This window comes from Elgaria multicarinata, chromosome 11 (assembly GCF_023053635.1).
Source record: "Elgaria multicarinata webbii isolate HBS135686 ecotype San Diego chromosome 11, rElgMul1.1.pri, whole genome shotgun sequence".
NCBI lineage: Eukaryota > Metazoa > Chordata > Lepidosauria > Squamata > Anguidae > Elgaria > Elgaria multicarinata.
The window spans coordinates 31,658,469-31,791,391 of record NC_086181.1 but is presented as its reverse complement, the minus strand read 5'-3'; the positions used below and the strand labels follow the sequence as shown (position 1 = coordinate 31,791,391).

The 132,923-nt window shown below is 45.4% G+C and overlaps 4 protein-coding genes across 4 annotated transcripts; 2 read left to right on the top strand and 2 right to left on the bottom strand.

Moving 5' to 3' along the window:
- The first annotated feature begins 2,446 nt into the window (after positions 1–2,446).
- RPL28 (ribosomal protein L28) lies at positions 2,447–6,536 on the top strand. The gene is made up of 5 exons (XM_063137904.1): positions 2,447–2,544; positions 3,920–4,011; positions 4,252–4,375; positions 5,703–5,821; positions 6,405–6,536. The coding sequence occupies exons 2-5, from the start codon at positions 3,931–3,933 to the stop codon at positions 6,492–6,494; spliced, it is 414 nt and encodes a 137-aa protein (XP_062993974.1). The 5' UTR covers positions 2,447–2,544; positions 3,920–3,930; the 3' UTR covers positions 6,495–6,536.
- Positions 6,537–28,178: 21,642 nt separating this feature from the next.
- On the top strand, positions 28,179–38,554 carry RCVRN (recoverin). Its single transcript, XM_063137670.1, has 3 exons — positions 28,179–28,559; positions 36,286–36,397; positions 38,466–38,554. The coding sequence occupies exons 1-3, from the start codon at positions 28,179–28,181 to the stop codon at positions 38,552–38,554; spliced, it is 582 nt and encodes a 193-aa protein (XP_062993740.1).
- An 8,173-nt stretch (positions 38,555–46,727) lies between these two features.
- Positions 46,728–57,489, bottom strand: UBE2S (ubiquitin conjugating enzyme E2 S). The gene is made up of 4 exons (XM_063137433.1): positions 56,990–57,489; positions 50,967–51,114; positions 47,827–48,017; positions 46,728–47,022 (listed from the first exon to the last, which is right to left on the bottom strand). The coding sequence occupies exons 1-4, from the start codon at positions 56,990–56,992 to the stop codon at positions 46,732–46,734; spliced, it is 633 nt and encodes a 210-aa protein (XP_062993503.1). The 5' UTR covers positions 56,993–57,489; the 3' UTR covers positions 46,728–46,731.
- Positions 57,490–74,019: 16,530 nt separating this feature from the next.
- Positions 74,020–93,428, bottom strand: SHISA7 (shisa family member 7). The gene is made up of 5 exons (XM_063137969.1): positions 92,881–93,428; positions 89,747–89,901; positions 85,470–85,535; positions 80,024–80,176; positions 74,020–74,639 (listed from the first exon to the last, which is right to left on the bottom strand). Exons 1-5 carry the CDS (start codon positions 93,426–93,428, stop codon positions 74,020–74,022), a joined length of 1,542 nt encoding a protein of 513 aa, XP_062994039.1.
- Between the last annotated feature and the right edge of the window lie 39,495 nt (positions 93,429–132,923).

The window sequence follows — 132,923 nt, the reverse complement described above, 5'->3', positions numbered from 1 at the left end:
TGGCTCACTTGCACGAGTTATCTAGTAAACTTGCTCTGTTTGTGGTATACATGTGAATTGGGGTGGGTGGAAGGGGAAGGTGGGCTGTGCTCAATGCTAGCTTCAGATTTCTGAAGGCCCTTGGGTAAGACACCATCAGTGGTCCCACTCCCTCTAGAGTCGAACTTCTCACCTCCATTGTCATCAGCTGCTGTTACTTCTCATCATTGCTACCACTTGCTTGCTTAACAGTCAGTGGCCCCGTTCAGAAGACACAAACCACAGCTTTAACCACGGTGGTTAACCCAGAAAGCCAGGCCGTGTTCAGAAGACACCTTAAACCACGGCTTTAACCATGGTGAATAAAGTGAAAAGCCTATGCACCGTGGTTAAAGCCGTGGTTTAAGGTGCCTTCTGAACGGGCCCAGAGAGCCAGTGAACAAATAGGCAGTGGCATTTGCTCCTCCTCTTCACCACCCATGTTGTCTGGCCAGTGAGAGGAGGTGAAGAAGCAGGTTGCAATGGTGAAGAAAAGGAGCCACCCCAAGGGCTCTTGTCACTGGGCCCCTGCTGAGATGTGGGCCCTCAGGAGATGCCCAAGTACGCCTACCCTTGATGCCGGCCCTAGAGCCTGGAACAAATGGGCCTTGGCCCCTCCCAGCTTTTCGATTCCATATCTTGTACAGAAGATTTGGTTGGTGCAGGAAAATGCAAGCTTTGCAGATACACAGAACAATTTGGAAAAGACTTGCGATTGAAATCTCTGTAGCCAATTCTGTTTTCAGGGGCTCTTCCACCAATGGAGAGCTCTTGTCACTTAGAGCTTCCACGAAAGCCCAAGGATGCTTTCAGATGAGGCTTTTACTATCATGCAGTTGCCCTGCCCCATGCACGGGATTCTGTGGGGAATCCAGACATCAACACTGCTTGTAACCCTACCATGTTTTCTCATCACTTCTTGCATAATTGTTCCTTCCATTAAAAAAAATCTGTTAAGGAGGAAAAGAAGGTATAGCTGCACAGTGCCTTTTGATTGGTAGTGCTAGGAGTTCTCATATTTCAGAGGTTTTATCGACTGGAGGGTGGGGCATGTGGTTTTAACATGTTTGCCCCTTTTTTGTCAGCTTTCATGTATTTTCAAGTGATTGCTGCCTATCCTAAAACTTCCGGATAGGCCAGGCAACAAAATGAAATAAAGTATTGTTTGTTTGGGGTATTTATAATATATTGCTTTTGCATTCTCAAAGTGGTTCCTGTAAAAAAAAGTTAAAAGCAAATATAAATTCATAAAAAGATAAAAGATAAAAACATACAGAAATAAGACCATGAACAGTCAGCAATTTAGGTTGGACTGCCATCGTATACACCAGCCTTCCACAACTTGGTGCTCTCCAGATGTTTTGGACTACAGCTCCCAGAATTCCTGATCACGGGCCACGCTGGCTTTGGCTGTTGGGAGTTGAAGTCCAAAACATTTGAAGGGCACCAGGCTGGGGAAGGCTGCTGTACTCCATTACCTGGGGAGTCAGCTCCACTGGACATAGTGGGAGTTAGTTATTTCTAGGTAAACACATATAGGACCACGCTGTTAAAAGCTCAGTTCCCCAAAACTCAGAAGAGTTTTAAGGTTCAATCCTATGCTTGTTTAGACAGAGAAGACCAGAGAAGACTGGTTGGCCAATAGAGTGGGCCAATAGAGGCTGGCTGGGGAATGCTCGGAGTTGTAGGACTTTTGTCAAAACATGCATAGAAAACCTTACTGGTTTTGTTGGCTCCAACAATCTATCACTGTGTTTATTAAATACTGTACCTTTAACAAAAACCAAAAAACTACACCAACCCATAATATTTTGTGAACCGTTTTGGGAAGCTGTATACCTGAAAAGCATTATATCGGTGCATAAAACAAGCTTCGCCTCTAAAATTAAATTAGTCATTGTTTCCTCCCTCACGGTAATGACAGGCCCTCGCCACTCGCAAAGGCAGTAACCCCTGACGTCTACGAAGGACCGACGTAGCCAATAGAAGCCGAGGGGGCCTCCGAATGGATTCGGGAGTCCTCCGAAAGGCGGCGGGCGGCTTCTTCGAACGCTTCTCGGCATCCTACGGAATTGCTCAAAGCGGCCCGTGAGCGGTTCCTTTCTCCCGAAGAACGACTGGACTCGTTCGGTTGTTTCCGAAGTGCCGCCGAACTCAACCGAAGCCTGTCGCCGAGAAGAGCCGACCGTTTCCGAGAGCCTCGCGAACGTCACCGAAACAGTACAAAAAATAAAAGAATTGAACGCCGCTATTGGCCATGATTCTCTCCGGGCGCAGCGTGTCGCCGGTCTATCCCTTGACGACTCTGTGGTGTATTATAATTTCACAGAGAGGAAAAGCCTTTCAACGTTAGGCAGGAAGTGCCGATAGAGTTGCGCGTGGATCTGTACGGCACAGCGGAAGAGGCAGGCGGCTAGAAGAGGGAGGGGTTTACGGGATCGGAGGGGTGGGGAAACGACGTATAAAACCCTCTCGCGCCGGGTGGGCCCCTCCTTTTCCGTTTCCGGCCGCCGTAGCGACAAGAGGGTGAGCCGTAGGCCGCGTGCTTTTTCTGGAGTGGGGGAGGCGAAGTGAGGGTATTTGGTGGGGGGCGGAGGAGGAGAGAGAGGGGCACTTGTGGGGGGGAGTTGAGGACCAAGAATGCGGGTTCGGGGCTATTTCTTTCCTCCCCCCACCCAATGTATGGGGCTGAGACTCCTGGAGATGGAAAAAGAGAGACGTCACATGGCCAAAATCCCTCCCCTCTCCTATCCCAAATCCCATCTTGTAGGTTTAGACTGTCTAGGAGCAAAACGTGTGTTGGGGGAGTTACCCTAATTCTCATTCCAGAAGTGGGGGCAAATATTCCTGGGTTGAGAGGTCCTGGTATTTGAACTGTTAACAATTTAACGGCAAAAAAAATAAGTCCCCCTGACTTCCAAAGCATTCACTTGTAAGTCAAGTATGCCGAGTATTGCAATGATTGGTGAGGAAGGATGGTGTTAGGCTGGGCTTCAGGGACACCCCCCCATCCCTTCCGTGCTGAGAATGCATGTATCAGATACATAGCATGGGTTCCATTCTCAAATTTGGTATTTGAATGATGGCTTAATGTTAGCCACATATTATAAAGGTGGATACATGGTGATAAGCTGCTGTCTGTTCCTTATTCCTTATATAGAGTATTCTATGCTGCCCCTGGTTTGGGAATATGTTCTAAATGACATTAGCTCTCTCCTGAAAGCCTGGATTCTCATCCACATTTTTAAGAGGAAGGGTTGCCTTTAGTTGTGTGTTTCTGTTTGCTGTTTCATACATTTGGAGGTGGAGGACAAACAATAGCATTTGTCTGTTGCCACTTATTGGCAGAGGATGTGTATGTAAACAAATAGTAGCTTGTCAGTGAATCTGCCTCAACTTGGTCTTACACATTCAGCTGTTTTGGAGCTCTCTCCAAAGATCCAGTAAGTGTGACCCATAGTATTGGCAGTTGAGCATCTCATTTGGCGATACTAGGCTGTAAGGAGTAGAGCACCAAGTGTACTGGAAGATACCCTATTTCTTCCATTCTAAGACGCACTTTTTCCCATATAAACATCTCTAAAAATGGAGTGCGTCTTAGAATCGCGAGTGTGTCTTAGGGTTTTTTTTCCTGTTGGTGGTACTGCAAATTAGTGTGCGTCTTACAATCGATGCCGTCTTACAATCAAAGAAATACGGTAAAATGAGTGGCCTCAAGTGAAATCCAAGTAAAACAGCAATACATAAAGGATGTGCAGTTGGCACTGAAAAGTTTGAAATGGGGTGGGGTGGGGTAAAGAAACCATGATTGGTTTTGCACATTAGTAGCCCTCAGCTTTTGAGATAGGGTAGAATATGAGAAACAGAAATGTGAATAATTGCTCTGTTTTCCCATGTCTAGGACTCTACACAATGTCTGCCCATCTGCAATGGATGATTGTGCGCAACTGCTCAAGTTTCCTTATAAAAAGGAACAAGCAAACATACAGCACGGTGAGACACAGCACCCCTTTCCCCCAACACCCAAACAGGAACCTTGACTTCTAGTACTCACTGACAATCCTAGCGCTTACTTCTTTCCTAATGGACTCCCCTCTCCTGGATTGTTAACTCCCCATTTCCCAACCTACTCCTTTTTGAAGAAAAAGACCCCAGCTCCTATACTCTGGTTCCAAACCTCTGAGCTCCCAGAAACCCCTGAGTCCTGGTAACAGCTTTTTGCTTTTTCCAAAGGAACCCAACAACCTCAAAGCCCGCAACTCCTTCCGCTACAATGGGCTGATCCATCGCAAGACGGTCGGGGTGGAGCCGGCTGCTGATGGGAAGGGCGTCGTTGTAGTCCTCAAGAAGCGTGCAGGTAGGTTAGTCCAGGTTGAAGCAAAACTCCGATTAATGGAGAACAATAATAATAATTTTATTTATTACATTTTTATACCACCCAATAGTCAAAGCTCTCTGACCATGTCACTCCACTTCTGAAATCTCTTCATTGGCTTCCAATTCACTCCAGAATCCAATATAAACTTCTCCTGTTGACCTTCAAAGCTTTTCACGGTCTAGCTCCTGCCTATCTCTCCTCTCTCATCTCACACTATTGCCCCGCTCGTGCGCTCCGCTCCTATGATGCCATGCTTCTCGCCTGCCCAAGGGCCTCTACTTCCCTTACTCGGCTTCGTCCTTTTTCTTCTGCTGCCCCTTACGCCTGGAACGCTTGAGAACTACAAACTCAATCACAGCTTTTAAAACTCAGCTAAAAACTTTTCTTTTCCCTATAGCTTTTAAATATTGAGTTTGTTCTGACTCTATACTGTTAGCTTCACCCTACCCGGTGCCTGTTTACCCTACCCTGTGCCTGTTTGCATTCTCTTTCCCTCCTTATTGTTTACTACAACTTTATAAGATTGTAAGCCTATGCGGCAGGGTCTTGCTATTTACTGTGTAATCTGTACAGCACCATGTACATTGATGGTGCTATATAAATAAATAAATAATAATATTACCTGCCTCTCCCTCTGGATCAAGGCGGGGAACAACATAAAATACAAAACATTATAAAATACATAAAGGAACACAGGAGGATAGAAAAATATTGAATGAATAATTTTCAATAAATGATAGGCCCTAGATACTGCAAAGCTGACTCAACTTAATACGTGTCAAACATGTAAACAAAAAAGTGTTTCTAGTTCTTACGGAAGTAGAGCAAAGTTGAGTGTTGATAGCACCTGAATGTTAAAAGCCAGAGACAGCTGATTTTGGGCCACAGTGGGGCTTTTAATGTGCTGTTAACTGTTCCCCACACAGTTGACCTGTTCCAAATCATATTCCTTTCAGCCATTGCTAAAGAAAAATAAAGTCTGAATTCCTTCAAATACAGATTTGGGGAACAGAATTATCCAAAATATGAACTGCAAACTTCTGTAAGTGGGGTCGTGACATTTAGAAAGCCATTTAGAACACAAGTTTTGGGCCACGGGTCTGGAGCAGAGCTTATTGCAAGGACTTGGGCAGGCCATGGTCTCTTGGCTTCAGCTTCCATTGTGTGATAGGAGAATGATAATATAGGCCCAGCTTACATGGTCTCTTACATTAGCTGATCTATTTGTTTTCCCACTAAATGTGCATATTTGCCATCTTCTAGATTCTTCTGTCTCTACAGTCTAACCCGCTTTCCCTGTTTGCAGGCCAGCGGAAGCCAGCCACCACCTATGAGAAGATCACCATTAACAAAAATGCACGTGCCACTCTCAGCAGCCTCCGCCACATCATCCGCAAGAACAATTACCGCAAGGACCTGCGCATGGTAAGAGAGGGCCCTCGTGTTTTCCTGTTCTGCAGGTTTGCGCTTAGTTATCTGTATAGTCTCCAGTAGTCAAAGTACAAATTTGCTTCCAGTCTTGTAGCCGTTGCAGTTTAAATAGCTCAAGAGCAGGGAACTGTCTACAGAGGAATGCTGAACACTTGCATTTTGGAATGAGGGCTTACGTAGCACCCTTTGCATGTTCAAAGTGGGACACAATCTCCTAAAGGTTCTCTTCCGGGGAGTTCTGGCAATGTGTTCTAAATTGCAAAGCAAGTTGAGAAATTGCAAAAGGACTTGCATTTCACCTGTTTCCCTGCTTTGGCAAAGAGGAAGAGTGTGCATCTTAACTTGGATTTGGGGTGGGGAGTAGGGAAAGGGTGTTGTTCAGGTTTGAGAGCTAACCCTATCAGTAAGTGCCGTAAAATGGTATGCTTTAGAATCTGGGTCTTGAACAATCTCTGCAAGACCAGAAACTGCTATATGAGGCTGACCTGAAGATAACTGGCTAGAACAATAAGCAAACAAGGCCGAAGGACCCATCTGTGGCACTGTCATCTCACTTTTCCTTCTCTCTCTCTCCCAGGCTGCCCTGCGTCGTGCTAGTGCAATTCTGCGCAGCCAGAAGCCAGTAGTGGTCAAGAAGAAGCGAACCCGGGCTACCAAGGCTGCATAAATTCAGAGTTGCTAGATTATCCAATAAAGGATTAGAATCAGAGCACAGGATGGCTGAGTGGTGTTAATAGGTTGCTGATACTGGAATTGTTACTCCCCCAAGGAACATGAGCTCTGGCTTGCTGTTGTCATTTTGTTTAATGACAGGATACATCTTCTCCTTCCCCATCTCCGCAAAGGCAAATTTCTGTAATTAGATCCATAAAATTGCTGGTGTGGTGTTTAGAGCAGCCTTCCCTGAGCTGGTGCCCTCCTGATGTTTGGGACTACATCTCCCAGTATACCTGACCACTGGCCATGCTGGCTGGTGACGGTGGGAGTTGAAGTTGTAAATATCTGGAGGGCACCAGATTGGGAATGGCTGGTTTAGAGCATTAACTCTAAGCCCCTTTTGATTCTAATTTGTTAAGTGGTTCCCCTCCTTGGAGAAATTAGACATTCATTTCCCAACCACTCACTTACATTGCTGTGGAGGTCAAGAGGTACATGGACCTCTCCAGGATTCAAGGCCAAAGTCTATTCTAGTGTGGGGGTGGGGTGAGGGTGGAAGAGGACAAAAGTGGTGGATGATTCTGGTAAAGAGCAGTGTGATTATACTAGTTCTGCAGCCCCAAACACTCCTCCAGCAATGATCTAGCCATACATTTGCACACAAGTAAGGACCTCTTTGTAAATATGAACCTGGGATGTAACAGGAAATGGGTGCAGCTTGGAGGGCTGCTCTTGGAGCCAGAAGGAGCCTGAAAGAGAAGGCCCGTAGGTGAGACTGAACCCCTTCTGTTCTTAAAGTTTTTGGGGTTGTTAGGAAGGAGTTTTCCATGAGGAAGGGGAGCAAATGCATCACACCCTGCCCTGCAGAGATGCGCTTGCAGCAAGAGGTCAATGCAAACCAGCCCAGTAAAACCTTCTGCGGTCACAATCTGCCTCCCTGCCTGCTCTTGAGAACAAGGTTGGATTTTATGCACACATCACTGTCGTTTGCCTTTCATGATCTCCCTATTTGTAAGCTTTTCTTTCTTTCTGTGCTTCCTGCTAACTGAGACTAGCACGGCATGCATCCAATGAAGGGGCCTCCTTGAAAGTGATAAATGCAGCACTGGGATGCATGTTTAATTGCCTGATCAACCAACAGGTGGCAGTTCAGAGCTGTGGAAACTCTTGCCTTTGATAGCGCACCTTCAATTTTATCCCTGCTTCTCAAATGCTATCACCGGCGTTACTTTGTATGAAAGATGCGAGCTTGCCCAGAATCTAAGTCTTCCCTATTGATCTATTAGGCTGAATCCAGAGGAAGAACACTGGCCAAATGGTTTCAGAGCTGACTTCGTTGCAGAAGAAGTTGCAGTGTTCTGTTTTCTTAAAAGTGCTCCTTCCAGCCCTCCACACTTCCATTTTCTTTCTGTGCTGCCAAAGGACAGTGGAGTGCTTGAGTGTTTATTCCAAAAAGATGTGGAGCCTAAAACCATCTAAAACTCACATCGTGACATTTGCGCCCTTTTTCCTGCTTACAGATGCTAGAGCTATAAACACTGAATAACAAATACTCTTTGTGCCTCTGTGAGAGAAGGCACTTCGTTCACGCTCAAGAGATACTGTTAATTGTTCCAGGCATCCAAAAATGCTTCCCCCCCCCCCTTAATCCTCACTCAAATTAAGCCCTGGGAAAGGGACAGCTAGCTTTTGCCTGCAAGGTTTAGTGGTCGAGGTGGCGATGATCCTTTCTGGTCAAGCCGTGGGTGAGAACAGGCAAATGTGTTCCTACCCACCTCCAATCTAGCAACTCCCCTCCCCATGGCTATTCTGGCTGGGGATGATGGGAATTGTGGGCATGAGCTTGGAGAAGGCTGCTCCAGGAGACTCCAATGAGACGCATAGAGAACTATTTGCAGAAGGGGATAGAAAGACAATAGGAAATGAGACTTGGTATGAAATTGTGTTTGCTTGCTTTGTGTACCTTACCTGTCCATGCAATGGTGCCTATCTGATGAGGAATGCACCAAGGGAGAGGGGTCTTCCAAAGTTAAACAATGTTTTTTTCTATAGTGGGGGTCAGAAACCTCAGGGCCAAATCCAGCCCTTTGGGGTTTACCCCTATGCCCCTTTCCCCCACCCCCGGACCCACGCAATTATTTGCAAGCTTTTGTGCAGTATTCCACCACCCCCAATGTAAAAGGCTAGAATGCCTTTCCTAAGGCATAGTGGTGAGCAATAAAAAGCTTTAAGGTATGATATGCTGGCATTCTTCTGGCCCCGCCCACCACCAGGATGTGGGGACGGACACACACAGAGCTTCTCCAACATTAGTTTAGCCTTTGGGGTGAGATAAATTCCCCACCCCTGTTCTATATCATGCGACTTCCACCTGAAAGCTGCAAAGGAGCCACAGGTCAGCACCTGGGAAGATTGGTTCGCCACTGAAATCTGGAGTTGGCCATAGCCACAGGGGTCAGGTGTGGATGCTCTTTCCAAAGTCCACCTGTGCTTGCAGGCCGATCTCCCCACCCCAAACGCAAGTATCTTTGGCGCTCTGCATTGCTGTCTGAGCCAAAGCAACAGTGATCTAATAGGCCCAGCAGGGTATTGGCAGGCCTCCCGCTGACCCGAGGTGGCTATTTGAAGCCCTGGGCTTACGTACATCCTGACCTCTTTCCTGCCCTGCCCTCTTCTCTCCTCCCTTCCTAGGAACCACAACGGATCTGGCAACCATACTGGGGGTGGAGGGTTCCCTCTTCTCAGGAAGTCCCAGTTCTGGAGAAGTTTTAACACCTTTCCGGTGACACTTTGCTTGTGTTAATAAGCATATAGAATTTCATTTATAATTCATCGATGGGCAATTTGCAGTCCTCCAGATGTTGGACTACAATTGCCATCAGCTCGAGCCAATGGTGAGGGGAGTTGCACTCCCAGAACCATCTGGAGGACCACAAGCTACACACCCCTGATATTTTATTCCTGCCTTTCCTCTGCGGAGCTCAAGGTGGAAGATGTGATTCTCCCTTTTTTATCTTTGTAACGACAATCCTGTGAGGTAGGTTAGGCTAAGAGATAGCAGCTAGTTGCAAACAAGCTCAACCTGGAGCAGCGGACCTTTTAGATGTTTAGGAGAATATGTGTTTTTCTCACTTGGGCTGCAGGTGTGGACTGAACATACCCCCAGTCAATAAGAAGTATCCTCGAAACGAGAACTAGGTGTGGTGCAGCATTTAGAGATGTGTGTTTAAACCAGGGAGAGATACAGGTTCAAATTCACACTTGGCTGCAAAGCTTGCTGGGTGATCTTGGGCTACTCGCCACCTCTCAGGCCTAATCCACGTCACAGGGTTATTTATTGTAAGGATAAAGAGAGGCACCATGTATGCACTCGTGCATTCTTTTAGAGAAATGGTAGGATAAATATTAAGGTGGTACATGGCAACTTAAAACAATAAAAATGACAACATCAAAAACAGTGAAATATTAAAACTACGTAATTAAAAAAGGGTAAATTAAAAAGGTGTGTCTTCACACCCTTTCTAAAAGCCAAGAGAGATTAGGCCAATCATAGTGCTTGAGGGAGCGCATTTTGGACTGCTCTGAGGTTCGTAAAGCTTTGTGGCTCCTAATTATTTGCTTTTCAACCTTGGAAGTCGGGAGCATTTCTTAACTATCCATGCTGGCTGCTGGCATCGTGCTGTAAGCTTGTCCTTGGGGGGTACAGGAGTTTGTAAGCGTTGATAAGACCTGAGAACATGACCACTGCTGCAGGTGTAATTAATGAGGCTGGTGTTGAAAATAGCACGGAGCACTAGGAGCTGTCAGGTAGATAAGTACTCTGAGGTTTTGCCCAAGCTGAACTTTGACGCAAACCAGGATTGCAGAAGGTGTAGGCTACTGCTGGCCGGGGTCTTTCCGTTGTCATTTGGCTTAGAGATCCTGACAACTGAATGGCGCGTAAGCTTTATATCTTGCTTAGTAGATTTCAGCCCTGTATTACTTTTTCCTGCTTCTTAATAAGACAGCATCATGGGAGACGGCCCTTTCAGGTGTGATTGAGAAACTGCTTCGAAAGGTGCTTGGCAGAGCTTAATCGCCAGGCAGGTTCATAATGCGACAGGTAGTTAGCCAGATCCTAAACCATTTAGGGCTTTAAAGATTAAAACCAACGCCTTGAATTTGAGCCCAGAAAGCGACTCGCAACTAGTATGGGTCTTTGAAGACAGGTTTATTATGGGCCCAATACTGTGCACTGGTTAGCAGTTTAGCTGCTGCATTTTGCACCAACTGCAGTTTCTGGGTACTCTTCAAGGGTAGCCCCACAGAGAAGGCATTGCAGTAGTCTAAGCGTGTTGTAGCTGAAGCATAGACAATTGTTGTCAAGTCAGACCAACTCGGGAAGGGTCACAACTGACACACACCAAGAGTAATTGTGCAAATGCACTCCTTGCCACTACCTAAAGATCCAGGGCACAGTGTAGGATCTATGCAGACTCAGGGCATCGTAGAATATTTTAACAGATGTCCCTCCACTCCCCCTGTGTAGATATAATAATAATAATGATGATGATGATGTTATTCAAACATTTAAAACCAGTGCATTAAACTGCAAAAGCCAAAGGATACAGCAGCTATTTTAATAACAGCATTGCAGATTGTCAAAACTCCCAAACGGTATAAAACAAACCCAAAGTCACACCATTAAAAAATGAAATCCATACTAATCCTTAGTTGTGTGTGAACACTGTTACACGTGGTCCTTGATAAAATAATAATTCACATTTGTTTAGCACTTTCACATGGTCCACATTGCATTGTCTAGATGTGGACTCTCCCACACTAGAGGCATTCAAGAGGCAGCTGGACAGCCATCTGTCAGGGATGCTTTAAGGTAGATTCCTGCAATGACTGGGAGGGGGGGATTGGACTCGATGGCTTGTAGGCCCCTTCCAACTCTATTATTCTATGACTCTATAACCTTTACAACAACCCTGTAAGATGGTTTAGTATTGTTCATCAATGCATTCCAGATGGGGAGACCAATGTTGAGAGTGATTGGCTTGCCAAAAGCCACCTAATGTGTTCATGGAAGAAGATTAAAACTGGAAACTTCATAGCCAGCAACTCATAATTCCTAGTAGTTCCAACCCTATCTCTGTGCTCTTTTTTGCTTTCTCAAAAATAAATAAATAAAAGATTTCCAGCCATATATCTTCTATTACTTGGCCGGGTGTGTGTGTCCACCCCACCCACCCCGGTATTCATCCAGCTGTATCTCATCTAAACATCCTTCCAACGCTATTGTGAAATCCATTATCTGCCTCACATGTTTGCTTCCCCTCCATGCATGCTTCTTTCTCTTAAGAAACAAACCATACTAAGACTGATTCATTCTTAATTCTGTCAATCAACCAGAATTTAAGAAGCTTTGATCTCTTGAATCATACCACCACCTGGGAAAGTGAAGGGAAGAGAAGAGAATATTCCATTAGTTGCTAAGCAGGTAATGGAATCCTCCACAGATTTGCATGCATCTGCTTAATTTTCAAAACTTATTTGGCTTCTAGCTTGTAGCAGCGAGGTAAACCCATGCAGATCATTGAAACTGGGACCACTGGAAAGCCTGCAGAAATGGATGATGTACCCAGAACTGCCCGGTGAATGTTGAAGTTATGGATTTAGGTTTCTCCTTTTCCTTTTCCATATACCGTGGTTTTGCTAGGCAGAGCCCACGTACATTCAAGCCCATCTTTTGCTTTAAGGACCAGACAGTTGCTTTCTGGTTTTAGAAATGAGTGCTGGGGTTTCAGATGCTGTATCCAAAACCACTTCTTAATTTCTGCATTTTTATCTGTCGCATTAATGGAAATATAATCATTCAGTTAGTGTTGCAGTGACACAATAACGGGCACAGGGAAACGAAAGTTGGTTCCCAAAACAAACACACACACACATAATCTAAATGGTTAAATCAAACAACTCCCAATTGGGAATTATATATTGTTATCTTGATGATCTAAAACTTAAAAGCAAATTACAGTATGGGCATTATAAAATGGATCTCCCCCAACTCTCTCTCTCTCTCTCATATTGGTAGTGCCTTAAGGTAGCAGAATTTTTTAAAAATCGGCCTTGGATACTATTGAATAATTAGATATTGCAGTGCCTATACATCCTGTTATTGCATTAATGGGTATTATAAGGGTTTTGCTTCCAAATTAGGTGTTCTCTTGTGTTGATCCCAATCAGTTAGGACTTGGCCTGAGAAAGAAACTCCTTTAGGGGACCATGACCTCCATCATCCCTGACCATTGGGCATGCTGGGTGGGGATGACAGGGTTTGTAGTCCAATGAATCTGGAGGGCACCAGTTGGGGCAAGGCTGAGAGAGATGGTTGCCCCCAAAACAGCCTCCCTTGCTACTTGTCTACAACATCGTGCAGGGTGACCGTATGGAAAGGAGGACAGGGCTCCTGTATCTTTAACGGTTGCATAGAAAAGGGAATTTCAGCAGGTGTCATTTGTATGCATGCAGCACTTGTTGCAATTCCCTCTTCATCACAACAGTTAAAGTTGCAGGAGCTCTGCCCTCTTGACCAGATACAAAAGAGGGCAGGGCTCCTGCAGCTTTGACTGTTGTGATGAAGTGGGAATCACACCAGGTGCTGCATGCATACAAATTGCCCCTGCTGAAATTCCCCTTTCTATACAGCTGTTAAAGATACAGGAGCCCGGTCCTCCTTTCCATGGTCACCCTAACATGGTGGACAGGTAGCATCTGTGCATGGAGGAAGGGCACACCTGTGAAGACAAGCCTCCGCCCCGCTCTGCCGTTCTAGGCATCCTCACAGCCTAGATAAGCTTCTATATAGAGTGGCTTGATGTCTTGGATAAGCACTATGTGATGCACATTCCTTTGCGTGACTCCTGGGAAGTAAAGCCTTTGGAGTTCAAAGGGCATTACTCCCTGCTAAGCCCTGGATGGGACTGCAGCCATCGTCATTGATTGGCACATGGGGAATCTTTCATCCAGGCTGTGTACATCAGGTGACGATGAAACGGTGTTATGCAATCTTGTCACTCAGTGAGCCCTCAGACCTGCATGTTGGGACAGAGGGGCAGCAAGGAAGGATGTGTGTGTGTGTTTTCTGACTTTCCAGCTGCAGTTTGAAGGCATCTGGCTCCCAGACAGAGCCCCAGCCATGCCTGGGCAGTGTCATTCCCAGGAAACCGGGTCTTGCTCTCGGAACAATGCCTTGACCTCAGAGTGGCACCATGGACTGGAGTGATAAGCTGGCTCTGTTTATACATGGGCACCAAGATGCCAGAGATTGGGCCCAGCGCGGAGAGGATTGTGTGCAGTTACGCTCGTAGTCCAGGCACTGGGAACCCTCCTTTCCTCTTGGACCTTGCCTTTGCTATATGGGTTTGGGCCAATTTTTTTTTTTTTTTTGCAAGGTTGAGACGTAGTTTTCAGGGACAGCGGGCAGGATGATAAATGGACTGCACTACTTCAGAACGCAAGTGGGTTTTCACTTGATTGATCGCTACTACATTTTTAAAAAATATATATCCCTGCACATAGAAATCTAATGTGTCAGCCTAGCTTTCTCCCTGTCATTCTAATTTCCATTCTCATCTTTTGTTTCTGAGAAATGAGGCCTTAGTCATCTCCCTAGAATTACAGGGTAGAAAATATAATGGTAGAAACAGGGGGGGGGGGGGCGCAGAAGTAGAAGTTGTGTTGTAGGGTTGTGTGTACGCTCATGCATACGTTCGTTGCCTTGGGATAGAAGCTTAAAGGAGCCTCTCTCTCTCTCTCTTGCTCTCGCTCATCACAGAGCACCCAAGAGGCCTCAAGAAAATATTGATATTTTATAACTTTTCATTCCATGGCACAAGCAGGGCTGTGTAAATTTTACATCAAGTTAACTCACATTCTACACCAGGCATTTAACGTTGTACAATACATTCTGCTGCTGGTAAGTAGCAGAGGGGCAAACAGCTGCACATGGCACTAATTAACCTACCATCTCTTACCCATGGAAATCTTGCTTAGATTGTCTTTGGAACCTTAGGGACTAGGAACTTGCTTCATTTTCTCTTTTAAAAAAGAAAGATAGATGCAATTTTTAAAAAAGAAAGAAAGTTGTAAACACAGGTAATAGGATAACATCTTCCACCACGCCTGAAGGTAGCAGGGTAGCTTAGGGGATACAGCGTAGGGTGTGGCCCACGGTTCTCTCAGACGGCACCTTCTTGCCACCTCTCAGCATCTGCCGCCTGAGGCAACTGCCCCACTCTGCCTAATGATAGGGCTGGGCCTGCTTTTAGTGGAAGGCAGTGAATTTTCTTCATGGAATAAGGAAGGCATCTGTGCTCAGCATGATCATTTTAAGAACTTGAAGGCCTCTGTTACCAAACGCAGGCATGGCCTACGAGGAACAGAGAAAGAGAGGAGCCCTCACAAAAGTAGAACAAACACAGGGAGAAGACCTATGAGGCAAGACATTATGCCAAAGTCTTTCCACAACCCTGTCGCAATCTGATTGTGACAGAATCTGACGGATATTCCTAACAAGATGGCTGAAGTAGGGCTCTTGCATCCTGACTAGAAGGCCAGCCCATACGACAAATGGCTCAGCATGGACTTTCAGTTTAGAAGGGCATTATCCTTCCGCTCCCCCTCCCCAATCTACTATCCTCTTCTTTTGAAGTAGAAACCATCTAACCATAAAGTGGGGTGTGTGTGCAAGGTGTCCTTTACGGAGGACAGCCCTCTATTTTGGAGAGCTGCCAGAGGGCTGCCCTCTGTTTGAAGGTGCCCTCTCTTTGCCGTGCTGTCGAGTCCAAATCCGATTTAAAGTCAAAGAACCAAGAAGGAAGAGCAGGGAGGGCCTTGAAAATGCCTACCAGCAGTCAGCATCTGGACGGCAGACTGAACAGATACACTGGTCCACCTCCGCAGTCTTCTCCTCTATGGTGAGGGGGTCTAATATTTCTATTTAAATAACAGTTATTATTTCTAAACATGTGACTATACTTATAAGTTTACATATGCAAATGTTATGCAAATTGCTGTCCTCTTGGTGGGTGATGCATAAGTGGCCACCCTGTCATAAAAGCTGGATGAACATTTAAAACGAGGCTTTGGGGTTGGATTCTAGCGCTCCATACGGAAGGGTATTCCACCTGCTCTTCACACGGCAGCTTTCTTTTGTGCCGTCTCTTCCGTCAGGATGGTCCAACTGCCGCAGCGCTTCTTCGTCCTGTACTGCTGCCACAAACAGCTGATGGCCACCCCGAAAAGCCCGGTCCCCAGCAAGACCCCCCCTAGCACAGACAACACAGAGCCAGGGGGGTCATGGACACAGGCTACGCTGGTAGCTGCCAGCCCAGTCACGGCCATCAGCAGCCCGAAGGGAAGCAGGCAGTCTCGGCATGAGGCTTCCACGCCTCCCGTGGTGGTGCTGATGAGGCGGGGGTCGAGGGTCGACTTGGTGCGTTCCAAGGAAACCTCTTCCCTTTCCATGTTCACTGTCACACGGTCGTACGGCATGGCGGTCATGGGGGGCAAGGCTGGTTTCCAATCTGAGGAGAAAGAAGGATAGAAAAAGGGGCGGTCAAGTACAAACATGGTGGGGCCTTTATGCTGAAGAGCCCAATCGAGACACCGAAGAGAAGAAAACAATGAGGGTTGAAAGCAAGACTGGCGTCGAGGGTTGGCACGGTCGGGCACTTGCCAAGGGGGTCCCACTGCCAAGAGCTTGCTGGCCACTCCTGTTTCTCCTCATTATTGCCACCAGCTTGGTCACCCACCCTTTTTCTCTGACCCAGAGGGGGCAATGTGACAATGGCGGTGAGGTGCAATGGCAGTTCTGACAGCCATGGCAACAAGGAGTTGGTGGGTCCATATAGCCCAGCATGGGTGCAGGACCATAGCTGAGTGACAGAGCACATGCTTTGCGTGCGGAAGGTTCTAGGTTCAATCCCCAGCATCACCAGGTAGGTTGGGAAAGATACCTGCCTATAATCCTGGAGAGCTGTGGTGAATCAGTGTCAACAATACTCAACTAAATGGACCAATGGTCTGAGTGAGTCAGTGTAAAAAACAAAAAGGACAAGGTCTCCAATAACAATATCAGTGCAAAGACTCCTGGCGTGAGAGGTCTGCAACGCAGCACTTAGGGTATAGAATCATAGAATAGAAAAGTTGGAAGGGGCCTACAAGGCCATCGAGTCCAATCCCCTGCTCAATGCAGGAATCCACCCTAAAGCATCCCTGACAGATGCTTGTCCAGCTGCCTCTTGAATGGTAGTTAGTAACAACATTTACAATAACTATAGGTACAATTCTGCCAATTGGTTTACAATGATAAACAGTCGGGATTTCAAAACTGTATTTCCGTTTCAATTCTGTAAAGTCTTCACCAGGTACTCAAATTGCACCTCTAATTATTATAAGTTTTGTAACTAGTGGTGTGTGTTGCAGGTCTCTCACACTGGGAGTGTTTGTATTGCTACTTACACAGTATGAGGCAACTTAGGGTGACCATATGAAAAGGAGGACAGGTCTCCTGTACCTTTAACAGTTGTATTGAAAAAGAAATTTCAGCAGGTGTCATTTGTATATATGGGGAATCTGGGGAAATTTCCTCTTCATCACAGCAGTTAAAGCTGCAGGTGCCCTGCCCTCTTTTAAATCTGGTCACTCTAGTATAGCTCCTGCACCTTTAAATGTTGTGATGAAGAGGGAATTTCACCAAGTTCTCCATATATACCTGCTGAAATTCCCTTTCCTATGCAACTGTGAAAGATACAGGAGCCCTGTCCTCCTTTTCATATGGTCACCATAAACTTCCTATATTCTAGGCTAGGTCTACAGCTATCGGCCATGAGAATTGGATGCAATTGCTATGCTAAAAGGCAATATATCTGATGTTGCTTGGAGAAACAATCTGGGGGGCTGTGGGAGGAGGCTGTCCCCTTAATTTTCAGCTTGCAAGCTTCCCAAGGGACAACATTTTCCTGTGATCTTTTGAGCCATTCTGTGGCATAACGCCCAACATGTCCAATGGTCAAGAACGTCTGGGAATTGAAGTCCAAAGCATCTGGAGATTACATTTTGCCCACCCTTGCCCTAAAGGAACCAGGCCTGTATAAAATGACTTGATCTCACAGATAACTCTCACACAACCTCAGATACATTGCCTCTGAGCATAGGAATTGAGTCCAGCTTTTATGGCCGACAGCTGTGTCTACCCACCCCTATTTAGGGTATATCAGTTTCAACACTGGGACTGTTCAGACAACACACTAAGCCATGCTTAGGCTGCAAACTCTTTGCAGCAAATGGATAGTGAGCATGTTTAAACCATGGTTATGTAGAAACAGTTCACGTGACACACTGGGCCCATTCAGAAGACTCCTTAAACCATGGCCTTACCCATGGTGAATAAGGCTTTTTGCTTTATTCGCCATGGTTTAAGGTGTCTTCTGAACACAGCCCAGCTTTCTGGCTTAACCACCGTGATTAAAGCCATGGTTTAAGGTGTCTTCTGAACCGGGCTGCTGAGTCATGGTTCAAATGACAAGCTAAGCCATAATGTTTAGCTCAAAATGCTTAACCACTGTGTCTTAGCGTGTCATCTGAATAGGATCCATGTTACTATTATCTTCTGTATTTTTAATGTGAGAATTCAAATGTTATTTTGTTTATGATCCGTTTTTATGCTTTCCCTTCCTAGCTGCTTTGGGCACTGTCCATCCCAATGCTGGCCTCCCCCAGATGTGTTGGAATACAACTCCCAGCATCCCCAGCCAGTATAGCTAATTGTAGCATTCTGTGGTGGTGGTGGTGGTGAGGTTTCAACACACGTTTGCTACCTTCGCAGGTATGTGTATTTTCAAGTCTGGAGAAAGTAGATCTCTTCCACCATACTCAGGATGTCTGCCTGTCTTCTAATTTGTCCGCCTAACCATCCAAATGTTTGGGGCATTCCCCAAGCTGTGCGGATAAGGATAGCCCTTATCCCTGTCAGAAGTTTATTTGAAAACGACGAGAGAAAGAATTTATTATCAGAGACGGTTTGGGAGGGGGTGGAGAGAATGGGATGAGACAGAATTGCTCTACTTTGCCCAGAAAGGAGCTTTAGATTATATATAAAGATAATCTTTTGAGCTGAGAGAATAGTTCATCACTGGACTTCGCTCCCAAGGGAAAGTGTGGAAGCTCTTCTATCTAGTTTTGAGAGCCAAGGAAGGAGTGCTTTCCTGTTATTTTTTCTGCCTATCTGTTGGATGCCACTCTAAGTGACATGTGTGCTTTAGAAGGGCAGGGTAGGATTTTTAAATCAATCCATCCATCCATCCATCCAAACTACAGGTCTCTCCCAGTCTGTAAAGGTTTGTTTTATTTTATATCCCCACTTATTGCCAAGGAACTCAGGACAATTTTAATTTCCACGGGAACTGTCTTAGGTTTTTTGGCAATCAATGGAAATACCAGAAAAATTATAACATAAAATCCATCAAACCACCTTGTCTCTCCCCACCACCCTCCAACCATAACACTAAAATCCATTATAAATTTCTAAATACAAATTGGCCAAACATAAGGAAATAAAACACAAAGAAGGTAGCACAACTAGCAAAAAAGTATGCCATCAATGGGAACTGAGCCATTTTTGAAAGTAAACAACCTTATTCGTCTCTACTGGGCACTAGAGAGACCACATCTGGAGTATTGTGTACGATTCTGGGAACCACATTTCCAGAAGGACACTGACAGGTTAGAACAGGTTCAGTGGAGGGCAACAAGGATGATACAGGGACTTGAGGACAGGCTGAAGAAATGTGGGATGTTCAGTCTGGAGAAAAGAAGACTCAACGGAGACTTGTTAGTAGTGTTCAGGTACATAAAAGGGTGTCACGTGGAAGACGGTAATGAACTATTTTCCATTGCTACAGAAATTACTAACCAAAATAATGGATATAAGTTATAGCTACCTAGTTTTCAATTAAATATAAGGGGAAAATTCCTGACGGTAAGGTCTGTACAATAGTGGAACAGTCTATCTACGGAGGTTGTGGGTTCTCCATCTCTGGAGGTTTTAAGAAGAGGCTGGACATCCACCTCTCATGGATTGTTTGATTGGTTTTTCTGCACATTGCAGAGGGTTGGACTAGATTATCCTTGTGGTCACTTCCAACTCCACAATTCTATGACTTTGCAGAACTGTCTGAATACCATCCTGTTTGGGCACAGGTTGACATAGTGCTGTCAGCTAACCCAAAATATCACACATTTTAAGGACACCTCTTCACTGGGTCTGTTCTTGCATTTTTAACAGCCCCATGATGTGTAAAAACCAGTAAGCAAAGCTCTCCCTGGAGATAAAATACAGTATCTGATAGTATTGCTGCAAATCAGTCTGCTGCTAAAGGCACAGTGACACAGGCCAGTTCAAAAGCTGGCAATCAGCAATCCACCATTTAAGCATGTTAGGAATTCTCACAAAGTTTCACAGCATAGAGATAAACAATTTCACCCCGTTAATAGGTCTGCCGCATGTGAATCAATTGTTGAGAGCACAGGAACAGAGCCTGATTTAAAACTTGGCAACCCTAGGCAGAATGCCTTGAGTAACGGGTTCCAGCAACTGGTAGATATTCTGTCCCCCTCATACTCATACACACAACACACACACAATCACAAATATGCACAATTTAGCCAGCCTACAATTCTGCTAACAGTTCACTTCAGAATGTGGCCAGACCTGTGCCCTCTTTTGTATCTGGTCACTCTAGGGCAGGGCTCCTGCAGCTTTAACTGTTGTGATGAAGAGGGAATTTCAGCAGGTGGTGCATCCCTACAAATGACTCCTGCTGAAATTCCCTTTTCTATACAACTGTTGAAGATACAGGAACCCTGTCCTCCTTTCCATGTGGCCACCCTAACCCGAAGGCACCTGCTTGGACCATGCCTTCCATCTCCCTTGGGATATCTGGTCCCCTGCCCCTTTCTTACCTCAGTTAGAGTTTTCAGGACGGTATTCCTTCTTTTAAATTATTATTATCTTCCCATTCCTTCAGGCCCCCCAGGCGTGGTCACGATCCTGTTTTCTGCTTTCTCCTTACGCGAGGCTGTCTCGTCTCGTCTACTGCCAGTCTGGCTGCTGGGGATCTCTGAATTTCGTTCCCACTCCTACCCTCATTTTTGTGTCAGTCGTTGCTGGGATGCGGATGATGGAATGATAAGGAGGCAATTAGGGAGTTCCTGTGCCTTAGTAGGCACCGGAGAAACTTGAACACAATACACAGAGCAGCATGAGCCCAGGGCATTGTGTGCCTCAGGTTACACGCCCAGCCAAACAGAAAGTCCTGTAGATAAATGGGCCGAACCCCTTTCAATAACCTGTCGTGTGCATCTATAAATATTTATATTGACGTTCCTCTGGAAGCACCCTTGATAAGTTTCCGTGAATTCTCCAGAGCGGTGCTGAAACGCCACTGCTCTAGAATACACCGCTTGGATGGGATGCCAGGCAGTGGCGGTGGGAGCTCAATGGGGCTGGTTGTGGGGCCGGAAGGCTGGATACTCAATATTCTACTGAGATGGTCAGAGGAGGGCAGGAGATGATCATGTGTGGCTATTGGCAATTGCCTGCCGTCCACTGGAGCAAATGCACTTGGCTGTGCCGGGATTTTTCTGCCACAAGTGGGAGGGGGAGAGGCAGACGGACACCGTCCCATTCGCCCCAAATATCGAGTCGCCTCTGGATCCAGGTTTATACTTGGAGTGGGCCCATTGAAAGCAAGCGGTCTTAAATTAGTCAGGATTAACTGAAGTCCTACTGATCTCAATGCTCTAAGTAGGTCTAAGTCTGGATGCAATCCATGGTCCACAGAATTAGGGTGACCACATGGAAAGGAGGACAGGGCTCCCGTATCTTTAACAGTTGACTAGAAAAGGGGGATTTCAGCAGGTGTTATTTGTATGCACGCAGCACCGGGTGAAGTTCCCTCTTCATCACAACAACAGGAGCCCTGCCCTCTTTTGTATCTAACTATTCTACAAAAGAGGATGGGGTTCCTGCAGCTTTAACTGTTGTGATGAAGAGGGAATTTCACCAGGTGCTGCGTGCATACAAATGACACCTGCTGGAATTCCCCCTTTCTCTGGAACTGTTAAAGATACAGGAGCCATGTCCTCCTTTTCCATATGGTCACCCTAGGTAAACCATCATCTTGAAACACGTCAAGAGATTTACTCCCATAATCACCCTACGCAGAATCCTGCTGTAATCCACCAGACTTAATCTGGGTTGGTGCTCCCTCTTGGGTGGCCATGTGTCCTCTTTCACTGAGGACTGTCCTCAATTTTGCCGGTATCCTCTCTTTGAAAGGTTATCCAGTCCAAGCCTGGGATCATCCGAAGGAAGAGCTGAGCCTTGAAGTCTCCTGTCAACAAGACCAGCGCAACACCAGTCGCCCGGTCACATCCTTCCAAGCTGGGATGAGATGTACTGTATTTCTATTTAAATGATAAGCATTGCTTCTCAATTTGCATCTAGACATATAAATGAGCATATGCAAATCTTATGCAAATCAGTGTATTTACATGTAAATGAAGCTTATGTCTTCATTTTTGCTTGTGATGCCTTTTCTCCTTTTTAGAGGTTCCTAGGTGGCCACCCTGGTTCTCCCGCCAGGACTCGGCCAGAGATCTGTGGTAGCAAAGCACAGGGTGGATGGGTTTGGCCTGCAGGAGCTTTCCAGGTTCAATTCCTGGGCCATCTCCAGTTAAAAGGATCAGGCAGTGTTGGGTGTGGCTGGGTGGAAAAGACCTCTCTCAGCCTGAGACCGTCTGGCAAGCCGACAATAACTTCTCTGTGTGTGCATGAATGGTCATGCCAAAAATCACATCTGGAATTTGGGACTATATATTTGGGACATCATAGAATCATAGAATAGCAGAGTTGGAAGGGGCCTACAAGGCCATCGAGTCCAACCCCCTGCTCAATGCAGGAATCCACCCTAAAGCATCCCTGACAGATGGCTGTCCAGCTACCTCTTGAACGCCTCTAGTGTGGGAGAGCCCACAACCTCCCTAGGTAACTGATTCCACCATCGCACATCAGTGTCCTTCCCCAACCTGGTGTCCTCCAAATGTGTTGGATCACAACTCCCATCAGTTGCTGTCTAACACCTCTGGAGAGTGCCAGGTTGGGGTAACGCTGTCCAACTCAGCCGTTCGCCTTCTCCATCGCAGGATAAGTAAAGCATACAAATGATACGGGCCCTGATCTCAGCCTGGGAAAGGGAAATGATTCGGCCATCAAGCCATGTTGGCCAGTTACACAGTATTCTGGGCCTCATCTACACCAAGCAGGATATTGCACTATGAAAGCAGTATATAAAGGGCAGGAGCCACATGACTGCTTTAGAGTGGCATTGAAGTGCACTGACCGCTGTTGGGGCCCATTGACACATCCCATATACCGCTTTCATAGTGCTATATCCTGCTTGGTGTGGATGAGGCCCTGGAGAGGTTCAGGTGATGAACCGGTTGGGCCGATGACAAGAACACAAGAGGCGAAGGACTCTGTCCTGCGGAGGGGGGTTCCTCAGCGAATAGCACTGGAGGCTGGTTGCTCCGATGTCAGTGGGGTGGTAAATCCACTCCGGGTTTCATTCAGAACCAATCAGAACTCTAAAGGAACGATCCCAGGCACACTTCTCCTGCAGGAGGAGGCTATTAACTGCTACTAGTCCTGACAGCCAAGTGCTACCTCCAGTAGCAGAAGCGGCAAGCCTAGTTGCTGAGGAACATGGGCGGGAGGGTGCGGTTGCACTTGAGTCCTGCTGGTGGGTTCCTGGTCAATAGCTGGTTGGCCACTGTGTAAACAGAGTGCTGGCCTAGATGGACCCTTGGTTCTTCTTTATGTTCTGACTGAAACCTGGAGCAAATTTACTGCCTCACTGCCATCAGAGCCTCCAGCCTCCACTGATGTGGCAAGGAGTTCCCAGAAGACGGAGAAGAAGGAAACACCCTATTCTAGCATCAGAGATCCTGAGTTCGGTCTGCATGTTTCAAGTCACAACCAAGCCGTGGGGCTTGAAGTCCTCTTCTAGATGCTCTGCAGAAGAATTCTGTATCTCGGTTGTTCTACCTCCTCTGTTCTAATGCAGAGTGAGGAGTTCGCAAAGGGGTTGTCTCCAACCTCAACCAAATGGTTGCCCTCCCCTCAAGATGGAAATGATGGCCTTTGTAGTCCAACCCATCTGGAAGGTGCCTGGTTAAGGTAGGGTGGATGGTTGGCTGGTGTGGGGTGGGGGCTGGGTTTCTTCTATGCTGTATCCTTCTACCCACTTCCCAGCTACAAGGGGCAGAGGTTTGGGGGTGATATCTCCTCTACAGAAACGTGCCCACCCCCAACTGAATCCTGACAGATTACTTTTGACACTAATACCGCTTTACTGACAGATCTGGCTGGGCAAAGCGGATTGAACATATGGTGGAGGGCAGCAAGGGACAGCCAAATTAGCAGTGGCCCATTGCAATTAGCCGCCAGAGTGTGTGTGTGTGTGGGTTACGAGGCGGTCAGAGCCTATATAACAGTATCAGGAAAGGAGTGCTCCCTACTGGTTAGAGAAGAGGAAGGGGAAGGCTGGGAACTAAAACTCCTGGGTTCTCTGGGAAGGAAAGTTGGACGTAAAGCTGTGGTTGCTCTGGTTTTTATTGTTAGTTCTTATTGCTGTTTGTATTGTGTTTATGTATTTACCTCTTTTAAATAATATCTTAGGGCGCAACCCTATGCAGGTTTAGACAGAAAAAAAGACCTGCAACTCCCGGCCGTTTCTGCCTAAACATGCATAGGACTGCACCCCATGTGTTTTGAGAGGGCTTCTCCCCTGAAAGGCGGCCAAGAACTATTTTAAATAAATTAATCATTACTCTGCCTTCCCATTTCAGGATGAATGTGCTGATTCAGATGCTTTAAGCCTGAGTTTCCAATACTGCTCCTGCTGCCCACCAGGCTCCCTGATCTTAATTTTATTTAATATTATTTTAATTTAATTTAATTAATTAATTTATTTATTACACTTATATACTGCTCCCATAGCCAGGGCTCTCTGGGCGGTTTACAGAAATTCTAAAATTGAGATAAAAACACGTATACAAAATTTAAAATTCTAAAACAAAGAACATACACACATAAAGCATTAAAAACCGTTAAAAAAACTAAACATGTGGGTGATTAAGATGTGCCGCCATATGCCTGGGCAAAGAGGAAAGTCTTAACCTGGCGCCGGAAAGATAGCAGCGTTGGTGCCAGATTAAAAAGAAAAAGAAAAACTGGGAGATGGCTATGCTGCAATGCAAAGCACTGCCCTTTATTTATTTGGGTTCAAAAGAATGGTTTCGTATTTTGGAGCTCAAACCCCTCCGTCTCCCTTATTTTTAGGTTGTTGGGCTAGTTAGTCTATATTCTGGGAAACAGGTATTTTGTACTGGCTGTGCCCCCCCCCCCCCCCATGGCAGTCATTTTGTGAGAGTGCCCATGACACTGTCTCAAAATTCCAAATGTGTCCACGAACACAAAAGGGTTAGGGGACTTCTGTTCGTTTTATATTTTTCTCCTTCCTCCACATGTCTCTCAGGGCTCATCTACACCAAGCAGGATATTCTGCTATGAAAGAGTTATATAAAAGGCAGGAGCCACACTACTGCTTTATAGTGGTACTGAAGTGCACTGACAATTGTTGGGGGCCACTGACACATACCATATACCACTTTCATACTACTTTCATAGTGTTATATCCTACTTGGTGTAGATGAGCCCTCAGTGTCTCCTTAGCCTTCTCCTGTCATTTCTTCTCCCCTTCTTCGTTCACACTTATCTTAAACCCTGTCCCAAACTTCTAGTTTCTTTCATCCCTTCCTTTGGCTGCTTTTACATCCACGTCTTCCTGTAACAGCTTCCCTCGTTTACCCCTTTCTTCTTTATTCCCAGAAGGTGATGGAGATTAACCTTGCTCTCTAACCAACTCCTGCTGACACCCCTGCCCGTGCAGTGCACAGCCATGGCTCCCAGTGGTCAAGCAAATAGGCACCAGGGAGAAGGGAAAGCTGGTGACTCCGATATCAACGGGGCAGTGAATCCGCTCGGGGTTTCATTCAGAATTTTAACGGAGCTGTCCAAGGTATTTGCTTTCTGGCTGTTCTGCCTTTATTTACACTCACACACTTCCGTTGCACCGGCAGTCTAAGCCACACTGTTCCATTCCTTTTGTCTACATTTATGATATCACTTCCTTTAAAAAATAAAATAAAATCAGATGTTTATCTCAACACATCCGGGGGCAGGGCTGACATCTGGAATACCAAAGAATCCCCACCCACCCCAAAATATAGGGCTTACAGAAAACATGAACATGTTTTGCCATGTTAATGCTAAAAAACATAATGTATGAGGTATTTGATTTCACATTCTACAAAACCCCAGTGAGGTTAATGTATGCTTGCTAGGAGAGCATCGGATAGGTCTCTAACTAACTCTATACACTTATGCATGCTATTCTCTTATTTTATTTATTTATATCAATTTATGACATTTGCAAACTGCCTTTTAGTTCTTTTTTTAAAGTCCCCAAAAGCAGTTTAGAAGGAACTTTTAAAATAACAGTTTAAAAAACGGACATCTCAAAATCCAAAGCTATGTATCAAAGAACTACACATAGCAATTAAAAACAACAGCAACAACATCAGGCACTCCAAATCAAGGCCCAGAAAATCTACTTCCAAATGCCAGAGGCACCGTTTTTACTTGTTTTTAGAAGGAGTCAAAAGATCTTGCCACCAGGCCTTCACAAGTGAGAGAGTTCCATTCCATAACCCATGGGGCCATCACAGAAAAGGCCCTGCTCCTAGTGGAGTATAATCTGAATGACAGTATCTAGAGCAGGGCCTCGCTGACTTGGGGCAAGTAAAAGTTGGGGTGAGGCAGTGGGAGATACTCAGGGCTCATCTACACCAAGCAGGATATTCCACTATGAAAGCGGTATATAAAAGGCAGGAGCCACACTACTGCTTTATAGCGCTATTGAAGTGCACTGCAGGATCTACACTACTCCTTTATAGTGGTACTGAAGTGCACTGACAATTGTTGGGGCCCATGACACATCTACACCAAGCAGGATATAACACTATGAAAGTGGTATATGGAATGTGCCGATAGCCCCCAACCCGATGTAAGTGCACTTCAGTACCGCTATAAAGCAGTAGTGTGGCTCCTGCTTTTTATATACCGCTTTCATACCACTTTCATAGTGGAATATCCTGCTTGGTGTAGATGAGACCCACAGGCCATTACCAAGTTATAGCTTGGCAGCCTCTCAGATACTTCTTGAGGAATCATATATAATAAAACATACTTGTCATAAATCCAGTACTTCCTTCCTTGTTTGTTTGCATTCTCTCTCTGTGTTGATGGAACATCTGTTTGCCTTTCGTTAATTCACTGTGCGTCTTTGCGTTGATGGAACTGGTACCTATGCTTCCTCTCCATCTGGCTAAAAGTGAATTTTATTCAGACAAGAGTGTGTGTGTGTCTGTGTCTGTGTGTGTGAGTGAGAGAGAGAGAGAGAGAACACACATCCTTTTCCCACCAAAAAGGAGGACAGGGCTCCTGTATCTTTAACAGTTGAATAGAAAAGGGAATTTCAGCAGGTGTCATTTGTATGCACGCAGCACCTGGTGAAATTCTCTCTTCATCAACAGTTAAAGCTGCAGGAACAGGACTGTTAAAGACACAGAAGCCCTGTCCTCCTTAGGATGGGGTGGCTTAACTTGGGCTTTCAAGTAGCCACTCAGCTCATTTGTTTTCTTTCTCCCCCCCCCACCTCATGATTATAATGGGAGAGTAAGGTCTGTGTTTAAGAGCAGAACCCTACACGTGCTCACTCAGACTTAAGGCCCACTGTGTTCAATGGGGCTTCCTCACCAGCACCACAATCAAACGTTCTAAGGATTGCAACTGAAACCTTCACTTACAATAGGTGGGACTAAATAGTTGAATTTGGCTGGGTCATCATGAGGTTTGTGTTGGCCTATCAGCTGTTCGACGGTTTATTGACATTAATACTATGAATCGGCATAGTGCTTTACAGCTTAAGAAAACAAATATTTCTGGGGTCACACCAATCGGTGTCCGTCCATCTGTCCAACAATCCCCACAGATGCTGTCTCATCTATACTTTCATTCTTTCCAATACCCCCCCCCCAATCTCTTATTTCCCCAATTGTCCTCTGGGCTGGCACATGGTTGGGAACATAGCAGAGCTATGGTGTTAAGGGAAGGCAGGCTAGGAGGGCAACAGAGAGGGAGGGGGAGAGAAAGGTCCACAATGCCCAAATCCGATTTCCCTTGTGCTAAAGAGCTTGCAACAAATGTGATCAGCACAACCAAAATAGCCTCTCTCTCCCCCCCACCCTTTTGTGTGTAGTATGTGTGTGCGTGCACATACACTCCTGGCCACCAGGTGTGGCAAGCCAAGGCAAGAGGGCTCCATGGTCCCACCCTCCCCTCCCCGGGGAGTCTATATAAGAAAGCTGCCCAGGCACCATCCGTTTCACTGGCTAGGTCGAAACAGGACGGACGAGCCAGGGACATTGGTAAAGCGGTGTGGGGTGAGCATACGACCAAACAATGGGCAACAGTAAGAGTGGGGCCCTGTCCAAGGAGATCCTTGAAGACCTGAAGCTGAACACCAAGTACTCGGAGGACGAGCTGTGCAAATGGTACGAGAGCTTCCAGAAGCAGTGCCCCGACGGGCGCATCAGCCGGGTCGAGTTTGAGAAGATCTATGCCAACTTCTTCCCCAACTCTGACCCCAAGGTTTATGCCCGGCACGTCTTCCGAAGCTTCGACACCAATGATGACGGGACCCTGGACTTCCGGGAGTATATCATTGCACTCCACCTCACCTCCACTGGCAAGACTGACCTGAAGCTTGAGTGGGCTTTCTCTCTCTTTGATGTGGACCGCAACGGAGAGATCAGCAAGAATGAGGTCCTGGAGATCATCACGGTGAGTGAGGATGACGTGTGGGAAGTTGGGGGGGGGGCAGGGAAGCACGGCAAGGCCTTGTGGGCAGGAGCATACATGCCAGACGAACCCTGAGAGCTTCCTCACTGAGATTCCACACGGGTTAGAAGTGGGCTTCTTTACAGCGGTGGGATTATGCGCCGGGGGGGGGGGGGATCTTCCCACATGATCATGCCATAACAACAACAGTGGACCTTTTATTGTCTAGAGGCAAAAGATGAGAAAGGATCCCTGAGGAAGCCACTCCAATCATTGTTGGGTTTTGTTGTTGTTGTTCTTATTCCCTGAAAAGGTTTGGATCATTTGGGCTGGCCTGCCGTTGCCTCAGGCTTTCTTATGATCAGAACAATGTTCAGGTGCATGGGCCCCAGCTATCTAGGCGGGCCTCAGGCCAGTTCATTCCTGGATCGAGAGGTAGCCATGGAAACCATTTTCTGCTCCCACGGGAGGTAGTGTCACGTGTCTCGACTCAAGGTGGTACTAATCACAAGGAGGGAAGGGTGGAGGTAACAGTTGGACATGTCGCTCTCTCGACCCACCTCGAGGTGATGGGATGACAACGGATTACCTTGGCTGAGGGCTTTGTCTTGTGCCCAAATGGAATTAGCCTTGCCCAATGGGGGAAATCCTGTTATCCTTGTTTAACGGGATGAGCTGGATTGGCAGAGCAATAAAAGGTTCTAAATCCATTCCTAATTTTATCTCATTGGCTTCAACTGTCCCAGAAAGGTGCATTTTTTTTATTTTTAAGGAAGAAATGAAGCCATTTTCATACACACACTCTAAAGGCAGGGTTGAATCCTCAAGTAAAGAATCAAATTTGGACTCCTCTATACTACTAATCTAAACTGTTTTGAAGCCCCAACAGTGTCTGGTAATTCTAATTTTGTGAGGATGTTAACAGTATTTAAGGGATTCACAGGGAATTATAATTCCCACGATTCCGTGGATCTATAACAGTTAAACAGGTTTGAAGCTAGTTTAAATTTGGAGCATAGACAAGACTTTGGCTGTTGCTATCCCCGAAATGGAGAAATTTCTTCTCAGGAAGACTGACGAGACTGCAATGTGAAACATGAAACTCTTGAAGACTGACTCTTGTGTGACAAAGTTGCATTGAAAGTTGTTGAGGTGGCCATATATTTTGGCCTGACATGCATCCCTGCGAATTTGACAAAGCTGCATGTAACATAACCTATCATTCCTTATTCTGTCGGCCTTCCTCCACTTTTCCAGTTTCTAGACTTCCCTCCCAATGTGTCCGCTGCAAGCCGTGGAAGAAGGATAGAGCAATCTGAGATTAAAGTTGGATTAGGGGGGTTAAATCCCTGACCCTGTCAGGGCTGTATTTGCCTTGTTTCAACTGTGTTGTCCAGGAAACAGCTTCCTCTGACCTTGGGAAGGCATGATGAAAATGTATTTGGGCATAGGTTTAGAGACATAGGCAGAGACTGAATAATTTCTTAGTGTTTGATTGGGAAGAATGGGAGGGGGTGGCAATAGAGAGCATATACAGGGCCCCTTGTAAGCAGATGTAAGCAAACAGGTCTCCCATGAAAAACATCCCAAAAAATGCAACATGGGCTCCAATCCTGACTTAATTCTTCCAAAAAGAAGGGTAATTATGTTTCCATAAACAACAAGAGGGTTTTAACCCACCACTTTACTGTGGCTTCTGTTTCTGGATTCTTTGTGGTATTAAGATTGGATCCTCTTCACCTGTTTTTCTGCAGGATTTTTCCTTCTTTGCCTTTCTGTATGTTCCACTGCATAACCTCTAGGTGGCACTGTGGTATAGCAGAATTGCACAACTACACTAGCATTTCATTCTACCATTCAGATTGCTGGATTTTTCCCAATAACAGCCCCCAGATACAAAAGAGGCCAGGGCTCCTGCAGCTTTAACTGTTGTGATGAAGAGGGAATTTCACCAGGTGCTGCATGCATACAAATAACGCCTACTGAAATTTCCTCTTCTGTTCAACTGTTTAAGATTCAGGAGCCCTGTCCTCCTTTTCATATGGTCACCCTACAAGCACCCACAAACTACCGTGAGTGAGAAATCACGAGCCCACAATAATTGCCTCATGTATAATGAGTGGGTGAATGAGAGATTCAGAGAGTTTTGGGATCAACTCACTCTATGAAACCATGAGCTGAGCTGGGATTTCAACTAGTTCCAGACTAGTTCCTACTAGTTCCTACTCAATGTTCATCAGAGGGAGCTGTTAAAAAACACACTCCGAAATGGGAGGAAATGAACTATACGTGTCTGATCCCTTCCAGAAGCTGCCCTAAAAATGCCGTAGAACAGTGGGCTGTACCACATCAGATTGCAGATGTGGGATACCTTTCTAGAATATTTTCTCACATCACAAAAAATGCTCCCCTTTCAAGTAGAAAAATACCCACATGAGGGAGAAAGGTTCTGTCCCAGTGTGTTTGCGCTTTCCTTCCCTGCTGGGCTACTTCTCTACTTACAGGGAGTTTTAATTTCAATTGGGGAGTACTTAAAACTGTGACTCCCCTCACACCTGTTGTCTGACATGGTTCAGACCATTCTATCACCTCATGCTGTGTAGATCCATCCTGATTTGGAAGAGATCCTGGAACAATGAATTCGCAGAGACGGCAGCAAATATAATTTCTTACTCCAAAATCATTGCTGGCAAGTTATGGACAAGCCAGCTATTTATTATTATTATTATTATTATTATTATTGTTGTTGTTGTTGTTGTTGTTGTTGTTGTTGTTGTTGTTATTTGCATCAGCAGCACAAGTAACACAAGACATTGAGGGGATTCTACAACTGCCTGTTTCCTTTAATCGAGGGCAATACACAAGAATTCTGGGGAAAGACTTTCAAATTACCCTGTAATTTTTGCTTTGTTTCTAGGAAATTGCCCTTTTTGCTCTTTGTAGAAATTTGTACTGAGATTTCCCTACATTGAGGGGAATATCCCTATATGTTCTTCAAATTAATTGGAGGTTAAAGGCAAAGTCGGAGGTATACAACCCGTTTGACAGACATATTCCTGCTTGTTGTACCAAAATGCAGTAGGTGCCCTTCCAAATCAGTTTCAATGTTAAATTAATATATGTCGGGGTATGCTCAGAGATGGCACCGTATCACCAGACATCATGAAATTCAAACTAGTAAATGCATGATCTGTTATTTGTCATTTGTATGAAAATTGCTTTTGACCACCAGAGTTTAATTTTGTTATGAGAAAAAATGAACAAACTTTCCCCATAATAAGTTATTTTGTACAACTTACTGCAAACAGATCCTCTAGTTTGGATCCAGACTTGGGGCTCATCTACACCAAGCAGGATATTCCACTATGAAAACAGTATGAAAGCAGTATATAAAAGTCAGGAGCCACACTACTGCTTTATTGAAATGCACTGCCAACTGTTGGGGCCCATTGACACATACCATATACCGCTTTCATACCGCTATATCCTGCATGATGTGGCTCCTGCCTATTATATACCGCTTTCATAGTGTAATATCCTGCTTGATGTAGATTAGGCCATAGTCATATTTAGGGTAGACCCATCTTAAATCCTATTCATTTCAATATGTCTACTCTAAGTATGGCTAAGTCTGGGTCCAAAGTTCTTAGCCAGTCACCCCTTGGCTCATTCTCCGCATTCAAAGAGACATGTACATTGCAGTGTACTCACCTGTCCAATCTCTGATCATTTTTTTTTATCTTTGTGGTTGGTTTATACCTGCAGATTTTTAGAATTATGGTCACTCTTGACATGGGAGTAAATCTCTTGACATGTTTCAAAATGATGGTTTACCTAAGGCGACCATATGAAAAGGAGGACAGGGTTCCTATATCTTTAACAGCTGTATAGAAAAGGGAATTCCAGCAGGTGCCATTTGTATGCATGCAGCACCTGGTGAAATTCCCTCTTCATCAAAACAGTTAAAGCTGCAGAAGCCCTGCCGTCTTCAGCTAGAGTGACCAGATACAAAAGAGGGCAGGGCTCCTACAGTTTAACTGTTGGGATGCAGAGGGAATTTCACCAGGTGCTACATGCATACAAATGACACCTGCTGAAATTCCCTTTTCAATATAACTGTTAAAGAAAAAGGGCCATGTCCTCCTTTCCATATGGTCACCCTTACCAGCGCCTTAAAAGGCCTTCAGAGCACTGAGTGTTGAGATAATGAAATGTAATTTCAACTTACATGGGAAACTTGCTGAATCATCAATGTGTTGTGGCCTTTTTGGCACATGCATTGGCAACCTAAGGTAAGAAATTGCTGTACTTCTCTAGGGAGTGGATTATGTATTTACATACCCACATTATGGGAAGGCAAAACCAATGGTTACAGCTTTGGAGCTCAGACCAGGATTAATATTTCAGTTTTCACTCTGGACTCACCAGGTGACCCGAGCAAACCACTGTCCTTTGGCCTTTATACTTTAGCACATAAGTAAGTGGGACCAACAGTGACCGATGTCCCAGGGCCGTTGTGAAGGGATTTTAAATAAATAAGACTTGACTGTTAGGAACTTGCCACCTTGAGAAACGGGGGTGGGGGCAGTTGCCTCAACCAAATAAAACTGAAGGGGGTATATTAGCTTATTCTGCATCATCTATTCCAACTTCATTGGTTGAAGTGGATCCTAGTCCATGAAACCTTAGGCCATAATAATTCGTTTGTCTTTAAGCAGCCACAAGCCTAAAAATCGTTTTGCCCCCTTTCCTCATTGATCAAAGCATTTGGGAGGGGGGAGAACTAGCATGGCAGATAGCACAGAAGGGGAAAAGAACAGGGAAATTGGCCATAGTTGGCTGCTAGGCCTTTTTTCTGTCTAAACATGCATAGGATTGTGCCCTAAACCTCAATGTCTGACCCCTGGAAGCAGCACTGCCCAGTCCCTTTCTGGCTTTTGGGACTTCACCAGGCACAGCTAAAACATTTTCAAGTAGTTTCTTGCTGCAGAAGGACTAGAACTTTGTTTTTATTAAATAAGGGGGCCTGGACATTATGCATGCCTAATTCCACAGTAAATTGCTTATTTATTACAACTATATCCTATATTTCAGTCCAGCAGGAGCCCTCAAGACAGCTCACAGTTAAAAATAAACTAAATAATACTGTCTGTTTAGTCTTTTAAGGTAATATATATATATTTGTAATCCTTATGTTTGTTTGAACAACAAACCTCTGTCATGTCTGTGGCGGCAGGTCAGTAATATTCCCATTTTACAGATAGGAAAAGGAGACTGTGGTGTCCAGGGGTGCACATCAAAGTAACAGATGCTTGAACCTTGGTATCTGAGATTTAAGCCCAGCATATATCCACTGTACTGCCCTATAAATTATCATTTCTACACACAGAAGCTGAGTGGGTATGAAGGTCCCCTTCTAAATGTTGTACTTTAAAAATCCAAAATGAGCGAATCACTAAACCCACTGCATTTGGGGAGGGGGCGTATTTTAATTTTTACAGATCAGGCAGACTCATTTAAAGTTACCAATTTTGGATCTGGTTCTGGACTTTCCCTTCAGTGGAAATGGTCAGCATATCTTCAGATTGCTCTCTTAATAACCATAAGGACCAGAAACTTGGTTTTGAAAAATGAAATTAAGGCTGAGATTCTCAGCACGCCACAGATGTGTCGCAATTTTGCATTAAAAGGCATTTTATCTGTCTCCATGATGTAATAGAGAATGTCTACGTTCCATCGAAAACAACTGCTTATTAACATTTCAGAGAGGCTGGTAAGACCTAGGAATTTCTTGCAAAGTAGCATACAGGAATGTAAGTAGTGAAGAGAGCCTAAGCAGTATCATAGCTGTGAACATAGTACTTATATTCCTCACACCAGCAAGCTCGGTTGACATATTGTTTACTCATCCTGCTCCTATCCGAGATGCAGAAATTTAGCATAAGCTTTTCCTAGAGTGGAAATGGGGGGAAACTTGCGCTGTTTATCCTGTGTGTGAGAGAGCTGCTTCTTTAAAGGCCCAATGAAAGACAGGTAGCAATCCAGCAGGATTTTGCTATGATAATTCCAAACCAAAAGAAGCTACTGAAATGCAGCATTTTCAGCAGGACTGAGCTGAATGGAATCGTAGGCCCGTTTCAGAGGAATGGGCTTACAGGTTTGAACCTGGGATGAAAGGAAATACAATCCAAGGCTAGGGTGCCCCATAGTTTTGATTTGTAAGTAACAGTGAATGAGGCCCAAGGCTGGAATAGTAGATGGCCCATCAAACTTGGTCTTGAAAACAAGAGGCTCACAGGTGCCAATCCTCCCAAGCCACTTAAGCAGTTTTCCCTGTCACCTGGACACATCCGAAACCACCACCCCTGTCCTGCCCTGGAGTCACCTTGCGCGTCACATAATCGCCCGTAAGTCCAGGATTAACCCAGGGGCGTAAATACATACGTCCCACCTCCTTCCCCTGAAATGGCCTGCAGGATGAGGTGCAGAGAAGTGGGGGTTAATAGGGTGGCCACTTTCACATCAGAAAAAAGGAGGACACGCGTCACCCAAAAAGCAGACAAAAGAGGACACCTATTGGCATAACTGCATATTCAAATAGATCAATACAGATTTAGAAATAGCTTATTTAAATAGAAATACAAGACATCTCACCGTAGTGGAAAGGACAGACTTATGTGCCTGCTCAGTCTGCTATCTGGAAGCTGTCAATGGGCAACTTCACCCCATCCCTTCTTATAGTTTCTGCATGGATAGGGAGACCCTTTTCTCCCTCTCTCATAATCCTAGAAACTGAGGTCATTCAATTCAGTGGTGGGAGACTCAGGGCAGATAAAAGGAGATACTTCTTCACATAAGAGGGAGTGAAGGCCGCCAACTTGGATGGCTTTAAAAGGGATTTAGACAAAAGGTATGGAGGTAAAGGCAATCAATAGTGGCTAATCACAATAATTACTAACCACAATGGCTATATTGCCTCCAGTATCAAGGGCAGGAAACCTCTGTGTGCCAGTTGCTAGGAAACACAAGTGAGAGGATGCTGTTGTGGGTGTCCCACAAGCATCTAGTCAGACATGGTGTGAACAGAAAACTGGACTTGATGGGTCTTTGGTCTGAGCCAGCATGGCTCTTCTTACCTTTTTATTTTCTAACCTGCCTCTTTTATTTACCTATCCCTTTAGGAGAGTTTATTTATTTCATTTATATCCCACCTTTTTTCCTCCAAGGACCTCAAGGTGGCATATATAGTCTTCCTCCTCTCCATTTTATCCTCAGAACAACAACCCTGTGAGGTAGGTTGGGCTGAGTGTCTGTGACTGGCCCAAAGTCACCTAGTGTGTTTCCATGGCCGAATGGGGACTAGAACTCAGATCTCCCAATTCCCAATCCAACACCTTAGCCACTACACCACACTGGCTCCCAAGTTTCTATCCTCCTTGATTGTACCAGTACTGGGATTTGCAAGCCAGTTGCATTGGTGTCTATGTTCATACCCTCTTATCCATAGGAATTGTGTGTATTTAAGGAGAACAATGAACGCTTCCTGGGAAGGAAATGAGGTTTCATATATTAGAACAGAACTGGGAGCCAGAACTTCTCGGTTCTCTGGAACTGGGATGGGATATAACTCACTGCCCCAGGTAGCTCTATATACTGAAATCTACTAAATCAATATATTGACACTGTGTTCTGGACCAGTTGTTAACATTTCTTCCTTTCATTCTGCCAGGCAATATTTAGGATGATCCCTCCAGAAGAGCAGAAGGCCTTGCCTGATGATGAAAACACCCCCCAGAAACGGGCAGACAAGCTGTGGGCATTTTTCAAGAAGGGAGATACAGGTAACTGCTATTCCTGTTCCCTCCTCCTCCTCCTCCTCTCCTCACATGCCAAGTCATTCATGCTCTCCTCTGTGCCACAAGGACAGGGGAGGGTGGGAGAATGGTATTTGGTCCCTATATCAACACAACAGGTTAGAACCAGATACAAGGCATTGTGTAGCTACTTGGTCTTTTCCTCTTTAATGGATTTTTTTCTGCTTAGGAAAAAAAAGACAAACGAAGTGGTAGAAAAACAGAAGAGTGATGGTTTCCGTTTGTAAACTGTCATTGTTTAGACCCCTTCTAAAATTCTGTGTTTGAGGCAGGGCAATTGCAAGATAAAAACCACATCTAGAAGCACCTATTGGACAACTTTTTCATCTTTTCCTCCTTAACAGATTTGGGGTGAGTGGGTGGGTAAGAAAAAAAGACAGAAGAAGTGGTTGGAAAACACAGGAGGATTATAAACTGAAAACAGCATGAATTGTTGTCTCATATAATCAAGCGATTATATGGGAACAACCTTGTCTGGAATCACATCCAGTTAATTGCACTTAGGTCCCACTGAAATAAATGGGACAAGTTAGTCAATATGACTACAGTTCAACTGGATTCAACCCACTGTTACAGACCTGCCTGACTCATTTTGCTCAGCCAGTTGATGACTTATACTGAACTCTTCCACTATGTGGAATGGAAAAGTAAAGAGTTCTGCCTGGCTTGAAAGCTTACACACAAAATCACTTTATATATCTTATTTTTGGTGATCTTTGAGTTTGCCTAGTAAAGATATTACACTATTTGGCTTTTGGAATGTTTCCAACTTAGTGATTACACTGGTTTCAGAATAATCTTCAACACTTTATAGACTAAATTAGATTTTGTTTATTTGTAACATTTATATACTGTTGAATATAATAGAATCTATCAGAAGTTTATAGATGTAACAGTGACAGCTCCAGGTTTTTGAGGGCCCTTGGGTTTGAGGCTTTAAACAGTGCAGGTTTCCGGCATGGTACAGGATTGGACTAAATGACCTTTGGGATTCCTTCCAACACTATGGTTCTATAACTAAAGCTTTCTTTAACTGAGTAACAGCTGGTGTGTCATGGTGACTAAAAGGTCGAGCTATGAACCTGGGGGAGCTTCCAGAAGAGGCTGTTATTGTGCAATCACCCTGCTTCATTTACAGAAACTTACGGGTATATATCGTCTTACTTCTTCCATCGTTTTTCTTTCCACAGAAAGTACTGCCTCCAGCAGTACAAAGATAATAATATGGGCCTACCTTCATAGAATAGTGGAGTTGGAAGGGGCCTATAGGGCCATCAAATTCAACCCCCTGCTCAGTGCAGGAATCCACCTTAAAGTCTACCTGACAGATGGTTGACCAGCTGCCTCTTGAATGTCTCTAGTGTGGGAGAGCCCACGACCTCCCTAGGCAATGGTTCCATTGTTGTACTGCTCTAACAGTCAGGAAGTTTTTCCTGATGTCCACCTGGAATCTGGCTTCCTGTAAGTTGAGCCCATTATTCCATATCCTGCATTCTGTGATGATCAAGAAGAGACCCTGGCCCTCCTCTGTGTGACAACCTTTCAAGTATTTGAAGAGTACTATCAAGGCTAAAGACTGTTATAATTACAACACAAGGGGTGCTTTAAGCTCAGCAAAATCCTCTATGCATGTTTACTCAGAGGTCAGCCCCATTGAGATCAATGGGCTTTACTGACAGGAATGCAGCCCTAAGCACCAGACAAATCCAAACCATTATTATAACAACTTTTGTGGACTGATTTTGCATGGCCATCCAAAACATAGACAAACCTTTGTTTAGCCAGATTTGAGATTACTGCTGGATAATCCTACCCCCACCCCTCTTCTTCCCCCAAGAATCAAATACCCCAACTTGACTAAAATTTGCCCCTCATCACCAAGTAACCCTAATCCTTGTAGCTCCATCTCAACTGGTCCCTCCTTTGGTGTGTGTGTGTGTGTGTGTGTGTGTGTGTGTGTATATATATATATATATATATATATATATATATATATATATATATATTCGTGTATTTTATTTTTATTTTTTTGCAGAAAGAATTGCTGAAAAGGAGTTTATTGATGGGGTGATGAAGAACGATGCCATAATGAAGCTCATCCAATATGAGCCCAAGAAAAAATAGGAGCTTTAGTGTTGATGGACAGGACGAGGCAGAGATGGAAAAATGTTATGCATGTGTGTGATGGAATGGCAGGGGGAATATTGTAATATCCCTCATCTCGAGAGGGAGAGTGTGTGAGTGAATGTGAGTGTGAGTGTGTGTGTGTGTGTGTGTGTATGTGAGAGAGAGAGAGAGAATTTGCCTTGTATGCATGAAAAAAAGAAAAAAGAGTACAACTATAAACACGCGTGTACCCCTTCCTCAATTAGCTCTCTGCATGCTCTGTTATAAGTAGTCCCCTGTCTGTTCCTATCCTTTGACTTGGCAGGATTTTCAGGAGGGTACAGCATGATGTAGTCCAACCATAAAACACTCACCTGAGCTGTCAATATTTGAGAAAGAAAGTTAGAAAGGAGTAGAGAGGATGAGAAACAAAGACATTTGGGAAAATAAGACAAATAGAGAGGATAGAGTTGGTGTATTCCGATCTTTGCTCAGCCATGAAGCTTGCTGGATGGTGTTCAGCCGGTCAGAAGAGTTATGAAGATAAAATCATGGGGGAAACCCAAGTAGGGTTCTATATAGTCCTTAGAAGGGGGAAGGATACAAATACGATAAATAAGAGAATCAACAGGAGACCTCTTGAGGCTAGAAATAACCTGAGCACTCAGATGTCCTTGGCCCTCACATATTGCCCTCTTCTCTACTACACATTTCTCCCTCAGGTCATTTAGCAGCCTCTGCCTTCCAATAAACTCACCAGCTCTCACATTCCCAATAAGCGAACACAAAAGTTAGGGCAGCCTTTCCCAACCTGGTACCCTCAGGGTATGTCTTGACTACAACTCCCATCCCATCCCCAACCAGCATGCCATGTTGGGTGGGGTGATGGCAGTCATCTGGAGGGCACTAGGTGGAGGCATCTCAGCATCTTGCCAAATTAAAATTCCCAGGATTCTTTGTAGGGAAGCCATGACAGTTAAAATGGCGTTACACTGAACATGTGATGTAGCTGCCTCCTTAGCCATCAACTCTCCACCACTAACCCTGGCATGAAGCTGCTAACAGGTCCCCCACTGGATTTTAACAAGACTTTGGTGGGGGGAGTGGATTGCGGCCCCAAGGCTAAGCATGTTTACTCAGAAGTAAGTGCCACTCAAATCAGTGGGGCTTGCTTCTTGGTAAACAGGCAGCCTAATACATTGCTCTACACCAGGGCTGCTTAGCCTGTATTTTCGTGTGAAAGCTTAGCACATTTTACAGGCGCATACATCCATGTTTTGTTGTTGTACCTCTCTGCAAAGGCTCAATTCTCTCTTTCTTTCTCCGTTCTTACCCTCACGCTTCCTGAGGGGGACATTGAAAATGCCCCTTGCAAATGTCCCCTCCACTTTTGCTTGTTTTGGAGAGGGTGAATGGACTAACAGAAATATAGAGCTGACGTCATCATGTCTAGATGCGGGTTTTTATGCACATCTGTTGCTTTCCTTTCTCTATCACACTAGTGTATTTGATTCTTTAAAATAAAGGGTGGGGGTAACTTTCTAGGGAGGGGGTGGAAGGGGTTAATTTACTAACAGGGGGGCATGTTTAAATTTATGTACCGTGTCTGTTTTTCAATAAAGGGCATTGTGTGTAACAGACTTCGCACCGTGCAATATGTTCAAAATGTCTCCAGGCAGTGGGTATTATTGGGGGGGAAATTGATATCCCCAGATGGGAGCACCTGTCAGGAAGATTCTGGAATATTGAGAGACATATTTAATAAGGTGCTGTGCCAAACTCACCTCCAGAAGGCAATGGAGACTATTCTACCACAGAATCGAGTCACACGATCTGAGCAATTCAGCTAACGGTGTCCCCAACAAAAGCGGGGAGCTGATTGGCTGCAGCCACGGGCCTGTGTCCAGAACCACCGCTTCTTACACCGGGAGCAAGTTCTTAAGCAACCACTACACACCGCAAAAGTTCATGCAAAGCCATTCCTCAGAACAAAATGCAACCTTTGATTATGGGGACACCCCCACCGTTAAACACATCAGTGCAGCAAGTCAAGGTAGCTCCCAACTCCCTAGCCCCCTTCCCTTATTTTCAGAGAACCCAGGAGTCCTAACGCCCAGCCTTCACCACTTTAATTTATTTTCGTTTTATTTCTGGAGTCTCTTCAGGTTGCCAATTCTGAGTTTGTGTTGTATCATTGATGTGTCTTCCCCCCCAACCCTGTGCCTTTAACAACAGTCTGACAAGCCAGAAATTCAGCAAGGGAGGCTTTTTCTAGCAGCGAAGCGATGGGAGGAATTTCACCTGTTTAATTCTTTCTCGTTGGCCTGCCCTTATATAAACAGGAGCAGGGGCATTTTTTTTTTAAAAAAAAAAAGGCCATTTAGATTCACCTCTTTTTCCACTCATTACTTAAGAGAGGTGCATGACACTCCACGTCCTAGGTAACACCCTCCTGTTGAATGTCTGTTTTATGCCCCCCAGTAAAGCAGGGATGGGTAACATGTGGGCCTCCAGATGTTGCTGGACTGCAACTCCCAGCAGCCCTCACCATGGCTATGCTGATAGGAGTTGCGGTCTGCCAATATCTGGAGGACCACATGTTCAACAACCCTGCATTGAAGGCACAGCGACTCGGCCTATAAACAAGGCAGTGCAGTCCAGTCTTCTAACCCAGTTTTGGGCCCTCCAAAGCTTTACTTTGACATATGACTATGAGGATGAGGGTGGAGGGAAGGAGAGCAGAAGGAGGGGAGGGGTGTTATATAATCGGTCTCCTTCCCTCTTGTTCCCTGGAGTTTTAAGCACAAGCCAGTTAGCGCTGATCTGCATTAATCCCCATGCGGAAAGGATGCTGTAAATATGGTTGTAAGGAGCTTGTGATAATCAGATAGGACAGTAGAACAAGGTTCGTGGGGGGCGGGGAGGCGCACAGTTCCCCTCCAGCAATGCAATTGTACTTCACTGGCACTCCGGCCAGTTCCCCCACCTCGTAGAGTCTGTAAAATGAACCAAATGGCAGCAAAGACATCACTAAAAATGACAGATTTTTTTCTTTTAAAAGAGCAAAACACACAGAAATTGATAGCTTGTGAAGAGCGCCCTTCGCTTTTGGCTTTGAAGATGGTAAGCAAGCGCCGCCTGGTGGAGAGAGTGGAAAATTACAGTAACAAACACTACATTGTGGGGGGCAGGGGGGGGGCAGGGGCAGTCAGCTTAATTTCTAGAACATCAGTCAAGGCTCAAATTTACCAGCAACTCACACCTATTTACCTTAATATCCTTTTCTCCTGATCCAAGATATGTGACAGTTTTTTTGGGAGGGGGGTTACTCAGCGGAAAAAAGCACTCTGCACATGCACAGAGAATGGCACATCTGCTCCTGAAAACAAGGTAAGCCTTGGTTCAGTTAAGCCTGAAAAAGGGGATGGGAGAAACAGCAAATGGTTGTGGCAAGCCTCAAGTTCTCGGTCCCTCTGGAAGGGAAGAAATGCTAACAGGAAGATCAGAGCAATGAAGTTCAGATGTCCTCATTTATCTAGGAGAGAAATTTAAAGGAAACTAGAGAAGATACAACTGAGAGCCAGAATAAAAGCCTTTAGGGTTCTTTGCTATGGCAGGCAAATCTAGTGGGATAATGGAGGTGTGAGGTTAAGGCTGCCAGATTCAAAGCTAGAGAACATTTTTATTAGGGGTGGGCGACCTCCAGCAGCCCACAAGGAAGGGGTATGTATGAGCGAAAGAAAAAGGGGGGTGCATCCGAGAGCAAAAGGAAAGGGTGGGTGCATCCAAGAGCGAAAGAAAAGGGGGGGTGCATCCGAGAGCGAAAGAAAAGGGGGGGTGCATCCGAGAGTGAAAGAAAAGGGGGGGTGCATCCGAGAGCGAAAGAAAAGGGGGGGGGTGCATCCGAGAGCGAAAGAAATCACTTTCTTTTGGCTCTGGCCCCCAATAGATTTGCCCCAAAGGAATGCAGTCCCTGACAAAATGTTTCCCACCCAGTTAGACCTTGAAATTGCCCAGCGTGGCTTCTTCTCCCATTCCCTCCCCAGCCATCATCCAATGACCACTTGGCTCCCCTGCTTGCTATGTGGCACATCAAGAGCCCTGAACAGTTACAGGAAGGGGGAGCACGCGTGTGGGGATGTTTACGATAGGCCAGGGAGGGACCAGGCAGGAGAACCCTCCGCTGCTTTATCTCCTGCCACGTCAGGATTTTTTTTTTAAAAAAAATGTATGAATATACTCTAGCTTTGAATCGGACATCTCTACTAGGAGCCAGACAGGGATCCACTGTTAGGGTCACATTTGAGCCAGGCAAGCCACCTTAAAATCACACACCTGAACCTTCCCCCAGCCCCGTTGCACAACAGCTGCTGAAGAGGCAAGCAGCTCTCAATCTCCAAAACAGAAGTAACGTGTCTCGTGCTGCCTTAAGCAAACACCTCTATCCAGGGGTCCCCAATCTTTTGGGGCTGGTGGGGTGCATTTGAAATTTGGGAGTGTTGTGGACAGCTGGGGGGGATGCTTACCCATTCCTAAAATGGCTGTCAGGGTGAAATCACAAAACACTCATTTCCCAAAAGGCAAACCGGCCAGATGAAAAGTAGCCTCCCCAAGAACCTGAGTACAAAGCAGAGGTGGGGGCTGAGCTCCAAAACGCAAAAGCAGCCTTCCGAACCCTAACAAACGTGGCCCAGCAGGGTAGTCCTTCACTGTGTACCATGCCAGCCTCCCAGTTAATATTTTTAAAATCTGAAGAAATAAAAGTCAGGAGAGGCAGGAAGCCTGGTGAGTGCACAGAGAGATGTCCGTGGGCACCGTGGCGGAAGCCCCAGCCTTCATCCATCCCAGCCACCAGAGCCCATGTCAGCACCGATACATAAAGCAAACGCTTTTCAAAGCCACATTCCCAAGTGGGGTGAGGAAAAAAGGGAATCCCAGGACGAAGGGCACGCTATTGGGTAGGAGCACGCCACGTCTACGGCTTGCATAGACGTGGAGAACCCTACACCTCTAGGGTACCAGACATGCTTTGCGGAACTGTGTGTTACCATCACAAGGCGAAGACCAGAAATAGGAACAAGATGAGGACGGGCCCTGCTGCCCCCTGCTGGCTGTCTACATGATCCCGAGACCTCCAGTAGTCCCAACATGCGTTAAGAATGTAAAGAGGCATTCAAACAAGACTTGCACCATCTGGTGCCCTCCACTCCTGATGTTTTGGGCTACAACTCCCAGGATTCCCCAGGCCATGCTGCCTGGGGCTGCTGGGAGTTAAAATCCAAAACATTTGGAGACCACCAGGCTAGCGATGGCTGGACCAGACCGATATAGCCTGTTTCCCACAGCGGCCCGCCAGATGACTCAGCGAAGTCCACAAGCCTGAAGGCCTGTTCATTGTCCGGTTGTCACAAGTTAGGAGGACAAGTGCAGAAGGCAGGGCCTTCCCGGTGGTGGTGCGAATATACTGGAATGCCTTTCCCTTGGAGATCCGCCGGGTTCCCTTCACTGTTGGTCTTCAGACACCTTGCAAAGACTTTTCTGTTTCAAAGGCCTTTTGAGCGTGTGGGTTTTAAGCTGCAGCTTTTAAAGGTTTGATAGCTCCAGCTTTGAAACTGCATGAGATTTGTATACGGCTTGTTGCATTTTTAGATGGTTGAACTGTAACTGAATTGCAAATTGATCTGTTTTTAATTTTATACACCGCTCTATGATTTTTTTCTTTCTTTCAGAAAAGCGGCATATTCAAAAATATTTATTTAACGTATTCATATACCGCTTTTCAGGCAAACCTCACAAAGTGTTTACATAAAAATAGATAAAATAAACATCAATAGAAAGTATATAATAAAAGGGGAGATCATAAAAGGAGAGGGGGGGATTACTTCGAAAGCCACATCTCTCTTTCCCTCAGGGCAAGAAGTTCTTCAGCAGCTCTCTGGTGGCATTTGAGGAAGGAAGGGCAGTTGTTATTACAGTTCTGGCTGTGTGTGTAAAAAAGAACACACACAAATATGACACAGCCCTTGATACATGCACGCATTTCACACAGGAAACCGTGGATATACTAAATATTAGGCTTCTCAGCTGAAGAGCCCCTTGGCTGCATGTAACATACTAACTAGCGGTGCGCTACCAGGCGCTTAATAAAGCCCCTTGTGGCCTACAATACACAGCTTGCACATGTTGTGCACTGCTGGTGGGGTATACACAAGATCTGTGCCAAGCTGCAGAGCTGGACCAGTCTGCTAGTACTATCCTAGGAAAAAGAAAAGGAAAGGAACCTCTCGTGCAAGCACTTGAGTCATTGCTGACTCCTAGAGGGACGCCTGCTTTCGCTGACGTTTCCTTGGCAGACTTTGTCGCGGGGTGGTTCGCCATTGCCTTCCCCAGTCGCAGTTCCCTTTCCCCCAGCTAGCTGGGTACTCATTTTACCGACCTCTGAAGGATGAAAGGCTGAGTCGACCTGAGCCGGCTGCCTGAGAACCAGCTTCCGCTGGGATCGAACTCAGGCCGTGGGGAGAGTTTCGGCTGCAGTAACTGCCGCTTACCACTCTGCGCCACACGAGGCTCTTTGTACTATCCTAACCCGCCTCTAAATGCTTATGACCTAGAAATACACTCACACATGAGCACAGCCAGAGAGCGCGCAAGTTCACACATTACATTCATCATTGAAATGAAGGATGCTGGACACCAGGCTAAATCAGGCCCTCCAGGTTCACCCCTTCCTCTGGCCAGCCCCCAACATTTGGTGGCTTCTTAGGTTTTGCGTGTTTCCCTCATTCTAAAGGTTGAAACGTCTCACCTAAGGCTTAGTTACTCGCAGTAAGAGCTTTAAACTGAAATATGTTGGCATTTTTTTATATATATATTTGCCTCTTTTCACTCCTACACTGGGAGGCGGTACGGAACATTCACTTTGCTTGTCTGGCCCACTGCAGCGATGAGAGATGCCGCAATCTTAAATCTGGATGCAGAGCCTGAATGGCCTTTAAAAACTGCCTTGCTGGACCAGACCAAAGGTTTCAAAAGCAGCAAAGCAGATGTTCCCAGAAAAGGCCACATGCAGCTAACGGCCACCCCCCCCCCCCCGTACACACATTTAACTTAGAGCATCATCAGACGGGAGGAAATCGCGGTTCCCTACCGCCGCGTCTCTGCCCCCACTTCTGTCCCACATTACTTCCGTTCTTCCCAGAGAAGAAAGAGAAAGTAAACAAAGACCATGTGGCCCATTCAGGGGGCGTTTTTATCACGCCGCTTTTCCTGCACACAGCAGGAAATGGCGTCACATTCTGTTTCAAAAAAAAAAAAAAAAAGTAGGAGTAAAAGGAATCCATTTTATGACGGAAAAAAGGCAAGAAGGAGCGGAAGGCGCATGGTAGGCAGACGTCATCATCTAAAGGACGCACACACAAAAACTTGAGTGGGCAGTAGCAAGCATGTGATAAAACGCTCAACCGATGAACCTCCCAGTATCTGGTCAACAGGTACCCCGCCTCTAAAACATGGGAGGTCCCATTTTGCACAGCAAAGACACATAGACAGACACCTTTTCAAAACCTCCTAAGCTGGTGCAATATCAACACATCATGAGGCAATAAACTCCCTCAATTAGTTGTCGTGGAAAGAAACTTTTTCTTCCTGTACAAACCAATTCCATGGAAGAACCCCAAATTTTAACAAGAATCATTTCTGTCCACCTGGTTCCACAGCTGGTGGTTGTATCAAATTCATTCTTTGACATCTCTCTCTCCCACCCCGTAAACCAAAAAGCAGCAACCGCTTTAAATCCTGCTTCCGAAAGGAAGACGCTCTCTCCCCAACCTGCTTGCATCATCTGAATTTTGCACCTTCTCCAGCTCTGACAACGTACTTTTTAAAAGACGGGGGCACGGTATTCTCAAGGCAGGGGCCCCCCTGCCACTGATCAATAGGATGGCACAACCATACATTGAGAGCCTTCCTTAGAAAAAAAAGGCATTTAATAGATTTTTCTGCTTTTATAATTTAAATAACTTAAAGACCGAAAAAGAAGAAAAATCTGACAAGGGTGAGACAAGAGTTGGACTGCAGTCTCAAAGTGAAGGGGGGGGGAGGGAAAAAAAGAGGAGCAATGGAGAACGTACTGTGGAACCCCGCCGCCCGTCACCCCACCCTGTGTGACAGACCCCACCCCACCCCACCCCAATCCCCTAAAGCCGCCGGAGAGCTCGCTTCTTGTCGGTCTTCTTCTTGGAGGCCAGTTTCTTGTCCCTGTCGCCTGCGTGTTTCTTGGCCATGGGGCCCTCCCCAGAGGCACTGGCCGAAGAGGAGCAAGGCTCAGCGGGGTCCTTGGTGCGCAGGCCGGAGGAAGGCTGGGCGTGGATCTCCGTCAGGAGGCGGGCCCGTGAGGCGTACTCCTCATAGTTCTCCAGCAGGAGGCGCCCTGCTTCCTCATTCAGGGCCGATTCCGGATTGGGGTGGATGAGCAAACACTTGATGGTCTGGAGCGGAAACAGGGAAGCGGGCAGAGTTAGAATTGGAGGAAGGGGGAGAAAAAGCAGACAGGACACGGGAAGGCAGTGGTGGCTGGTGGGCTTTGACGGCGGTGGGACGGCGAGTCTGCTCCCAAGTTCAGTCAGAACTCTAAAGGAGCTCCCCCAGGTACAGAAGCCTTAGATTATTAACAGTGCAGATCATCATGGTGGGTTGTGCCGTAGCTTTAAACATTTCCAGCCAACCAGCGTGAAGACGCCCATTATGGAGCTCTTCGGGATTGAAAGGAACCATAGCAGAAGTTCTCAGGTTTAATCTCTGCCCAGTCCACTTAAAAGGCTCTCAGGCATTGGGAAATACCTCTGCCCAAGACCCTAGGCAGCCACGACCAGCTGGAGTGGACCAGCCTTCTCCAAACTAGTGCCCTCCAGATGTTTTGGTCTATCAGTATTCCTGACCACAGGCCATGTTAGCTTGGGCTGATGGGAACTGAAGTCCAAAACATCAGGTTGGGGAAGGCTCGAGTAAACCAGGGGCAAGAAGAAGGCAGATCTCCGGATGGACTTCAACTATCAAAAGCCCTGCCAGCCTGGCCAATGGTCAGGAAGCGTTAGTAGCTGAAGCCAAAAACATCTGGAGATCTACTTCCTGCCCACCTGTGGAGTAGAGAGTACTGGGCAAATGGTTTGATGGAACCTAAGGCAGCTTCCTAGGTTCTTCCTAGGGAGAGTAACAAGGCTACGCCACAACCCAATTCGAGTCCCAAAGCCACCACTCCGGGATGCTGCCACCTCATTAACGTCGTCACTCACCAGCAGGACATGCCGGATGCCCAGTTCCGCTTTCCAGTCCTTCTTGAGGACATTGACGCAGATCTCCCCGTTGGCGCCCACGTTAGGGTGGAAGATTTTGGTCAGGAAGTAGCCTTTGGGTGGGCTGGCTGGGAAGTCTTTGCCGAGGATCAGCTTCATGCGGAAGAGGCCACCAGAGTATGGGGTACCCTCTGCAGTGGGGACAAGAGAAGAGGGAAGGCGCCTCAACGGTAATGCACTGCAGAATGTCCCCTTCCTTGGCTACCCCTGACATGGACAGCACGAGAGTTTGGTCTGTGGCTCAAGATCCCCAGTGCCTATTTGGATCCCCAGTGCCTATTCGGATCCCCAATGCCTATTCATATTGGGTTTTTTGGAGTTCTGCCAGTAATGCCCCAAGGACTCCATCCTCTATTTTTTATTTATTTTATTTCAGGAAATTTCTATACTGCTTTTCTTTAAAATCATCATCATCAAGCGATTTAGAAAATAAAATCATGATAAAATACAATTAAACCAATTCTTAAAACAATAAAACAATGATAGTTGTTGACAATGCTAGTGGTCCGGGAAATGCCTGGGCAAACAAATGCTGTCTTCATTTGTCGGCAGAAACACTCCACACGAGTAATCTGCCTGATCTCAATGGGGAAAGCATTTCACATGGTAGGGGCCACAACTGAGAAGGCCCTCCTCCACACCACAGCCAAATGAACCTTCGTTGGCCACGGCATGGGCAGCAAGCCCTCCCCGACGGCTGATACGGAACAAGGTGGTCTCTCAGATAACCTGTTCCTGAGCTGTTTAAGGCCTTAGAAGCCAGCAACACCTTGAACATGGCTTGGTAGCTAACTGGCACCAGCCAGCACAGAGTTTTCAGCACAGATGTCATATACATATGCAATAAAAAGCTCCACTGCGCAACTGAGCTGCCATGTTCTACACTAGCTGTAGCTTCTGAACCAATCTCAAGGGCGGCCCCACATAAAATGTTATTACAATCCTCCAGTCTTGAGGTTACCAAGGCATGGATCCCTGTGCGGCCAGGCTATCCCTGCCCAGGAATGGTTGTAGCTGTCGTACCAGTCTAAGCTCTAAGACAGGCTTCCTCCATCCTGGGACCCCCAGATGGCCATACTGGCTGGAAATGATAGGAGTTGTAGTCCAACTCATCTGTAGTCCAGCCGGTTAGGAGAAGGCTGCTCTGGGAAGGTAAGATTGTCATCTGCCAGTTGGTAGCTCTGGGGTGCTGAAACAGGCGTCCCCGGGAAACCTTCTTCTTCTCTGGCTTCATGAGCGAGGAGGCAGCAAAGGTGTTCTTATTTCGCTCAGCCTTGGCAAATTACTTGGAGGTCTAACACATTGTTTTTAATGCAGTGTGACGTTGTTTTATACCGTTTTACGTGAACATTTCCATAATTATATTCTTAGGGAACACTTTCGTCCTTGAAACACTGTAAATAAATTAATCCCAGGGCTTAGTCGTCAACCTCTCCAGGAGAAGCAGTACCCCAATAGCAGAGCACATGCTTGGCGTACAGAAAGTCTGAAGTTCGATTCCCTCCATCGCTGCACAGAAGAGGGCCTCAGGTACCAAGGCTGGAAAAGACTCTTGGTCAAGGCCCAGGGGAGCTGCTACCAACTGGAGTAAATACTGGAGCTAAGGGATCTTATACTGCAGCAGCTACACGTTTGGGATCTGGTGCTTTTCCTACGGCCAACGCAATCTGACTTTTCAACATCTGAAATCAGAACTCTGTATCCAGTATAAGTGACTTTAATTTACATTTGCATGTGTCTGCATCGATTTATTCAATTTCTTCTAAATAGAGATTCTGCATCTCCATGCATATGCTCATTTTTGAAGCCACGGGGGACCAGAAACTTTTTTTTTCAAATGCAAGTGAAAACTGGGGTTTATTAGGATGCCAATTTGTGTACTGGTAATTTATTCCAAGCTGTCCTGGAGAAGGCACAGATTCTCTTATGCTGCCTAAAGAGTGGAGACACTGGCTCTGTGCACACATAACATTATACAACAGTCCATCATGACGGGAAAGAGCCAGGCTAAGTCTTAGGCTAGCACACTCCCCTCTCCAGTGTGGCCGTGAGGAGGAGGTTGGTGGCACTCCCTTCCACCTTTCACTAGCCACAACTTGTTAGCATCTGCCAAATGTGATAAACTGTAGTTAATCTTTAGACATGTCAATTTCCAGAAATTTTGAAGCCACAGAAAAATAGTTTTCTTTTCATTTGTAGTTGCTGTTTTTTCCCCATGGGGAAAAAAATGGAAATTTGTAGGGAAAATGAAATGCATTCTCATGTCCCCTAGACTTATTTTACTGCTTTAACATGAAATGAAATAACTGTAACTTAGTTAACATGTAAAATTGTACTGTTTGGCAGTTTCATGATATTAACAGAGCAACTTTATTTATCTAAATATTTTTCTAGGATACCTTTTACGGTAAAAATGCATCCCAAGGCAGTTTACATAAAAGGACTCTATGCATGTTTACTCAGAAGACCCATTCTGTCAGCTAACCCACAAGGTGTCTGCAGGGCTGGGCAGACGGGGGGGAGGGGGAGTTGGCATGGGCCTATGATTTTGAGGGGGCCTACTCCAACTCCCCCTGGTAGGGGCAAAGGGGGACCCCTGGGTAAAGTTTTGTTACAAAGTAGCTCTCCTGTGAGTGAGCAGTATTAACATTGGCAAGGCAAACTTGCTTGATTTTTCTGTTGTTGTTGATGAATTTGACCAAAGAAAAGCACGTAAAGCATTTCTGAATGTGAAGAAGTGATGTCTTATATACATCTTGAACAAAAGTGCTTGCCATTGCCTTTTTTATAAATCGTTCTAGTTCATATGTATTTAGAACTGATTCAAAAATACTTAATGAGCAGTTTGAAATGAGCGGTTTGTTGTTGTTTTTAGTTTTTTTTATTAAACTCTATTTAACAAAGCGGTAAAAAAAGTTAAAAATATAAAAGAAACATACAAGTCAGACAGCTTTCTTAGTAAAGACACAAACAGAAATCGTGAGGTCTCTGTTTGTGTCTCTGTTTGAGAGGGGTTTTGTTGTTGCTTTTTAAGATCCTCAAAAAGGAAAAACTCCCCCACCCCCATGCACCCTACTTACCAGGTCCCTCGATGGTGACTTGCACATCTGTGATGTCCTCCTCGTTGGGGAATACCTTGATGCCCTCAGGTGGGTCCGAGGTCAGAGTGGAGACTTCCTTGTAAACCAGCCGGATCACGTGGGGAGGCAAATTTTCTACATTGGAATTCTGCAGGAGAGAGATTGGAAGGGGAAAAGAGAAAGAAGAAGATTGTGGTTCTTGGATAAAACAACAGCTGCCTGAATCTGCCAAGAGCCTGTGGCCAGTGCTTTTGAAGAGCAAGAGGCTGGCCCGGGTGCGAGGGACAGCAGAGAGTCAGAAAAAGGAAACGCTCCGCCAACCACGACCAATAGATCCGCTCAAGATCCTTCAGCAACGGATGACAGGAAAGGGACCCACTTTAAGCACAACAAACACTCATTTGTGAGCATGGAGTCTGGGATCGTTTCAGGTTCAGATTTACTTGGGGATGGGGAACAAAAGCAAGGTGCATGAATAATAATAATAATAATAATAATAATAATAATAATAATAATAATATTTCTTACCCACCTCTCCATTTAGATCGAGGCAGGGAACAACAGTAAGTATAAAATACATAAAATACTGATTAAAAACATAGTATACATTGTTAAAACATCCTAAAATGAAGAGCAGGAGTGGCAACATATAGCCCTTGGTCCAATTTCAAAAGCCCTCTGTAAGTGATCAGTTCAGTCCTCTGCAAGAGTGATCTGTACCTCCCTTGGCAACTCACTAGGTGGGGAGAGAGATCGTGGGGTGGGGGGAGAGAGAGAAGGGGGTGACTCTGGGCACTACTGGTCCTGCCTTCCACTAGCATGTGGCCTCCGATCCCTGAGGGAAGAATGCCCTCTTCAGAAACAATGCCCCCCACCCTGAGGTAGAGGACAGTTCCCTGTGGTAAGTAAGAGTCTGAACTGGTGTATATCCAGCAGTCTGAGCAGCCTCTACACCATCCATTAAGGCTCCCCTTCCTAGTCTTGTCCCAGAAAAGTTAGAGCCTCCTTAAGCAGTTACTCATTTCCCAAAATATATCACCAGGAATATGTTGATTTTTCTACAACTTTGCCACTTGAAACAAGAAGCCGGAGTGCTTGCTTCCCAGGAATCCCCCCCCACACACACTCCCATACACACCCACCCAAGCTTGCCAATTCAAGCAGCCAACAAGCCAAGCCGGCTTCCCAAGTAAGTTTACCTGCAAGTAGTATTCCCACCCACCCACCCACCCCACTGGTTGTTTCAAGCAACACGGGGAGAACAAAACCACGCATTGCCAACCTGTGCATTTCAAAATACACTTTTGTCCTGACAACATCCACCCGCCACTTCGCCAGATATCCAGGTCCCAAGAATTATAACATCTTATTTCAAAGTAACTTATTGCAATGCTTAAAGTCCATCAGAAAGCCCATTTTCCCCCATTAAAATCATGCAACCTGAGAAGATACAGGCGGAAACTTCCAGGAAGAGAGAGCGTGCAACTTAAGACAGATTTCTAAATAGCAAACTCAGCTATTTGCCTATGGCAAGCAAGAACCATGGACGTTTTATACATGGGAAAAGCTCATTTGATTAAAATTTACAATGTAAATTGTAGGCAAGTGATTGTCTATGAAGTCTTTTTTTGCAGAGAGAAATAAAAGCAGAGACAGAAAGGGTGACCCAGAGAGGGGTTTACACACCATTCCAAATAGCAAAGTAACATCTGATTGGACTAAAAAGGTCCGAGTAAGAGGAGGAAAGGTGAATTCACTCATTTGTGCGGCTGGTCAAGAAGAAATATTTTAAAGCAATGTTACTTTCCTCCTAGATGCAAATCCCCAAAGCGTGGCAATAATTCCTGCTGAGTGCTGAGGACGGGAAAAGAGAGGCTTGGCTCTTCCTCGCCCACAAAGTTAACAAAAGGTTAGTTTTGTGTACCAAGGGATGAAAGTCAGCCCCAAAATTTCAAGTACAAAGTAGTGCTACTTTGCAGAGACAGCAGCAATTCCTACCCAAATCCTGCCTGGCATGGGCTAGCGTGGTGTAGTGAACGGAAGATTCGACTAGGACCAGGGAGATCCAGATTCAAATCCCCACTAAACCACAAAATACACTGAGCGTCCTTGGGCCAATCTCTCTCTGCCGTAGTTGTGAGGATAAGTGGGAGGAGGAAAACCATATATGCAGCTTTGAGCTCCTTGGAGGAAGGGCAGGAAATAAATAAGCACGCTAGCTTTCATGGCAGACTTTGCCATTTCACGAGCAGCCATCCCTAGGCCTATTGTTTGTATGCCCTGCAATGTGGCTTTCGAACATGCCAATTGAAAAGCAATTCTGGAGGGGTTGGGTTTCCCTCATATACCACCTACCCCGCCTCACACATTTCCCTTCTCCCTGCCCTCTTCACGCTTGTCAGTGGACAAAACCAAGAGATTCCACATTTATTTGACTCCACGAGATTGAATCTCCTCTTTAAAGAGAGTTTAGTCTTGGGAGATTCACAGGAGCTCTTGGTCCAGTTGTTCTGTTCTCTTCTCATCGCAACAGGGGCAGGGGAGGCGCGCTTCTTCCTCCCCCATCCCGAGGAAGAAAAACAACATCTGAACAGGCCTCGTGGTTTGCTATTTACTAGCCCTTAGACACCTGTCAACCGCAAATACTCGTCTGCACCATCAGAAGGAATTCAGCGACCTGCATTGCCAGCAAACACTGACATACACGCAGAACAACTGTCACTGAGGGAAACCTTTTGTACTTTGGCAGACCCACCTATGGAAAATCTGTGGGCAACGTGTACCTTAACATTTCCCTCAGACACAATCTATATCTGGGCTGTGTGTGTACATTTTCGCCACTTAAGCAGTCATTTCCATGAGCCCACAATCTCAAGTAAATTTTCTATATATTTTTAACCTCCATTTTTCAGGCCAATTCTACTACTACTACTACTACTAATAATAATAATAATAGCGAAAGGAGCAGTGGCCTCCTGAACCTTGATTTTCTGCCCACACAAGTGTCTCAGAGCCCACCTCCAATTTAAAAGCAGCAAATTGGCCTAGCACCTCACACGTGTAATCTCACTCCTGGGGCTCCCTTTCCATATCTCTCTTTGGCTCCAGTAAGCAACTGGAAGTGTTAACCATTTCACTTCTGAAGGGCACTGAGATTTAAGACAATCTTAGAAACAGTTTCAGAAAAGCTACTAGCTCAGAAAAAAAAAACCCACCTCCAGTCTACCTGGCCACAATGTAATTCATGGGGGGGGGGTGTACATCAATAGCTCCCTCTGCCAGAAATATGGAGGAAGTTGCATTTTGAAAGGAAACTTCACAAAACTATTTGTGATCCCAGATCAATGTACAAAATCCCTTTATCTCTCGCTTTCTTGTGATCCTTCAACAAAACCAGATTCCATGCCGGACTAAGGATGCTTCCAGACGAGGCTTTTATTGTGGAATCGCCCTGCGTTGCTCACTAAATTTTACAGGGGTTCAGATTTATAATTATCCTGTGTTTCCCCACAACTTCTTCCATCTTGTTTTGTTACCACAAGAAATCTCCTAAGGTTGGAAAGATGAAACAGCTCCGCAGTGCTTTCTGGTACTTAGGGTACCAACTCTATCTGGAAGCATCCTAACTCTAAGGGAACTTAAAATACAAAACCACCAGCAGTGGTAGAGTTAGTTGCCTGAAGATCATCTGAATAGTAAACGAACAGTAAAATATTAGCAAGGATGCAGAATACTAAAGATGTTTCGTCTTGGCTAATAAACCTTTGATCAGAGGATGCCTTCTAGCATCTCTTACGAAAAAAAGTAAAACAAAGTACCAACAATACTCAAAAGCCAACAAGGAGTAAAATAGTATAGAGCACTCCGGATAGATATGTATGGCTTTCTGTGTGAACTATTCCTAGTCTGTTTTCAAAAGTCACCAGTCCTGCATTAGTTAAAATAAAAGTGATTAACTCCCCCACCGACGTTTCTTGCAAAACGCAGTTCCTCAAATATATCAAGAGTTAAGGAGCGTCCAGTGTATTCTGAATTATTTGGAAGTGAAGTTATCACCCAAGCTCACTTTTACCCCACACACAAAACTGCTCCTACATGCAGAACCATCTGCTACGAAATTCCTCTCGGCACTCCACCCCTCACAACGGCTTGCCAAGGATTTGTCCCCTGAGAAAGAGTATACAATTAAACACATCTGAAAGCATGCAAAAGGTCAAAGATCATGCAGGTCTCAATATGAAGAGAAAGATTTGAAAAGGATATATGCAGCAATGCACGCGTAAACACAAACACACTCAAGCGAGCCAAAGGCCTAAATAGATCAAATCAAGACAAAAGAGTTTTAAAAAGCTAACGGGTTTAGAGAGCATAAAGCAGTCTTCTTCTGAAATGGAGCAACTTCATGGCCTTCACTACACCCCAAATCTACACAAACAAGAAAGCTTTATAACACCAATAACACTGTCGCTAGCAATAACAACACTGATGGGTGGGATAGTTTACAAAAATGGAAGTTTTCTCCAAATTTGGAGAAAAGAAATTAAAAAAAAACTATTCAAAGAGAGCTACACCTTCCTAAATCCTGACACAAAAGAAATATAAAGCTGACCAGATACAAAAATAACCCCAAATACATGAAATCCTAACCATGTTTATTAAGAAATAAGTTTCATGGAGTTCAATGGGACTTACTCCCTAGTAAGTGTGCATAAGATAGTAGCCTTAATTTGAACATCTCTAACCAAGATAATTTTTCACATATTGGTCTTTAAAAGAACAATACATCATAAGAACTAAATATTACTATGCAAGATGCTGGCATTTTTTTTGTTTGGAGCTGGAAAGATAAAAGCAGGAAGAGGCCTAAGGAGAACGCCTTGCACCCAGAATCAAAGAAACTGTGAGGTGTGAGAGTGCAAAAAACAGATGCCTCATAGAAAGGGGAAATTAAGCTTTTGCATTCATAAATGCAGTTGATATAAAACATTCCTCAACAAACATGATCCCAATCGGGCATCAAACCGAGAATTACATTCCAGAAAATCCAAGCTGACTTGTTAAGAAGCAGCTACTTACTCTGGTAGTGGTAAGAAATCTACTTTCCCAAATAAGCATTTGGGTTTTTTAAACAGACCTTCCTGAGTCTCAATACAGTGTGCTTTACATAAGGACGGCCCATAAGGCAAGCCACAGGTCATGCATGCAAGGGATGAGAGGAAGGCTAACAAAATTGTAACAAAGGAATGATGGGGGCACAGTGCAACAAGCAGGAACTTTCAAGAGTTGTTTCAAGGGTGGCCCCACATCTTCCAAACCAAATTCCATCCTCCCTTGAACTCTTTTGACGTTTGAAGTTTTAAACAAATGCTCTGAGCGATGAAGGCATCATCCTATCCAGAAGTGCAAATTACTTTCAACTCCTCTTTCCCCACAGTTTAAGGCCCAGTTTAAGTCCATAATATAGTAAGTCCACACCAGAAAGTACAGGCCTCATCCACTACATTTTAAGAGCCAGTGTCTGTGGAGGATAAGAGTGGTGCATATTCTCCCCAGTCTGCCTTAAGACATCTATACCTTGCTTCGTGTCACTAGAACTTCTATTGAGGACTTTATCTGGGCATCCTAGTTTTGGCCTGGCATTAGACCTTAGACTATACACCTTAGACAGGATCACAAGATTCCACACTATCCCAACATGAGACTTCAATAGTCTTTCACCATCTAACCCATAAATACTAATATTAACAGACATCATCCACGCTAGATACTGGAATCATATCCCAAGCAAATACTACAGATGACACGGGAGCCAGATCCTCCCACAACTCAGAACAGAGCCCCTAGGCAATGATCCAGACTCAGACGGATTTTACTTACACACGTGCTTGCATGTATACACAAATATAAGACCCCTTGTATGGAGGGACACGGAATTCCCACCAACCCCATCCAAGTTCTAGTGGGTCCCATAGGGAAGGGAGAAACTTCAAGCAGGTGGATATAGAGATCCAGAAACCACTCACCATTGTGTTGGGTCTGCACAGAGGGTTGTAAAGTAGCACAATTTAACCCTGATCTTTGGAAGGATCACATATGCGTCTTGATCTATACTTAAATCACTTTTGATCATGCACCTACCCCCTAACCTAGCACTCTGGGGGTCTAGATTTGGGGGTGGGGGTGTCAGACAGCCTCTATCCCTATTGAGAAGACGCCAGACCCTCTCGTTTAAGAAGTTCCTCCTTTTTCATGTATTTACGGTGAGGAGGGGGGTAACAGGATATCAGATAGCCTCCCCCCCTCCGTTTCGCCCCCTCCAGGCTGCTAAGAACTCGCCTCTGCCACCCTCACTTTAATGAGGGTGGCCGGTGCCTAGCAAAGACTTTTATAGCCCTCGGCCAAGGCCGGCCACACCCCTTTGGAACCCCGGCCGCCCAATCAAGCCCGTTAGAACGGAGGGGGTCCGTTCCTCCCCCCTCCCTTCTCGGGTCCTCTCCTCGCGGAGAGCCGTTGACAACCAATGTCCGCGACGGTCGGCAGCCAATGGGGAGAGGCGTAGTGGAGGGGTGGCGCCATGGAGCCTGATTGGAGGGATTTGAATATGAACGTTTGGGCAAAGCGGCGTTTAAAGGGAAGGTGGGTTGTTTATCTGCTAACGGTTGTAGGAAGGAACTGGGCGGGAGCGAGTTTCAAAATGTTCGATTGACGCGGCGTTTTGCCAATGGAATGTGAGCGTTCCCGAGAAAGGCTGGTTAAGGAAATGACAAATTGTCGTAGCGATGTGACCAATGGGCAACGGAAAAGTGGCTGACAGGAAAAACCTCTTTCACTTATTCTTTCTTATTCAAACAAAGCGGGCACGTTCCTAATTGGCCAGATGAGAAAAGTAAATCCGCCCAACTGACAGAGGAAGCAGCTAATTAGAGCTGAGAGTGAAAAAGAAAGGTGTTTAAATATGCATGTAATGGGATGCACTAGGAGAGGGTGGGATTAAACGGGGAAATGACTGCTCAGGCAGCCAATTAGCGATGTCCTAGGCCATCCTTCTCTCAATAGCATTCATCAGCTGCTGAATGTTCCTCAGTCACTGATGGTTCAGAGAGGCGATACGTCAAGAGGGTCAAAGTCAAATTAGCTGGAAAGCCACATTTGCCAACCATACACAAGGTGTCCACAGGTTGCAACAGTAATTTTTCACCAAAAATATCAATTCCAACATTTTATGTATTATAGTTTTAGCAAGCAAATTTTTTTAAACAAAAAAGATAAGTCTGTCCGCTTTTGTTGAGCTGTGAAGAAGTTCATAATTAAGCCTGAAACCCATAGTGTGGTGCCTACCCCCTTCCTATGGAATTCCCTGCCTCTGAGATCAGGCAGGTGCCAACTTTGTATTCTTTCCAGCACCTCCTGAAAACATAGTTATTGGAAGTAGAATTGGAAGGGTCCTATAAGGCAATCCAGTCCAACCCCCTGCTCAATGCAGGAATCCACCTTAAAGCACACCTGACAGGTGGTTGTCCAGCTGCCTCTTGAATGCCTCTAGTGTGAGAGAGCCCACAACCTCCCTAGGTCATTGGTTCCATTGACCTCTAACAGGAAGTTTTTCCTGAGGTCTAGCCAGAATCTGGCTTCCTGTAACTTGAGCCCGTTATTCCCTGTCCTGCACTCTGGGACAACCTTTCAAGTATTTGAAGAGTGCTATCTTGTTGGTTTAATTTGCATTTTGTTTCTTTAAAAATCTACTTTTAATGTGTGTTTATTGTTTTTATTCTATTTTATCTTGTTCACCACTCAAATTTTGAATGGGGAGCAGTATATAAATATTCTAAATAAATAAAATAAATATACGCTGGCCTCCTTAAAGTGGGGGCCTTCAAATGCTTTGGACTACATCTCCCTGAATTCCTGATCATTAACCATGCTGGCTGGGGCTGATGGTAGTTGCAGTCCAACAACATCTGGAGGGCCACAAGTTGTGCACCTCATCTACAATGGAGAGCGTACAGTTGATATATACATCCTGTTGTGAGGTCTGTTGACTGGATCAACACATTGAAATAGAATTGCTAGACTCAAGTGCCTAACATTGCCACTGTTCTGCCCCAATTGGGCAGGGTGTTATTTTGTGATGTTGCCCCTGAGGCTTTGCATTTGCAATTGCTTCAAGCCTTGCATTAATTAGTTGTCCCTAGTAGGAGTTTCCATTTTGTTTGCACCATCTCTTCCTTTTGTTTGGAAGAAACCTCCGTTAGGCCTGCGTTTCTGCTGCAGCTCTGTATTGCAGCCTGAAGGCCTGGCTTTCCATTGTCTTTTCAACTCATCAATCCATTTCATCTCATCTCATCTTTCTATTACTAAGTGTTAATCCCGTCTTCATTAGTTCTTTATTGTTTATGTTATGTTAAATAAAGATGAACATCTGGGGTAAAAGTGGATTGGATATGAGTAACTGCCTAGATGGACACACAGCGCAATGTATTTTGGGGGCAGAACGGCCACGACAGCCAGGTAATAAATCAGCCAGGGCCCACTGACATAGCACGGCCCCAACAGAGGACCCTTTGCCCAGAGTCACCTCCAAACTTTTGTGAACTGCCCAGAGAGCTTCGGCTATTGAGCGGTATAAAAATGCAATAAATAAATAACCTGGAGCTGTCCCTGGTCATTAGCTAGGGTGACCATATGAAAAGGAGGACAGGGCTCCTGCAGCTTTAACTGTTGTGATGAAGAGGGAATTTCACCCAGTGCTTTGTTGTTTATACGTTCAGTCCTTTCCGACTCTTCGTGACTTCATGGACCAGCCCACGCCAGAGCTTTCTGTCAGCTGTCGCCACCCCTAGCTCCCACAAGGTCAAGTCTGTCACCTCCAGAATATCATCCATCCATCTTGCCCTTGGTCGGCCCCTCTTCCTTTTGCCTTCCACTTTCCCTAGCATCAACCTCTTCTCCAGGGTATCCTGTCTTCTCATTATGTGGCCAAAGTACTTCAGTTTTGCCTTTAATACCATTCCCTCAAGTGAGCAGTCTGGCTTTATTTCCTGGAGTATGGACTGGTTTGATCTTCTTGCAGTCCAAGGCACTCTCAGAATTTTCCTCCAACACCACAGTTCAAAAGCATCTATCTTCCTTCGCTCAGCTTTCCTTATGGTCCAGCTCTCGCAGCCATAGGTTACTACGGGGAATACCATACAAATGACACCTGCTGAAATTCCCTTTTCTATACAATTGTTAAGGATACAGGAGCCCTGTCCTCCTTTCCATAAGATCACCCTATATTAGCACACTTATGAATCACAACAACCTTTGCTGCAATTAACAAAGAACATCGTCTCTTGCGCGTGCAGCCATGTTAACTTTTTTCTTTGGCATCATTCCACCTCATTTTTTTCCAACTCTTCTTCCTGACGACCAACCCCCACCACAAGATGTTCACCGCCATAGGTGGGAGCGTCAGTTGCCTGCCTCATATCCACCTCGGAAGCACACAAGCCACAGGGGCACTTACTTAGGGACTCTTTTCTGTGCAGCTTTTTGTGCGCGTGGATTGCAAACACTCAGAGAGCAGGGAGGCATTGGAAGGAAAAGAAACAAAAAGGAACAAAGCCAGGAGCTTGGTTGTGTGGATTCCAGCAAATGGAACTCTGCTACGCTCACTTCACTATTCGTCATTCATAAATGCTGTGTAAAAGGAATGGAAGAAGATCTGTTGACCTGGATGAGATAGCAGCCGTTGCCCACAGTTCCTCTGCTCAGCTAAGAGCTTCCACTTGTGACCTTGTAAATAATTGCAGTGATTGGAATGTGGCAAGGGTGCCTCAGGATACATTGGAGACCCCAAGGGGACTAATCAGCCCCCCCCCCCCCCGGCATCCTGTGTTTGACAGCCCTGCTTTAAGTGAGCTTGAATATTAATAAATTAACGGAGGGAGAGATTTGAAGCACAGCCTGAATCAAGATTAACTGCTGAAGAATACTAATGAGATGATCTATGTAAATTGCTTGCTCAGGGAGATAATCTTGAATGTTAATGAGGTGTGGAGAGAGATATTAGCTCAACTTGTCATATTTGAAGAAAAAATGCATAATCTCAAATAGTACCGATATTTCAGACAGGACCAGTAGCGTGCATACCTTAGCTCCGGATAAGCACATTGGTGGTAGCTGCTTCATCATACGTGACATTTTTTCCTAAAAGGGTGGATGGTGAGAAAAAGCAAAATATGTGCCATCATCAGCTGTCCACCAAGAACCATGCTGTATATTACGTGGCAACCAATCCCTGTTGATCTCCATATGTGTGTGTACGTGCAAAATGGAGCTACAATTTATCCTGACTTCTTTGAACCGATGAGAGACGTACATCCTGAAACATCTTCACGTATAACATTTTTATGTGTATCCCTTAAAACAAAACATGTGACAAAGTCTGGAAGTTCTGTACTGGCAGAAATTCAACTGATGCAGCAGCTTTGCGCAGAGGCAAATATGAAGAGAGTTGTACCTGCTGAATTTCTGCCTGCCATTCAGTTTTAAAAAGTTGTAATAGCTAGGTCAGGAAGAAAAGATGGCCCTAGGTTCCTGCTCCATAAACCTGGAATAATACTTTGGGAGGTATTCATCTCACTGCTGAGTTCTGTAAATTGCTTAAATACCTTGTACTTCTCAAAATATCTCTTTTGTTGATCTAGTTGATCTTTCGCATGTTGTAAGGACAAAACCATGAAATCATTGGCATAAAAGTAAAGTGCTGTGTGTTTTTCCTGGAGCTGATGTATAGTTCCTTTGACCATCTTTTAAACATCTTTTCTCCCCTGATAACTGTTGATGTTTAAGACAATTAATTTTGATTTGATTGATGGTTTATTGCTCTATTTCGACAGACTGACTTAATATAAATGTCACCTTGATGGCACGTAATAATTTGTTCTACGTTGTTAAATTAGGGTTCACATGACTAATTGAGAGGGCTGAGGTCTTTTACTCACTTTAACTCTGCTTCTATTCACATGATAAATGGAAGCAGAGAAACATATCAATCTTTAAAGAGGTACATGTACTTGTATTTCTCTTTGTTTATTGGTGAGTATGCTTCCTCGGGCTTTATGTGCGAACAGGCAGCCAAGCCAAGTCATTGCGGAGAAGGAAATCTATCTACCCTAAACCTACCATACAGTGTAGATCTGGGGCCCATCTACACGGAGGTGCTTTCTGAGGTGATTCCGTTTAAATCTGGATTTTCATGAAATCGGCTTTGCTCCTTCTGGGGCAAACGTAGCCATTAAAACAGTGTATACATTACACAGACACAAGCCTCTTTCATGTGGGAAATGGCAGCTGCATTACTTGGGGGTTGGGTGGGCGGAGCCTCGCAAGTACAGGTGAACATCATCAACTGCATAGGTGTGGGGCAGCAAATGAATGGAGGCTTGCTCCCCACCCTTCTCCTCCCCGTGCTCACTGAAGTTCAATGTAAAACAATGAGTTACTTCCACGTAGACGTGTTTAGCCAAACCTCTCCTCATGGCCACCCTTTCTTGGAAGGAATAAGAGTCATTTGGGAAGGGAGTGATCAGCTTTTAAAATGGTTGCAGACCTTTGTACCTTCATTATTTCATAAGAGTGGAGGTTGCGCCTCTCCCCACTCACATGCTCAGTGAAGTGCATTGGAGGAGAATAAGTTACTTCTGAGTAGACATGTTGAGCCAAACCTCTCCTCATATCCACCCTTTCACGGCAGGAATAAGAGTCACTTGGGAGCAATCACCCTTTAAGTTCATTAAATTAATGCGCACATTCACTGGTCCAGCAGGCAAAGGGATTCTTGGTAAAGTGCAATTGAAGGCAATGAGTTACTTCTGAGTAGACATGTTTAGCCTACTCCTTGTGTTCATCCTTTCATGACGCAACTTTCTGTTCTGGCAATCAGCATTGCTCCCCCCAGCCTGCCCTGAAAGCAACTGAGGTCACACAAACTCCGCACCAAAGGCAGTTGAGGCCACATAAACTGTACTAAAGCCGCCGTGATGGGAAAATCTGTCAGAAAACAAGTTTGCCCCCCCCAAAAGGGGGGGGGGATGTTACAGCATGAAAACCCATACTTGCTATGGAAAGAGGTGTGGTTCATGTGCCATGATAGTCTCAGACACGCAGTAGAACCAGAGTAAATGCCCCACGTAGATAGGGCCCTGGTCTTTCCCCCAAACTGATGATGCATATAAACCCATGGTTCTGTTGTCACGTATGTGCATATGTCATGCTGTGACATATATGTATATGTTTTGCTGTGACAAAGCACACTATAAAAATCACTCTTTTCCATCACCTTGACCCTCCAAAAATAAGTTTTATGGCCCCAAACCAAATTATTGCATTTTACAGGGCTGAGTGCAAAGATACACAGGGTGTTTGTATGGTTTGTAAAATGAATTTGTAAAAGTAAATTAAGTTATTGTCAATTTCCTACCCTTTAATGGTATCCGTAAACTGCAAACTGAGGCAATTTTCTTACTCTTCCTCATGGTAGAACCAGCTGCATATGTAAGCAGTAAAGAAGCATGGGCATTGAGTGCCAGATGAAGGATTCCTATAACCTGTGCAAGGTGATCCTTAGTTATTCACCCATTCCGGAACCATCAATATGTTAGCAGTGTTGCTCATCAAGGGGGGAAAAATTCCACAGGATTAGCTGGAAACATTCGTTTATTGGAAAAACAAAAAAACAGAATTACAGCAATTCTAGAGAACCTTTATAACAAATGGATCTGTCTTTTAAACAACATCAACTCATGGGCTTGGGAGAAAAATAAGCCCAGGTATTGTGGAGCTTTGCTTGTAAATCCTAATTGCTGAAACTTGATTCAGTTCAATTTTGTATTAATTTGTAAAGAATTTTGTTTTTTGCTTTAAATAGCATTTACTTTTACCTGATTAAGCTGCAATCCTACACACACTTTCCCAGAAGTAAACCTCCACCAAACGCAGTGGGAACTCATTTCTGAGTAAATGCCCATGGGGTTGCACTGTAAATCTGGCACCCTGAAAGTTGTGTGCAATATGAGTTTGAACATGGGGAGGAAAGAGAGGGATGGCGACAGCTTGTGTGTGTGTGTATGTGTATGTATGTATGTGTATGCCAATTGCACGTGAGGGGCAATTCTGCCATTCTTCCTCCACCAAACATTTTGTAGACTCTGGCCGGATCTACACTCTTGCTTTATGACAGTATTGAAGTACACTGACAACTGTTCAGGCCCATGACACATTCCATATACCGCTTTCATAGTGTTATAACCTGCTTAGTGTAGATCTGTCCTCTGCTTGAGAGTGGGAAGGAGTTGCTTAACTTGTCCCTTCCCTTCTATTTGTCTATCCAAAGTGGTCTCCCTCACTGCTTTCCCACACCAAGGACATCATACAGGAACCCTATATCTTTCTCCATGGGGGGGGGGGGAAACAGATGGGGTCATTCTGAATGGACCAGTGGTAGGAAGGGAAAGGGTTAAGCAGCCCTGTCCTCAACAGCGCATTACAACCTTCTGTGGTTTTTTTTCCATTTTACATGCCAAGAGAAAAGAATCAGAGAACTGCCTGCCATGTGTAGTTTAGTCCACGAAAACTGGTTTTGATCATAATTTTGCTTTTGCCCCCACCACAGGATGCCATGGCCACAATCCAAAGCTTCCCATGGAGCAGTGGGAAGGAAAAGAGTGTCTTGGGTGTCTCCAATCCACACAGCAACAGCTTTGCTGCATCAACAGAAATGGTTTTCAGCGATAAAGCAGTAAAGCGGAGATAGTGTGCGGGAAGAGGAGGTACTAAAAAGAAGCTGTGAACACTAATAAAAAGTGAAACAGTGATTTCAGGAGGAAATTCTCACATGTTTACAACTCCAGAAATAGAAATTGTGAGAACAAACCAAGAAAGAGAACTGGCTGGATGTAAATCTGCTACGAGCACTTGCAGGAGACTTCTTGGTCATGGGCAAGGCTCCTAGGCCAAGTGGCTTAAGTTATCCTTCACGTGTCCCATATTGTATTGGACACCATTTTCTACTGCCATCTGCTAACTCTTGGTGGCTCTACAGAGTCTCTCATCTGCTCACCAAGTGTTTCAGGTCTATTAGATTTCCTATCACTGAAACCCTCCCCCCATTTTTTCATTCTGAAGAGTCACTGTGGGCTCATTCACATATTACTATTTTCCTACCCTAAGATAATTTCTGTACCATATTGTTAGAAGCACAACACTAATGATTTGCACACTGAATACACTGATTGAGTAGCCGTTGTACACACCAGCACACTGTGGTTCATCTATTACTATAAACCTTTCCTTTCTTGTATCGCCATGAAGGAAAATAGTAAGGTGGAGGAGCAGTTCTGTCCCACATTTTAACATCTAGGAATTGAGGAGCATGGTTAAAGAAGATCTGGGACACGGACACTCATGTATGGAATCGCACACAACTTTGTTGGATTCACCCACATACCTCCCAGCCCACCTATGATTAAGTCTGCCACACCCAGCGGTGGATTAGAATGAGCACCTGATGCTCCCAGGTCTGGGTTTGCTGGTATGACCATGTGTATGGCTTATTTTAATCTTTTGTCAAATGATGTGTGAGAGAAAGAGACATCGGTATCTCCCAAACAGTCTCTGTTCAATACATTTATATTTATATATATATATAATACACAGTTCTTTTTCTTCTATTAAAAATTGAACAAAATCAAACAAAAAGCCTGACCAAAATCACAGCGATTGATGAATATGCATGCCAGCAGGCAATGGAAGTTCTCCAGAACTTTATCACGTGAAGAGGGCTCCTCACCTGCCGTTGGAAGATGACCCAATCCTAAAAAAGGAGGGCAATCAACCTAACTCCAGAAGGAAGGATATAACAAATCATCTTAAAAAAAGAAAAGAAAAGAAAAGAAAGCAATATTCTAACTCAACTCTATGAGGAGAGTCCTGTTGGCAACTTTTAGTGAAGCTGCCCAGTTCCATTCTAAAGGGAGGGATTGCCCATCTCTAGAAGGACAAAAATACCACCCCAACTTTACAACAAAGGATTCATTTCTAGGAGAAAGAGTCAAAGAATGGGTCAACTGTAGAAACATGAAGACACAAATTCATCTCTAGAAATATGGAATCTCCAATACAATTCCAAAAGGAATACAGGTGCTTCCAGACAAGGCTTTTATTGTGCAATTGACCTGTCTCAAACACAGAATTCTACAGGGGGTCCAGAGAATGCCATCTTCCATTTGTAACCCTCCTGTGTTTTCCCACTGCTTCTTCTTGTCATTGTTTTGTTACCACAGGAAATCCATTAAGGAAGAAAAGAGGGACCAGATGCACAATGCCTTTCGATTGGTAGCGCTTAGCGGCTGGAAGAACCCAAAATCTCCAAACTGGTTTCAGAAAGAGGGAGATTACAACTCAACTTTTAAAAGGAAGGAAAGGCCAGTGCAACTTTAGAAGAAGGAATTGCCCTTAAAGACGCAACCTCAGAAAGGTGAGAAGATTCTAAAATTGGTCATCCCAAACATACTGAGGGCTCATCTACACCAAGCAGGATATTGCAGTATGAAAGTGGTATTTAAAAGGCAGGAGCCACACCAAGCAGGATATAGTGGTATGAAAGCGGTATATGGTATGTGTCAGGGGCCCCAACAATTGTCAGTGTACTTCAATACCGCTATAAAGCAGTAGTATGGCTCCTGCCTTTTATATACCATGTTCATACCTCTTTCATAGTGGAATATCCAGCTTGGTGTAGATGAGCCCTGAGTGTTCTGTAAATTTTCACCACACCACAAAAAGAGCAGTGAAAACGGTAACGGCAGTAGTGGAGGCCTCAGACGATGGAGGAGAAACCTCTTAACAAGCTTGCTTTAGGGAAGCAGCAATTTGGGGAAAACCCCATTAAGTGAGAGGAAGCAGTCTTTGCTAATTAGTCATTCCCCTCACCAATAAAAACACACACACTCCCTACTCTCTTATGTACATTTCCCTTACACATTCCCATAAGAGAAATAGCTAGTATCAACCTCTTGCCATACATTCCCACAACAAAAGTAGTCACACCCAAGACATTTTGCTGCCTGAGACAAAGAATAAGATGGCGCCCTCTCCCTTCTATGTACAAAAGCTGACTGGACTGTTTCTTTAACACTGACAATGGGGCCAGCGTCTTTCACTGTACAGGCTAACTTTGGGGTCATAGGGCAGGTTGCATGGCCCACAGCTCTCTCCTCCAAAATCCTGTTGCCATCTCCCCAACCTGAGGTGACGGCCTCATTCTGCCCAATGGTAGGGCCAGCCCTGATCACACCCTCCTCAGTTAATTCTCTCTCATACACATTCTTCCAACAGCAAATCGAATACACACACTCTAACCAGAGTCCGTCCTCCTTCCCTCTCTCTCTCTCTCTCTCTCTCTCTCTCTCACACACACACACACACACACACACACACACACACACTCTCACACAAGGCACAAATGTTTTCCCAAACGTGACTCATACTATCATGCTACTGTGGAAATTGCAGTTCTATGAGAAGTCCTCTAACAAATTTTGCAGCACCCTCATAAATATAGGATTGTTTTTACGGAGTTAAGCCATTAAAAACATGGTTTAGGTGAGGTCTCTCGTTCTGATATGGCCTTGGTGATGTGAGCAAATCGGGAAGGCATTTATGACAGACTCTGAGAATTCTGAGGAATAAATTAGAATTTATTTGGTGCCATAACTCAACCCACTCATGCATATGTTGGTGCTTCCAGATGAGGCTTTTATAACACCATCACCCTGCCTCATTCACTGAACTTTACAGGCGATCCTTCCGATGCCAATGTCCACTTGTAAGCCTCCCAATGTTTCCCTACCACTTCTGGCTTTTTTCTTACCACAGAAAACCTGTTAAAGAGAAAAAGGTGGAATAGCAGCTACACCATGCCTTCTAATTGGTACCACTAAGAGCCCTCTGTCTGGAAGCACCCCAGTTCTCTTACTCTCCCTCACACACCCATTCACACACCCTGTACCTCCTGTTATTGACACTCCATTCCATTCTCCCTCTTTTGCGGTGGCCACATAAGCTTGTTCTTATAAATCTCTTCAATATCTTTTAGCAAGGCATAGGATATGGCTTGTAAATATAAATCTGATGTGGAATGGCAATTGCTCTCTCTGTGTGTCATGCACTAAGGAGTTGACAAACGGGGGTCTCCATGTTGTGAGCCCATCAGACATGGGTAAATAAGGCTTAGCTGCTAAGTGGACAGTATTTACATGAATCCTACCTTTCCCACCATATTCAGTGTTTTGGGCCTCAGGTTCAGTTACCCAACAGGGCACCTCACAGCTGCTGCCCACTTTTCTCTCGGGATACCAGTCTTGGGAGTCGCAACTAGCCTATTGATTTGTTAAGAATTAAACACCAGAGTGGGATATGTTTCAACTATTAACCTCATAACATGTAGTGTAGTGTAGTGGTCAAAGTGTTGGACTGGGAGTCAGGAGATCCGGGTTCTAGTCTCCACTCAGCCACGGAAGCTCACTGGGTGACTTTGGGCCAGTCACAGACTCTCAGCCCAACCTACCTCACAGGGTTGCTGTTGTGAGGATAAAAATGGAGTAGAGGAGGATTATATATGCCACCTTGGGTTCCTTGGAGGAAAAAGGTGGGATGTAAATGCAATAAATAATAAATAAATGGCTCCAAAGCTCGAGAAATGACTCTGAACAGGTCTTCTCTTCAAAATAGACATTTTCTGTTATTCTTGCCACATTATGTTCTCATGGATCATTAAGCATTGGTGCAAGTTCTAACAACATATCTCTGTGTATTACAAACATTCTGTGAAACTTGACCTGTTAGGATATTGGCACTTATGGGGCTAGGATCACATCTTTCAGATATTTGTGTTCCTACGCCTTTCTTTGAACCATTCCAGGAGATCATGGAAGCCTGAAAATTTTCCTGCTTTTGAAAGTCCCATCATGCGGTAACTTCAGGTTCTCCTAGGTCTTCATCCATGTCTTCTGACTGGTTAGAAATCTTAACTAAAGATCCATTGTCAGGTCAGTCAGGTTATGAGTGTGATCTAGCTTCTTCAGATCTCCTAGCTGCCAGGAGGAATTTAACAGCATAGCTAATGATGAGGGCAGAAGGTGAAACGTTTAGCTTAAAACATATATTGTAATACTCTGTTGTTAGTCTTCCTATCTTTCTTATACATTTTACCTTAAGACTGACTGCATCCACAGTGGATCCAGAGCCTCCTTGTTGCTTTGCTGTTGTGTCACTTTATACTAACCGCTCACTCTCTCTAAAGAGCAAGAGAGAGAAAGAGAAATTTTAAATAAAAACTGAGAGGAGTAGGGTGTCTCATTGGGTGCCATGAAAGATGCCTGGGTACATCACATTGCTTACCTCACCTCTAAATTTTGGTTTCCTCTCATTATTATTTTTTCTCTTTTAATTTTTAAAAATAGCAAAATAAAGCTATTTTATTATTAAAAATTATGAGAGCAAATCACGAATTAAAGCTCACCCCCTGCCCTGCAGGAACAGAAACTGACACTGGAGCAATTAAGATAAGCTATTCATGATGCAATTAATAGGCCATTCATCACTAAAAAAAAAACTTCCCCAAAATCAGGAAGGAAGGAAGCTAAAACTACAAAAGGACACTTTTAATTGCTGTCGCTGGGAACCTTTGTTGAACCTGACTTTCATGTGAGTAAACATTATGGAAGGATGTTGGCCATGGGGTGGGTGGGGATCTTGATTGTGGGATAATGTAGCACTACGATTAAATGATTGTGCTGTTTTATTTCTGCTTCCATCTCATTTAGGAAAAGCAGTGGCTGAAGAGTCCTAGTGTGGAAGCAGCCCTAAGTATGGATCTAAAACATAGCCCTAGAATCTTCTGCTACTTGCTTGGGAAGCACAACAGATGGGCCAATGTGGAAAGAGTCTGCTGAAAGCTTAAAATCTGAAAGCCAACTATCTACGATATGGGCTGCTCTGAGTCAGGCCAGATCCTTCCTCCAAGTTGCATCAAGGAGCACATCCTCAAGGTATTAAGCACCCCTTTCCTCAAATCCACCCTTCAAACATTTCTCTTTCGGGAGAATACCCCCCCCCCCCGACACACACACACCACCTCCTTCAAGGTTTTGCATTGAGAAGTTCAGAAATGAAAAATATAACCCGCCAGCCCCAGAAAAAGAATGGGGTTGGAGTGGAGGGTCATTAGCCCTTGATTTGACTTTGGTGGGGAAAGAGGGGGTACGGGTCCGAGAAGGAAGGGAATGAGGCAGAAAAGTGTGCAAGATGGCTTTACACTGCAATAAGATCATTATCTGCCCCCCTCCCAGGGGCCACTTGGGGTAAATCGCCATCACCCTGACCCTGCTCTATGTACACTTTATTCAGGGCCCATCAGGGATGGCTAAAGAAAGAAATAGGAAGAAAGCAGAGCTGTAGCTTTTTCCAAACGGGACAAGGACCTCTAACCTCTACAAGTTATGCAGGAACAAGAGAGAACACTAAAATAACATCAAAGAGCGAGGAAATGTCAGTGTGGAAAAGAAAGGGGGGGGAAACTAAACACGGAAACAAACAATCCACCTATATTTGGAAACCAGCGAAATCTGAAATTGTCCTAAATGTCCCAAACCTCCAACATCTCATGCATTTCAGATCTTGGCAGTTTTTGGTTTTTTTACTACTTTCCCAGAATTTTATCTCTTATATTTGATTTCCCGCCTACCCCTGAAATTCCAGTGCCAAGCTGTTATGAAATTTGAGGTATACAAACTTGCAAATATAAATTCTTATTCCAAATTTAGTTCCTTTTTAGTATAAATCTCCCCCTCCCCAAACTGAATGAACATACTGGGGTGGGGTGGGGAGAATAGAAAACAAAAATAATTTCCCCTACCAAACTCATTATTTAAAAAAATACTTCCTAATACATTTTTAAAAGAAAAGAAAACTGGGCTCCCCCCTGCAAAATTCCATCTTTTGACAAATGTGGGGGGCGGGGAGTGATTAAATAATGGCTGCATTCAGACGTATTGCTAAACCTTTGGGGCAGCCTGCAAGGAAGAGATTGGAAGCTTCTGCTTCCATTTTAGATTTAGCTGCAGATTACTATGTTGTTCAAACATTAAACTATGGTTTATCTTAACCATAGTTAATGAAAACAATGCAGATTTATGAACTATGATTTGAAGTTGGCTTGTTTCCCCTAACCATAGTTAAAGTGAATCACAGTATGTTTGGATTTGGATGACACCGTAAGCCGAAGTTACAATAAAATGAAAGCGAAAACTTCCAAGCCCCTCCTGATGGCCGTGCTGGGAGAGGAAAGGCAGCAGGCGAGTACAAGGGTTGCTGTGGTTTAGCATTATGTCCGAACCAGTCCATAGTTTTAGAGGGCAGTGTGTGTTGATTTGTCATTCTTGACAATTAAAATTTACCAACCCCACAAACTGTTCTGGGTTTATCTCCTACATCAGAAATGCAAACACGTATAAGCTCAAAACTGCAATAGTGATTAAACTCTTGCTTAAAATTAAATATTAAAATCTAGATCTTTCTCAATATCTTTCAGACTATGCAAAAGGAAAGCTTGATCCTGAAAAAGTTAACAAGAATAGCAGCTGAACGCAAAATTTCAACACAGATACACTTCTTTCAGCAAAAGTAGCCCAAAAAAGAATATTCCAATGTGTTAGTTTAAGCTAGGGAGGAAGGGAATACTATTTTAAAAAGTCAATTACTGTATTTCTTCGATTCTAAGACGCCATCGATTGTAAGACGCACTCTAATTTCAGTACCACCAACAGAAAAAAAGCTTTGATTCTAAGAAATAATAAACGCACCCGCGATTCTAAGACACACCCCATTTTTAGAGATGTTTATATGGGAAAAAAGTGCAAGAATCGAAGAAATATGGTATATTAAAAATATTTTACTTCTTTTCATGATTTTGTTTCTTAAAGAAACACCTGACATGCTAAATGTTTGTCATACTTTCTATCTCTCTTTGTTTAGTTAAAAAAGAACCTTTTTTTCTATGAAGAAGATATAGAGTGACATTTTCAGAGTCCTGAGCATCATGGGGGTTGGGGACGGTTTGTTTGTCATAATATTTGAAAGCGCTGAGACTTTTTAAAAACTACAGTCACGTGAACCAAAGACGAGGCATGGATGGATACCCCCAGTAATGGGGAGGTAAATAAAAAGCACTAGAAAAATTGACAGAGAATGCTAGCGATATATAAAGATATGTACAGCAGAAGGGGTTGGACCTGATCCTGCCCTAGATACCTTATGGGCAGAATCCTAGCCAAGTTATAAAATAAGGATGGGATGAGAGTGGCAAAGGGCAGTGTATTGTGTGATACCCCACTTCCTGCACCTCCAGCGCTGGCCAAACTCAATATTGGATACAACAAGACAAGATTGTTCCCCATTCCCCATCGTCCTTGTCTTGGAGCGCACATAGGAAGGAGCAGGGAGGGGGCTCTTGCCTGTTCACTCTGCCACTGTATTGGCAAAATTTGTGAGAATGTCATGAGAAGATCATCATGACCTCATTGTGTACAGAAGTAGGGCCAAGTGTCCCTGACCTTCTACAAAGGTGCTGATTTCAACCAGGTCTAAGATGTTGACCCCAACCATAAAACCGATGAAGCCCCAGAGAGCTGACTTTCATCCAGAGCGGATGAGCTCAAAGCAGTCAGTGATGTCAACAATGCTGGATGAGGCCCACAGTGATGAAGTCACTAGAAGTCAGCATCATTGCCAAGCCTGGCTACTTTGATATCTGTAGCTACTGGTTGAGTCCATTGTGCTGAAATCATCAGTAGGTGACAGGCACAGGAACCTTGACATCATTCTTAATAATCAAGACTGACAGTACTTTCATCAAATGTTGACAAGGCCTCTTCAAACATCATCATGTCCGATTTGCCCCAACATCACATAGTATTGACAATACCTACAACAGCAGGCTTCAACAGTCCATGTGATGCCCTGTAGGGTTATATCACAACCAATATACTAACAAACCTTCCTCCATGGACATCATCTATAACTGACAAGTCACACAATGTTGATGTCAAAGGTCCACAGTGTTGACACCATCAAATGTTGATGGTGAGGACATCAGAGGTCAACAAGACCTACAGCGCTTATATCATCTGGAGCTGACAGAGTCCACAGTGTTGATACCATTGATGGTGTCGATGGTGTCAGTTGGTCGGTGGAGCATCCACAAGAGTTGGCAATGCTCACAGCGCTTAAGAGTATCAGAGGCAGAGTGTGCCAACATCATAATCAATCCACAGATGTTGCCTTCAGAAGTCTGCGACAAGGCCCACAGCAATGAAGCCATCAAATGTTGATGGAGAACACTAGTGTTGTTATCAAAGACTGGTGGGGCCTGAAAATTGTGACATGATCCAGAGCTATCCCCAAGGCTACATGATTGATGCCATGAAGGATCCATAGGCCTGGTCACCAACAATCAATTCAGCCTTGATGTCATCAGATCTGGACAGCAGTGATGCCACCGAACATGGAAAGAGATAGCAGCAACAGCAGCAAATACATGAGACCTACTAGTTTTAACATCTTCATAAGCTGACAAAGTCTGCACAGTAGGTGCCTTCTAAGAAACCAAACGGGCCTTGACATCATTACATCTTGACATGAACCATAGCACTGATGTCATCAAATACTAACAGCCAACACCATCATCAAAGATGGTCAAGACCTGGCAGGTCGGATGGACATCATCAAAAGCCAGCAAAGGCTGTGATGGTATCATTATCAAAGACCAGGCTAGGATTTGACATCAACCAAGATGGAGGCCATAGGGCTAAAAAAAAAAAGAGAGAGAGAGAGAGAAAAGGAGCCCCAAGAAAAGATGGTGAGCACCAGAGAAAGGAGGGGGGTGGAGCAGAAAAGGGTAGAGAAATATGGCCTTAGAAAGTCAAATCAACCTGAGCTGGGTAGTAGGGACATCTCACACAGTGACCTCATTCTTGCTGCCAGTAGGTAGGTGCTGGGTTGGGTGGTGCCCAGGGATGAACTGGACTTGATCAATGGTGCTTTGCCTCTTGGCCGCAAAGCCCTGGCGCCGGGTGGCGGCTGCCTGGCTAGTGCTGCCCTCCCAAGGACCGGTGGCCTTGGGGGAATTATTGGAGGTGGGGTGGGAGTTCTTCATGATCATGTGGTGGTGGTCAAGCATGGGGGTACTGCTGGCACAGATGTTGGTCTGAGAGAGGGCCTTCTGGTGGCCCAGATGCATCTCTTGGAAGGGGCCTGTGCGCTGATGGAGACGCTCAGGCGAGAGCAAGCGCTCCTGAGAATGCAAGTTTTCACGGGAGAGGAGGCGTTCTTGAGAGATGACGCGCTCTCGTGGAATGGTGTAATCATAGTTGGCTGGGCGGTAGCTTCCCCCTCCGCCGCCACCATCCGAAAGGATGTGTTCCTGGGACATGACACGCCGTGGGTTGTGCGACTTCTCAGAGTAGCCATCCCTATCGAAATTCATCTTCATGGCATGTAAGGGCAGGGTCCCTCGCGTCAGCTCGGCAAGGTGGCGCCGCTTGGCGTAGAATTCATCCAAGTCCTTCTCAGCTGCTGGGAGATAGGGGAAATAAGGGAGATGTTACTGGATGATGGGAATAGGAGTGGGAAGGCAGGAGGAGATGAGAAGAAGGCAGAGATAGGGATTTTAAGGAGACGGATGGGTGGATTAAAGGTGCATTTAATGTGGAATTGTCATGCTTCATTGACTCATTTTTTTACCAGGCATCCATACAACGCCATCATCCAATCATTGTCATAGTATATTTTCCCCATGGCTTTTCTGTTTTATCTCAGACCACAGAAAGTCTGGCTTTTTTGAGAAGAAGAGCAGCGCAATCCCCACAGGTGCAGATGCCTGCAGTAGTGTGTAACTTGTGGCTCTCCAAATGTCCTGGCCTACAACTCCCATCAGCCCTAGCTAGCATAACCAAAGGTGGGGCACGATGAGGTTTGTAGGCAAAATATCTGGAGGGCCACATATCGCCCAACCACGCCTTAGCACTACTCTTGTGTCGTTTAAAGAGGATGGGGGTCTTGGATGTGGGCAGCACACACTCATCAAAACTCTTATGGTGGCCCCCATTTTACGATCGATCGATCTATCTATCTATCTATCTATCTATCTATCTATCTATCTATCTCTATATTTGAGTCTGTATATATTTACAAATTTAGTTAGCACTAAAATGCTTTTCCAGCTTTTTTTTTTAAAAAAAGTGAAATGAGGTATAACACTACAATGCTATAATCCTATTCATGTTATCTTTTTACGCAAAAGGCCCTTTCCAGTCATCACAATAAACCATGTTGCTAAAATGACAGTGACCCAAAATATATTTTCTTTCAAATCATTTTAATAAATTGGTAACTTGTCAAAGATATATACAGCCTCTTACAAAGTCTTGTAGATCGTTAATCCAACAAAGGAGACCTTGTTGGATTAAACTTTACTTCAGTGGGCGGAGCATAGTTTCATGCGCCCCCCTACTCCTTCCCCTTCCCCCTAAGTCATTGCGTGCACCCCTGTTCCTCTTACCTTTGTCACCGGTGCTGCTTGGCTCGCTAGAGAACTGTGTGACAGGAAGAAGCAGCTGACATGGCTCTGGTGACAACCCATCCACCCACTCCACCCACTGTCTGGCGCTCACCGAGAGGATCCCATCCTGTGTTTCGCTCTGTGTATTCCTTCAGAGCAAAACACGAGGGCAGGTGACTGCTGCAGAGAGCCTCTCCGGCTGCTCTGTCATTGCAGACTTTGCCACAGTGGGACAGAGGGACTGACAGGGCTCTTCAGAGCACCAGCTAGCATCACAAGCAAGCGGCTATTCTAGAGAACCCTGCCAGTCCCAGTCTCCGCTGTGGCAAAAACCATGGCGGGAAAGCCACCAGCAAGGCTCTCTAGATCCTGCTGGGGGCGGGGGGAGAAATTCGCCTTTCTTCCTGCTCCACTGCCTGTGGGGGGTGGTCTTTACCCTACCTCAGAGGAGAGCAATCCCTGATACTTCTAGTATGGAAAGTCAAATGTAATTATGCTTGCAGTTTACAACAGAAAAGCCATGCTTGGGTAGTATTAAGAGCCACCTGCCTGGAAGCAGCCTCACTATCACATACTTAGAAGGGTAGATACTGATTCAGGCTGAACATGAATCATCCTTCAAGGCCAAACTAGATGTGACAGGTAAACCACATACATATTTATTCACGTCTGCTCCATTCGCATAGAAAGAAGTAGGTAGGGGGTTCTACTCTCTATATCACGGGTGCAGAACCTCAGGCCCAGGGGCCAAATCCAGCTCTCTGGGGGTCTGAATCTGGTCCTCCAGGGTTCCCTTGAAGGCTACTCCCCCTTCCCCCTTCCCCCACAGCCACTCATTTGTTTCATGGTTTTTGTGCAGTTCCCCCCCCCCCTCGATTCTAATAGGTTGAAATGCCTCTCTTAAGGGCTTTGTTACTGGCAGTAAGAGCTTTAAGTTACAGTGTGCTGGCATTTGGGTGGGTGGGTGTTTTGGCCCTGCCCTTTCTGCTTTCGGCCCCACCCACCACTGGGATGCAGCCGAGAACTTCTCCCAAATGGAATTCCATCCTGGGGCTGAAAGAGGTTACGCACCCCTACTCTATGAGTAGCACAGAATGAGAATATAAGAGCGTAAGAAGGGCGATGTTGGATCAGACCAAGGGTCCATCTAGTCTAGCTTCTTGTTCACACAGTGGCCAACTAGCTGTCGACCAGGGACTGTGGGCTCATCTACACCAAGCAGGATATAACACTGTGAAAGTGGTATGAAAGCAGTACATGGCATGTGTCATGGGCCCCAACAGTTGTCAGTGCACTTCAATACCACTATAAAGCAGTCGTGTGGCTCCTGCCTTTTATATACCACTTTCATACCACTTTCATAGTGGAATATCCTGCTTGGTGTAGATGGGCCCCAAGTAAGCAGGACACGGTGCAACAGCACCCTCCCACCCATGTTCCCCAGCAACTGGTGCACACAGGCTTACTGCCTCAGATAGTGGAGGTAGCATATAACCATCAGAACTCATAGCCATTGATAGCCTCCTCCTCCAGGAATTCATCCAACCCCCTTTTAAAGCCATTCAAATTGTTGGCCATCACCACATCCCATGGTAGTGAATTCCATAATTCAATTATGCACTGTATGAAGGACAGGGCTTGCATCGCGATCAACAAGTACTGGCTCTCCTGCCTGCCTTGACCCCATTGTGAGAACAGAATGCTGGACTAGGTGGACCCTTGGTCTGATCCAGCAGGGCTCTTCTTATGTTCTTATAATGCACCTCTATGGTGCAACCACAGTTAGAATACTGTGTACAGTTCTGGTTACTGCACCTCAAAAAGTATACTGGATAGGGTGACCATATGAAAAGGACAGGGCTCGTGTATCTTTAATAGTTGCATAGAAAAGGGAATGTCAGCAGGTGTCATTTGTATATATGGGGAACCTGGTGAAATTCCCTGTTCATCACCACAGTTAAAGTGCAGGAGCTATACTAGAGTGACCAGATTTTAAAAGGGGGCAGGGCACCTGCAGCTTTTGGAGCAACCAAAATGATCAAGGGGCTACAGCTGCTTTGAAGAAAGGTTACAATCTTTGGTGGTTTTCGCACAAACAAAAGGTGAGTAGGAGGAAGAAATGACAGAGATGTATAATATTATATTATACATGAGAGAAAGTGGGAAAACATCTCCCTCTCTCCTAAACCTAGAACTTGGGGTCGTCCAATGATGCTGAAAGGTCAGAGATACTACCATTCAAAACCAGTTGCTGGGGAACATGAGTGGGATGATTCTACGAGTGGGGAAATGCTGAACTAGATGGATCCTTGGTCTGATCCAACACGGCTCTCCTTCTTCGTAGGTTCTTAGAATTGTCTAAAGCAACAGAATACAGTGAGGAATGCTGGGACAGGATTTGGTTCCTCTCACCCATGCACTCAAATTCTTATAAAAAACACAGACACTAATTCACATGTTTTGGCAATGCCTTTTGGGAGGAGTTCATAATAAGGATAAACTTTGTACTGAAACAATCTTTAATATGGAACGATGTGCATGTCTTCCTAAACTACCTATTGGCTTCTTGGAAGTTAACACATGGTCAGTGCAAATGGCTTTTCAGCGCCCTTAGGACAGCTAAAATATTTATACTGTCATGTTGGAAGGACAAATGTTCGTCTCCCATAATGCAATGGATTGAGGACTTAACGTTATCAACATTTGAATGGGTGTTATATAGGCATGACTTGCGGGTGGATAAATGGATGGCTTTTCTTGAAACCTATGCATAACTTTCTCTCCCCCTTTTTTTTAAATGAACGGTATCCTGATGGAAAAAATGATGATATGTAATGGGGTGTTTTTTCAGGATTTATTTATTTTTGTTCTGTTTTGTTTATATTTACAATAAAAAAGGGGGGAAAGGAAAAACACAGACACATCACATGCACACACACACAGAGAGAGACACACTTATATGTGAATGGGAAAATACACATTGCTGCCCTGTCACATCTACTTATTCAGGGGTGGCCAAATTGTGGCCCTTCAGATATTTTGGCCTACATCTCCCATCAGCCTTAGCCAGCATAGCCAATGGTGAGGGATTATGGGATTTATAGGCCAAAAAAAATCTGAAAGGCCTACCCCTTAGGCCCTCAGTTAATTTACAATATATCCTTTCCGTTATAAGTCCTGTTTCACTTCTGTCTGAAGAACAACCAGGCAGGTCGCATAAATAGCTCAGAAGAGAATGGGGAAACGGGACACAAGGACAAAGCATTGACAGATATAAACATATAAAAGGCAAGGAAAGTGGGATACTGAAACATATGCATATGAGGTAAGGAATGGATCGCTGTATCAAGAATTGGGAACAGACTTGGGAGAAGACTGGGTAACCCTCTAGAAGTAGGGTGACCATATAAAAAGGAGGACAGGGATCCTGTACAGTTGTATTGAAAAGGGAATTTCGGCAGGTGTCATTGTTATGCATGCAGCACCTGGTGAAACCCCCTCTTCATCACAACAGTTAAAGCTGCAGGAACCCTGCCTAGCATGACCGGATTCAAAAGAGGGCAGGGCACCTGCAGCGTTAACTGTTGTGAGGAAGAGGGAAATTCACAAGATGCTGCATGCATACAAAGGACACCTGCTGAAATTTCCCTTTCAACACAACTGTTAAAGATACAGGAGCCCTGTCCTCCTTTCCATATGGTCACCCTAAATTTCAGCAGGTGTCATTTGTATTCATGCAGCACCTAGTGAAATTCCCTCATCATCACAACAGTTAAAGCTGCAGGAGCTATACTAGAGTGACCAGATACAAAAGAGAGCAGGGCTCTTGCAGCTTTAACTGTTGTGATGAAGAGGGGATTTCACCGGATGAAACAACAGTTAAAGCTGCAGGAACCCTGCCCAGCGTGACCAGATTCAAAAGAGGGCAGGGCACTTGCAGCTTTAACTGTTGTGATGAGGAGAGAAATTCACAAGATGCTGCATGCATACAAATGACACCGTTAAAGATACAGGAGCCCTGTCCTTTTCATATGGTCACCATGTCTAGAAACAAATGCCCCTTTATCTCCTTCCCAGATTTATTATTATTATTATTATTATTATTATTATTATTATTATTATTATTATTACCCCGCCTCTCCGATTGGATCGAGGCGGGGAACAACAGCAAGCATAAAATACATAAAATACTGATTAAAAACATAGTATACACTGTTAAAAAAAACATCCTAAAAGCATCCTAAAAGCATACTAGAATTCCACTGGATAGGCTTGCTGGAAGAGATCAGTCTTGACAGCTTTCTTGAATGCTAAAAGACTGTCAAGCTGACGAGTCTCCTCCGGCAGGCTATTCCACGGTCTGGGAGCAGCAGAAGAGAAGGTCCTGTGATCAACTTACCCAAGCGTTTGAGTGAGGAGTAGCGGTTGAGTTCCGACTTGACTGCCGTCTCGTAGGATGGGGGCAGATGGGAGAGGTTGTGGAAAGAACGAGAGCAGCTGAGGGTGTTGTACTTCGTGCTGGAGTGGCTGGGCGTATGGTTCACGTGCCAGTCTAGAGAAATGAGAGAAACGCTACTAATTTAGCTTCCACTGGCTTCAAGTCCTTATGGAGTTTCATTAAGAAGAACGGCTTCCGTTTGTTCACTCCATTATTACATGACGTGGTTGACATCCCATCACATTCCCATGTTGTCTGTCTTGTCCTCCTGTGTTTTCTCAGACCTGATGTGTGTCAACTTTTTTCAATTAAACCCCATTTGCAGCACCAGTCTCTCCAGTGTGGACCAGCCAAGATGCTTGTTGGGGTCAGAGGGGGCAGCAGCCCCCAGCACCCTTGGGTAGTGCAGCACTCCAAGTGCTTTGGCAGGGCCCACAGGTGCTGCCACTTGCGCAACCTACCCAGTCCCATGGCTACAAGGTTATGGAGGCAGCGGCTGGAAAGATCCCCTCCATTTTAATTTTCCCATGGTGCCCTAGAACATCCAATGTAGCATCAATTCAGAGGAAAGTGGACCTCTAGAGGGTACCAATTTGGGTAACATTTGCTTATGCTAATAAATATGCATGAATGCAAATCTAGAAATAAGAACTATTATTTAAATATATACAATATATCTCATCACAGTGAGAAAGACAGACCAGGTAACCTGTGTGCTTGCTCAGTCTGCTGTCCAGGTGCTGACTCTTCATGGACAGTTAACTCCAAGGGCCCTGTGTCTCCCTTCTTATGGTTCTTTGGTTTTAAACCAGACTTGTAGACTGCCTAGATGCTTTGAAAGTCCTGCAGTCGCTGCACAGTGGCGCTGTGTCAGTTATACGACGCAGCAGGCACCTCGCAGCCATTGCGGGGCTTTCCCGTGAAGCTGCGATTTTAAAAAGTCAGGAACTTATTTATTTATTTATTTATTCATTACATTTATATCCCGCCATTTTTCCTCCAAGGAACCCAAGGCAGCATACATAATCCTCCTCGTCCTTTCCATTTTATGGTCACAACAACCACCCTGTGAGGTAGGTTGGGCTGAGAGTCTGTGACCGGCCCAAAGTCACCCAGTGGTTTCCATGGCCAAGTGGGGGACTAGAACCCGGATCTCCCAACTCCCAGTCCAACACTTTAGCCACTACACCACACTGGCACTGACTTACCCTGACTTTTTTGCTGGAGCAGGGCGAGTATGGCGCCACAAACTAACCTTGCTCTGGTGTTGCGGCGAAGGCGGCACGGATGGCAAGCCCTGATTGGTCACCATCGGCCTGGGCAGAGGGCAGGCCCGGTGGGTCGAATGGCCGCCGGAAAGCCCGCACCCTCCCTCTGCCAGGATTAGGCACCACTACCTCGCAGCAGAGAAAAAACGGGGTTTCATCAAACACAGCGGTAACCCAGCACCATCAAGGCAGGACCTAGGACTGGGTAGGCCAGGAAACAGAGGACACCGTCAAGTAGAGGGCTATCCTTTAGCAGCTCTTCAAGTAGAGGACTGTCGTCTGTAAAATAGGACACCTGGCTACTCTACCTCTGGAACATAGCCAGGAAATCAAAATGGTGGGTGGCTTCCCATATGTCGCTGCCAAATAAACCCAGAACCAGGAGTGTGAGTGGGTGGTCCCACTGGCATGGGCAACAGGGGGACACCCCAAGGAAGTTTGCCAATGTCCTGTTTCCTGTCGTTTCCCCTTCCATTTGTTCCCCCATTCCTTAGCTGCTTCCCCTTTCATTGCCAGTTTCCCGTTTCCTGGTGGCAGATTATTTACTAGCTAACTGATTTACTCTTTGCAGCGTGAGGAACTGCTGCTCCTTTTGTTATTATTTATCTGTCATCAATTACAACCGTAACTACGAAATCCATAAAAATAAATAAATAAAAGAATGGCTCAGAAGCAATAGAAGAAGAAACCTCTAAAAAAATATTGGCTGCTTTTGCACCAAACGCTTGCCTGCCGCGGCCACGTTGTCTGTCGAAGTCTCATTGAATCATCAGAGGAACATCCAGTGCCCCAAACCCCCGGCATGTTCATGCTGCTTCTGCCTACAGGGCTGTTAAGTAGTACATTGTCCCTGAATCTGCCCTTGAGCATCATCAGAGGAGCGTTTTATCATGCCTTTGTCACTGCTCACTCATGGCTTTTTTGTGGGTCCTTTTGACAATGATGTCCACCTCCTGTGTGTGTCCCGTGACTTCTGATCTTCTTTCCTCAACAAATAAGACCCTGGAAAATCCAGGGATTTTTTTGGGGCGGGGGGGGGAGCGAAACTTGACGACATTTCCGGTTCGGTGCAGGAAAAGCAGCACGATAAAAAACTCCACTGAATGGGCCATGTGGTCATTGTTTACTTCCTTTTTCTTCCCCATGTGAAGAAAGAGGAAGTATCGTGGGACAGAAGTGAGGGGAAAGCAACGTTAAGGAAACGCAGTCCCCCCCATCTGATGACGTTCCTTGTCTCTCTCCCTTCCTCCATAGGATGGGAGCGTTTCAAAGAAAAAAGCAGAGCTCTTTTTTCTTTGAAACTTAGCTGCTGACGGCTTAGCTCTTGATTTCTGCCCTTGATCTCTCTGCATTTCAGCTTGCCCACCGGCAAGCAGATCACAAATGGGTGCAAAAACAGCCCACCTACCCCTGCCTCATGCATGAAAAAGGGGAGGGAGAAGGAAAAAAAAATATTTCGTTAAAGAGGAACAGAGAGCAGCACTCCTGGACACAATAGAAACAACATTATTCATGAAAATAGCACAATAATTTTTTTAAAAAATAGCATTTGGGATGTCTATAGTCCAGACAATGAGAGTTGGGGGGCCAAATAGCTAAAGACGCCTTGCCATGGTCCCCATCCAAATAAAGGAATCTTTATGACTATTTACTTCTTTTTTAAAATGATGACTAATTGTGTGAGTAACATCACAAGCATTTTGGCCCTCCTACTCAGTACACAGGTGGATTTCAGCAAACTGTGAAGGCAAGAAAGAGGACTAGTCAGAGGGATGGATGCCCTGGAAGGCGGCTGCAAGTGAGAGGAGGGGAATTTCACCTCTTGTCCTTGGAGTTCAGGTGGGAGTAGGGTGACCATATGAAAAGGAGGACAGGGCTCCTGTATCTTTAATGGTTGCCTAGAAAAGGGAATTTCAGCACCTGGTGTCATTTGTATGCATGCAGCACCTGGTGAAATTCCCTCTTCATCACAACAGTTAAAGCTGCAGGAGCCCTGCCCTCTTTTGTATCTGTTGACTCTAGTATAGCTCCTGCAACTTTAACTGTTGTGATGAAGAACTTCATCACAGCTAGTCAAATGCGCGGCTCCCGTCGCTTCATCTGTCGCCGCTCCCACGTCACTTCCTGAAAGCAGGAAGTAATTAGCCCCATTCAGTCCAGTAGGAGAAAGCAGCAACCGGACTAAATGAGGGGTTTTTTGCGGCACAATAATGGCCAGAAGGGGCGGCAGACAATGTCATGTGAGTAATTCGCAAGTGCCCAGTAATGAGCGTGCAGTAAAATGCTCGTCGGATGGAGCTCAAAGAAGGAATTTCACCAGGGGCTGCATGTATACAAAGGACACCTGCTGAAATTCCCTTTTCAATACAACTGTTAAAGATACAGGAGCCCTGTCCTCCTTTCCATATGGCCACCCTAGGTGGGAGCGGAAAATTAATCTAGGTCAGTAAAAAGTTTGTAACGCTCCCTTGGCTATGTTTGAGCATCATGTCTTCGAAGCCAAGATGTAGTGATGGCCACCAATTTGGATGGCTTTAAAAGGGGGTTGGATAAATTCCTGGAGGCAAAGGCTATCAATGGCTACTAGCCCTGATGGTTGTGCGTTATCTCCAGTATTCGAGGCAGTAAGCCTGTGTGCACCAGTTGCTGGGGAACATGGGTGGGAGGGTGCTGTTGCACCATGCCCTGCTTGTTCATCCCTGGCCGATGGCTGGTTGGCCACTGTGTGAACAGAGTGCTGGACTAGATGGACCCTTGGTCTGATCCAGCAGGGCACGTCTTATGTTCTAAGCCTGGCAGGACATTAAATCAGCTCTGTAAAAAAAGGCATTTCCTGTTCCCTGGTGGAGGTTCTTTAATTACTTGTTCGTGTTTTTTTTAAATTTTAATTTTACTTTATCATAATTGTACGGCATGTAGAAAGAGAGAGAGAGGGAGAGAGGCGTACATATAAAGTGGCCCAACAGCGAAACATCAAGGAGGCTTTGGATCCATTATAGGTGCAGTCAGTCTTACGTTAAAATGTATAAGAAAGATAGACAGACTAACAACAGAGTAATTTCAAAATATATTTAGAGCTAAACGTTTCAGCTTCCACCCTCTTCAGTAGCTGTGATGTTATCCATTTAATATCACAGCTACTGATGAGGGCGGAAGCTGAAACACTTAGCTCTAAATATATTTTGAAATTACCCTATCTTTCATACACACACACACACACACACACGCTATTTAAAGCATCAAAAAGCACTTCAGACAAGTTTGTTACAGATAGAAAGAGGTCATTCATCACTTAAAATACATATATTTATATTAAGGCTGCAATCCTATGCCTGCCTGCCTAGGAGCAAGCCCGATCGAACGCAGTGGGGCAGACATCTGAGTAAAAATGCATAGGATCAGTTTGTTGCCCAAGATCCCAGTTTCAAACCTTGGCATGTCCAGATAAGGCTGGGAAGGGCTCTTGCCTTGCCTTGAAATGTTGCCCTTATTAGTCATAACAGAAGGCTCTCAGTGTGACAAACAGTCTCAAATAGTTTAGAGTCACTGGACCTGTTCAGACAACACGTTAAGCCATGGCTAGTCCACTAGCCCTTTTGCAGCAAATGGTTAGTGAATGTGCTTAAACCATGGTTATGTAGCCACCATTGTTAGGAATCGTTCACACTAGGGTGGCCGTATGAAAGGAGGACAGGGCTCTTGTACCTTTAACATTTGTTTAAAAAAGGGAATTTCAGCAGGTGTCATTTTTATGCATGCAGTGCCTGGTAAAATTCCCTCCTCATCATAGCAGTTAAAGTTGCAGGAGCCCTGCCCTCTTTTGTATCTGGTTACTCAGGCAGGGCTCCTGCAACTTTAACTGTTGTGGTGAGGAGGGAATTTTACCAGGCACTGCATGCATAAAAATGACACCTGCTGAAATTCCCTTTTCAGTGTTTAAGATACAGGAGCCCTGTTCTCCTTTCCATACGGTCACCCTACTTTAAATAGGGTTTTGCAACGGTTGTGTGTCACTTTTGGAACCTTTTGAGCTGATCGTTCTAGTTCATCATATTTATGAATATAAATAAATCATGCCACTTTCCCATTTTCTGCCCTTTCTCTCTGTTGGCTATCAAGCAGCTCCTGACGCGACTTACCCAGAGTGGCCGTGTGGTGCTTGGGGCTGTTGACGTTCAGATGGATGTAATTGTGATGCATGTTATCTGCAAAGCAAAAGAGAAGAGAAGTTTTGAGTGTGGGGGCAGGCAGGGTGGGGTGTGAACTTTTTATCAGCTAGATGGAAATTTGCCTCAAGTAGCCACCAGGGGTCACCCGATTCAGATTTTAAGATGTCCGCTCCAGGATGTGTAACTAAACTCCTGCGCACTTCATAGTTGCAGAGAAAAGAATGCAAAATTAGTCTCTGCCCGCCCATTGCAAAGAAGGGACGGTGTGCTGTGAATATCACCAGAAAAGACATACATCCCAACTCACTTATATTTAATGGCAGTGGGCGTAAACCTTGCCTGCCAGATTTATAACTCATTGTATCTTAATTTCACAGCTCCCTGCCCGTAAAATGGGACTTCCTTCACTGTGTTTTGTGCCGGTGGGCACATTTGGAATTTTGAAAAGGTATCGTGGGTGCTCTCACAAAATGGTGACCATCAGGGTGGGGGCTTGCCTGGTCACGAAACACGCATTTCCAAGAAGGCAAATTGGTGAAGCTAAAAGAAAAGTCACTTGCTCAAGAATCTAAGTACAAGGCAGAGGTGGGTTTTCAACTCCAAAATGCAAAAACACTCCTGTGAACCCAAATAAAGACGCCGCTGGCGGGCAGCTCTTCACTTTGCAGCATGCTAGTCTCCCGGTGACTTTTTTTTAAAAAAAAAACCATAAGAAATAAAATAAAAATCAGGAGGGGAGGGAGGCTGGCGGGCATCAAAAGAGGGGTCTGCAGGCCCCACCTTGGGAGTCCCGAGCCCTCATCCCTAAGATCTAGAAGTCTGTTCCTGGTAACCTTTGAGTCCAATTGGTCCCCGCTGACACTGAGGCAGGTAGATGGTGGCCTTTAGGCCTGCTTCAAAGCTAGACTGTCCTGGACTCTGAACACAAATCTGTAAGCCTTGGCTATGGTCAGCAGGGCTGGCGTCAAGGGTAGGCATAGTTGGGCACTTGCCAGGGGCCCACTGCCGAGAACCCCTTGGCGCCGCCTCTCTTCTTCACCACGGCAACCTGCTTGTTCATCTGCCTCTTGCTCGGGTCTGACAACGGCGGTGGCGAGAAGGAGCGGCAGGCAGCAGATGCCATGGGGTGTTTGCTCACTGGCTTCTGGCCCTCAAACATGAAAGGGGCAGCCATGATGAGAAAGAGGATGAGGAGCAAGAGCAGCTGGTGACCATGGTGGTGAAGAGGTTGACTCACTGAGGGAGGCGGCCCGGGGCCCCTCTGAAACCTGGAGCCGGCCCTGTCGTCGGAATCTACATATGCTGATCCTAGCACTGCCTACTTACCAGGGAAAAGAAAACTGGCCAGGCCTGGTCTTCTGTCTTTAACAGCAGCTGGATCTGCAATGTGTTTCATGCCAGGAAGATCAACACTACTGCCTGCTAACATCTGCAGAGCAAGCAGGTACGTGGGCCAGTTGAAAAATGGGCAACTCTCAGTGGTCTGCAGGTTTCATCTGATCCAATCTGTGCCTCCCCACCCCCACCCCCAACTTCCCATTTCTATACTTCTTGAAATAGCTCAGACAGAGGGAAGGACAGAGACTCAAGGAACATTTCTACTGATGAAGTTCAGCATCAGTGTGCCTGTTACATAGGGTGACCAGGAGCATCATCGGACAAGTGTTTTATCACACGCTTGTTACTCCCCACTCATGGATGTTCGCGGGTCCTTTTGACGATGATGTCTGCCTCCCAGGCATCTCCCACGCGTTCTTGCCTTCTTTTCATCACAAAACAGACCCCTTTAAATCCGTTTTTTTTAAAAAAAAAACACGAAATGTGCCACCGTTTCCTGCTGGGTGCAGGAAAAGCGGCACGATAAAAAACGCCACTGAACGGGGGGCCACATGGTCATTGTTTACTTCCTCTTTCTTCCTCAGTGTGAAGAAAGAGGAAGTATTGTGGGACAGAAGAGGGGGGAAAGCGACGGTAAGGAAACACGATTTCCCCACCGTCTGATGATGAATCCATATGAAAAGGAGGACAGGGCTTCTGTATCTTTAACAGTTGTATCGAAAAGGGAATTGGTACGCATGCAGCGCCTGGTGAAATGCCCTCTTCATCACAACAGTTAAAGATACAGAAGACCTGTCCTCCTTTTCATATGGTCACCCTAGAGTTAAATTAAGCAGCAACTTTGTGGTTATTGCCCACCCCACTCTCCTGCAAACTCTGGGGTTTCCGCGAACATGTTGACACCTCCCTTTTGTTCGTCAGTAGCTGTGTTTTGGGGATAATTGTGTTGGCACTCACCACCTGAGTTCACTTTTAGAAGGAATGATTGAGGTCAAGCGTGTCTGGACTCCCAGCATCTCTGGGAGGGAAAGGGACATTTTTAAGGTGGGGGGAACACGAGCTGCGTAACCCCAGTGTTCCTTTTCATTCTACCTGGAAAGGAAACAGCTCATTTGTTTGAACGAGGCCCTCCCCCCACGCCCCGCACCACCACAAACCTAATATTAATGTTCAAGCCAGCACAAAGACAGCCAGACAGCTAGAACCGGTTGTCATGGCAAACAGGCTGTTTCCCCACAAGCTTTTGCAGCTTAATTCCTGCTGCTTATACATATATAATTTAAAAGCTGCAACCTCGAAAGAGCAGGAGTTGGCATGAGATATTTCTGTAAGAAAAGAGCTTGGGGTGAAGGGAGGGGCTGGAAGTCGGATAGAAAGGGAAAAAATGTGATGGAAGAGGGGAAAATGGGATGGAAATCATTCTCCTCCAGGGGATGTGGAATGGCTGGCTCAGGGTGCACATATGGGGCAGTCATCTCTTTTACGGGACATTGTCTTTGATCCCAGTTATTGTTGTTTTTGCTATGTTCATATGATACTCCATCCTTCATGTGGCTTAGAATGGGTGTCTCTGATTCAGACTGTAACACCAAACCATAGTTTGCTTTAACCAATGATACATGTTCCAGACGTGCCGACAAACCATGGTTTGTGCAACTCCCATCTTTCCATGCCTTCCCTAAGAATCCCATAGATGCTATCCCAACAGCAGCTTCTGGGGGTGCGGAGCAAAATCCCGTAACATGATGGCCACTTCAAATGCAGTGCCAAATGAGAGTTTGTCCAAAAGGTGGTTTCAGGTCATGATTTGGTGGCCACTTGCCAGCTATGATTTATCAGATGGTGTTGATTCAGACATCATGACAAAACTGTGGTTTAGATTTGGCAAACCACGGTTGAGCGTTACTTCTGAACCATCTCACCGAAAAACTGGCCAGGCTCAGAGCTGCTGAGCTTTACAGACAGAGCTATCTCATGCATTCTCACACTATTCTTTAAATCCAGATGTTGCTAGAAGAATGAGAGGTTGGTGGCTACCAAAATGCTCAACTCCACTACTCCTGATGGTGGGGGTGGGCAAAGTCTGGGATGGGGGGACACATTGCCCCTTCCCTCTGGAACCCACCAGGGGTTGCATCCTTCCCTCACTGTCATTTTCTTGCAAAATCACTTCTCTTTCTGCTAGTGTCGCAGCAAATCCAACAGCAGCAGAGCAGGTAGTCCGCAAAAGAACTGAGGTGCGTGCGTGTGGTCCGCAGGCCATGTGCTGCCCACCTTTAATGTCCTATGGCAGAGCAGCCCCAGTGACGGCCATTGCCTGGCTCACTTTAGCACACTCACTGCCTCTGGGTCCCACACACCATTTACGTTGCCCGGCTGACCAGAAAACAACACACTGCCTGGCCCGTTATTATGCCTTTAACATCAGGCGAAGCTAGGGTGACCCTATGGAAAGGAGGACAGGGCTCCTCCTGTATCTTTAACAGTTGTATAGAAAAGGGGATTTCAGCAGGTGTCATTGGTATGCATGCAGCACCTGGTGAAATTCCCTCTCCATCGCAACAGTTAAAGCTGCAGGAGCCCTTCCCGCTTTTGTATCTGGTCACTCTAGTATCGCTCGTGCAGCTTTAACTGTTGTGATGAAGAGGGAATTTCACCAGGGGCTGCATGCATGCCAATGACCCCTGCTGAAATTCTCCTTTCCATGCAACTGTTAAAGATACAGGAGCCCTGTCCTCCTTTCCATAGGGTCACCCTAGCGAAGTCAGAGGATGAACAACATCACGTCTCTAATTCTGCAGATCAAGCTGCTGCTGCAGGGGCTGGTTCAGAAGTCAGCACACCCACCCACACCCCAGGCCTCATCCCGCCTTGTGCAGCAGCTCGCCCACCCCTTCCCCACCGCTTACCATGACTGCTTTTGGAAGGTTTCACCGTGTTGTACAAGTTCTTCGGAGGCCGGGCCGAGCCATTATCTTGGAAGTTAGAGTTAATCACGAGGCTGTTGTTGCGCTCGGAGCATGAGCTGGTCCCCGCTTGGTGCCTGAGAATGTCGACCAGAGCCCTGGCCAGGATAAGAAACTGAGAGTCAGTGAAATGGAGGTCAAGGCATGAACAGGCACAGGCAGTGGTGGCGGCTCTCTCCGATGTCAGTGGGGCAACGAATCCGCTCCGGGTTTCAGTCAGAACCGGTCAGAGCAATAAAGGCGTTAACTCTGACTCCTTTAGAGTTCTGAGTGGTTCTGACTAAAACCAGGAATGTATTCACTGCTCCACTGACACTGGAGCCACCAACCTCCACTGAGGAAAGTAGTTCTAAAGGCTTTCTGGGTACAGGCGCCTAGAACATGCATTAAATTAGCTGTATCTTTTTGGGAAATGGCCTAGAGTGATGGTGCTGTGTGAAAATGCAAATTCCACAGCTTTACTCCAGTGATGAAAACAGATTTGGGGGTTGAGCCTTGGCTAAGGGCCATAGGTAGGGTGACCATGTGAAAAGGAGGACAGGGCTCCTGTATCTTTAACAGTGGCATAGAAAAGGGAATTTCAGCAGGTATCATTTGTATATATGGAGAACCTGGTGAAATTCCCTCTTCATCACAGAAGTTAAAGGTGCAGGAGCTATACTAGAGTGACCAGATTTAAAAGAGGGCAGGGTAACTGCAGCTTTAACTGTTGCGATGAAGAGGAAATTTCACCAGGTTCCCCATATATACAAATGACACCTGATGAAATTTCCTTTTCAATACAACTGTTAAAGATACAGGAGCCCGGTCCTCCTTTTCATATGGTCACCCTAGCCATAGGTCCAGTACTGTGTCCAATTCTGGGCACCGCGCTTTAAGAAGGATATAAATCAGGGGTCCCCAAACTTTTCAGATCAGTGGGCACATGGTCAGAGACTGTTGTGTGGTCACTCTCCTAAAATGGCTGCCATGACAGTGGCTCACCCATGCCATGGTAGGCATGGCCAGTCACCACAAAACACTCATTTCCCAGAAGGCAAAACTGGTGAGACTAAAAGAAAAGTAACTTAATCAAGAGCCTAAGTAAAAAACAGAGATTAAAAACAGTCTGAAGAAATAAAATAAAGGGGAGGGGCTTGAACCCACGGAGGGTTAAGCATCATGTGGGTCCAAGCCCCTCCTCAACCTCTGCTCCTTGCGTTATCTCTGCTCAGAGAAAATAAACAGATGCCCCTTTGAGCCGCTCACCCAAAAGGGAATCCCCTTGGCAGTGGAGTCTGGTGGCTCCAAGGTCAGTGGGGCGGAAAATCCACTCCAGGGGCACGTCTACATGAAGCGTTTGCCCCGGGGTGGCTTCGCAGTAGCAGCACATCATCTACATGACGCAGCTGCCATTGCAAAGCCATCCGGGGGCAAACCCTGGAAACTCCGCTGAAAAAAAGTCGGGCACTTACCCCGACTTTTTTGGCAGCAGAACCCATGGCGCCCCGATTGGTCACAATGGGCGGCCCCGCACCTCTGTAAAAGTAAAACAAAATTAAAATGGGGGGAGGAGAGGAACAGGGCTGTTCCTCCCCCCCCTTTTTTAAAAAAAATATTATCTGTATCTGCACAGCTGCGCAGATACGGTTAAGAAAAAGAAATGGGGGTGAGGAGGAGTGGGCAGCCAGAGGGAGGAGACGTGGTTCACCCAGTCCCTCTCCTCACGTCCTCCTCTGGCTGCCTCATTCCTCCCCACCCCTGGTTTTTTATTTTTATTATCTGTATCTGCGCAGCTGATAAAATAAAATTTAAAAAGGAGGGAGGAACTGCCCCCATTTTATTTATTTTTATTTTCCCAGATTTCAGTCAGAACTCTAAATAACTTATCCAAGGTGCTGTATTTGTTTTCCAAAGGAGCTATCCAAGACCGTAAGTCTTCAGTCACAACATGCGGGAACTACCCCTTCAGGAGCAAAGAGCAGCTTGTGGGGGACGGGGTTGGGAGTGGAACTAGCCATTTTTGGTGGACCCCTCCACTGTTGTCTCGATATGGGCAACACAGCTGCCTTTTTTCTTTTCTTTTTTAAAGAAAGACGCGTGCCTAGTCCTGCTATAATGTGATGTGTCATTTGGGCCATAGTCTTTGGAAATCAAAATGCAGCCAATTATAGGCTGCTCAACCTTAGGCAGTGGCAGCTGGTGGCTCCAATGTCAGTGGGGCAGTGAATCTGCTCCAGGTTTCAGTCAGAACCAGTCAGAACACTAAAGGAGCTAGCCAAGGTGCTTCCACATGGAGAAATAGTCTGCCCCGGTATAAAAGGTTTTTTTAAAAAAATGTTCTTTTAATTTCCTCAATTTGCACGTGGAAATAGCAGACGAGAAGAGAACTGGATATAGACGCGCACCAAATCCCAATCTGGAGCTGTTCCAGATTTACTTTCTGAAGGGACAGCAAAGAACAGAACCCTTCCCGGCTCTGTGTCCCACTGTCCTACGAGATGGACACGCACCCAATCCCAATCTGGAGCCGTTCCGGATTTACTTTCTGAAGGGACAGCAAAGAACAGAACCCTTCCCGGCTCTGTGCCCCAACATCCTATGAGATCGACACACACCAAATCCCAATCTGGAGCCATTCCGGATTTACTTTCTGAAGGGATGGCAAAGAACAGAACCCTTCTCGGCTCTGTGCCCCAACATCCTATGAGATCGACACACACCAAATCCCAATCTGGAGCCGTTCCGGATTTACTTTCTGAAGGGATGGCAAAGAACAGAACCCTTCTCGGCTCTGTGCCCCAACATCCTATGAGATCAACACACACCAAATCCCAATCTGGAGCCGTTCCAGATTTACTTTCTGAAGGGATGGCAAAGAACAGAACCCTTCTCGGCTCTGTGCCCCAACATCCTATGAGATCGACACGCACCAAATCCCAATCTGGAGCCGTTCCGGATTTCCTTTCGGAAGGGATGGCAAAGAACAGAACCCTTCCCGGCTCTGTGCCCCAGCATCCTACAAGATGGCGTCCCACGTTGACACCAGAGGATCAGGGGATGGCATAGGGCTCCCACCCCACTGCCAGCGTCCTCACCTGGGCACGTTGAGCTCTCTCCCGTGCGGCCTCCTCGAGGCTTTGCTGAAGAAGAATTTGAGCCCGACTCCCACGGCTAAGGTGAAGCTGATGACCCCACAGATGACGTACACTGTGCTGTTCCCCGTCTGCTTGCTCCCGTTCGGCATGTCGGGCCCGTTGGTGTTCGTTCCGGCAACGGTGGTGGCAAACCACTGCGGGCTTTCACGGCACCTCCCTTGCTCCAGCCTCCGGGACCGGTCCTCGCAGCAGAAGCGGTACTGGCACGTGCCGCAGCAGAAGCGGTAGCCCCCCGTAGTACAGTTGAAGGCAGCGTCATACTGGCCCATGACGTCGTAATAGCCCTGGCAGGTCTCAGAAGGCCGGGCCTTGCTGACGCTGCTGGTGGCGTTGCTGTTCAGGGACGTCAAGCGCTTCAGATGGGCCAGGAAGTTGGGCAAACCCCAGCTCTGGTTCATGTGGTGCGGGGCCTGGATGACGGCCAGAGCCGTGCGCCCGGCCAGCGCTTCAAGGGCTGCATACAGCATGACCGTCAGCAACTGGTACATGGCAGGTGGCTGGGACAGAGCTGAGGAGCTCCAGCGGCGTTGGCCAACGGCGTGGTTTCACGGATTTAAAAAAGCATATAAAAGAGATCCGGGCAGAAACACTGAAAAGTGCAAGAGAACAGAAGGAGGTCAAGTTGAGCCCTGCGGGATTGGATCTATCACATGATTATGATTATTTAAAAAATAATAATTTCTCATTGTGAAATTTCAAACAAGCAAAATAAAAAAGAAGAATATGAATGATTATGAGTAATTAATATCCTGCTTTTCTTCCTCTTGCAAGGAACCCAGGGCGGTGTTTATGCTCCTCCTCCTCCTCTTTATTTTATCTTTACAACAACCCTGTGAGTTAGGTTTGGCTGAGTAACATTGACTGTCCCAAAGTCACCCAGTGAGTTTCATGGCCGAGTGGAACTAGAACCCAGATCTCCCAAGTCCCAGTCTAACATTCTAACCACTACACCACACTGTCTCTCGGTCTAGCGTTCTGCTTCCCATGGTGCTAACGGGAGTGTTACATGGGCAAAAGGGCAAAGCCCCAAGCTCCTGTTCCACGGCTGAGATTGCGTTGTCAGGACAAAAGGTTTAGATTTAAAGACAAGCTGAGCCTGTACAAACATCTCCCCCAACCCTAGTTCCACAGTAGAGCATATGTGTTACACGCAGAAGGGCCTCTGAGGTTCAACCTGCCCACCCCATCTCCAGTTAAAAAGATAAAATAGCAGGTGATTACAAAGATCTCTACCTGAGGCCTTACGTCAGGGCAGACAACTTTTTTGTGCCATGGGCACATTTGTCTATTTGTAGGGTGACAATATGAAAAGGAGGACAGGGCTCCTGTATGTTTAACAGTTGTAGAGAAAAGGGAATTTCAGCAGGTATCATTTGTATGCTTGCAGCACCTGGTGAAATCCCCTCTTCATCACAACCGTTAAAGCTGCAGGGGCCCTGTCCTCCTTTCCCTATGGTCACCCTATCCGTTTGAGTAGGGTGACCATATGAAAAGGAGGACAGGGCTCCTATATCTTTAACGGTTGCATAGAAAAGGGAATTTCAGCAGGTGTCATTTGTATGCATGTCGCACCTAGTGAAATTTCCTCTTCATCACCACAGTTAAAGCTGCAGGAGCTATACTTCAGCTATACTGTGATCAGATTTAAAACAGGGCAGGGCACCTGCAACTTTAACTGTGGTGTTGAAGAGGGAATTTCACCAGGTTCTCCATATATACAAATGACACCTGCTGAAATTCCCTTTTCAATACAACTGTTAAAGATACAGGAGCCCTGTCCTCCTTTTCATATGGTCACCGTATGTTTGAGGAACTGTCCTTGGCACCAACACAAAATGGCTACCACAAGAGACATAGCAAAAGGCAAGTAACTTACCCCAAAGACTGGGTACAAGGCAGAGGTGGAGTCAGGACCCCAACACACTACACAACTCCTTTGAACCCACAGTTTTCAGCACTAACAAAAACCTGTTTCACAGCAATCCCTGCTGCAGTTAAGAAAATGTGTTAATTTTTTAAAAAATAGTGGGAGGGGGTAGGGCACCTTAGTTGATGCCAAGGAAGGTGCCTGGGGGCATACTGGTGCCCGTGAGTGCAACTGCTGCCCATCAGAGTGGATCAGCCTTCTGCAGCCCCCCCAGGGCCCTCCAGATGTCTTGGACAGCAACTTGCATTTATTCCCAGATTACTCCATAACCGCAACTGCTGAACTGAATGCTGCTCCCATAGTTTGAGCTGGGAGTCTGTGCCTGGCCCATCCTCAGCCAGCACGGCCTCCCTGTGTGCTCCTGCTTGCACACACACACACACACACACCCAGGAAGGGGGAATGCCAAACAGCATGGTGCAGGTTGGCCCAAATCTCCCAGTTACAGGCTCCCTAGTAAACCACACACAGCTTTTACTGATACAACTCCATGCGCAGGCCGTGCCAGGAAGCAGCATCCTTGGGCAAATGCTGGGGATCTTGTGTCCCGGCTGGGCCCAAGGACAGCATTTTCTCTTTCTTTCTTTCTTTCTTTCTTTCTTTCTTTCTTTCTTTCTTTCTTTCCCTTTTAGGCAGAATGTTCCTCCTGAGAACTTTGCTTATTTACACTGTATTCCTTCCGTTGCCAGCTGAAGACCTTTTTATTTTCTCAGTATTTTAACACCTAATTTAACTTAAATTTAAGCTTTGCTGTTTTAATTCCGTATTTTAATCTATATCAATTTCTGCTGTGTGTTTTTATCCTGGTTGTGCTTTTTATATTGTATTTTGTATTTGTGTTTTTAGACTGTTGGTTGTTTTGTGTGCTTTTCATGGTTTTAATTTTTTTGAACCGCCCAGAGAGCTTCAGCTATTGGGTGGCATAAAAATGTAATAAATAAATAAATAAATATTTGTTGCATTTAAACCCCACCTTTTTCCTCCTTAAGGAACCCGTGGCGGTGTACATAATCCTCCTCCTCCTTTCCATTTTATCCTCACCCCCACCACCTTGTGAGGTAGTTTGGGCTGAGAGTCTGTGCCTGTCCCAAAGTCACCCATTGAGCTTTCAAGGTCCCACGAAGCTGAACCTTTGGGCGCAGAAGGGACGCCTCTCCTCCTTGCACACGTGTATGAACAGGGGTGCAAGAACCCTGAGGCACGACGCGGTGCACAGCCTGATATTGCACACAGCCGAGCTCAGTTTCAAAGGGTCGATAGCATGCCATCGGCAATTACGTGGATCAAACATACCTTCCGCCGAAAGAACAAACAGCTTCTTGCCTTTTAGTAAGGTGGGAGATGGGCTGCTGCAGAAAAAACAAATACAGCAGGCTGCAGGCCGAGCAGAACCGTTCGCAATGTGTAATTGGGTGCGGGAGGGCAATTATAATTGGCGTTAGAAAAACTGGAGTGTTACAAGCATCTAACACTTTTCATCTGTGAAGTGTTGGAGGTGCTGCTACTCCTTCCCCCAACCCCTGGAAGCCGCTTTTCCAGTTTTCCCCATGGCACCCTATCTGACACATTCCCGAAGTGTTGGACTGCAACTCCATCATTCCCAAAACGGCCGTGCTGGGGCTGGGGATGATAGGAGATCCCGCCCAACACATCTGGAAGGTACAAAGTGAAGGATGGCTGGCACACATCTACATTTCCCCAGATTCTAAGCAGTGGTGTAGCGCAGCCTGGATTCGCAGGGACACGGCCCTGACGCCGGCGTCATCTGCAACCCTCCTCCTCCTCTCAGACTTCCCTATTCCCTCTGAGATGAGCTGCAATCCTCCCAGTAGTGGGGGAGAAACTTTTTCGGGTTGGTGGGCACATATTTGGAATGTTGAGTGTGATTTTGTGTTGAATGTTGAGTGACAAAATGGCTGCCATGGGGGGAGGGCCCCTGCCCATTTACAAAATGGCTGCCATGTTGGGCAATTAAAAAACATACAAACACCACCCTTTTTCCAGAAAGCAAACTGGTGAGACTAAAAGAAAAGTAACTTGCCCAAGAACCTAAATACAAGTCAGAGGTGAAGTCCAAAAACACAAATAAAGATGACTCTGGACTGGAGGGCAGCACTTTGCTTTGCAGCATGCTAACCTCCCCGTTTACAAATACTAATAATGAACCATTCAAAGCCCTAAACGGCTAGGGGCCAGGCTATCTGAAGGAACGCCTCCTCCCATATGTACCTGGGTCCTTCTCCATGAGCCCCTGTCAAAGGAAGTGAGGCAGGTGGCTACCAGGAGGAGGGCCTTCCCTGCTGTGGCACCCCAGCTGTGGAATGAGCTCCCTAAAGAGGTTCGCCTGGCACCTACACTATACTCTTTTAGACCTTTTCATTTTCTCAGCATTTTAACAGTCTATCAAATTAATTTTAACTTTGCTGTTTGAAATGTGTATTTTAAATCTGCATTAATTTCTGCATTGCTGCTTGATTTTATCCTGGCTGTGTTTTCATATTGCATTTTATATTATGCTTTTATACTGTTTGTTTTATATTTTGAATGGATTCAATGGTTTTAATTTTTGTAAACCGCCCAGCGAGCTTCAGCTATTGGACGGTATAAAAATGCAATAAATAAATAAACCTTAAAAAATAAAATAAAAATCAGGAGGGATGGAGCTTAATGGGAGAAAAGAGAGGTGCCCATGGACCTAGCATTAAGGGGAAAAGATGGAATTACTTCACAATGACTTCTGATTGGTAGTGCTAGGGTACCTCTGTCTGGAAGCACTGCCCTGTTCATCAGCCAGCAAGACCCTATTCAGAAACTAAGGATTTTTGTTTCAGCTGTTGATCTTCTCTCGCTCCTGCTCCCCCTCCGTTCAGTGCTTGCCTGAGTTCAAGCTAGCCATAAAGCTTCTGTTCTCCTACACAAGAATCTGTTTTCACATTTGAGCACAGAGAACAAGAAGTACTACCGCTCTCTTTGAGCAAGAAGCAGGATCATCTTATCTTGGGGCTGGTAAGCAAGAGAACATCCCTTTGAGGCGAAATTCCACCCATGCGCCTTCAAGTACCTTTTTCGCCACATAGCTCAAACCAGCAGGCCCAACAGGCAACCAGTTACAACTGACACTACAGATGAGAGAAGCAGAGGTTCTGCTTCAACGTGAGAAGGAATATAAGGGAGGCGAAGGGAACGGCGGGCCTGTAGAGATGTAAAGTTCGACATGTCTTCGCATTTAACCTGCAGGTTTTGTTTTTAAAATGTAAAGAGGATCAGTAGGGATGAAGGGGACCAATGATGTCTCGGGCTCTTTCTACACCTAAGAATTATCCCAGGAAAGTGGAGGGATCGTCCTTGCCCGCTCCCGGGATCCCCTGTGTGTCATTTGGATGCACAGGGATGATCCCGGGGAAATAGGCAGGTGTAGAAGTGGCCTAGGAGTATAGCAGGCATAGAGATGCAATTGAAGCCTTTCTTCCCCTACTGCAGTCCAAAGGAAAATCTCTCCTCTAGATGGCTTTGGGATACTGTAAAATCACACCACAAGTGGGATGGAGAGAAGGTTTTGTTACTGGTCAAGAGGGCAGGGCTCCTGCAGCTTTAACTGTTGTGATGACGAGGGAATTTCACCAGGTGCTGCATGCATACCAATCATGACACCTGCTGAAATCCCCTTTTCTATATAACTGTTAAAGACACAGGAGCCCTGTCCTCCTTTCCGTATGGTCGCCCTAGACAAGGGCCAGTCAATAGGCCTAGGCGGCGTTCAGTTCTGTAGCGACATCAATGCCTTTGAGTCCATCTGAGCACCTATGTCCACCACACAAGATGCAACCATTAGAGAGAGAGGAACCACCGGTCAGGCACCCTCCATTGGGACTGGATTCACCCTTCCCTTTTGCTACCAACTGCCACAGAGGACGGCTTCAGAAGAAGAGAAAGCAGCAGCCTTCCATTGTGTTTAGATCCAACTGCATGGCAGGCTGAACTTTGCAACTAAGGGTGAGCCGTTTATTGCAGGAATAGTTAAGAGCAGAGACACCACACTGACAACAAAGGTCCACATAGTTAAAGCAATGGTATTCCCCGTAGTAACCTATGGCTGCGAGAGCTGGACCATAAGGAAAGCTGAGCGAAGGAAAACAGATGCTTTTGAACTGTGGTGTTGGAGGAAAATTCTGAGAGTGCCTTGGACTGCAAGAAGATCAAACCAGTCCATACTCCAGGAAATAAAGCCAGACTGCTCACTTGAGGGAATGGTATTAAAGGCAAAACTGAAGTACTTTGGCCACGTAATGAGAAGACAGGATACCCTGGAGAAGAGGCTGATGCTAGGGAAAGTGGAAGGTAAAAGGAAGAGGGGCCGACCAAGGGCAAGATGGATGGATGATATTCTGGAGGTGACAGACTTGACCTTGGGGGAGCTAGGGGTGGCGACAGCCGACAGAAAGCTCTGGCGTGGGCTGGTCCATGAAGTCACGAAGAGTCGGAAGCGACTGAATGAATAAACAACAAACAAACCGTAGTCATCACTAACGGGCCCACATGACATTCACCTGCTCCTGCGGGGATCTCAGCTCCACCTCTCAGTTTTCCCAGAATATCCCTGATTGCCTTTGTTGCGGTTTTTCCGGCTCTCTCACGTCCATTCCGAAGAATGTTTGCGGGGTGCCCCCACTTTGCAAGGTCGTTGCTGTTCACTGCGAGTTCCGGGCTCAGCAAACAGCCAATCAGCTGTGAGGGGCGTGTACGTGAGTCTTGGCAGCAGTGTGCAGGAATGGACCTGTCCGCCATTTTTGCCAGATGTTTTGGATGGTTATTGGCATGTTTTATTGCCGAGGGTGCTTGTTTTCTTTTTTAAAAAAACATACAAACATATCTTTGCGCAGGAGCGCATATTCAAGAGTCCATATCTGCCCCCTTGTGTTGTTGCTCATGTGTAGGGTGACCATATGACCGGATTTTCCCGGGTTTGTCCGGGTTTTTGATGGCAAATCCGGGAGGGGGAGGGGAAATCCGGATGTTTTTGCAAAGAGCAGCTCTAATGGGAATTAACAAAAATGCTTAGGTGCGCCTGATTTTTAATTATTTGTCAGCACATTTTTAATTATTTCAATTTTTTTAAAAAGTACTTATAAAAGCAGAAGATATTGAGGGGCATCTTAAATAATGGCATTTCCTCCACGTAGGAGAGAAAGGTAAATGCCTTTTCTTAGATGATGCCTGTTCTTCTAACACAGCCTTCCCCGTCCTGGTGCCCTCCAGGTTTGTTGGACTACAACTCCCATCATTCCCAGCCAATATGGGGGATAAAAGTTGCAATCCAACACATCTGAAGGGCAACAGGTAGCTGAGGACCGTTTTAGCACATCTGTGCGTTATCGAAAGACATAGGACAAGTCTTAAGAATGTAAGAGGAGCCCTGCTGCTGGATGAGACCAAGGGTCCATCTAGCCCAGAATTCTGTTCACACAGTGGCCAACTAGCTGGTTGACCAGGAACCCACCTGCAGGACATGGATGCAGCAGCACCCTCCTACCCATGTTCCCCAGCAACTGGTGTATACAGGTCTGACAGAGCACACCAAAGGTCCATCTGTTTATCTATTTTTCTAAAATGTCTATTCTAACTTCCTTATGAAAGGCACAAGGCAGCTAAAAACATCAACAACTTAAAACAAGAAATTAAAACCAATTAAGGAAACAAAGGCAGTGGTTCCAGGTTAAGACTGACTAAACTGAAAGAGTCAAGAATATTAACACCCATAAAAGGCTGCCCTAATACACAACTCTTCAACTGGCATCAGAATATCAGAAGAGAGGGGAGGCCAGAAGGCATTACCTGAGGCAGGGAGTTCCACAGCTTGGATGCCATAACAGAGAAGGTCCCCTTTATATGTTCCCATCAAAAGTTCCCCCCTACTTGGAGGCAGAATCACAAAGGAGGAGATGGTCCTTTAACTATTCATCTGGTTCAGCATCATGCTGCTTCTCCCTGCTGCCAAACAGATTTATTTATTTATTTATTTATTTAAGGATTTTTATGCCGCCATTCAGCCAAAAAAGGCTCTCATGGCGGCTTACAAAAGTATTTCTTGACAGTCCCTGCCCACAGGCTTACAATCTAAAAGACATGACACAAAAGGAAAGGGGATTGGGAGGGAGGCAATAGCCCTCTCCTGCTCCCTGGCCACTGATATTCCGCAGCAGGGCCAGCCCACAGCACTAACAGTTCCCCACCGAGGAGTGTCTTCAGCACCCACTTCCATTAGCTCAACTCTGAACACCCTTGCTGTTGTTTTCAATTGACTTTGTAAGTTCATTTACAAATGCTGGTGCATCATTTGCACACGTGTTTCATCCCTGTCATGTAAGACAAAAACTTTGCACGCAGAAATCCAATCTCGGTCACTCAGGCATTCATCCCCTTCGTTGAATGCACACTGATGTCATTAGGTCCTGCTGTAAATGATGAGAGGAGAAGATTCTGAGGGCCGTTCCACCAAACCTGCTAAAATTATTAATTTCCCCCCTCCCTTTTCCTTGAGTGTGGTGTCTTTTGAGACATTAAGTTGCTTAGGGTGACCATATGAAAAGGAGGACAGGGCTCCTGTATCTTTAACATTTTAGAAAAGGGAGTTTCAGCAGGTCTCCTTTGTATGCATGCATCACCTGCTCATCACAACAGTTAAAGCTGCAGGAGCCCTGCCCTCTTGACCAGATACAAAAGAGGACAGGGCTCCTGCAGCTTTAACTGTTGTTAAATATACTGGAGCCCTGTCCTCCTTTCCATATTGTCACATGTAGGCCTGAAAGCCTTTTTGGATGAGGAGCGGCCTAAAAATATTTCAGAGAAAGAAATATTAAATAATAGGGTTTTTTTTAAACAACACTGATTATATAATGCTGCCACATAGGTCAGTGTTTCCAGCTTTACAAGTGAATTGAACAGTTTGTTTCAGCCACTGAAGGAATAATTGAGCAGATAGCCAGTGATTACTCCTTCCAAGCCTGGCACACAAAGGAGTTGCCATGCCCCTAAATCCAGTCCTGCTCAGTGGTATATTGTTCTAGAGATTCCATAAAACCTTAATGACTTTGCCATTGATGCCCTTTGTAAATTTGCCCTAATTCCCTTTTAAAACCATTTGAACAAATAGCTGCCATCAGCATGCCTTGTGTCAGTGAGTTCCATACACTAATTCAGTCCTATAAAGAAGCCCATAAAGTTACCAGCCCGTGCTTACTTACTTTCTTCTTTAACTAGCCTATTAAGAGGCTAGTAGCCTGCATTTCCATGCCAGCTGCACGGGTGGGAAGCGTCCGCCTCTATGGAAACAGATGCTGCTAACCAGTTGGCAGGGTGGTAAAAAATAATTGTCTTCTACCAAGTGGACTACCAAGAGGAGGAATGGAGCAACCCAGAGGAAAACAAGCTGACTGATTTTAGGCAGCACAGAGCAATCCATCTGCCTGCCCCCTGCCAGCCCACTCCATCACCTGCCTGGAACAGCTCATCACTCATGGCAACCAGGTGAGTTATTACATACAAGGTTGCATTAACTGTACATTGTGCGAAGAAACACTTTTTTTCGTCCGTCCTAAATCGACGTCCAATCCATTTCACCGGTTAACCCCATTTTGGCATTATGAGAATTCTCACATTCTCAGCTCCAAATACCATGGTATAAAACTTCAACGTATTTTCTGCCTTTTTCCTAAACTAGAAAACCCCAAATACTTTCACCTCTCAAGTTGTTCCAACCAGCTGTTAATTTTGGCGGCTCTCGCTTGCCCTTAGCTCTGTGATACTTTTTTTCGCGATGGGGCAACCGGAAGCATATTCCAGATGCATCCGCCCCATCAATTTGTAGATATGAAAAAAAAACAGGTTTATACCAAAGGGGCTTTGTGGAGAAAGCTTTGGCAGGTTTCAACGAGGGGCGGAAGGGGACTTCAATTTGAGGTTGCTACTATTATGCCAACCTGAACTTCCTGGGATCCTCCTAGAGTAGGCTGGTTTGCTATGAGGAAAGCTGTGTCAAATACAAAAATGCAGGGCACTCGCCAGGATAGCAGGCCAATTCGCCAGTCCCACCCGAATATACGATAGCCCCTAGACGAGAACTCCCAGCCCAGAGACTTAATGACGCATCTTTCTCCAGCCTCACAACCTTGCTCCGTGCGAGGGACGTCTCCATCTCTGTTGAGCCCTGGAGCCTACTTTACGTAGCTGCTGCTTGCTTCCCTATGTCCACCTCCCCACCAGAGCACGAGGGAGCGTCCCCGGGGCAGTGACACACTGCAGTGGGGTTGGAACATGTGGTCTCACTGACTTGATCAAGGTAACAGGCCTGCGAAGGGCCTGTGGCGCTGAAGAGTGTGTGTGTTGTTGTAGGGTGGTGATGGGAGAATGCAGCTGAATCTCCTACTATCAGAAACCAATGTGATCTGACATCGTTCAAGGGGCTTTGCCCAGGCTGTCAGGTACCTAGCAGTCTGAATCAGGAGGCTGGTTCCGTGCTGTGGTCACCCAGGGCATGGCTCCGCGGATATGTCACCCATCCGCCGTTTCAGCTTCGGTTTATATTTATTTCATTCATTTGAGTGTCCAGCTTGGCCCAGGCCTGTGTTACTAAGCACACTAGCAAATATAAAGGCCTGTAGGATGCAAATGGGTCTTCAAAGCTAAACAAAATGCAAAGGGAGAAATTGAACGATACAAAGCCAGACTGGTCGCCAAAGGCTATTCCCAGAAATATGGGGAGGATTCTGATGAGACATTTGCCCCCGTAGTGGAGTATACTACAGTAAAGACTGTTTTAAGTGTAGCAGCTTCAAGAAAAATGCAGTCTTAACATCTAGGTGTTAAATTTGTATTTGAAATGACTATTTCTGCACTGCTGCTGATTTTATCCTGGTTGTGCTTTTATATTGTATTTTATAACATGTTTTTATACTGTTTGTTTTACACTTTGAATGGTTTTAATTTTTGTGAACTGCTCAGGGAGCTTTGGCTATTGAGCAGTATAAAAATGCAATAAATAAATAAATAAAAAGCAGCTTACTTTAAAGAAAACCAGAAAATCTACCCAAGCCACATTCCCAATTAAAACACGGCATGAATCTGGTTTAGCTGTTACGGTACCAGCTGTTCAGTGCGACATTGGCGCAGTCCTCGAGGGCTGCCCCACAGATATATGACAAAACGTGTACTTCGAAAGTGGGGTTGTCCCCACCGTCTCTCGCGAAGTCGTATATGTATCACTCCATTGATTGACTAATTAATCGATTAACCCTGCAATCATATGCATATCTGCTCAGCAGTTAAGTTCTACTGTGTTCAAAGGTGCTTACGCAAAGGCTAAATGTGCATAGAATGCAGTTTAAATCTGTATTACTTTGCGTATGAGAGAAAAAAAACTACTTTTAAATTCTGTTTTATTTTATTTTATGTCTATAGGTTATTCTGATTTAGAAGTCATAATCTCATGGATGGCAACTTTATCCCATTGGATCCACAACCAAGAAGTATATAATGTACTAAGGAACATAGGAAACTGCCTTACTCCATTGGCAGTGGAGACTGGTGGCTCAGATTTTGGTGAGTCTGTGAATCTGCTCCAGGTTTCAATCAGAACCAGCCAGAACTCTAAAGGAGCTCTCCACAGAGTTGGATTTATTTTGGGAGTAATTTTCAGCACCTTGGATGGCTCCTTTAGAGTTCTGGCTGGTTTTGACTGAAAGCCAGAATGCTTTTACAGCCCCACCAAAATCAAAGCCACCAGCCTCCACTGGCTATTGGTCTCAGTATTGCCTATGCTGGCAGCATCTTTGCAGAGTCTCAGGCCTAATCTACACCAAGCAGGATATTGCATTATGAAAGCGGTACATAAAAGGCAGGAGCCACACTACTGCTTTATAGCGGTATTGAAGTGCACTGACAACTGTTGGAGCCCACTGACAAATACCATATAACACTTTTGAAGTGCAATATTCAGCTTGGTGTGGCTCCTGCCTTCTATATACCACTTTCATACCACTTTCATAGTGCAATATCCTGCTTGGTGTAGATTAGGCCTCAGAGAGGCATCTTTCTCAGACTTACTTCGATATGTCAGAATTTGAACCTGGGACAACTGAGTTACAGCCCTTACTATGGTTCCTCATAATAAAACCTAGCAGCAATGCAGATATTTAAAATGCAGGAACAGATTTAAATCAACAGTGCTAAAACACTAAAATGCCTGGGAAAATAAGGTCTTCACCTGATGCTGGAATGCTGATAATATGTGCCAGGTGAATCTCCCTGGGAAGCTCATTCGGCAACCAGGGTGCCACAGCAAAAAAGGCCCTCTTCCTGGTAACTACGCACCTCATTTCCTTTGGCAGGGGCTCCTGGAGAAGGAGCACTGAAGCTGATCTTAGGGTTCAGGGGAAGAGATGATCCTTCAGATGACCTGGCCCCAAGCCATTTAGAGCTCTGAATTTCCATCTTCCCCAGCCAGCAGTGGGAGCGGTAGGCCAACACACCTGGAAGGCACTATTCAGCGAAGGTTGCTCTACTGCCAAGCCTGTGTACGTTCTTGCGCTCCAAATAAAAATAAATACATCCTAGTAGTACTATGTGTTAAGAAAAGCTGTGTTACCTGAATAAATTTGCAAGCAAAGTGAATCTTATTCTCGCTGTTTCTCACATTTGGGGACATTCTGTGTGAAGGGAGGGAGCGCATATATTGTATTAGACTATGAGTGTTGTTCCTTTTATTTAATTTTAAGTTGGATGAACTTGTTTACAATGTTATTTGACTTCATATATATTTTACTTGAATGTCTTAGAGCTCCTGACGAAAGATCTCCGGATCCGAAACGTTGAGCGTTGTACAAGTTTGGTTGAAAGTGTTTTTGAACATTTTTATATTTTTATATTTCGGATAAAAATAAAGAAATTTCTTTTGACATTTCATAGCATCAGAGCTAGTAGCCTCCTTTTCTTATAGCCTTTTCGTGGTGCTTTTTCCCTCTTTTTCCTCAAGGATGGAGAATGAGCCATCCAGGGATGGGGGAGGTATTCAAAGCAAGGTGTCTCTCAGGCCCTCTCCTCACATTTGCCCCTCATGGATTAAGGGCGGCCACGGATGCTCCCTTGCTTATGAGCCCTCAAAATCCTGGTCCCGTCCACATTTTTCTTGCCTATCCTGCCCAGTTTTGGTCCGGTTCCTTTAATAGAAAGGTTTCTTTATTTTGAAGATTTCCTTCCCGTCAACCATAATGTTTAGAATTCCGGATATATTACTTAATTCCTCCCCACCCCACCCCCGGCAAAAAACAAACAAACAAAAGCCCCGTTGCTCGCATTTTGTTCTCTGCAGTGTGATGACAGCCATGCAGATTTCTAACCCCCCTGAGCTAGACTGTGTAGGGGGTTTTGGAGCTCATGTTTATAACAGTCTGTTCAGTGCCTGTGAGGATAAAAGTCTGTGCATATGTGAGAAAGAAAAAGGGATCGTTTTGCATATCTATGAATGATCGGTTCTGTTTTACGCATATATATGTATGAAGGAATGTGAAATTTGTATTGCATCATACTTTATGGCTCTGCAGGTATTCCGATGAGTGTGTGTGTATATATATCTCTATATATCTATATCAGTATGATTGTGTGTGTAGGGTTATGTCCAATTGCGGGGATTTCTTTCTGGTTTTTTATACCAACTTTCTGTCCATCCCCATATATGATCTTTGATTAATTTCCTTCCTTCCTCTTCCTTGCCTGCGTAGCCATGTGCTCTGTGTGTGTGTATGTCCGTGGAAACATGTGTCTGCCTTTGTGCGGTTCATTGTGTGCCTTTTCCTTCATGGAGCAGGTGCCTTTCTTTTCCTCTCCATCTGGTTGAAAGTCAGAGTTATTCAAATGAGAAATTAAGAGGGAGGAGAACAGCCCTCTCATATATATCTATATATCTATATATATATCTACTGGGATGGAGTTATCCAGGGGGGAAATGGTTTAACTCAGGCCTGTAAGAAGCTACTCAGCTGGTCACCTAACCTATGACAAATCAGAACCACCTCCAAGTGACCAGGGACATTTTACAAAAGTGATTAAAAATTTTTTTCTCGTAGGACAGTTTATCTAATGTAGGGAGGCAGGGTAATTAATTTCGTGGTCATATTCAGAAGGATGGTTTAACTCTCACTTTCAGTCCAAAAGAGCAATGTTAGCTAGACACCAGTGAGCAGGGTTGGTTTGGCAAAAAATGAGGAAGATTCATTGGCCTAGATTAGATGAGTATATACAAGATCATACGCCTGTGTTCTGTGTTAATTAATCCAGAGTATCTGCTACTGGTTCCTCACATATGACCTTGAGTGCAAATTGTAATCCTCAGTGCATCCATAAGCATACTTTGAAAAGGTGGGGAGAATGCTTGATTTTTAGTTCAACAGGGTCATTAAAGGGTTTAAGGAATTCTTGATCTACATTAAATTATCCGAGTATATGTCTAGTGCATGCCTGTATTTTAAAGCCAGTGTAGAATCTCAAATGTATGCTATTGGTTTGGCAGCACAGTGAAAATGCAATCCCTATCTATCTACTCTTGACATGGCCAAAGACTTCAGATAATGGCAAATCTTCACCAGGTGCTGCATGCATACAAATGACACCTGATGAAATTACCTTTTCTATGCAACTGTTAAAGATATGGTCACCCTACATAAGCACATACATAGATTTAGGTCAATTCACACATACAGACTGTGTTGCGATGTCCAACACTGTGCTACTAAAAGCCAGAATGGAAAGGGAGGCTGTGGTGGTTTTGCAAAACCTCTTGGAAGCATGCAGGGATCTATTTTAAACAAACCACCCATGACATGAAGAAATCTCCATGCCTTTGCACCATTGTTTTCATGTGTGAATTAATCTGCAATTGTATACCCACTCAATGGGACTTACTTCTGATCACACATACATAGGATGGTGCTGTTAAATATGCAGAAAATCATCTGCCAGAACAATTACTCCTGAGATACACCTCATACACAGACACCAAGTTACTAAAACGCAGACATAATGAAGTATTGGGCAAAGGTCAGTAAATTGCCCAGGATGCTCTGGTGCCTGTTCATCGCTTCCCACAAGCCTCTGCTACCAACATCTCCATGATGAATCAGACACTGTCCCAACAACACCTTTAACATATGAAAACAAAATGACTGACATCTTTACAGATGTTTTCAAGACTGAATAATTTTAAATTAATCATCTGCCTTTTAATACGCATGAATCTGAATACAGTTGCGTATTACTAAAATTTCAATATATTGAATTTTTAGATATTGAAGGAAGCAGAAGATAACTTGCTATTTAATAAAAAAAGCTAGCATTCCTTAGAACAAAAGGCTATCTTTAGTATATTCTTTTTCATTCTCTATTACAGTAAAGTGCTAGAATAATAATAATAATAATAATAATAATAATAATAATAATAATACACAAGTGTCCCTTAATTTGCAGCCACAGTAACTGCAAGTTAAGGAACACTTGTGTATTATTATTTATCAGCTGAAACTTTAGTTGTTTAATCTACTGATTAAACAATTCAAACTTTCAGTCCCACTTTTCAGCTTCTTTTTTTTTTTTTGCCCTAATTACTGAATTATTTTTTAAAAAAAATCCTACAAATTACTTACAACATGGGAAGCCATGTATTGTTGGAGAACAACCAGTTACCAGAAACCTTTGCTTCCATCATGGCTGACACTGTACTGATCCTGCCAGAAAGAATATACAATGACTCACAAAACTCTGTTCTAATCAAGAAAGTGGGCAATTATCCCTAGGCTTGTGCCCCCGAGATGGGTACTACATCATAGAGAGTTTGATGAAACTTAGAGCTGCTTGGCAAGTACTGACCTACACAATCCTGTTCCTAAGGGAAATGACAGGGAGTATTTTGTTATAGTATTAAAAAAGCATTACAATCAAACTGGAGGCATTGTCTATCACTCCCTACTCATAATGTTGTGTATCATATTGGCCGTATGACCCAAAATGGATGCCATGGATAGCTGGTGTGCTCTCAAAACAACCAATAACCATGCATGTTGTTCAAGTTCATATTGGTATGCACGATCCAAAAATGTGACTGTTTTTTTATAAGAAATTTACATGATCTGTTGAATGTTCAGATCATCCATGTTTGCATGCCCTAACCTACTAGGCACTCCATCCCCATGGAACTCAAATACCTGGAGCCTAGATCCAGAAGTTGCTGAAACCCACAAGGCCCCATAACCCCTGCATTATCCTCTTCCCTCCCAGAAAGTCCACAGCTAATCCTTTTCAAGTCTAAAGGAAACATCTTATATGAGACGTAACTCTGAAGAGATGTGCCCGTCACACACCCCAGGAGCAGATGATGGCAGCCCTTTAACTCCGGATCCCCCTTTTCTCCCCTTCTCCCCCCAATCATTGGTCCTCATTCATCTGACAGGATCCAGGCAACCTTTGCTGTTTCCATGGCAATGTTGCCATGGAAATGGCAGAGTCCATTCTCTCCTCCCCCTTGTCACCATCCTTCCTTCACAACCACAGCCTCCCCTAAGGCAATACCAACAGGGGAATGTGGGGTGGGGGTAACCTAGCTTCTCCACCTTCTTTAAGAGTCCGTGAGGGACACACAATGCACATTATTAAAAGACACAGATATACTCTATGCACCAGCTCTCCTCCCCAACTCCACCAATACCTTCCTTCTTTCCTTAGTCTATCTATCTATCTATCTATCTATCTTCCTATCTATCTATCTTCCTATCTATCTATCTCCTTCTTCCTTTTAAAAACTCTTGTTTTATCCTTTGACCTTATACCATCATCTTCTTGCTTTGTATATCTTTCTAGGTTCCCTCTCCACCGGCCACCTCCCTGCTGTCTCCATCCATCCTCATATACAGCCTTCCATCACAGACTACCTGGAGTGCCCTCAGATACCTGCTCTTCAAATCCCCTCCTCTGACTGTGTGTGTTTCTGTCACCAGACACCTGTGAGTGGGCACAGCCTACGCTCATTGTCTGCAACAGCTTCACTGGAACCTGGCAGGGAGGAGGCTGCCATTTCTATGGGTTTCAACTCCGATGCTCACGCACACAATCGCTCCCCCTTCCACGCACGCTCATTTTGCACGCCGACATACTTCAGCATGCAAACGCAAGCGCCTGCAGAGTGCACATCCCCATTCAGTCATACCTCTGTGCACCTACAAGTACTTCATACATAGGCAATGCATCCCCACAAACTTCTTTCTTATGTATTTCATCCTCACACAGGCATGTACATCCCTGTGCAATTAACACACACACACACAATATATATAAATGCACGTTAATGCTTGATCACACATACACATACATACACACACTTTTTAGTACACATGCCTGATGCACATACGTCCCTACTGAGTTTCCTGCTGCCACAAAACCAATCTTTTTCAAACAGTATCCTGATACTCAGGATAACAGAGGCCGGTGCATGTAGACACACAAAGGCACAGCTATGAAGTGGATCCTTTATGCTCCTCGCCAATGAACACTCCGCACCTGTTTTCTGCTGGATCTGTTCCTCTGTCAAATCCAGGCAGATGTGCAGTGCGGCAGCCCAGGGGGGGGGGGAGAAGGGGAGTGTTGTGGTTAATTTGTGCCGGCTTTGCCAGCCAGTGAAATATCTGAAGAGTCAGCTTATATCATCTTCACTCAGTGTGTGCGTATGTGAGTGTGTGTGAGAGAGATTAAGACAGGGAGAGGAAAAGGCAAGTAATCCTCATGTGTAAATATGATAGGAACTGATCCTTTAAAAGCTCCTTATATATAATCTCAATCAAATAGATGCATCCAGAAAGCAGGAGTGTGGGGGAACACACACACACACACAACGTGACACATCCACAAGCTGACACACACACAAGCTGCCACATACACAAAGCAGCAAGAGCGTAATGCACAACCTATGATTCGATACCACATGCACACAAAGAAACTGTCACATGCCCAGGGCTGCAGCACTAACACTAACACACACACACACACACACACACCTTACAAAAGCACACTGTTCTGAGCATAAAAGAGCAACACACAAAAGCCTTTATCTCACACACACACACATACAGGCATGCAAACAGCATGCCTAGACCAAAGAACACCTGCATCAGAAGAGTCAACAAGCGACTGCTACACATACATATCGACACAACCAAATGCACAGCTGAAATCGGTTGCACGCTGAGTGTCTCATCACACCCACTGGATCATGAGCCACCTTTTCTACCAACTGATCCCAAGAGCAATTGCCACATCTGATCTGAATTCCAACACAGCCCATTCCACCTGATACTCAAAGTAGGCTGCACTTGCATCAGAATCTGATCTACATAGCACAACAGACAGCTCTTTTGCAGCATGGAGTGTTTAACCCTTGCCTCACCTCATCTCAAACTATCTGCTCATTTTTAACAACAAATCGGCTTTGATTTCGCAGGTGTGGTGCAGTCCTGAAATGCAGTTAAATCTAAGGCAAAAATGTGCATTTCCAAACCTACACACACGGAGCAGTCTCCTAAGTCTTTGGGGAAGACATACACTCTTTGTAACTTAGATATAGTCACGGTACACAGTGAAATCCTTCTGAGAGATTCTTTTCCACCCACCCCATCCCACCAGTACCTGCCACCTTCTACTTTGTAGAGCCTTCTTCTCCTGGTCTGGCACACCCAACTCAGGCTACTAAAGATATTGTCTGCCTCATGGCCGGGCTTACCTTGATCTGTTTTTAAAAAATCCCATACAAAATATTTCCCCTGTTGGTGTAGATGCTTTTTTCTTGCTGCAACCCGTCTATGGCAAAATCTATTTTCTTTTAAAAGTGGAGCACTCGAAATTCCAGATGTTCCTCCTCACCTTCAGTAAGGAAATATTTAATTTTCCTTAATAGAAAAAAAATCCCACCTCAAAAGTGGGTACTTTCTATTAAAAAATGGAATTCCACACTGGGAAAGGCAACGCGAGGGATGAATTAGACATGATGGTTCAGGAATTCCATTGGCTGGTTAGCAAGCGGAGGGGTGTTCTGATTGGTGGAGGAAATGCACTCGATGGGTAACTACAGCCCCTCACCCAAGCCTGTGCCCCTCCCTTCAAACTGCTTTCAAGTCCCAAAGGAGTGAAGAGGGTGAGTGGGAAGAGCTTTCATTAACAAAAAGACTGAGCATCCAGCGCCAAGATGGGGCAAAGAGAGTGGGATGCAGAAGCATGGGATTGGACAAGGAAAGCTGTCAATCAAAGAGAATCATTCATCCATCTTTCTGCTCTCTCTCTCGCTCGCTCGCTCTCCATTCTGGCTTGGGAGAGGAAGGGAAAGAGCAAAGTTCGTGCACTGCCTCCTAGTGCTGTCCCATTCAACACTAGAGCCTAGGGCATCCTGCCCAGAGAATCCAGGAGTCCTGACTAACACCCCCCACTCCCCCTGAAGTAATCCAGGAGTCCTGCCACTTAGGGCCCATTCACACTGCTCCAATATGGGGAATCGGACACACAAGAAAGCAATGCTCGAATTACAGGGGCTGGGAGAGGGGGCTGCCACCTTATCCTTTTGATGGCCCCTTTGGCTATACTTTTTCGAAGGTGACAGGGGAGGGCATGATTTGCCAAAAACGGGGGTGGGGGGAGAATCAGAGTTGAGGCTTGTGCATTTCATAGAGGCCCCCCCTGCACACACCATTCACTTTTCCCCTCAATAATTCGAACCCTGCAGGATGGATTTTGAACTAGCCCCTGCTGGTTGCCACTGGTCACCTGTTAGGGGTGCTAGGTCCCCTCGGGTCCCCTCGGTATCCTCTATTTGAAGGTATCCTCTATTTGAAGGGGTGACCTGTCCAATTTCAGTTTAAACATAATGAACCATAAGAACAATTTCCCATCACCAGTTCACACCAGAACAGCAGCCTAAAGAGGCAGGCACACAAATCACCTACAGGCTCCCAAGCTATGATGACATGTCTTGCATGTCTATTTAAATTATAATCATTATTTCTAATTTTGCATCTATACATATACATTAACATTTGCAAATGTTATGCAAATCAGTATTTTTTTGGTCCTCTTTTTGCAGATTTACAAGTGGCTACCTTATACCAGTTGAATTTCATGTTAACTCCAGGCAAAGACCTTTAAAAAAATTCCCTCCAGACTTTTTAATTTAATCTGTTGATTTCCTCTGTCGATTGCTTTTATGCTGCTTTGTTGTGTTTCTGTTCTTATTGTTTTATTTCTGCTCACTGCTTTTATGCTACTCTCTTAAATTTTCCTTCCTTTAACATTTCTGTTTTGAGTTGGTTTTGCTGCAATTTTAATTCTTTGCAGCCCACCCTGTGAACTTATCCAAGGGTAGGGTAAAAAAATAACGTGAAATTAAATTCCTCAGGATTTTTTTCTGTCTAAACCTACATAGAATTGTACCCTCAGAGGAGGAAAGACCACTGAGTTTGCTCAGTCCACAGGACTCAAGATTCCTCCTGCCTCTCAGCGCTCAAGAACCAATAGCAGGTTGGCTCAGATCTGGCAAGAGGTCTGAATTCAAATCTCCATGCCTCCAGCCACAAATGCAGTGGGCAACATGGTCTACTTTAGAAAAAAGGCAGCCAAGATAAGAATGATAAAGTGCACTTAAAAGAGTTCTCCTTAATACAAATTAATTTTATTTATATACCATTTTCCTGTCAATGTACCCAGGGTGGTTGACAGTAAATAAATAAGGGCGTTCACTAGCCATCCCTAATCTAGCACCCTTGCAGATGTACTAAACTGCAGCTCCCATCATCCCTAGCCAGTATGGCCTATAACCAAAAAAGGAAGAATGGATAGGGAAGCAAGAGGAAATACATCTATCTTCTATGTTTTATCCTACTTTTCTTTAGCCCCCCAAAATCAAAATGGCTAATAATAATAATAAGATGCAGTTAATAAAAAGCACAATAATAAAAGCGATAATAAGTAATGACACATGGGTTTGCAGAAGGAAACTGTACCTGCTGCAAGAATAAAAAAAAATGGGATAAAGAAGCAGTCTATCCCAGTTAGAAGCAATCAAGAGAAATCCAGCAGCTCCCACCAAAAGCTTCTATTTTAAAAAGCCACATTTTAACAAGGCTGCGAGAAGAACATAAAGATGGGGTTAGGTGGGCTACCCTGGGGAGGGCACTGCATAATGCCAGCGAACCACAACGGAAAAGCTCCTACCCCTTGTACTCACGGCCTGAACAACAGTCGGAAGGGAAGCTGGAAGCAGGGCCTCAGAGTGTGCAGGGCAAGGAGGGTGTACAGGAAAAGGTTGTCCATAAGCAAAATCGGGTACCAGTTCTTAAATAATCTTAAATAAATATTAGAAAGACCAGGCGAAATGGCAGCGGCTGATGGGGAGGAGCCAATGGCAGTGGATCCACTTAAGCCCGATAGAGTGGGCCCTGCTGATTCACCTTTCCCTCTTTAGCAGCCATTCCAGCTGGCAGCTAGGTCCTAGCTGCATCAATGTTTATGGAGGGAGTACCATGGTGGTTTAGGTTGACCCTATGGAAAGGAGGACAGGGCTCCTGTATCTTTAACAGTTGCATAGAAAAGGGAATTTCAGCAGGTGTCATTTGTATATATGGGGAACCTGGTGAAATCCCCTCTTCATCACAACAGTTAAAGCTGCAGGAGCCCTGTCCTCTTTTGTATCTGGTCACTCTAGTATAGCTCCTGCAGCTTTAACTGTTGTGATAAAGAGGGAATTTCACTTATTATTATTATTATTATTATTATTATTATTATTATTATTATTATTTATATAGCACCATCAATGTACATGGTGCTGTACAGATAACACAGTAAATAGCAAGACCCTGCCGCATAGGCTTGCAATCTAATAAGTTGTAGTAAACAATAAAGAGGGAAGGAGAATGCAAACAGGCACAGGGAAGTGTAAACAGGCACCGGGTAGGGTGAAGCTAACAGTATAGAGTCAGAACAAACTCAATATTTGAAGGCTATAGGGAAAAGAAAAGTTTTTAGCTGAGTTTTAAGTTCCCTTTTCTATGCAACTGTTAAAGATACAGGAGCCCTCTCCTTCTTTTGTTTCTGTGAACTCTGGAGCTAGAGTGGCCACGTACGCATTGCCCCCAAACCAGGACATGCATCACCAAAACTGAAGACAAAAGAGAACACTGAATTCCATAAAAATTGTATATGCATTATGCACATTTAGAAATAATGCTTATTGTTTAAATAGAAATATGGTACATCTCACCACAGAGTGGAAGAATGTGACCAGGCAACCAGTGTGTCTCCTGCACAGGTGCTATTGATGGGCAACTTCAAAACCAAGCTCTCTTCCTTGGATGGTTCTTTATCTTGATACTGGTCAATGCTTGAAATAGAGGACTTCTTCAGAATAGAGGACAGTCCACTGTAAAAGAGGACACATGGCCACCTGGAGCACATTGCACCCATACATCCACATGGGGTACCTGTTGATGGAGGCCATTTTGTAGCATTGGTGCCCATCAAGTCAGGGAAATTGATCTTAGGGTAGAAGCTATGGTGCATCACTATTCCTCACCGTCCCCATCTGCTCCTTGTACATATTCTCTTCCTAAGTCTTCATGCCAGCTCCGTGACTGGTACAAATATCTCTTGGCTCCCTCCACTTCCCGGTTGGCGCCAGATCAGCCGATCTTCATCTGCCATTTGACATTGGCTTCTTTGGGCAATTAGGGAAATCTGGCAGGAGGGCACAAGAGTTCCTTAGTGCTAGAATCAAAACACTGCAGAATGTTTGGGATGGGGCATCAACCAACCCTTAGTTGTTTAATCTATGGTTTAAGACAGCTGCTGGGGTTTAAGCTGGCCTGGAAGCCACACCTGCTAAATTCCAGATTTATTGGAGACTGGATGGGGGAGCAACTGCTGAGGGAAAAGCATACTACACATGCTCAGAGGTACCTTCCTCTTGATGATTACTACGCAGTGAGTTCAAGGACCAAGCACTGGGGTCACAGCCCCTAATGCCAGGACCACAAAAATGCAATGATGGGGAAACTTCACCTGTTGAATTTCTGCCCATTGTGCTGCTATTAGAAGCACAGGAGAAAGCTGGTGGCACCTATAATTGGGGAGAGGGCAGGAAGCTATGGCATATGAATACGTGGAAAGAAATTACACGCAAGGCCCTGTCTCCCCTAGGCCATTTTACCCATCACCCTCTACTTTTAAAATGGCCACCGAGGAACAAGAGCTGATTACCTCTGGCCGACATCCCTGTAGTCATATATATGACACACGCTCACAGGCCCACAGGCAATTACTTGGATTGGATTAGGACTCTAATAAGCTGGCTGCCTGGTGCTACTGGGTTAGAAATCTGATTCTGCTTGGCGGGGAGGGGGTGGTAGAGGGCAGTCATGCCACAACCGTCAGTTGGCTGAATGGTATGATGGGGTCTCACGCTGAGCTGTAAAACCTGAAAGCAATCTTAGTGACTCTTGCCAAAAGAAAAGAAGCTGAAGGGTTGTTAGTCATTGCTCTTGCTCAGGTAGGGAGAATCCAAGCGGTGATTGGCAGTGTGGCGCACATATCCATGTGGAGCAGGAAGAGGCTAAAATGGCTGGACACATAACCTCCGAAATCGCAAAAGCGGCACAACCAGCCTTGAGGCATGGGGCCAAGCCGGCGGGGGGAGGGGAGCACAGCGGTACAGCTGGGTAAAGAGACACCTGTCCACCCTCCCTAGTATCAAAACCAGAAGGATGAGGGTAAAGGTAATCGCACCCCAAAGTGGGAGGACTACTTCAAACTGCACCATATGTCTCGTACATAACTTCAGTCCTTTGTGTATGTTGCATTAGAAAACCCCGAATAATATTACCCCTGGTGTTGTGTCCTCATTCTAACATTGCCCTCAATGGTGGCTTTCTTTCTTTAACTGCAACATAGGGAGGCGGATTTCCGGAGGGAAGCAGCTGGGGAGGGAAGGATGAAACCTCCCCTCCCTGCATTGTGGTCCTGATCAGAATTGGGGGGTCCCCTTAAAGCAGTGGTGAGGAACTCCCCCCCCCGCCAAGGGCCGCATTCCCTCGTCAGGGACTACTTGCCTGATGGTGGGCAGGGCAGAGGCAAAAATATATAAGGCTGGTGGCTCCTATGTCAGTGGGGCAGTAGATCTGCTCTGGGTTTCAGTCAGAATTCTAACGGAGCCCGTTCTGACTGAAACCCAGAGCAGATTCACCACCCCATGGACATCAGAGCCACCAGCCTAGGCTCTGCTTCCTGAGGCATCCCATGACTTTCTCTTTCATTCTGACATCCTCTCTCTCTCTCCCTCTTTTGCTGCGAGGATCACTCTTGAAATGATTGTATGCAGAGGGCTTTTGAAATTAGGCCGAGGGCCACGGGAATTTAGGCCGAGGGCCACAGGCTTCCCACCACCCCTCCTTTAGAGTAAAGAAGAACAAGAAAGGGAGTTGTACACTACATAATTAATGAAACGAGTTGTGTGACCCTTAAAATCCTTACTTGACGCATAGACTTGCATTTAAATACAATGTGGAAAAGCACCCTTTTATAATGACCCTCTTTGAGCCTAACTGGGTGTTGAAGAGATGTGAAGGTGTATCTATCTAATCTAATCTAATCCAATCTAATCTAATCTGCACATTCAGCATCCTAAGAGTTATTGCTCCCAAGCAATGCAGGGGCCCAGTGCCAAGCTAGACTCTCAGTAAACTAGTAGTGTGAGACTGGTGTCTCATTCCTCCGAACAGATCTATAATATCACTACGGTTTGCCTTAAAGCCACGCCCCTTCCCCATGCCCCACCCACTCACCGATCATTTGGTGATTTTGGTGTAGTTTTTGCCTATTCTGAAAGGTTGAAATGCCTCTCCTTAGTTACTGGCAGTAAGGGCTTTACCCTAAAATATGCTGAAATGCCTTTGGCCCTGCCCCACACTGGAATGTGGCCCCTGGGAGCTTCTCCAAAATTGAATCCAGCCCTCGGGCTGAGAGGCTCCCCACCCCAGCCTTAAAGCAATTGCCTGATCAGAATCTGGGATTTGACACCCACCTCTCTGCTCTCCAAAACTGCTACTGTTTCTTAATGGTTCAGGATGTCCAGGAGATGTTTCTTTATGGGAGTTGTTTGTTAGAACATAGTTTCTTGATACAGAGATCTCTCCGAAATGAATGGGAAAGCCATCAGAATTTGGGGGAAGTGAGCCATCCCACCCTCTCCAGCTATGGGGAGCGGGGCAACGTAAGATGTGTATGTGTGAAGGAATGAAAGAAGGCACAGTTTTGGACCAACAGAGAAGGGGGCAGAGTGTGTGAGCTGGTAGGAATGCAAATGCCGCTGGGCTCTATTTACGCCTGACTTATACATTTGTAAATAAAGCAAATATTGCAAATGCACATTGTCTCCAGTATTCTCTGATCCAGTGGAAGCCAAATGCAGGCAGGGCTGCCCCTGCAATTTCCCTCCGCAGGAAGGGGCTTTACATGGTCTCCACTGACGCTATTCTGGCAGGCAGCTGAAACTTGGCCAACAAAGAGAAGCCTGGTAACAGCTTGGCACAGGGATGGTGCAGCCTAGAGGGCAAAATGGCACTTGACGTTCACAGACGTTGCTGACTTCTTGCCTTGAGCTATTACAAGATAGTTTGGAAACCAGAGTGGATAAAGAGGGATGTACATATGTTAGTGTCCCCACCCCCAACCCAGCTCCCTACAGATGTGTTGGACTACAACTCCCATCATCCTGGGAATGATGGGCATTGTAGTCCAGCACATCTTTAGGCCCGCCAGGTCGTGGGGAGACGCTGACAGGCATCGACACAAGTGTTGTCCAGATACCTTCCCCCTCTCCTCTGCCTCCCCAAGCTGTGTCGTGAACAGCAGCTACGATCGGCCGCTTGCACAGAGACTCAAGTCTGTACCCCCGGGGGGGCCAAGTAACCTTTGCAAATGCGCTGTGATGATCTCTCCCGGGTTGGCTCCAGCCTGCAGGGCAGCGGCAGCATTTCAGGGGCGAGGGCTCAGCGGAGTTAATCCGCGGAGGTGGCTGGCCAGGAGGGCTGGGGCCTAGTAGCGCCTGGCCTTCTCCCTTGGACCCTCTCCTGCAACCTAGAAGAGGCATCCTCCCCACCCCTTCTGCTCTCCTGACCCGAAGCTTTCTCCCTGCTCTTCCCTGTCTTCCCCTCCGCCAGTCCTAGACTGCAGCCATTATTCCTAGACAGGAAAGGCCCCAGATCGCATTTCATGACACTCTTCCTGCATATAAACAGCCGCCCCCACCCCAGAGGCGGCCACATGGCGATACCAGGCGAGGGATTCCTGCTTTTGCGTGTTCCGTATTTGATGCCTCGCTCCCACCTCGAGTGTATCCGGCCTGGGGGAGGGGGGCTGGGAATCAGCAATTTCGCTCAATTAGCTGATGCTTCCCAGCGTGTGGAATATCATCCAGTTTCCATGGTGATGGGAGTGCCACGGTAACCAACAGGGCCCCTTTTCTTGTTTGCTACCTACCTCTCCCCATGCCATGCCTGCGTGCAGAGTTACACAGGGCCAGGAGTGGGAAGAGACCCCAGGAATTGGGATGGGCAGAGCTCTTTTGCCTCTGCGGGGGGAATCCATTTCCCCCCCGTCTTTGCCCTTTCATCTCAAGAAATTTCAGCATGCGTCTTCAGATCCTATGGCGCGAAGTAAATTAGGCAGGTCTTAGCGGGAAGTTCCATTGAAAGGACAATTTTCTTGCTATCGTTGGCACGTGGGCGTTTGACACCTAGGTAACGCCTGCCCTGGATTTAGTGCCAGTTCTTTCTCCACTTCCTCTTTCTTTCTCCTCCTCCTCCCATGAGCGACTCTGGAAACCCAAGAAGCCAACCTTTCCCCTGCTTATGCGATATTTTGCCCTCACAAAATGTTCCATGGCATTCGCATCAAACACACTCCAAGCATGTCAAAGACCTCAAGGACACTGGTAAATTTAGTCAGCGGATTAGCAACTCCTTTCAGGCAGGCCTGCCAGCTCCACCCATGCTGTTTCCCAACACCTTTAGGTTTTAGGGCTGACAAATAAGTATATTCTCCTTTACTGTCCTATTAGGTCACTTTGATCAGTTGGGGAGGCTCTCCTGGTTGTGCCACAGTTTAGAGAGGTGCGTTCGGCAGCAACCAAGGAACGGGCCTTCTCTGTGGTGGCACCCGCCCTTGTTTAACGGCCTTCCTCTTGAACTCAGTGTTGATGTTTTGGCACCTCTTGAAAACTCATTCATGTACCCAAGTCTTTGGTGATGTTTAATTTGATTTTAACTTGCCCTGGTTCATGGCTGTTTTTATTTTCTTCTATCTTTTAATTAAAAGTTGTTTGTTTTAGGTGGTTCACTTGTTTATACGCTCCTTTTTTGGATGTGCACAGCCTTGGGATGTTTTATGAAAGGCAGTATAGAAATGCTTAAAATAAATAATAAAGAGTAGCCGCTAGGGTGACCATATGGAAAGGAGGATAGGGCTCCTGTATCTTTAACAGTTGTATTGAAAAAGGAATTTCAGCAGGTGTCATTTGTATATATGGAAAACCTGGTGAAATTTCCTCTTCATCACAACAGTTAAAGCTGCAGGTGCCCTGCCCTCTTTTAAATCTGGTCACAGTATAGCTGCAGTGTAGCTCCTGCAGCTTTAACTGTTGTGATGAAGAGGAAATTTCTCCAGGTTCTCCATATATACAAATGACACCTGCTGATATTCCCTTTTCTATGCAACTGTTAGAGATACAGGAGCCCTGTCCTCCTTTTCATATGGTCACATGAGGTGAGAAGATAGAAGTTTACTTCACTGCACTTGGCTACAATGACACCCCCCCCCCCCGTTTGTCATGGTAGCAACGGCCACCTCCCCCCCCGCCCCGCCCCCCCAACTCAGGTCTGAACAAGGACAGGAGAACAACAAAGAGAACTCCAGGCTGCAATCCTTTGGCGGTGGCAGCAGCAGCAGCAGCAGCCGGACTCTACATAAAAAGCAAGTGAACAAAGGATGCCAGTTCCAGACCAAATGGCTAGTGCAGAAGCTGCCTGAGCCTAGCTTAGAATTTACAAGCAGAGTAGAGCAATACAGTCTTTAAAACTGCTGATCAATCTTATAAAGGAGGACAACGTACACAAAGCATTTTAATTTTATTTATTTTGCTTATGGCTCACTCTTATTGGCATTCAGATAACAGAATACCTTTAAGCTATCCAAACATGCATACAATTGCATGTTTGGACAGGGGGTGAAAAAGTCCTACAATTTTTTTCTGTCTGAACATGCATAGGATCGTGCCTTAAATTAATATTTATTTATTTATTTATTTATTTATTTATTTATTTGTTGCATTTATATCCTGCCTTTTTTCCTCCAAGGAACCCAAGGCGGTGTACATAATCCTCCTCTACTCCATTTTTATCCTCACAACAACAACCCTGTGAGGTAGGTTGGGCTGAGAGTCTGTGACTGGCCCAAAGTCACCCAGTGAGCTTCCATGGCCGAGTGGGGACTAGAACCTGGATCTCCTGACTTCCAGACCAACAGTGAAGCCACTACGCCACACTGACTTTATATTCATTAATTAATTACTTCATATTTGGATTTGAGAGTCCTCTGAGAAGGGACCAAGGCTTTCTAGAAAGATGGATGGAAGGGAGCCTCCGATTTCCTGATTTCCTTTGGCACGGAAACAGCCTTGGTCGCCCTGTATGATGACCTATGTCGGGAGAAGGACAGGGGGAGTGTGACTTTGTTGATTCTCCTTGATCTCTCAGCGGCTTTCGATACCATCGACCATGGTATCCTTCTGGAACGTCTGGCTGAGTTGGGAGTGGGGGGCACTGCATTGCAGTGGTTCCGCTCCTACTTAGCAGGACGGCTCCAGAAGGTGGTGCTTGGGGGACATTGCTCGGCCCCGTGGACTCTTCAGTATGGAGTTCCGCAGGGATCGGTCTTGTCCCCCATGCTGTTTAACATGTACATGAAACCGTTGGGTGCGGTCATCCGGAGTTTTGGAGTGCGCTGTCATCAGTACGCTGACGACACGCAGCTCTACTGCTCCTTTTCATCCTCATCAGGTGTGGCTGTGGATGTGCTGAACCGGTGCTTGGCTGCGACAATGGACTGGATGAGGGCTAATAAACTGAAGCTCAATCCAGACAAGACTGAGATGCTGCTGGTGGGTGGTTCCTCTGATCGGATGGGGGGTGTTCAACCGGTTCTGGATGGGGTTGCACTCCCCCTGAAGGAGCAGGTTCGTAGCTTGGGGGTTCTCCTAGAACCATCTTTGTCACTTGAGGCTCAGGTGGCCTCGGTGGCACGGAGTGCTTTCTACCAACTTCGGTTGGTGGCCCAGCTACGCCCCTATCTGGACAGGGATAACCTAGCTTCAGTTGTCCATACTCTGGTAACTTCCAAATTAGATTACTGCAATGCCCTCTACATGGGGCTGCCTTTGAAGACGGTCCGGAAGCTGCAGCTTGTGCAAAATGCGGCGGCCAGATTGATAGCTGGAACAGGGAGGTTTGAGCATGTAACACCGATTCTGGCCCGCTTGCATTGGCTGCCTATATGTTTCCGAGCCCAATTCAAGGTGCTGGTCTTAACCTATAAAGCCCTACATGGCTTGGGACCACAATACCTGATGGAACGCCTCTCCCGACATGAACCTACCCGTACACTGCGCTCAACATCTAAGGTCCTCCTCCGAGTGCCTACTCCAAGGGAAGCTCGGAGGATGGCAACAAGGGAGAGGGCCTTTTCAGTGGTTGCCCCCCGACTGTGGAATGATCTCCCCGATGAGGCTCGCCTGGCGCCAACATTGTTATCTTTTCGGCGCCAGGTCAAGACTTTTCTCTTCTCCCAGGCATTTTTAACAGCATTTTAACAGCATTTAACAACGTTAAGTTTGTTTTTAATGGACCCCACAATTGTTGTTTTTAAATGGATACTGTTGTTTTTATACTGTTTTTATGTGTGTGTGTGTTGTTGTTGTTTTTAAATTGTATACTTTTAATGTTTACTATTTTTAAATGTTGTAAACCGCCCAGAGAGCTTTGGCTGTGGGGCGGTATATAAATGTAATTAAATAAATAAATAAATAAATAAATAAACCACAACATGAAGATTCCTAGGAAGGTTCAGGAAAAGGTCATAATAGGATCAGATTTCACAGAACCGGTTCTACCCGCCTTGGAGGCAGTTATCTCCTTGTCTTGGGGTTGGTGGTTTGTTTACCAAAAAAAAAAAAACAACCCACTTCTGGCTAATATTTTGCATATTATTTTCACTGCCTCCAGGATCTGAAGCCAGGACTTGTTTTGGTCATTTCTTGCTTTCCTCGTTCAAATATCTCTTAAGAACAGGCCAGGCTGCTCCCTTTGCCATATGACCGGTCTGTAGAGAAGCCCATGTTTGCCACACAGGGACTCTTGAGTTGCAAAGAATTATGGGGCATGTTCTAGGGCACACAGTCACTCCACTTTATTTGTTTATTTATTGAAAATATTTTTATCCTGGGGGCTGTCTTCATGGCTCTGAGTCGGCGCTGCTTTTCCCCAAACCCCCGTGGTTTCACTTGCCTGGGGTGGCATTGGTAATTTCGACACCAAGGAGGGGATGTGGGGTTTCCGGCGGTCACCTGGATACTGGAGTCACCCTCCCTCTTCCTGGCTTCCAGGGACCAATCTCCAATCACCTTCTGCCAGGACTGTCCCCTGGAATGGTCATGGAGCAAGGCCAGACGGCAGAAGAGGTAGGGTGACCTCGCTCCCACCAAAAATGTCAGGGTAAAGCCCCAGCTTTTTCACTGCGCAGCTGCGCAGAAAAGCCCTGTGGTGACTGTGAATCTGCAGCTGCGTTATATAATTGATGCAGCTCAGCTTCACAGCCACCGCGGGACTTTGAGCGTGTATAAAGAGCCCTCTGCTCTTCACCCAAAAAAACTCCCAGAGTGGCTTACGTGCAACCTGTAAAGTAAAGTAATCCCTGCCAGCAGGCTTACAATTTACAAAGACATGACACACAAGGAAAAAAGGATGGGAAGGGTAGAGGAAAAGCATTAAACCTGGGGTCACCCCATGAAGCTGACTGGTGGGAAATCCAGGACAAATAAAAGGAAGTATTTCTCCACACAGCGCATAGTTAAACTATGGAACTCACTACCACAGGATGTAGTGATAGTCACCAATTTGAATGGCTTTAAAAGGGGGTTGGATAAATGCCTGGAGGAGAAGGCAATCAATGGCTACTAGCCCTGATGGTTGTGTGCTATCTCAAGTATTTGAAGCAGTAAGTCTGTGTGCATCAGTTGCTGGGGAACATGGGTAAGAGGGTGCTACTGCACCATGTCCTGCTTATTTATCCCTGGCCGATGGCTATTTGGCCATTGTGTGAACAGAGTGCTGGACTAGATGGACCCTTGGTCTGATCCAGCAGGGCTCTTCTTATGTTCTTATGTTGTTATTATGGTAGCCAGCTCTTGAAATTAAAAAAAATACACCTGGTATATGAATGGAATCTTATTGCCATGTCATGTGGGATGCATGGGACAAAACCTTTGGTGTAGAAGTAAAAACAGCAGCCAGCCTTGTCCCTTGCTTTTCATGTAACCGATCCAAAAGCAACATCAACAAATGGAAGACGAGAAGGTCACAAGGAGACCAGGGCTCTTGTATCTTTAACAGATGTAAAGAAAAGGGAATTTCAGCAGGGCTTATTTGTATGCATACAACACCTGGTGAAATTCCATCTTCATCACAACAGTTAAAGCCGCAGGAGCCCTGCCCTCTTTTGTATCTGGTCACTCCAGTATAGCTTATGCAGCTTTAACCGTTGTGATGAAGAGGGAATTTCACCAGGCGCTGCGTGCAGGCAAATGACCCCTGCTGAAATTAGCTTTTCTATACAACTTTTTAAGATACAGGAGCCCTGTCCTCCTTTCCATAGGGTCACCCTAGGTTATGTATGGAACAGAAGGAGGTTAGGAAACCCTGACCTTGAGGTGGTCAAGTGGATGAAGCCACTTCAGGATGCAGGAAGGAGGATGCATTTTTGTTGTTGTTTATTCGTTCAGTCGCTTCTGACTCTTCGTGACTTCATATATATATATATATATATATATATATATATATATATGTGTGTGTGTGTGTGTGTGTGTGTGTGTGTGTGTGTGTGTGTGTGTGTTATAATATGTAACTATATATGTAAATAGAGAGAGAGAGAGAGAGAGAGAGAGAGAGAGAGAGAGAGAGTTAGAGAGAGAGAGTTGTTGTTGTCGTTTGAACCGTGTAAGTAGAAAGCTAGCACATCAGGCAGAAAAATGTCTAACATAGAACCACTCCTCTCCTAGCTAGCTATTTGCAGGGAGTGACTGTTGTTGTTTTGGCAGGGTGTTACACAAGGGAGCATTCAAAAGTAGCACCCTTCATCTTCAGTAGAGTTACATTTCATTCTATCATTTGGTTGTCTTGGCGTGGGGGCAGTGGAGGTGGAAGAATGCCAAGAGGTGGCACAGGCTGGACTGGTGCGCCCCGCTGGCTGGATTAGACCTGCAGGTTGGAGTTTCTGCACCTCTACTCAAAACTCTCCCACGCCCCTTAGGTGTGGCGGTGAATATTATACTGTTGTCAGTCAATTGCCAGTCCAGGTTCAATGGCCAGGCCAGTAAGCTTCTGTACAGAAAATGTGGGTGTGTGTGCGGGTGGAATTATATCCTTGCCTCTGGCAGCACAATGTCTCGGGCTGGCCCTGATTGTAGCAGAAGGTCAGTGTTGGGAGGCCCGCTGTCTTTCCACAAAGTCAGCTCTAGTTCTACTCAGCAAAGTGCCCTTGGGGGGGGCTCCCTCAGTGGAGGTTGGTGGCTCTGATCTCAGTACGGTGGTGAATCTGCTCCAGGTTTCAGTCAGAACTCTAAAGGAGCTATTTGAGGTGCTGGGCCCTATCCTCCAACATCAGAGACACCAGCTTCCACTGCTTCTTTCTGCACATATCCAGTCACTGTAGCCCAAGGCAATAGGATGGAACTGCTGGGTTTGCACTTGAATTGAGTCCAATTGGGGGTAGAAATTTGCCACATGCAAATTTCAGAGGGAGGATTCACCATGCATGAGCTACATTTGCAGGAGTCATAGGGCTCATCTACACGAAGCAGGATATTCCACTATGAAAGTGGTATGAAAGCGGTATATAAAAGGCAGGATCTACACTACTGCTTTATAGTGGTACTGAAGTGCACTGACGACTGTTGGGATCCATGACACATACCATACACTATTTCCATAGTATTATATCCTGCTTGGTGTAGATGTGTCCTGGGCCCCAACAGTTGTCAGTGCACTTCAGCACCACTATAAAGCAGTAGTGTAGATCCTGCAGTGCACTTCAATATCACTATAAAGCAGTAGTGTGGCTCCTGCCTTTTATATACCACTTTCATACCACATTCATAGTGGAATATCTGCTTGGTGTAGATGAGCCCATAGGGACCATAGGTAAGGAGTTGAAAGGAGCAGGAGTACTACTGTCCATGGCAACACAGGCTTTATACTAGTAGCAAGATGTCTCAGTGAATGAGGTGGGAGGCATAAAAACAGGCAAAGACCTCAATAGCTAAATATAATTTATAATTAAAATGTTTGAAAACAGACAATGGATTGGTTAGTTCGCTTGACTGGAGGATGCTGGGAGTTGTAGTACAACACATTTGGAGGGCACTAGGTTGGGGAAGGTGTCGTTCCAGTATTGGAGTAGGATGGAGGAGACCTGGATTTCAATTCACACCCTTGAAGCTCACTTGGGCGACGTTGGGCCTGTCACTCAGCCTAACCTACCTCCCAGGGTTGTTGTGAGAATAAAAAAGAGAAGACTGTCTACACCACCCTGATCTTCTTGGAGGAAAGGTGGGATAAAAATAAATAAACATGAAATAAACAAATCTATCAATAATCATTGTAAGCACAGTAATAATCAGAAAATAAACAGATTTTACAGCTACCTTGACTTAAATGTCAAAATGATTGAAATGGAAAAATTGGGACTGAAAAGTGAGGAGAGAGAATCCGTTTTGACAGGTGGCTTAATGTTGTAAATAACCTCAACCAGAAAAACAAACACAGAAACCACACAATATTACAGAGAGCTTGTTATTTTAGATGATTTTCTCAGCAACATAGATTGGATTTAACAAAATTGCATCTGATTTTTGCAGCAGCAGCTGCTGCAAACCCAGCCAGTTTGAACATTATCAAGTTACATTTGCCATTGAGTAAACACTCAGGGTTGTTGTTGATGTTGTTTGTTCTTCTTTGTTTTGTATTTGGAGCAAAAAATCTATAAGCAATTCTTTCCCAAAGAGAATGAACTGGCAAGTAATATGGGCAATTATTCACCTCCTTAAAACCATCAAAACAGATTGGCCCATTCTGCCTGCTGGAGTCAGGGCATCGTTTTCTCACATCTGTGAGGAACCCCAGGTGTGAAGAATGTTCTCTTGCACGGGGGAACATTGGAAGGAAAGCCGTCGACTCCGTTCCCATCTGGCTCGTTCCTGGCCTGGGCTCAGATGGGCTCTTGCAAATTGTCTTGCCTTGACTGCCGCAATGTTTCACAGCTAATTGCCGGATGGTATGCACAGTCACACAGGGTGGACAAATGACAGAGGACCATGTGGTGTAGAAAAGATGGATGGGAGGTGGGAGGAAGATGAGGCACAAGGATATTCAAACGCAGCTTTTGAATGTGTGTGTGTGTGTTTTAAAGATGATCCATTTGATTGCAAAAACGAGGCCAAAGGCAGGACAGCTCCCTAAATCTACAGAAAGCTTAAGAAAAGAAGTGCAAAACCCCCATGATAGATCGCTATGCTCCTGTTACCCCATTTCCTTTTTAGCCTTTGCCCCAAATTCTACACAATGATAACAATGACCGAGTTTGCACAATACATCAAACCAGCATACTGAGTACAGGTTGAGGGTGGACTGTTGTTGAAACAAGGGTTGTTATAATGTGTGAACTCATCAAGTACTTGAAAGGTTGTCGCACAGAGGAGGGCCAGGATCTCTTCTCGATCATTCCAGAGTGCAGGACACAGAATAATGGGCTTAACTTACAGGAAGGCAGATTCTGGCTGGACATCAGGAAAAACTTCCTGGCTGTTAGAACAGTATGACAATGGAACCGATAACCTAGGGTAGTGGTGGGCTCTCCCACCCTAGAGGCATTCAAGAGGCAGCTGGACAAGCATCTGTCAGGTAGGCTCTAAGGTGGATTCCTACATTGAGCAGGGTTTTGGCCTCCATGACCCTTCCACGTCTACTATTCTATGATTCTGTGGACCCAGCCATGCTAACAAACCATGGTTTATTAACCACAAACCCAAGGTTTCTCTTTGTGATTGTTAACAAACCTGGGTTTGTTAGTACGGCTAGCCCTGTTCAGAAGACCCCTTAAACCACGGTGGTTAAGGTTTTTTGTTAACACCGTGGTTTAAGGTGTCTTCTGAACATTGCTGCTGAGTTCACATAACACAACAACCCACACGCAACCCATTCTCAACCCATACGCTGGCTTGTGTTGTGTGAAACCAGCAATGGCATAATAAGTAGCCCAGCCTTCCCTGATCCCCTCTAGATCTGTTGGATGTCAACTCCCAGGGCACTGCTAGCGGGGATGATTGACAGAGTTGTAGTTGAGCCCTACCAAGCCATAATATTTCTGAAGATTTGTGTATGTGTGTGTACATATTTTTGTGTGCATTCAAATGTATGTATATATTTAAAATCTACAGACCTGTATGAAATGGAGGTTAGCTGGGAGAGGGAGAAGCTATGTCACTCATAGGTCTGATTCGCAGTCAAGGATGGTTGTGGGATGTTGTTGAATGGTGGGTTGTCGTTGAATTGTAGGTTGTTGTTACATGCAAATCCTGCACTATGGTTTAACTATGTGTTGTTAACTACAATCAACCCAGAAAGAGAACCCATGGTTTGTTGTTGAGTTACGAACTCTGAGTTGTTTCAACCATAGGTTATCATTACGTGTGAACTCAGAACTGTGAGTTGTTCACTAGGCTACAGAGGCAGCAAGCAAGAGTAGTTAAAAAACACATCAGCCATTCTATATGCCGGTAGTACAGCACCGCAAAGGCATTTGTTATACAGGGAGCAAGCAGACAAAGGAGTAGAGAAACAAACAACCCGGAGATTATGAAAAACAAACCATGGTTTGTTCGATCATCTGCCAGACAAGCCGTGAGTAGGGCAACAAACCATGGGTTAAATAAACCATGACTAAGCATGATGTGTGAGCCAGGTCATTGTGAATGATGTCACAGGAAGTGGCCAATATTAATAGAAGCATTATCTGGAGGAAGAAGCACATTTTCCCAAGTACAAAACATTGTGCTTTGGATGTTTGGAAGATGCAGATCCTCACAACAGAAGTGCAACCTTGATGGAATAATATGCGCTCACTGGAAAAAAAAAACTGTTGACACTCCCTCCGCCCCAAAAGAAAACGGTATCTGCAACTAACCTGATTGTGCAGGCAGCTTGAAAGCAAAGGCCAAAGCAGCCCCCCAAGCTAAGTATTGTAAATGAAGAGGTCAAAGAGCCCCCCCCCCACTCTCCTGTCCCTCCCTCGCTTGGCATGCAATTGTCTCATTAATTACAATTCTCCGCAGGCTACATTATTTGCTTACAGGGGAGGGTGATTCTTCTAAACTCCCTTGGCAGCCAGGCACCCAACAGGTGCTTTGCAAATAATCCCTGGGCTTCCTGGATCGGTGAGTCGCATCTACTCTCCGCCTGGCAACAAGCACAGAAAGTAGAGCTGTTGAAGAAGACCCCCAAAAGTTGGTTTGGAGCAAAAGAAAGAGAGAGAGAGGGAGAAAGGGCCTGACAGGCCGTGGCTAGCTTCTGAACCTGGTATTGGAGCGTGCAGCTTGCTGGCATCAGGAAAAAAACACAGAACTGAAAGAGGATATGCACCCGGAACTCTTCTAAGCAGGGAGGTATGTGTGTGAAAAAGTAAGAAAGGAGAAAGAACTGGCGGGTACTGAGGAAGCCCGGTCTCCTAAAGTCTGGGGAGAAAGGACATGTGGTCCAATGGTTACAGCAGATGTGGGGCTAAAAGTAACCCCTATCAAAGGAGCTGGTGTCTACTGCATTGGTGAAGGTGAAAAAGAAGTATTCCCAAATGCTGGGGTGGGGTCATTCTGAGAGAGATAGGGTAGGGACGGGGCAGACATGAGCTAGGTCTCCTGTGTCCTTAGAGAAGGGAGATTTGAAGCCTACATAGTCAAAGAGGAGAATGACGGGTAGGTTGGTGAAATGGAAATTATATGACCAGTTGTGGCGGCGGAGAGGTAGGGGATCCCATATCTTTAATAGCTGTGTCAAGGAGGGAACTTGTGGCACCAGCCTCCGATATAACTACAGAAGACTTTGGGGCTGCACTCTCTTATTACACTCGACCAACCTAGGTGAAGTTTTTTCGTGGATTAATAGACTCACTACTTCGACTGTTCTTTTACCAGGATGGCTCCTGCGCCTTTAACTGTTATGGGGGGAGGAGGAATAGCAAGATGCATTAATGGGGACAGTTTGCTTCCTCCTTGAATTCCTGCTGTTAAAATTTCATAGCTAGCAAGCATTCAAGGAGAGGGCAAATGTTCCTCATTAATACATCTTGCTTTTGGCACGGACCTTTTAAGACCCTGGAGTCTTGCCTAAAAAAGGGGGGTGTCTAAATGGGGGTGCGGGTCCCAGGCCTGGAAAAGCATGGGTGGAAGGGGGACATGACTCTGGATAGAATTGTGTATATTTGTACGTATACATGCATGAGTGCATATGCATGCATGTGTTCATGTATGTGTGCACGTGGGCCCCTGACCCACCACCAGGTATTGCCCACTCCCGGCCTTGATTGTTCCTATGCTGGCTTGCAAATAAAACTTCGCCTGATTTCTAGCCCCTGATTTCATTGGCCTTCACTCCTTTCCCAGAGGATCCAGGAGCCTCTGCCTCTGATATGGAAGTCCTTCTCCCTGTTTTCTGGGTATCCCTCCAACTCACAAGCATTGAGGCAGGGCCATAAACAAACAAGCTGGACTTGTAATCTTATCTGCAATTTCCTGCCCGGCAGCTAATGCGCCTGGCACGCTGGGGTTGGAGAACTACCAAACAGGAGTGGCTGTTTCTCAAGGGAGCCTGTCACAATTTTGTAAGGCGCTATTTCCTTCACTCCCCTGGAGAGAGAAATCTGAGCGGGGAAAAACCTATTATACTATTTCCCCTCTCCCGTGCACTTTAGGAGCTGTGCCCAGAAAAATGGATGCCCTTTCAACCAAGGAGATGTATTTGTAGGAGTGAAAGGTCCTTCCTCCAAAAGATGATGACTCCTTCCTGTTGAGATTATCCCCCTATCTAAACCTCCCCCCACTTAGACTGGGATTGGTTGATAATGGGGGCGACTGTCCAGCTGTGGAAATCTTCAATCCTGAAACGACTCATGTTTCAATGGCTGAGAATTAAGAAGCTGATTGGCTAAAAACGAGGGCCTTTCCACCTGTTCATTGGAAGAGAACTTTGGTACTTAAATGCTGAACACTGATTGGCTAAGAAGAGTGGGATTAAAGGTGTGAGTTGGATAAAAGGAGGAAAGATTCCAGAATGTTGATTGACCCATCAGAGGGAATGTGCTACAAATGCTCATAGGCTGAGAATAGAGGACGGCTTCTACTTGTTGATTGGTTGGAGATTCTGGTACCAGCAGACTGAAAAGTGGGATTTTCGTTTCCTGTCCTCCATTGGTCCAGCTCAGGGCATTTCTTCCAGCAGCTGATGGGCTGCTATTGGCTGAGTGCTGTGGGGATTTCCATCTTTGGAGTGACCAAGCGCAGAAAACCGTCACATGGTTTACTTTAGCGGAGAACTTCTGGCTGCCCATTTACTTTAGGAAAGAAAAGAAAAATCAATCCAAGGGCATTCCCCAGTTCTTTGTTCACTGAAAGTAACAAATAGCTTGAAGGTATAACTGGTCCAGAATATGATAATTGCTGATGAGTTGAGGATAATTTTGGACTCTTGACTGGTCCAGGAGATGACTGCTTCTTTTCTCAGCCAATAGTTGGGCTAGGGAAAGCATTTGTTTGGAAAACCTTTGCCTTTCTTTGAGATGTTCCTACTCGTGAGCAGCCATTTTCTGCAAGTATGGAAAAGTGCCTGGAAGTGGAAGAACAGAGACTGATTGTCTAGACAAGCTACTGGGGGTGGGTGGGAATGATTTGGCTTTGTGGATGTGAATGAGTTATTGCTTTTGCATAAACTGTTGGGAAAAGAGGAATTGACAAAAGATGTCACAGAAGGAACCACTGTTCTTCTGATATCCCTTTATGTTACCTGTTGGCCTCTGTGCTGCTTCCCTGGCCCAGCCTGGGAGCTTGAGAAATGTCTGCTTTTGGGTGCCTTTTTTTTTAACCCACTAAGGCTTTAATCCCCTCCCAGAAAACCTGACCTTTCTTATTCTTACTCCTGTTACCTCTGCCCACACTCTCTAAGCCTCTCTTCCCCAGAAGTGTCAAAGGGTTGCTGCATTCCCAGCTTGGCTACTCCCTTTTGGGAGTACTCTACTAAGCCAAAGTGAATTCAATTTCATCATCTCCTCTGAAAATTCCAGAGTCCAGCTGTTTGCAAGAGGAGCAATTGATCAAGTAGAGATTTGGGTAACTCTCTTCCATAAGCCCTAGGTTTCAAATGAGCGGTCCCATTGTCTTCGTCAGTGAGGAGGAAAAGAAACCCCAAACGGAAGTGGGTGATGGAACTAGAAGGGGGAAACTTTTCAGCAATTTTTAAAAGGTGCCACAATCAAGTTTAGGGTTAGATTTAAATTAGATTGATAGAGCAACAGGCAATTGGCCACTTGTCTACCAACTCCAGCACCAGTGCAGCTAAGGCTA

What these genes read in the sequence shown, in the direction of transcription:
- RPL28 (XM_063137904.1), top strand. Translation starts at nt 3,931, where the DNA reads ATGTCTGCCCATCTGCAATGGATGATTGTGCGCAACTGCTCAAGTTTC. An exon ending in ACAAGCAAACATACAGCACG is followed by an intron (nt 4,012 to 4,251) that starts GTGAGACACAGC and finishes CTTTTTCCAAAG; the next exon opens with GAACCCAACAACCTCAAAGC. An exon ending in ACCGCAAGGACCTGCGCATG is followed by an intron (nt 5,822 to 6,404) that starts GTAAGAGAGGGC and finishes TCTCTCTCCCAG; the next exon opens with GCTGCCCTGCGTCGTGCTAG.
- RCVRN (XM_063137670.1), top strand. Translation starts at nt 28,179, where the DNA reads ATGGGCAACAGTAAGAGTGGGGCCCTGTCCAAGGAGATCCTTGAAGAC. An exon ending in AGGTCCTGGAGATCATCACG is followed by an intron (nt 28,560 to 36,285) that starts GTGAGTGAGGAT and finishes TCATTCTGCCAG; the next exon opens with GCAATATTTAGGATGATCCC. An exon ending in TTTCAAGAAGGGAGATACAG is followed by an intron (nt 36,398 to 38,465) that starts GTAACTGCTATT and finishes ATTTTTTTGCAG; the next exon opens with AAAGAATTGCTGAAAAGGAG.
- UBE2S (XM_063137433.1), bottom strand. An exon ending in AGTCACCATCGAGGGACCTG is followed by an intron (nt 48,018 to 50,966) that starts GTAAGTAGGGTG and finishes TCCCCACTGCAG; the next exon opens with AGGGTACCCCATACTCTGGT. An exon ending in GCATCCGGCATGTCCTGCTG is followed by an intron (nt 47,023 to 47,826) that starts GTGAGTGACGAC and finishes TTTCCGCTCCAG; the next exon opens with ACCATCAAGTGTTTGCTCAT.
- SHISA7 (XM_063137969.1), bottom strand. Translation starts at nt 93,428, where the DNA reads ATGTACCAGTTGCTGACGGTCATGCTGTATGCAGCCCTTGAAGCGCTG. An exon ending in AGAGAGCTCAACGTGCCCAG is followed by an intron (nt 89,902 to 92,880) that starts GTGAGGACGCTG and finishes TATCCTGGCCAG; the next exon opens with GGCTCTGGTCGACATTCTCA. An exon ending in ACCTTCCAAAAGCAGTCATG is followed by an intron (nt 85,536 to 89,746) that starts GTAAGCGGTGGG and finishes TTTGCTTTGCAG; the next exon opens with ATAACATGCATCACAATTAC.